Source organism: Oculina patagonica, chromosome 4 (genome assembly GCF_052425735.1).
Source record: "Oculina patagonica isolate OP01 chromosome 4, crgOcupat, whole genome shotgun sequence".
Lineage (NCBI taxonomy): Eukaryota > Metazoa > Cnidaria > Anthozoa > Scleractinia > Oculinidae > Oculina > Oculina patagonica.
In genome coordinates this window covers 25,396,970-25,517,226 of record NC_135761.1, presented here as the reverse complement: position 1 = coordinate 25,517,226, position 120,257 = coordinate 25,396,970, and the positions used below count along the sequence as shown (strand labels likewise).

The window sequence follows — 120,257 nt, the reverse complement described above, 5'->3', positions numbered from 1 at the left end:
CGCTCACTCACTCGCTCGGTGATCGGTAGGTCGGTCAATTAGTCATTCATTCTTTCATGAATTCATGCACGCAATTAACCAACCAACGAACCAATTATTATTGGCCTGCGAGCAGGCTCACCTTGGGGCACGCACGAGAGTTACACGGGAGCGGCGAAGCCGCGACACGCTACGCTCGCCACCCTCGCGCGTGCCCGGCTATATTTTCTTCGATTCCTTCTTCATACTTTTTACGCTGTCATTATGCAGAGGAAGATACAGTAACTGCAGCAAAGTTGAAAACAACTTTAATTTGAACTCTTGTGTACAATGTTGGGGGCATCAAAGCCGTTTTGTCATAGTCAAACTACTCATGAGCATCATATGTAGCTCGGGCAGCAGATTCATACGAACAGTTTGTAATAGTTCCTTGTCAACAAAGATCATAAAAACACTAAACATAGTTAAGAGAGGGAAATGGTTCTGAAGCCCGGCAAAGTTCTTTGTTATCGGTTTTTGTTCGCTATTTTGGGTTGGGGGTTGACCGTGCACAAAACCTGACAAAATACAATCGGTGGTTACGTCTGTTCATGCAACTATACAAGAGCAAAACAAAAGATGTGCACGGTCATGGACCTTCCAACCTAAATCTTGGCCTAGATCTTTGTTTGCTCCTTTGATGGTTGTCGGGCTTCCTAACCATTCCCCTCTATTAACTGTGCACTAAACTAACATTATCGTGCACAGTTTGATCAGCGTTCATTTACTCTGAGCCAGTCTTTCATTACTCTGGCACTGCTGGCGGATACAGAGTGGACAGCGGTTTACACTCATCTTTGGGAAATACTAGGTCTTTTTCGTCTTCTCTGAAAACAAAACAAGGGAAAGAAAAATTAACAAGAACGTCATGCAAGCGTGTTAATGAAAGGCCACGTGGCCACATCCTTACGGTCCTTAAAATATAGTCATGTCGTCGGCCTATCAAAAGCTTGTCGCATGCGAGAAAGTCGTACCGTGTAAATCGGCCCCAAAAAACGACCAAAAACTGCCTATTTTGACTAACTTTAACAATATATGCAGACGTTAGCTCTTTCAGAACAAATACCACACTACCCTAGGCTAAAGAGGCTTTTCTTGTGCGGTTTTCAAACTCGGTTACTGACTCTTTACCTGTGAGACGCTAGCTAGGCCTTTGACCGATCCCGAGTAGTCCACAACGCGACAGAACAAGCTTCTGGTACTCAGGGTAAGGGCGTTCAGTGCTAACACAATTTAGAAATGTTCCAGTTGCGTTTGGTTTTTAAAATTCAACACTGGGATGCGGCGTCAAAACTTTGTAAGTAATAGTAATAAATTGCTTTATTTGCATGACCGTTACCGTTTACAGTGTTGCAAAAGCATATCTAAACTAAAAGTAACAAAACGATCCTATTATATCATACTAAAACTTGATTAAGTTACATCGCTTTCACCTGATAATAACAATGCATCACGTAAATTCATACATGAAGAAATAAACTTCATAACTAGCTTATTAACATGATAATCATTAGAGTTCATAAGAAGTTTAATGTTTTCTGAGGTTGTTTTCCTTTCAAAGTCAGGTACTATCTCATTGATTCGTTTTAAGAATGTCCGCCTTTGGGAAGAGTATTTGCTACAATCTAATAAGAAATGTGTTTCGTTTTCTACTTGATTTGACTTGCACAATGGACATAATCTATTTGCTCTGGGTATATGGTCAGTCTGATATCTACCCAGTTCAATCATAAGATTTTTTCTTTCATTAAAATATCTTAACTGTTGTAAATAATCAGATGCAACGTATTCATTTTTAAAAACTTTAAAAAATTCTAATTTCCTTGAGTGTTCTAGGCTATGTCGCCAGAAAGATATATATTTCTCTTTCATATTGGTTGTGTATCGTTTAATTCTATAATTATCTAAAGATTCCGGGTCGAAATTGGGGAGATGGTAGTGTTCTATTAAATTCAAAAAATTGGAATAAAATCCGGAGTTGTTGATAGAGTGTACGTTCTTTGACATAAGAAAAGATTGTTTGACAATTGAGTCGTTGTCTTTCTTGTTTAGATAGACAAAGTATTTCATAATTCTCTGGTTAATTGGGATAATTAAAGGTAATCTTCCAAGTTCCGCTCTACAAGCTATGTTCGAGGCCTTATTGTTTACTTCTAAGTACCGTTTACAAAATTTGAGATGAATTTTTTCTATTGGGGAACTATCCCAAGTTTTAAAATTCTGTTTCATGTACATCCCCCATATCTCACTGTTGTAGCTTAAGATAGGAAATATCATTGTGTCAAAAATTTGGGATGCAGTATTAGGTCTAAGTCTATTAAGGGTTGAGTGTTTTCGTATACTAAAAAAGGCATGCATCGCTTTTTCTTTTAAGTGTTCGAGTGCAAGAGTAAAGTTTCCCGTTGGGGTTAAACGTGTTCCTAAATACGTGTATTCTTGAACAATTTCAATTGATTCAGTGCCTATATTGAAGCTGATGTCAATGGACTTTCTTTGGCGTTTTTGAAATATCATTATTTTTGTTTTCTTTGGATTGATTTTTAGCATCCACGTTTCGCAATAGGACGAAAGGACGTTTAAACAGTTCTGCAATCCAACTTTGGATCTTGATAGTATAATCAAATCATCTGCGTACAACAGGGAGTTTATTTTTGTTCCATTTGGAAGTACAAATGGATCAGATAGAGTGTTTTCAAATAAATATGGCAAATTATTTATATAGAGATTAAATAAAAGGGGGCTTAGGAGTAGTATAGGAGTTGGGGGTACGAGATCATAAAAATTTTTATTATCTCTTACATCCCCAACTCCTATACTACTCACAGCACTGGATTCAAAAATAGAATCAAAAATAGAATCAAAAAATAGAATCAAACATGGAATCAAAAATGAAATCAAAAATGAAATCAAAAATAGAATCAAAAATGAAACCAAACCTCGAAGCCAAACTGAAAACCAAAATGGAATCAAGTTTGAAAACCAAAATGAAAAAACCAAGCCTTAAAAACCAACCCTTGCTAAACCCTTTAATCAAAATAAAAAAATCTCTTATACTCTTTTTAAAATTTTGAAATCAAGGTGCGTTTAAAAATCTCTTATACTTGAAATCATAATGAAAATTATTGCTTTATATTATAATGCCCGTAAGCATAACTTGTTAAGCCATCATCAAGTATATACCGTTTATCATCAAAACAGCTCAGTGATATTTTATTAATCTCATAGCTTCCAAGTTGATGGCCTTGACTTCTGATGGTTTTCATAGTATGATGCATCTGTGTTTTATTGAATAAGGTTTCTTTGTAGTTTTCATGTGTGATATCTTTTTTGATAACGGATTTCTTGATTCCTTTGGCTGTCTTTCCTACTTGTAGATTGTCTTTAATATAAGAATACATTTTTGATCGCAGACCGATGAATTCTAAAATAGGAATAAAAGAAGCTTCATCTTTGAATTTACCAATGACTTTCTTGTTTGTTTTATCAAAGAATGGTGATTTTTCAGGGTAGTCACTGTTATCGAATTTCTCTTTATCATCAAAAAAGTCTTTATATACATCTTCAGCCTGAATTTCATAAGTTAAACTGTCTGTATCTGTGAATAGCAGTTTGGCTTTGTTTGCATACTTCTCTTTTATGTAGTTATAATGGAAATCATACATTAGTGTTTTGCTTAAATCTAATATAGCCATTCCTACATATGAAGGTCGATTGAGGGTTAATGTTTCTTTGATTTTATGGACAGCTACTAAGTTTTCATTAAATATTTTGCTACTGACATATGTTGGTTTTGAAGCTAACTTTAATAATTTATTTTTATTAGTCACTAACCTAACGTCGACTCGCTTCCTCAAATTCTCCATGGTTTTGCCGTATACTGAATTATTCATCAATTTAAAAAAGTCTTTTTCAAAAGCGTTTTTAGAATTTTTACGTTTTTCGGTATTAAAATCGATGTATTGTTTTAACCATGGAGATTGATTGAATTCAAGCACTCTGTAAACTTTTTTTAGCTTTAATCCAAGATTTAAGTACAATCTAAGGTTTTTATAATGTAGTACATACTTTTCTCTGTTGTTTAAAGTTGGAATCAACTTATGAACTAATCCTGTTGATATATTGTATTTAGTTGCTATGTTTTTACAATAATTTGATAACATGTCATTAGTTACTTTAACTTTTTCTGGCCCCAGTGGGTATGAATTATGAAGGTTATGTAGTTCATTAGGATACTCTAGATCAACTTCTAAAATTAAACCCTTATTAGAATCTTCTTTGTACTTAGCTAAGTTTGTTTCATCTATCTGTTTTTGTGTTAACCATCTAAATCCACCTGTTGGTAAATATTGACTCATAGCCCAACCATAGAGATTATTAGCATCAAGATACATGATATACTTTGAGGCTGAATTTTCATCATATTCTTTCATATATTTATTGTTTGCTTTACCATATCGATTGGCTATATAACTAATACCTCCTCTCATTCCTTTTTCAATGAATTGGTACATATCAATGTCTGTCATAAGCTCTAGTTTGATATCTGTCATTTTAAGCATTGAATCCCAAGACAAGCTGGGACTGCTAAAATAATGGCATGGATCTAGCTTATAATACTTAAGACAGGTCTTGCGGAAGCTTTCAAATACATCAGCAAGTAAAAGTACATCGCTTTTAAGATATAAATTGTGATATTCACCCATATTTTTGATCTTAAACGTTTTCCACACATTTTTAGCATGCTTATAGTCATCATCTGATATATGCTCATCATTTAATATACTGTAAAAGTCTTCTTTTTTGGGTAGTTTTTCATTAAATTTGTCAAAGCTATCCATATAGTCATACGGATATATTCCTTTTCTTGACATCAGATTGAGTTGCTTACTCTCGAATATTTCAGAAGTATATTTTAGGGATTCCTTAGGTAGATTACTAACCAGCTTCTCAAGACTTGAACTCATAAACTGAAAACTATCTAGAAAGGTTAAATGATTACCGAGCATGAAGGCCATATATTTTTCTGTATTATTTGGTATAGCATTGATATTCATTTCTTTAATTTCTCCCTTTTTATTTTTGTATGTATGATTTTTTACAATTTTTCCTATCTCTTGCATTATGAAATGGCTGTCATAACCTCTTAAGTTGTGAAAAATTACTGGAATTTTTATTTTATCGGGTTCTATTCTTAATTTCAGATTGCATTCTGTATGAGCGCTCCCTCTGTATTTGCTAGTAATATGACAATGGTCTCTAACCCGAATATCTTCATCTATGTATTTTATATCACAGATATGACATGCTTCTGCTTTTTGAAATTCATTTTCATCATCTTTAGTCATCTTTAATGGTTTCTTGAAGTATTTTTTCATTGTATTTTTACAATATTTAACTTCTTCTAGCATCTTTTCCATGAATTTGTAAACAGCTTTTTCTCCTCTATATATTTGTATCGGTTTGGAATATTTATCATTATAGCAACAAACAACCTTATAACCATATCCACAGTCAGTATGCTTTTGATAGGCTTCAGTATATGATTTATCATTATTTTGCTTACAGCCGGATATCTTTTCTGTTATAGCTTCAAAATCGGCATAAATGACAAATGGCACTTGTTGCTGTTTATGGAAGTTGTTGAATTTTAGTATATTATTGTCTTTATCAGGCATTTTAACTGCTTGTGTCCCATTGACTTGAATGCAATTATCTTTGTGATCGTTTAATACTCTTTCAGAACTGAAACATTGCAAACAGTGCATACAGAAGTGTTTCCTCTCTTTATGCTTTGTTTGGTTATACATGAATTTATTGAAATCCTTTATTAGAACATAATGCTTGTTTTCATTTTCAGTTATCAATAATAAATTCATCTGATTGTCATACTTTTCTTTTGATATATAGATGGGATATGGTTGTTTGTTTTCATAACCGAAAACATTAATATTAATGTCATTTTGCTTCTCAATTTTATTGTACTGTTTTATTGTTACTGGAAATTCAATTTTAGAGTAATCTAATCTCTCGATGTATGCCTTATCAGATTTTTTAATTCGTTGAGGATATTTATCTTGAGGATTTATGTATCTGATATGACACCACCGAAAGCATTCATTATCTTCATTTTTCATGTTTATTAATCCTTTAGCACTGTTTCTAAGTTCTGGTGGTAGCTGAATATAAGATTCGCCTTTCATTGGTTCATATTTAACTAAATTTATATAATGACCATCAACTGATTCAATAGTCCATCCTGAGCCTTCAGATATCCATTGAGCTACGAAATTTAATATCTGTTGTTTAGATGCTTGTAGTGATTCAACGATTTCCAGATTATTAATTATGGTCTGTGCTTTACTGTTGAAATAAGCGGTTTTATATATTACACTATCCCCAGACATTTTAGTGAATTTCACCTTGAGCGTTTCAATGAACTTAACACCTTTCATTGCTGATAGCTGTTTTATTATGTGATTTTCTACAGCTTTTCTTGTGTTTTGAAGCTGTAATAACGGGTCTTTATTATTTTTTATACCAATTTCAAAAGACTTTGTGTAGCCTTTCATAGCTTTAGCAACTTCCTCTATCTTAGTCCTTGGTAATGGAATTGATTTTTGTTTTATAGTCCTAGGCATTGGTATAGGCTTATAATCATCCCTAAATTCAGGAGGTGGTTGAATGATATTTTCCTCATAATCCTGCACCCTCTGTTTTACACTCTTACGAGGAGTTGGGATTGGTTGCCTAGGTTTGTAAACTCTTGGTTGGTTTGCTTTTAGTGATAATATCATTTTTATAAGATCGGTTTTCGATAGCTTAGCTAGATCTGATTCGTTCATATTATTAGATGAGATATTTTTATTTTCCATTTTTTTTAATTTATAGTATAACCAATTCTTTAAGTGTCTTATAGTAAAATCATTTTTTTTGATTTCAGATTTTTAAATAACTAGATATATTTGTATATTTAGTCATTGTAAAAGTGCATGAAGTGTTAATTATATATATCATTCTTCATCGATTATTTCAAACCGATCATCCTCTCGTAGACCAGCTAATATACTATTTGTGATGTGTTTTTTAGTTTTCATATGCATCCATTTAGATGCTAGATTGCTATCGTAATCGCAAACGTCGCATCTCCACTGTTTATTAAGCATGTATTTGGTTTTTGAATTTCGAATAGCTTTTATCCGATCATCGTCATTATCGTATTTGCATTTCCCAGCCATTTTCTCTTTATTTTATATTATAAAATATTTCTTTATATCAGTTTATAGTAATTCTTATTTTTAAATAACCAGATATAATTATATATTTGGTTACCGATAGTACAAGTAACAATAACAGCTATTAATATGCTGTGCAATCAGCCTCTCAAAGGCCTTCCTCAATATAAGATACATAATTATTCTTTATATCAATAATAGTTCTAAATTCAGTCTATTTTCATCAAAACAACTGCGATATGATTATTATTCTGAAATATGAAAATCAAAAAAGGTATCCCACAGGTAGTGACATGATTAATATTTAAAATGCTTTTTGAAAACCTTTGAGAAGATTCTAACAATTAAAAAAAGAGATGGGGATTTTCCCCAGTTGTTAAGTTGTATGATTTCCCTCAGTTTTTTATAGTGCGTTTAAGTGATAATTATTTTCTTTAATATATATATAGAATGACTGATATAACATTAAATATCAAACACCTTTTAGAATCTGATCAAAGCTCGAATGATATAGCCTTCATTAATAAAATGTATTTTATTCAGAGCATCCTTAAAACAAATATTTGTATTATTAAAATGCTATCTTCAGACCTTAACAGCAGATCTGAAATATCAAATGAACACAAAAATCATGTACGTTTAGAGTGTATACCTGAAGACCAGAAACGACGACGTGGAAGACCTCGTAAGGATCAACATTAAATACATAATTATTCAGTTTACGGTTTTAGCCATAAGTTATAAATGATTAATGACTAAACCATTGACCGAAAAAACCTGCTGACGCGTCAGCAGGTATTTTAATCTGGTGTGATTATGAGTAAGAATTTTTTTATTATAAACTTTTTGAGTAAAGTTTACTCAAAAAGTTTATATGCGTTGCGTATTCAATTACGAGTGTTTCCATAATTGCATTTTAGACGATATAACAATGCATGCAAACAGAGACAAACTCGATGATAGTCTTCATAACTTAATTCTATTGCCTTGAACCATCTTTATATAAATATATTTATATATGAGATGTTTTGTGATACACAGATACATAGCGATTTAAAAATAATGGGCGAGGGTTCTTGTATTTTTTGCAATGAGTTATTATATACAGGCGATAAAGTTGTTGATCATTGCTGTGATAAACCTGATATTTTGGAAGATGCATATATGAAAGTATGTCAAAATTGCGGGACTCAGAATTATAAATATATTAGCGAGTATTTTGATTTTTACGAGAACAGAGACAAAATATGGCATAAAAGCATATATAACAGAAAATACCATATCGAGAACGTATTAAACAATATTTGTATTAAAAATGGGGTGCAATTGACTGTAAATCATCGTCATAAAATTTATAAGGTTTTTCATGAAATCGATAGTATTCTTCCATCTATAAATAAAAGAAGAAAGAGGATGATCTCAAGTAAATATATTATACGAGAGCTGTTTAAAATGCTCGGTATCCCATACAATTTTATACAGATTTCTGAATCAAAAAAAACACTAGCGTTTAATGATCGGTATTGGGGTGAGATTTTATTGTTGAAATTTGATGAAATTATTAAAATTATTCTGAAGTGAATTTTTTATCATATTTTACCATATACTTATCTATAATCGGGCTGTTATCACTTATGTAGTCATCGGTGTTTTTCATTGTTATTAGGATATTGGATAGGTCGAATTCACCCGTTCGCAAAATAAATTTTAGTGTGTTAAGTATATGCATATAGGATTGGGTTGCATATATACAATTTTGAATTTTCAAATCGAGATTTTGATGTTGAAGCCAACCTTGTATCAATAAAGCTCCCGTGCTGATTGCAATCAGGCTGATACCACCAGTTGAAATGGACGATACTATGCCTCCTGAAGCGAATAAAATAGCCAGCGAATTGCCTATTAATTTCAGCCTTCTAAAGCTTTTTGTAGCTTGTTTATAACACCAACACTTTTTATGATAAACTTTGTAGTATTCTTTCAATTCTTGAATTTGCGATTGATTTAACTTGTCACTAATATGGTTCCATTCGAATATATTTTTGCGTTGTTTTGTCATATATTATTGATTAGACAATGTTTTCTTTCTATTTTTAAATCTGTTGTATAATTTTCTGATATTTTTAATCAACCGTTCAATAGTTTTCAGCATCTCATGTATTAAATCTGCAGTTTTCATATAATAGTGAGTTAGATAATTTATTCGAAGAATACAGCCTTTGTTTTATCTAAAAATTGGATTTTATGATACTCTCTACCATTTATCGGATATGTAGTTTTACTAAAAGCGATTCTTTGTACATAGTAATCTGAACTGATTTTAATGCTAGATGTATTGATATTAAACCCAGAAAATGTTTGATCAATACTCATAACATTATCGCAAACAGCGATTCTAAATTGATCCTGTATCTTTGTATACCAGAGATTCATATATTTACCTATATAACCATCTCTAATTTGCTCTGTATATGAATCTAGATCATAATCGAGGAATAGCTTATTATGCTCCACTTTAACCCACGGAAAACTAAAGCTATCACCATCGATAAATTCAATTTTAATCCTTTTATTATCACTGGGCTTATAGTCATATTTAAATGCCATATATATAGTCCAGTCATTGGATTCAGTGATATTTTCATTTAAATTAATTACGAAAACACCTATAAAGCCCCCTTTTGGTTCAAATTCTGTTAACAATTTAGTAGTTTGAAAAACGAGATTACTACCTAAGCCAGAAACAACACTGCCGTTGCTATCTGACATAGTAAAATTCGATACATCTAATAAATCAAAAAAGTATTCAAACACTTCATTATAATAACTTTTGGGTTGGAGTGATAATATTTTTGTTTCAAGATAGGCCTTAAGATTATCATTGAAGCTATTCAGTTGTTTATAATTGACGGCTTGGCTATCACTATTTCCCTCTTCAATACCATAAATAGCTTTATTATCCATATTGATCGCTGTGTTGAAATTAATTTGGTCATTAGCTATATAATATATTTGATCATAAATACTTGGTTCGACATTGGATTGATGACCAGATATTCCATAAACAGTGAAATATGTCTGTAGTTTAGGGTCATAAGAGCTTCCTGTTTTATTTTTCATGACTAAATCGAGATACAAGTAATTGTTTCCGATGCTTTGACTTTTTGTGAATTGGCATATCAATCTGACATATTTTTGTGTTTTAAACGTTTTTCTGCTAACGTTATGAATAGTTTCTATGGATGATGTGCCATATATTTCCAAACTGTCAGGGTCAATATCATCACTAACCCACATAATCTCAAGAACAGCAGTATATTGATCATTGGTCAATAAATACAGATTTAGTCCAATTCTTGAACTGTAATAGCCTTTAGAACTGTCAAGCAATAATTTCATGTCAACAACCTTTTTATTTACCTTATGTGGTGAATTTTGAAAGGTTACAACATTCCCCAATTCGACATCATCTTCTTCACTCACTTGTGCATTGGGATCATCCATTATATATTTGAATTTATTTTCACCATTAGCTGATTGAACATGACTTTCACCAACATAATCAAGCATGTATTTTTTGTTTACAGCGTCTGTATCATTGCTTGGTGTTTTTATATTTGTTATTTTATGAGAGTTCATATCGAGATCAGCTTGCATTGAATTACTACCATGGATATTTAACCTATTTTGTACGTTTTGTACTATGCCATTGGCAACAGCTTTAGTTAGAAAAGTACTGTCTACATATTGCTTTGAAGGTTTGTTTTGGATACTAGCGGCTAAAATAGCACTTGTTTTTTTTGTCTGGAAAGTAGCATTGACATAAATTTTATCGGCTTTTAGTGCGTCTTGGGCATCAATGTACCTTTTATTCATTACGTTAGACAAATTGCTGTAATATTGATCAAAATTAGGTACGTTTATTATACTGTTAAACGTTTGTTCGTTATTGGTACTAAGATCGGCTTTATTTTGTATTTTACTATCTATTTTTTGTTCAAGATTGGTGTCCATTAAATCAACGTATTCTTTCGATACTAGGGTTGTTTTTTGGTACAATCCATCATAGTACGGTGCACTGTTGTTTATCGTTGCTTGATTAGCATCAAAATTGTTTCCTGCAACATCTTTTGTCAAACAATTTAATTTAAGATAGCTTTTGTTGACACCTGAAGACAAATCAAGAGCATACGAATCGTAATCATCATCTACTTTAACGTCTTTGGGCGTCTTCAATTTGAATATTTTTTTATTCTCCATATCATAATTACCATCATCAGTCAGTTTAAAACCGACTCCAGCTGGTCCTTCTTTTCCTACACTGTCAGTCTTTGAATTTGCGATATGATTTCCGTCGAAAAATCCCATATGTAATTATGTTATATATTTTCAAAATAGTTCTTGATGAATTTTTCATTGTGATTGGTGTTTGTCATTGATAATGGTTTCAAGATGCCAAAATATTCTTTTTTGAATACAAGTGCTTGGTGTAAAAAATAAAGACAATAATAACCACATAAAACAGACTTGAGGTCTTGATATTGAGAATTATTAAAAAGAATATTGGTGATACCATCTCTTTTTGCTCTCATTTTAAATTCTTGGGGATAATGCATCCCAAAACTGTCAAAATACCATAATGTTTTGTCATTTTTACCTTTTACACAACAAGTCCAATGAGTTCCAGCATTATTCAAATCATCTAAATTGATAACACATGGACTATGTTTTTTAGGCATATGTTGGTTTCTGCTATATATGCCGGTAATATCAATTTTTAAATAATCACACCAATTAATCAAATCTCTATCGGTCAAAGCTTTATTAATGAATTTTGGTTTATTTACAATCTCAATCCAATTATTGGAATGGTTGGTTGCGTTACTTTTTTCTTCATGGTTCTTTTTTTTATTCCTGAACCTTTCTTATCCCAAGTACCAATGAAAGGGGGACTTTTGTATAGGGCATAATCGTTGATATTAAATGGTCTGTTACGCAATCCTTGACCTTGGCTTTTTATTGGAGGTGGATAAGGTCTATTTTGAAGCCCCATCCCAGATTGTATCATTGGTTTAATATGAGAAATTTGTGTTTTTGAAATTTTTATATCAACACCTTTATTGAGGGTTTTCGATTTTTTGATCTTATTGATCTGTGTTTTTGTCAGAAACATTTTGTCGTTTCCAGACAAATCATTAGACAACAATCTCAGTGTTATTGGAGATTTGGTCATGATGGCTTTTGTAAGCTTCAATTTCTGGTTTCTGCTTAGTGATACAGTGTATGGTTTGTATTCAGTCATATATATTAACGTTACATAAAATACATTTGATTAACGAACCAAGCTTTGAGGAGAACTTTACCATTGACGATATCAACACTTAGCTCTTCTTCATGGAGAATCAAAGCATAGAGGCTGTAATTTGCATTTGGATTCCCAGATAAATTGTAAATGAATTGGATCTTGGTTGAACCACTTTTGATTTCTTCCTCTTGGTTTCTAAGATCAAAATAGATGAGCCCATACAACTCTTGAAATGATTTCAGTGTTATTGTTGGAGAACTGTAATAAGCATTAAAATCTTTTTGATATTCCATCAATGTCCTGTATGCTTGTACGATCTCTGTATCTGGTTTCAGTTCTTCGTTTGGATAAAAAATACCGTTGCTCAGTTCAAGCCTTGCATTTGAAAATGTTCGGTTATTCGCGATGTTATATGTATTAAATAGAAATGGATTTTGTGTTTGATCATTCATTTTTGCATCATTAAGAGCCCATATAAAAACATGCCTCGGTTTTCGAATTGAAGAAGTAATCCTGAATGTACCTTGACGTGCTGTTGTTGATGGAGAAATCTCAATTCTCTCTTTGAGATATGACCATGTATGTGGCTTTAGATATGTTTTAAGAAAAATCTGCTCACCCTCAGCATTGAATATCATTTTCGGTACCCATAAAACAAGCCTAGTGACAATAAACCTTCCTGGGTCACCCCCAGCACGAAATATCACATTGTTATCAGTTTCAAGACTGACATCAATGGTGACTTTACCATTCGGTGCTATTTCTGTCTCAAAAGAGTTGAAGAAACCATATCTGTTCAATGGTAGTACGATGTTATTTTCAGCGGATGCTGTAAGTAATGCTTTTCTTTTTGCGAAACCCTCATTGTAGTTTACATTATCTCCATCAACTACATTTCTTGCTTCATAAGCATTATCAGCGTCGTTTCGACCGTGCTGTACTTCTCTCATAGTATATTTTTCTGATACAGCACCGACACTAGTGTCTGGGTAATTGAACATACTTGGTCCGACTGTTTCAGTGTAACTTGATGATAATTCAGTCAGATTTTTCACATTGATAGCATGATTAACCCCTGGTGCACCGAGAGCATTAACTCCGCTTAATTCAACCTTCAACTGATTGATAAGTGAATAACCGGAATTGACGGTTGCAACCTGATCATCTGCATTATATCCAGTGTTATCCATCTTTGTGATTTTAAAATCAACAGAAAGGTATGAATTATACAAGTCGAAAGGGTGAGTCTCACTACTGCTATCAATAACGAACCTGTATCCACTCTTTTTTTGAGACTGGTTGTTTGCAGGTAATGTTATTGGATTTTGTAAATCAAATGAGACATATTCGTATCGTTTGCAATATTTCGAACTTCTGAAAGACATTATATAATAATGGTTTACATTATTTTACATGTTGGTTAATTTGTCGAATTCCAGACTGAGGATATCATTCCTCAATTGTTCTTCCGTATTTTTCGTTCTTTCTGGTTGGAATTTTTTGTTTTCAGGATGTGATTGTAATAAGCTGACGATCATGTCTCCCTTATTTTCTGATTCAGTGTATTTTTTCAGTTTTTCTGTTTCTTTCTTGGTTGCTTTATTCAGTCTATTTTTGATGATGTTGCCAGTTTTATGTGCAACATGTTGTACTCCTTTTTTTACCGGCTTTTTTGCCAAATCTTTGGTGGTTTTACTTGTCAATGATTTTTTTGCAGTGGAAATTAAACTGTTCATAATACCACCTCCTTTTTGGTGATCATCAACTGGGTCACCGGTTTCAATGTCGATGTAGTATGACATACCGGTATTCATATCTCTCACTTTTCTGATTCTGCTCATATACGAATACGATATATAATATCACACTTCTTTCAACAGCAAAGTCAAGTTAATTGGTATATTATTGAGATGGATAGGGTTGTTCAATCCATCAGTGATATATATCCTCAATTCTTTGATGATGTTGGTATTGATTTTGTTGAAAAGGGGTCGAGGTATTGTTTCTTTTATTTCAAATGGATAAGATATCTGCAAATTGGCAACACTAAAACGATAAAGTACATCACCTTGCGTCCCAGAAACAAGTGAGTCGCTCAGAAGATTGCAATGAATGAAAATGTTATCAACATTTCTAGTTATGTTTGGAGCATTGGATCCGTATTTTGTTGATGTGATGATTTCTTTATTGAAACCAATCAGTTTTGAGAAATCACCTTCTCTGAGATCCAATTGATATTTTTCTTCCAATTCAATATACACCTTCAATAATGATGATGAAAATTCAAGTGAGATACCTTTCCCCTTATCGTTTAAATCACCGTTCACTTCGAGTATTTGTGAAATATACTCATTGATGTCTGAATAAGAATAATTACCATCACGGAAAACAATTTCAACCCAATTCGCTCCAGAATCCTTGCTGTATTTTATTTTGTTATTTCCATACTTTGAAGACACATTGAACCAGCTATAAGTCATTTCAGCACTGTAAAGAGCCAAATAATATGTTTTATTCCTGTCTAGGACTATTTCAGGCACATGATTGATGGTAAAATCATGAGACATTGAATCTCTTATACCATCATTGCTATCCAAAAACATCGGGATTTCCATTATATCATTAGATTACATTAATTGAGTCCTGACAAATTTATCGTATTGTGTTTTAGCTATCACACCTTGTTTGAGTAAATAATCAATGATCTGCCACATTTCATTTCTGAGAACAATACTTGTATTACCAGCCCTTTTGCTTCCAGCCAACAAAGTCAATCTTTTCATCAAATCGTTTGGGTCTGAGTATATCATTGTACCTCCAATCAGTTTTGATTTCCCTGATGATCTATGTTTTGGGATGTTTGATAACATATTGAGATTATTGAATATTTTGATTGCTTTTGATGAATACTTTTTCTTTGGATTAAACCTCTTTGTGATGAGATCAACGAGTGATTTGTCAGCAATGTCTTCATAAACCATTTTACCATCTTTCACGGCTTCGATGACCATTTCATTGATTAATCTTGGTACATTTATGAGTAAACCGCCATACTGTCCATTGTTTATCTTGTAAGCATTCCGCTTCGGCTGTTTGTAAAACCTGATACCATCGCCTGTTTTTTCCCTGAAATTGATTCCTTTTATAACAGTGCGATATTTACTCAATATCTCTTGATCTTTCCTTGCGTTATTTTTAATAATCCGATTTGAAGATCGTCTTTTTCCAGTTAGATGAGATATTGCTGATCTAACTTCTTTTTCATCTGGAATATCATTCAAATCAGGATCAAATCCATATTTTCTTATGATGGTTTTTTCACCTTGGTTAAAGATATGTTCTTCAACGACTTCTTTTTTTGGGACTTCTTCATCTTCATCTTCTTCTTCATCTTCTTCAGGTAATATGTCTAAAGGTTCAAATTTTGATGGTAAATCACTTAACCAACTTTGAACCCCACTTTGTGAACCAGATGATGACATTGTTTCATTCAACATATCAACAGCTGTAATTAATTTTTCTTGTTTTTCATTCAAGTTTTCAATTAATTTGTCTTGTTTTTTATCGATGGTTTCTTTCACCTCTTTCTGAGATGTTATAACGGGTTTGAATAATTCCTTGCTTTCAAATTGTCTTGATTGTTTTTCATCCAGTGTGTCTTTTATTTGTTTTCTGATTTGTCTTTTCAAAAGATTATTCTCATAATGCTTCTTCTGATTCTCTCTGAATTTTTCGATATCCATATATAATAGTTTAGATAAATGACAAAATTAATATATCAATTGACATAAATGCTGGAAGACAGATATTTTAATGTACACAATATATATATTGATGAAGATTCCAAACTATGACAACATCAAAAAAGAAGCCAAAAAACGAAGCTTAAATAACTTCTTGAATGAAGAATTCAGAATGCTCATTTGCGGTCAAAGCAATTGTGGTAAAACAAACCTTCTGATGCACATATTGAGAAAACCGCTCGTGTTTTATGACAAGATAATATTTTATACTCCGAATAGACATCAAGACAAAATAAAAGATCTCGAATCATTGATGGATGACATATCAAAAAAGGTTGGTTATGATGTGTTAGAGATTAAGACTGCTGATGAAATAATGGATACTGAAGAATATCCCAACAATAACAGAAAAATAGTGGTCTTCGATGATTTGATAAATTGTTGTGACAAAATTCAATCCAAAATAGCGAATCATTTCACTGACGGAAGACATCATAATATAACTCCCATTTATTTGAGTCAAAGTTACTATGATGTGCCTCAGAAAATAAGACTGAACAGTTCACATATGTTATTATATCCACCAGCCACAAAAAACCATTCCAATCTGATCGGCAAAGAAAATAGAATAGATCCCAATTTATTTGACAAACTGATGCCCTTCGAATTTTTGTTCATTGATAAAGAAAAGAAAAGCTGTAAAAAAAATTTTGATGAAATTGTATAATCAATATATATAATGGTTAGATCATATTGCGTAAAGCAGAAAAAACAGACAGAATGTGTACCAGAAAGTGAAAAATATTTTAAAACCAAAAATGGCCGAACTATGATGAAATGCATATGCTCTGAATGTAAAAGCTTTAAAACCAAATTTGTCAGTGAGAAAAAGGGGCGAGGAGTTGGTGAAACGATTAACAAAAAGGTCGGGGAAAAAATTCCTGGTTTTCAACAGAGCCAAGACATTGCTAGCTTCATTATGCGTATAACTGGTGGTGATAAGGATTTATTTAAAAAGTATTGGTCGGGAGATATCGTAAAAGGCATAGTAAACCCTCGTAGCGGTATTCAAACAAAGAGTTTTTGGAAGCCAGCAGGTTCGTATGCTAACGAAAATACCGATCCAAAATGCAATTACAGTGAATATAAAAACGGTAAATGGATTAATCATTATTGCGATTAATATCTAATCAATATATATATAATGGTTAAATCGTATTGTGTACGTGAAAAAATACAAACTAATTCAGTTCCTGGTTCTGAAAAATATGTGAGAACAAAAAACAATCGTTTAATGCTCAAATCGGAATGCATTTCTTGTGGTATTACTAAAACTAAATTTGTCAAAAGTCAAAGTGGCGGAGCTCTTGCTCGTTATAAAGGCCCTTCTACTGTTGATAAAATAGCCTATGTAGCATCAAATTTTGTAACTCCATCACCTAGCTTTGCTTCAATGGCAAGAATTTTAGCAGGTCAAACTCTCAAAGGTGTAAAAGACAATGTTGATTACTATAAAAATGGTAAGGGTTTTGATATCCACAAAGCTATTCTGAAAGTAGCTCCAAAAGAAGGCTTTGTTATACCCGGCCATAAATATACCGGTCCCGGGAATCCTCTTGAAAAACAGGTCAAATGGGATCCAAATACTGGTAAAATACTTAAGATATATCAAAAACCAACTGGTAAAACAGATGCTGTATCGATGCAACATGATGTAGATTACAGCGTCTGTGCAAATAAACCCTCAAAAGATCAGGTTAAATGCAAAAACAAAGCTGATAAAAAGATGGTAAAAGCCCTCGATTCTATTCCGTGGAAAGACAGACAATGGGGTCATGCTATTGCTCGTAATACCATTGCAACAAAGGAAAAGTTGGGTTTAGGTGTTAAGCCAAAAAAAACGTAAAAAAACGACAGGTGAAGAAAAATGGCAAGAAAAATTAGCTGATGAATTACATACAGCAATAAAACGTAACTTTACTAAACGACGTGTTATAGTTAACCATATTGATGAAATATGGTGTTCGGATTTGGTCGAAATGCAACAGTTTAGTAAATGGAACAAGGGATATAGATATCTTCTCATGGTACTGGATGTTTTCAGTAAATATGGTTGGATAGTGCCTCTAAAAGACAAAAAAGGTGAAACTGTAACTCAAGCATTCAAAACCATATTCAAAGAGGGGCGTAAACCTCAATATCTTTGGACTGATAAAGGGAAAGAGTATTACAATAAAAATATGAAGGAGCTTTTGGAAAAGAATGGTATAACACTATACTCAACCGAAAATGAAGAGAAAAGTAGCGTATGCGAACGATGGAATAGGACAATTAAAACCCGAATGTGGAAACAATTCACTGCTCAAGGTAATACGACGTACCTCGATATGCTACCCAAGCTGTTAAAACAGTATAATAATACCAAACACTCAAGCATTAAAATGACACCCGTAGAAGCATCGAGGAAAAAGAATGAAGGCTTAGTATATTTCAATTTATACGGTGATATGAAAACATCAAAACAGAAACCGAAATTCAAAATAGGTGATAAGGTTCGAATATCGAAGTATAAAAGAAATATTTTCGATAAAGGGTACACGCCAAACTGGACAGAAGAAATTTTTACCATCGATAAGATACAATACACTAATCCTATTACTTACAAATTGAAAGATCTCAATAATGAAGACATACAAGGAAGTTTTTATGAACCTGAACTGTTAAAAGCAAAACAGGACGTATTCAGAATTGATAAAGTCATTCGGAGGGATTATAAGAAGAAACAAGCTTTAGTGAAGTGGAAAGGATATAATGATGATTTTAATAGTTGGATACCAATGAAGGATCTACAACATATATAAAATTCGTGCTTATTGACTTAGGCATCTTGAATCAATTCTGAGAATAAAAGTTTATTTTATGACAAACGTTTATATAAAAGTTTGTATAAAAGTTTATTGTAATATGATTGGTTAGTTAATATAAACAATAGAACATTCGAATCTATTGTATTGAACCAAACATTATGAAACCATGACAATAATGCAGATGTTTAACCTTGAACTATAAAATATTAATCACCATAATTTTAAAAAAGTCATAAATATATATAAAAAACAACGAATCACAAGAAATATATAACATTAAAAATTTACCATAACTGTCGGTTAAAAATATATAAAAATTTCTAAAGTATATATATAAATGGTTGAAGTCCGAAGATATTTTACTGAAAAAGACAAGATGGATGCAAAAAGAAGGTCCAAGACTTTATATGCATCTAAAAAGGAATGGTTTTGTGTCATTTGCAATAATTATAACTACAAATTATCCGGTAAATGGAGACATCTTTTGACACAAAAGCATATTAATAACAGCATCATTTACAACAAAAAATCAGATTAAACGCACTGTATAAATGATATAAAAAATAATGTATAATAAATATTATAATGACATCAAATTACATCAAAGAAAAATTCGTTGAGATGATGAATATCATAGAAAAACATTGCATTAAAGACAATACACTTTTCTTACAATCAAGCGAAAAGGAACAATTAAATAGATTAGTTAACATTTGTACTGATCTCGGTATTATATCAAATATGATCCTACATAAAAACATGTTCAAAAATCTGATAAAAATACAAAAATATTATATTGAAAATGTAATATAAGACGTTCATTTTAAACGCACTAGAATCCAACTTGATAAAAGGAATAATTAAACGCACTAAGATGCAAGATTTTCAAAAAAGAGTATAAGAGATTTTGAAATAAATTTCAAAAACATCATAAAACTCGGCTTCGCTTGGTTTTCCAGATTGATATTTCAGTTATGATATCAAGGCTTGTTTAAACGCACTGTATCCAAAATTTTGAAAAAGAGTATAAGAGATTTTGATATTTGGTTCCATTTTTAATTTCCATTTTTGATTCCATTTTTTTGATTCCATTTTTGATTCCATTTTTGATTCTATTTTTTGAATCCATTTTTCAAATCCATTTTTGGATCCAGTTTTGGATCCAGTTTTAAATCCAGCACTGGTTAGTAGTATAGTAGTTGGGGAGTAAGAGATCCAAAAATTTTTGGGTCTCGTACCCCCAACTACTATACTACTCTTAGGATACACCCTTGACGTACACCTCGTGAGTATGCGAAAGATCGTGTTTTGTTTTCTCCGACTCTTATTGAGCATGAAGAGATGCAGTAAAGGCTTTTAATTAAATTGTAAACATTTCCTCCTATGTTCACTTTGAGTAACTTATAAAATAATCCCTCGTGCCAAACGGAGTCGAAAGCTTTGCGGAAATCTACGAAGCAAGCATAGATTTTCTCTTTGTGGTAGTGGACATATTTATCTATTAGGGTTCGTAAGGTAAAAACATGGTCTGCAGTGCGGTTTTCAGGCAGAAAGCCAATTTGTGAATTATGTAAAATCTTGTTGTCTTCAAAATATAAGTATAATCTTTGATTCAGAATGGAACAAAATAGCTTACCAAGACAACTAGAAACACATATGCCTCTATAGTTTGTCGGATCACTCTTGTCACCTGATTTGTAGATTGGGGTTATAAGGCCTTGACACCAAACATCTGGCATATGTCCTGATCGCAGAATAAGGTTGAAAAGTTTGATATAAACAGGCATAAGTGATTCAAGGCTCGCTTTGATCATTTCATTTCTTATTTTGTCAGCAAATGGCGATTTTTTGTTCTTCAGTTTCTTTACCGCTTGACGTATTTCTTGCTCATTTATTTCGTGATCTAAGTTGTTAATCTGTTCTTTTCCATTTTCTAATCTTTGCAGTTCACAAACTTCATGCTCAGGTATGGAAACTGTCGTGTTTTTGGAACACTCGAAGGAATACTGTATGTTGGTCAAAATCCACTTGAGCACAAATATGGCTTAAAAGAGGTTTTTGTATCTATTTACGGTGTCATTGCTTTGCGAGAGAATTTCACATCCTTGACTATTAGCCAAAACAACTTATCAATAAAGGTGATAACGTGCAATTAGTTCAGTATTACCTTGCCACGAGCCTCAGCACCAGTTCAACCTTCCTTGAAGGATCCACTTTGATTGGATCAGCTTCCGTGAATTGTTGTGTACTGTGGCCTTGTAATGTTGTCCCGCCTGCTCTCCAGGCTGGGTCATGCTCAGTGACGCGACCAGGGTCTTGTACTTACAAAGAAAATTTTCCTGTTAGTGTTGCCATAAGATGGCAAAATATCAACATTCCCAGTCCGGTGTTTACCCACCTCCTTCCGTCCTGAAGCAACAAGAGGTTAAGAGGATGAACGTAACACAGGTTTGCGAACGGCCCGAGGGGTCCGAGGAGTCTTACATGCAAAAGTCACGGGTGGTCATCATCGTACGTTTTTAGGCATTAAATCTGCTTATTAGCCGTTGTTGAATGAGTACCTTAAAGGAGTGAAATCTGGCAGTAGAGTAGCAGCTCTCGTAAGCTTCGTCTAGTGTAGCAGTTGCTTTTGTTTTTGGGGTTAGGGGCATTGTTCCTGTTGCCGTTTTTTTCTATTGTTCTCCCGATGGTTGGTAAGCCATATTTGTGAGACCTTACGAGGGCTGCTACCTAACCCTATTCTGGTACAGTCGAACCTCTTTAATACGTTAAATATGGCCACCAAACGGGCAAAGCTTAAGGCCTGGCTAAACTAGGAAACATTGTTGTGGACGCAAATGTTTCCCAGTTTAGCCACACGGGAAACATTTGTTGCAGAAACAAATTTTGCTTTACGGAAACAAAAAATGTTTCTGCCTCAAGTCAAAAACATTTTTGCTCCCGACACAAATTTTCTTCCCGAAACATATATTGCCCAGTTTAGCCACCGTGGAAGCAATGTTGACTAGTGTGCGCATGCGTGGTACTTTGTTCCGGGAACATTGTTTCCTAGTTTAGCCACTCGGGCAGCAAAACATTTTCCTGGCTTCCATCTAATTTAGCCAGCAAGGAAACAAGACAAGGAACAATTTTTCCGCAACAATGTTTCCTGGTGTAGCCAGGCCTTAAGTGTCCGTTTTATTGAAGTGTCCATAACTATAGATTCAGTAGTACCCAGTAAACTGTCCGTTGTATAGAGGTGTCTGTATATGTAGGTGTCCGTAAGGAGAAGTTCAAAGGTATTTCAAAATTTTCGACGATCATCCAGGTATATTTTAAATGGGCCCTCTCCCCGTCCCCCTCTCCAGTTTAAGTTGTAACAAAAATATGTTATCCCTTGTTCAAACCAAATGAGAATTCCCACTCCAGTGGTTAAATGGCGAAATAATTGCGATCATCTAACAACACTATTGCGAGTTTAAGCAAGCAACAATTAGTTTAGGTTCGTTAATTTCGCGAGTCATGGATAATTGACGCAAATTAAAAATAACGGAATGTGGACCATTTGAATACTGAAGGCTTTGGCTATACACAAACTCGGTTATGTGAGATTACATCACACAAAAAAGGGAAATAAATCACTTACCAGCTGATTCCTCTGTCCAGGGTGACTCATCTTCATCCCATTCGTCTGTTTATGTTGAACGAAAAATGAAATAAAAGTAAAATGCAATTGGAAAGAGCTCAGGATAAAGTCTGCGCTCGAGTCAGTAGTGGCACATTTACCAGGGCCGTCGCCCGACTATCAGGTTTCTGGAAATATTTGGTGCTATTCCATCACAGGGTTGTCCCCAGTGTTAAGTTTGCCGGGATCCACATATATACCTGAGAGGAGAGGTACTCACGCGTCAGGGATCCAACCAGACCGCTTGATCCGGGGTCTAATGCACTAATCATTACACCACCGCTCCAACAAAGATGGATTTTTAAAGTAATTTATTGACAAAAGAAGGCGATTTATGCACTTCTCAACTCTGGGAAAGCTCGGTCTCGGAATTAAATATAGGCAAGCACATATCAGCTATTTTGGGATTTCTTTATAACTTTAATTTCGCATGGTATGAAAAATGTTTGGCTAGTTATTATCTTGATTTGCACTGAAAGGTCGGTTGTCCTTAAGAAAAGGAAAAGTTGTGCGAGGAACTGTTTATCCTTAACTTCAGCATTAAAAAAACTTGCTTTATCAAGAGTTTCTATCAGGCTGAAAGTTAGACACAGTACCTTTGTTTATATATAGGACTGTTTTAATGCAATACTGTTCACAGCGATGTTCAATCCTACACAGAAAGACTGGCAACGTTTGCTAATATAAAGCATCTTCTGGAAAGTCTTCTCAGGGTGTATCATGTTACATATGTTTATAAGTAAACCATTGTGTAACATACATGTTTGCACAAAAAAAAGTAGAATGTTTCTTTTGCAGTAAAAACAACACATCAGCTACCTTCATATTCATTTTCGCCTTCATCCTCATCGTGGTCACCTTGGGTGAGTACGCTGCACAAAGGGTTTTCGAACATCTCTATCAACGAGGAAATGAAATAAAACTTTAGATTCATCGAAGATGTACGATGATAGAACTCACAGATCGTTCAGTTCAAAGCTAGCGCTCATAACAGAGGAAGGCAACTCGAGACAGCTTGAATTAGTAATGTAGCTTCAAAACAGTGATGTTTCAAGCTCTTAAAGTAAAACTGCAGAAAATCCGATTTTGTGTCCAAGTTTTCAGCTAGACGAGTGTACCTAATTAACTAATGATATACCGTCATAATAAATAATATTAACCTCTTTTGAAAGTTTTCACTTGTCGTGGCGATCAAAATGGTTGCAGCTTTGAGCGCTGATTGGACAGACCGATGTGAAATGATGGGTTTAGATTAAAATTTCGCATGATGTAGTTTTCAGTGAAATCGAAGTTTATGGTATGAAAACAGGTTTGGCATCCTTCCATGATTCAAGATCCAGTGGAAGTGAATTTTGTTCAATTTGAAGGGTATTGATCGTGTACAGAGGGGGGAGGAACAGAATAGAGAGGAGGGGGAAATAGTCCAAAGAAGTAGGCCTAGGGAGGAGGGAGAAATCGATATGAAAAAGAATACGGAAGAGGGATAAACCTGCTCAAAAAGTAGGGAGGAGGAAGATGTACCCTCCTGTTCCTCTCCCCTCTGTACAGTGCACAGGCTACTAAAAAAATACCGCTATAAGAAACTAAGGTTATTTGCTGTCAAGGCTCAAGGTTCTAAAGGAGTTTAGGGCTTCAAAAACGCCTCGCTCCAGGGCTCCGGACTTTGGAACAAACGTTTTCAAGACTTCATGTACGTACTACAGCAAAATAATGTTAGGGATGCAGGCAGCAAAAAGAAAGGACGCCAGGCTCCACGGTCAAGATTTTGGGGCTCCCCCTCCTTTTGAGAGCCTGAAGGCAACTTTAGAAGTAGCTAAATAAATACAACTCACCATAAGATAGGAGAGGCCGATTAGGAGGAGGAGGAGGAGGAGGGGGGCAAGCCAGAGAAAAGGAAAATATATCCATTAATTTTCATGATCAATCCCGATCCTGAATCTTAAGACATGCTAGACGGTGAATTCTAGAGATAACTCAGTCAGAGGCGAGAAAAACCGAAAAAATACACTGTAAGTTGCAAGAGAGGTAGTAGTAAACGTGAACCCCAAACTCACACATTTCTCCTGTTCACTGGTTCCAAGTTTCTCCAAAGGGATGTTCGGTAATTAAAAATAAGATATTTTACTAAGCATCACGCACCAACACATTTTGCTGTAAGTAACTTTGGCCAGGCTGATGGATATCGTTTGTTATACTGGGTACTTCTTTTTAAAGGGCTCTGTTTCTAACTGGTTGTATAAACATTTCAATAATGTGGATAGAGCTCAAGACAAGTTGCAGGGACTTCAGGACTGTTGAAATTTGCGGCAATGAGGTATGGATGTAGTAAAGGAATGAAAGAAAGGCTAAAGGAGTGAAAGATGGAAAGTACTTACCACGGCTAGGTGGAGGGGGAGGTGGTTGACGTGCTGTTTATGACCAAGAAGAGAGTAATCGGTATCAAAAAATCTCACTTTTGTTTATGTTGTCCTTTTAATTACGAATTAAGTCTCCCAAAAATTATAAAAAGACAGTTGTTTCAATGTTGAAAGCAAAAACAATTCTATTGCAGTTTTATGGCATTTCGTTATCACTCATCCCATAAAAACGAGAAAATACGAAATGTCGTTTCAAATTTTATCACGAACTCAATAATCAACTCCTTGATGTTCCTAACTGTGAATCCTCATTTAAATTGACACACAAACTCTGTTAAGATTTTTGGAAATTGTCAACTGCTGATTTTCTTTGCTTTTCAGCGCTAGTAAGTAACCAGTCAATTAAGACTTAAATTCGTATTAGTCACCACTTAAATAAAAGTTTACTTTTACAATAATTGATCACATTTACCACTATATAGCATCGCTTTGTAATTTTCGTCGGTAAGGATCTTGATTCAAGGTGATGTGCGATAAGTGGAATAATTTGATGGAATTAGCAAGCTTTTATTCTAAAAGATCGGTTGAGCGACCAGCCTCTATTGTTTTAGCGTCTGCTTGCTGACGAGAGCTCACTGACTCTCGCCAGCAGTTTTTGTTACGATCACTTCATTGAATTCCCGAGGTGGCCGCTTACGAGAGCGTCGACTGTGTTTAAGAAAAGCAATTTTCCCCAAGGCTCATGGTTCTAAAGAGGTTTAGAGCGTCAGGGCTCCTCTTCCTTAAACAGAGGACTGGGTTCTGTGGCAAACGTTTTCAAGGCTCCACGTCATGCAGCAAAATAATGTTAGGTCTCTGACAGGCGAGTGTCGAGAGCATTCGGCAAGCTTATCAAGGCCTTCAATTTGGTTTTAACGAAATTGGCTCCGGTGAAGTGGAAAACGAACTGAAAATTCTTAAATCAAACAAAGCTACAGGGTGGGATGGAATCTCCCCGAAGATTCTAAAGTTAACTGCCAAAGGTTTAGCACCATCCCTAACAAGTCTCTACAACAGCATTATTAGAAAGGGAAATTGGCCTAACACGTGGAAAATGGGAGAATGGACTCCTGTTTTCAAGAAAGGAGATAAAACCGATCCGGGAAACTACCGACCTATAACAGTACTGAACTCTGTTGATAAAGTATTTGAGTCATTGCTTTCCAAGCAAATCATGGAAACCATGAATCCACATCTATATCAGAAAATGTCTGCCTACAGAAAGACACATAGCTGTGAAACTACGTTGATAAGGCTAACTGAGGACTGGAAAATGGCTGCTGATAATAAGGAGTACGTGACTGTTCTATCCACCGATATGAGCAAAGCTTTTGACTCATTGCACCCTGCACTAATGATCCAGAAACTTAAAGCATACGGCTTCTCTGAAAGAGCACTAAATCTTTTGCGATCCTTTCTTGAGCGTAGAAGAAACAGAGTCAAACTACAAGAAGCGCACAGCGCATGGAAAGAACAAAAAAGGGGGTGTCCACAAGGCTCCTCCTTCGGGCCTCTTCTCTGGAATCTGTTCCAAAATGATCTCTCGCTACATAGGCAGTCTGCTAGTCTATTTATGTATGCTGATGATCACCAAATATACGCCAATGATAATGATATACAGAAGGCCGCCCAAACTCTTAGGAGAGAAACAGAGGCAGTGTCACAGTGGTACAAGGAGAACCTACTGCAAGCCAACCCTCAGAAATACCAGATCCTTACCCTTGATCCACAACCTTCCAAGAGAACCCCTGAATATGCACTGAAGATGGAATTCGATGGTCATGAAGTCAAATCATCGGAGTATCTTAAAATTCTTGGTGTAACCATCGACAACAAACTGACATTTAGTGAACACATTAGTGATATTTGCAAGAAAACTAGTTGTAAGGTTGGGGTGTTAATGAGACTACGTAATCTAATTCCATGGTCTGCAAAGTTACAGCTGTACAAATCTAGTATTTTGCCTCACCTTACATATTGTGATATTGTATGGCACTTTTGCAAATCATCCGATAAGAAGAAAATGGAGAGAGTTCAAGAGCGCGCACCCAGGGCAGTCTTTAAATCCCAATCGGAGACCTACAGTGAGCTACTGAAAAGAGCAGGTCTACCAAGTCTGTACCAAAGACGTCTACAAAACATTGCCATTCTAATGTATAAAGTAAAACACGGACTTGTGCCCACTTATATAACAGAAATATTTAATACAGCCCCGAAACGATATAATCTGAGGAACGCTGATTTTAATATTCCACGTTTTCGCACAGTACATTATGGAAAACATCCTTTACGATATTTCGGGCCTTATCTATGGAGCAAACTAGACCACAGTGATAGAGAAAAACATAATGTCACGAGTTTTAAAAACAGTATTTTAAAAAAAGACCTCACCCGTCTTATACAAACTGAGTGTCAATGTGACATATGCAGCTAGCCGATATACATTTTTAAATTTTTAATTTTTAACTCTTAACTGCAATTTTTATCTTTCACCTACTTTTATGATAAAATTTCATATTCTATTGTAATTTATTGATTTATTTATTTATTAATGTATGTAGTACGATTCTTCAGTTTTTCTTCTTCTTAGAATTTAAGTGTAAATATTTTAACTTTAAATAGCTTAGATATATAATAATGTAAATAGTGTCCACAATTAGTTTTTTTTTTTTAAGCTAAATACTTCAGACACTTTAATAAAGTATTTCATTCACAGGCTAAAAATTGCTTTAATATTAATCCCGTTATCTAAAACTAAGAATAACATAAACTAAGCCAAATTAAAAAATAAAATCAAGTCATCACTGTACCGTTGATCATCATCACAATTGTTGCGACAAACAACAACACAAAAACATTTCGAGAAGAAATTTAACTTACCACTAGGGGCAGCCCGGAGTGGTGGACCTCGAGGTGGAGAATCTAGAAAGGGAAAAACAAAACCAAAGTCAAAAAGCACACTGTTGTAAACATATCTTCAAAATGGATTCTCAACATCTAGTAAAAAAAATACTCCTTTTTTTTGGCAAGTCTTTTTTGAGTCCTTTTTTCATTCCAACCTGACACGATTTTTCGTAAAGGCGCAAAAAAAAAAAAAAAAAACTTGTACACTGATTTTAGTTAGAATAGTATCTCCATCAGCCTATTTAAAAAACTATTATTAACTAACTACATACCTACCTTCCTATCTACAAGTACAATAAAATAAAAAAAAATACAAAGCAATAGACGCCGCTATTCTTGGAGACCATGTTTAAAATATTTAAAGAATCGAAGTCGCTTGCCGTAATTCTAGGGGTAGGCTGTTCCACAACATAAAAGAATACACTTGCTTTGATTCCGTATTCCATGAGCTGTCTGACTGAATTGACAAAAAGGAAAAATGGTACAACCAGTTTTATAGTTTTAAGCCCTAGCTTTTTTTTTCCTTGAAAATTTCTTTCTTTAAAACGGTTACTTACGGTTGCCGTGTGCTATCATATGCATCTCACCTGTAAAAAAATAGAGTAAGAGCAAAAACTATGTTAACAATAAATATATACAGCAAGGAAGAAGGCATTAGCGGGATGTGCATGGCAACAGATTAGGAACAAACATCAGCCGCGCTGGCGAATGTTTTTCCCTTTCACTTTACTTCTTGTGTTTTTATTTGCTTTTTTCTTCTTTCTTCGATCTTTCAATTTTCTAAAGCGCATGGATAATGCAATTTATATTATGGTAAAGAATATGACAGGGATACGATTAAAGAGGTGTCGTAATTAAATATTATTTTATTATCACTCATGGTTTACACGGACGGTGCGGGTAGAATAATAATAATAATAATAAAGACTTTATTTAATGAGGGTAACATAATTTACTGGTGGCCCAGTAGTTTACAATATGGCCCTCCCTAATTAATTACATAATACATACTTAACTACATATTATAAACCTAACTACATGTTATATACTTAAGACAGTGATAAAGATTTAAACTTAATTCAATACAATGAGAACTAAAAAATGTTAAAAAATGTTGCTGATTTTAAAAAGTTCTATATAAACCTAACTAAATGATAAAAATTTAAACTTAATTTAATACACTAAGAGCTAAAAAGTGCTACTGATTTTAAAATGTTCTAGTCCAGCATTTTGTTTTAGTAGCGTTTGGTGTAGTTTTCCTGTAAACTGTTTGTGCGATGCAGCATTACGAATAGAGACGTCAACATTGTTCCAGAGGCGGGTTGCGCTGACGTGAAAGGTCCTGCCACCTGAAATTCTTTTGTATTTAGGAATAACTACGTTGTTCTTTGTTTTAGCTTTGGTGTTGTAGCTATGCGTGTCCTTTAGATGATGTATATATGGAATGAAATAATCTGGACAGTGTCCAGAACTAATCTTATGTAATAGATAAAGCTTTCTGCTACGTATAATATCGTCTATGGGGAGCCATCCTAATTTAGTAAATAACTTCACAGAGTTATCAGAGAACTTAGCATCAAGTATTAATCGTGCACACCGTTTTTGGATTCTTAGTAGTCTAATTAAATTCTCATTGGAGCAATTACCCCAGACAGTGCAACAGTACTCAAGGATAGGCTTGATAGTGGCATTATATAGCAGCTTCCTACAATGAGTTGTTAAATAACATCTTGCACGCTTTAAGAGACAAATTCTGGAATTTAGTTTACTAATTAGATAGTCAATGTGTTTGTCCCATTTTAAATGTTTATCAATCTTTACTCCGAGAATCTTTTCATCAGTGGCTTCGTCTAGCCTGGTGTTGTTCAGGAACAGATCCAGAGAGTTTTTGTCTGCATGACAGACCTTCTGGGCTGTACCAATTAGTAACTGTTTGGTCTTTGTTGTGTTTGGCATCATACCATTAGCTTTAAACCACTTTCCTGCACTGTCTAACGTATCCTGTAATTTCTGTTGGATCTCCTCACAAGTATTACCACTTGACCAGATTGTTGTGTCGTCTGCGTAGATATCTACTTCGGCTTTCTTAAGTGATAGTGGTAGGTCGTTGATGTAGATGGAGAAGAGAGTAGGCCCTAATATGGACCCTTGTGGGACCCCTAGTTTGAGTTCTAGAGGGCTGGACAATGAACCTGACATGGAGCATTGCTGTAAGCGGTTGCAGAGGTATGAAGTAAACCATTCTAGGGCTTTAGGGCTTATATGGTATTTAGAATATACTTATATGGTATTTGAAGCAGGAATATAGCACCTCCTGGGACGTCCGGTTAGTCTGTATTTGTAACTTTAGTTTGACTTGTCACCCTCGCTGACAGAAACAAAAATTAACCGACGTGTGTCTACTCTCTACAAAGCCACTATTCTCCACTGAAAAGGTATACAATGGCCCATTTTTTCAAGTGATATGCTGCGCCATTTTATATAAAGCCTGGTTTACGCGTACGATGCAAGCAGAAGCAGAAAAGAAAGCATAAACACAACGGTGTTCTCACGTGCCACAGCTATAACCACAAGGCGAAATGCGCAGGACAAGTGCCTTTAATTTTTCATTTCTATGCATGTATGCTTATGCTTGCATCATACTTGTAAATATAAGCGCATTTTTTCGTTAAATATACTAGGTAGTTGTTCATTCAATCTTAAATGACACTGGAACAAAGTAAAGAAAAATTATTCACCCAGCACATCAAAATCATTCACGTCTTCTGAAGAAAGTGAAAAGTTTGAAAAATACAAAGCGGAAGGTCATATGTTCGATATCTGTTGAAAGAACTCGGATTTTTTTCCGAGTAGCTTTTGTCACAGCCTACTTTCGCGTCAAGGTGCACAGGGGTATCATAATCGATGCATAGAAGAGCAAGGTTAGACAAGCGACTATCCCCTTCGATGCTCGCATTTAGTTGCCACAACATGATAGTGTTGATAGCTTTAAAAATGAGACTTTTGCATACTAGAGTTAGATTTTAAGCAGTTTGCTTAAGCCTACCCTTCCAAATTCTCAGAACTTGTTGAAATTATTTGTTAAACGGCCGCAATATTCAAATCAGTGGAATCAATATGAGATGCATTTGTGTCACGATCTGCCTTTGGTTCTAGTCTGAAAACCGAAAAAGAGGGAAATACAGGTGAAAGGTTTACCAATTTATTCTGTTATTTTTTGTTGAAAAAAAATGCAGATAACGTCACTGAACGTTCTTTGAAAGCGGACAATATGCTGTATCATTCCGCGGACCGGACCTTTTCAGTCAGTTGGGGGTTCCTCCGAATCCCCCGAACCCCCCCACCCTACGGGCCTGGTCGACTCCCGATAACTCGACCCTTCAAGGGAAATTGAAAAAGGTTCGAGTTATCGGTAGTTCGAGTTATCAGAAGTTGAGAACAAATGACAGAGAATTAGGAAAAAACGGTGTTAATTGTTTTTCAATTCATCCAGTGTACATTTTAATCAATTTAAATTACAGTATTGAGAAGTCGAGTGAAAATAGAACAATACATTTCTAAATTACTGTTTAAATCATAATGTAATGAAACCGCAAAGCAAAGCAGCAGTAGAAAGTCCAGGTACTGTGAACTTTTCAGGTTTTAAAAGAACAACGTCGGGCTACTGTTACAGAGTTCATGTGATTTATTTCAATACGCCCTGACGCTTCTCAACTATTCTCATACTATCGATTATCATCTCTAATTACCGCTTTTCTGAAACTGTGCAATCGAATTGATGTAATTTTCAGTTATACAGAATTAAAAACCTACCAGTTGTCAAAGAATTTGAGGTGTTGTTAAGTTTATATTTTCTATGAAGTCTTCGTGTTTTTGTGAGCTTCTAAAATGGCGCGCGGGGGGTGAAGAAAATTTTATCACTGTTTTCAAGTTTGGTTTGAGCTTATTTTATCGACTCTGATAAGCTCTTTCTTAAACTACAAATTGCGGTCTTTTAACATGCCTAATTGGATGCTTTCAATCTTCATACCACTACCGGCATCCACCTGCAGTTTTCGACTGCCTGTTATTTAAAGCGCTAACATAATACGAAACATGACGCCGGATAAATTGCTGGTTTTCACTGTCACGCCGCAAAAAAAAAGTAAATCCAAAACTATTGAGTAAAAAAAAAATCAAGAATATTACAGGTTGTAGAAAATTACTAGATAGTCCTCTTGTCCAAGTCTCAGGTCTTTACGGTATTCCGTACGAGTTAGACATCAAAATGTTCCACACAAATTTAGAGAGCACAGTATGGAAACGCCATGTTTATGCCCAAGCGGAGGGTCACCAAGAAAATTTGAACAGGTACACATTCACATCAACTCTTCTCGCAAAAAAATCACAGGATGACGCATGTTTTTAAGCATACGTAACAGCCTTCTGACAGCCATCTTGATGTCGTGAGGTGTGAAACTCCGAAATTAGAAAAATGCTCTATCATTAAGACGGCGGATGCTATCGAGCTAAAAACCTTCAACTGGATATATATTAAGGATGCGAAGGATAAATTCTCAGGGGTCTTGCTGTTCTGGATTTAATAAGAATAAGGGTCATTCTCGTCCCCATAGCCCTTTCTCTTAGCCGGCTGGGCCTTGGCACGAGAAAACGAGGGGCTCTGGGGACACAGAGTTTCCAGTCCTAGATTCTAGGACATCCGGTCTTCGGTCTTTAGCCAAGCCGGCTAAGAGAAACGAAAGGGCTATGGGGACGAGAATGTTATACAGTAAAAACACCGCAAAATGATTGCGCAAGACACTGGACTGCCTCCGGATTTCAAATCCATCGCCCTAACTTCTCGGTCACGCTGCCTTCCTCAAATAATATTATTTGAGAGCTGTTAGAGCGATTTTCACTTGAGTGTCGAAAGTAATTCGTGTTTGCTTTGGATTTGCATTACTAGTACGCTTAGTGATTGGTTTGCCGAAAACTCGCGCCACTTTCTCAACCAATCAGAAGTAAAACCAAAACTAATCATTGTAATGTTCAGAACACGGGTGTTAATCACACAAGCTAACACACAGTCAAACTACAGTCAACACACCGGCCATATATATTGAAAGCACATGTAAAATTACTTTTTAATCCCAGCATGCTTTGTTACATGAGGCTAGGCGTGTAGGCGTGTCACGCAACAATGTAACGCTAAACATTACATTTCTCCTTTCCTTTAGTTGAGAATCACACAATCAAAGTAAAACAATGTGAAATAAGAAACAACAACAATAAACACTATGTAACAGAACTATGTTGGCGTAGACTATGCAAATAAGCTTGAACAGGGGGTAATGTAGTCCTGTGCAAAGTTCTCAATCTAAAAGTTCAATCACTAAATGTTCCAAAAGATTGAAAGTTCATAAATCACAAACAATGTCTGTAAATCACTTCTCCAGTTATTTAAAAACAGTAACGAACAGGGCATTCATCAAATAAATGTTCAAAGTCACTTAACATCGGTCAATCATCCTTAATCAAATTTCTTGGATGAGTCTCCTTGGGGGTACAGATACACGTGTAGACCTTCGAAGCACAGGTTCAGTCAGGATCTCAGCACTTTCACTGGGGTCCACTGGTAAGTCTGTGGACTCCTGAATCGAGACTGGAAAAGGGACAGGAGGGCTGCTCTCAGGGTCTAGGTCAACTGTCTCTCCCTCAAACGCTTGACTGGTTCTGAATGTCGGGTCATCAGCCAGAAGCTTCTTGAAGAAAGATGAATTACGTGTAACCTTTCGGTCAGCACTTTCCGCGGTTAGCATACTGTGATGCTTCTTAGTGACCGTCAATGGGGTTGGGTGGTATGGCGTTGACAGCTTATGTCGTTTAGGTTGTTTCACTAGGACTGTGTCTCCAACCTGAATGTCACAATCTTTGATGGTTCTTCTTGACTCAGCTCGGCTCTTGATTGTAAGTTTCTGTTGAGCATCTCTCTCACGCATGGTTACAGGGTCATGACTCTCACCACTTGTTGCGACAACAGGGTTTGGTAGCTTGGTTCTAATTGGCCTCCCAAACAGGGCTGTTGCAGGGGCCACACCTGTAGTACAATGGGGGGTAGCACGATAGTTGCGAAGGAACTGATACATGTCTTGCTTCCAGTGTGCTGTGGTACGCAGAACTTTTCCAAAGGTTTTCATGAAGCGGTCCACTTCTCCATTGGCTTTGGGCCACAAAGGTGACACCTTTCGGTGCTTGAAGCCAAGATACTTGGCGAATTGAGCGAATTCGCCACCATTAAAGGGCGGGCCATTATCTGACTTTACGACCTTGGGCACACCATATGCAGCAAATATACGATCCAGCTTAGGAATCACAGCTTTGGCAGAAGTAGAGTGTACAATTTCAATCTCGGGAAATCTTGAGTAGTCATCAATAACAACAAGGGCATATTGTCCAGCCACTTCACAAAAGTCAATGCTCACTTGTTCCCAGGGACCGTTGGGCAGAGGCGTCATTTGCAAGGGCTCACGGGAGGGTCTGGGCGTGGCAATTTGACATGTAATACACTGTCTCACTAATGAGTTAACTAGGCTGTCCATTCTTGGAAACCAGACCTTTGAACGCAATAAAGAGCGAGTCTTCACTAGCCCTTGATGACCTTCATGTGCCAATTCCACCACAGGTTTCTGGAGTGCATCAGGTATCACAATGCGACTTCCACGAAGCACAAGGTTACCGTCCACTGACGTCAGCTCACTACGGACATTGGCAAATATCTTGAGAGTGCTCGTGTCAACATCCTCCACCGGCTTCAGATTATCCCCCTGGCCAGTTGAGATGAGGCGCATTACTTCTTGAAGAGTGGCATCTTTTCGGGTTTCTTCAATGATCTCTTCTCTGCTCAAAGCCTTAGGTGTTGCTTGAGACATCACGAAGTTGACATACTGCTCCGCAGACTCTGCGATGAGATCACACTTTGTGTCACTCTGGAGATGCCTTGAGATGTAATCAGCTGGATTCAGGTCACCTCTTGAATACAACACTTCGAAGTCAAACGACTGCAATTTCAGACGCCAGTTCTCAATCCTGGCTGAGGCTTGGGAAGTAGGGCTATTGAAAATGGAAAGCAAAGGCTTGTGATCCGTCACAACTTTGAAGGGACTTCCCAGGAGGTACATACGGAAATGATGACAACCCCATGCGATTGCCAATGCCTCGCGCTCAATTTGAGAGTAACGCCTTTCCACACTAGAGAGGGCCTTGCTGGCGTAGGAGATCACTTTACCACCTTGAGTTAACACAGCACCTAGTCCAACAGGACTGGCATCCACGAGCAGGACAGACTTCTTGCTAGGGTCAAAGTACGCCATCACTTCATCCGAGGTGAGAATGCGTTTGAGCCGATCTAATGCTGCTTGGTGAACATCTTCCCATTTGAATTCAACGCCCTTGTGAGTGAGGTCGCGCAAAGGGGCCACAATATCAGCATAATCACGTATGAAGCGAGATACATAGTTGGTCATGCCTAACAGGCTTCGCACATCGCTCACGGAGGTAGGTGCTTCTGCTTGCTTGATTGCTTCCACCTTTGCCGGGTCGGGCGACATGCCATCTGCACTAAAGACCATGCCAAAGAACTCAATACGCGGCATGTAAAACTGACACTTTTCTTTCTTCAGAGTCAAGTTCAACTCCTTGAAACGGGTAAGGACAGCATGCAGGGTCTTGTCATGTTCCTCTGTGTTAACTCCATAGATGATGACATCATCGCTAATGTTCTTGACATTGGGGATGTCACTAATAGCAGTAGCAATTACATCTTGAAATTTCTCAGCGGCAGCATTTACACCAAAACTTAGGCGCTTGTATCTGAACAGACCAAGATGAGTTGAGAAGGTGGTGATATGCCTGGAGTCTGGGTGCAGGACCAGCTGGTGATACCCTTGATTGAGATCCAGCTTGCTAAGCACTTTTGCACCGTTGAGGTCGTGCACCACTTCATCAAGGGTAGGCATGAGGTGTCTTTCTCGGGTTATTGCTTTATTAGCTTCCCTCATGTCCACGCACAAGCGTACTCCACCAGGTTGTTTGGGCTTAGGCACCAAGACCACAGGAGATACCCAGGGGGTGGGTCCATCAGAAGGCTCAATAATGTCCTGTTGCAGCAGGGATTCAACACAGCCTTCAAGATTCTTTCTTTGATGAAATGGGATACGTCTGTGTGACTGATGAACAGGTTTCACATTCTCATCAATATGCAACTTGACCTCAACATTCTTCATCTTTCCAAGACCACTGAAAAGACTTGGGTAATTTTGGAACACGTTCCTTTCAACAGACACAGCATTTGCAATTTGCAGTATTCCAAGGTCTGTAGCAGTTGTGTATCCAAGAAGAGATGTTTTGCCATCTACCACAAGAAACTCAGAGTCAACTGAACGACACTTGGATTCCACTAAAGCTTTGAATTTACCCAGCACGGGAAGGGGTTAAGATGAGTTGAAAGCATACACTTTAGTGTCACAAGGCTCTAGCTCTACTGTCAAACATCTTCGACACACTATGACTCACAATGTTCACATTGGCTCCAGAGTCCACTAAGAACTTGCATGTGACACCATTGACTTTCAATGACACAAAAGGAGCACTGACCTTGGTAGGAGAATTCAACGTGAACGTGTACTCATCATCTGAACTCGACGGAGGTGAGCGTGGTTTTGACTCTTCGTTCACTTGGTTAACGGTTCGTGGAGGCTTGAAGTCTCGACGTTTTTGCTTTCTGTTCCCTTTTCAAGGTGTTCTACCTCTCCCAGAAGACTGACCCTTTCGAGAACTATGATAATACTGCGCATAATGGCCATATTTTTTGCAGGAATTGCACTTTCGATTCTGAGCAGGACACCCAGCTTTAGCATCGTGTGGCCAACTTCCACCACAGTTAAAACAATGAGCTGTCTTGTCAGGTGTCTTGGACTTCTGAGGAAACACAGCATTGGCACTTCCTGGGGATTCTATATCAGTTGCTTGCTGCTCCGAAACTTCCAACGCTCTTGCTTCGGCCAACAGGGCTTCTAGTGACATGGTCGAATCCCTCAGTGCTTTTCGGCGAAGACGCTGCGAAGTGCACGACTGAATTATTTGAGATTTTATTTCCTTATCGACGTCAGCGAATTCACACGTAGCAGCCCTCCTGTCGCAATCGAGAGTGGTACGAATTCATGGTTTCACCTGAGTTTTGCTTTGCCTGCCGAAAAGTGTATACCTCAAACTCCACATTCTTCTTCGGGTCGAAGTATTCATTCAGCTTTGCTTTTGCCCTTTCAAAATCGTCACCCGTCTCCAGTAAGGTATCAAAGATTTCGGAGACCTCCTCTCCGGCGTAGTATAGTAAAAGAGCTCTTTGCCTCTTCTTATCACTAATAGCAGCGGCCACGAAAAGGTTTTCTTGACACTTCAACCACTTTCGCCATCGTTGTGCAATCGCGCCATCCGCATGTATGTCGAACGGTTCGAAGTTCGGAATTGCTTCAGCCATCACAAGGAGTAGACACTCAGTCACACAAGCAGTAGTGAGTGTTCTGCGGCGATTTGCCGATCCTCGTCGCCAATGTAATGTTCAGAACACGGGTGTTAATCACACAAGCTAACACACAGTCAAACTACAGTCAACACACCGGCCATATATATTGAAAGCACATGTAAAATTACTTTTTAATCCCAGCATGCTTTGTTACATGAGGCTAGGCGTGTAGGCGTGTCACGCAACAATGTAACGCTAAACATTACAATCATGACTCGTTCACACACGTTTTCTCGCGCTTGGCGCCAGCTACATGTATTTTCTTCAAGTTTTAATTTTACAATAACTGAGCGAATTCTCGCGCGCTGATTGGTAAATTTTCATTGTCAATAAGAGGACAGACGCATGAAACTCGTTGCTGACGCAATCAGCGAAGAGTTTGTCAAACCTTTCAGCACTGATTTAGCGCTGTATTCTTGATGAGGCGAGAATTATTCCACGAAACTAGAAGTATTCAATGAGGAAATCATCTAAAATTTATCAGTTAAAACTTAAAAAAATTATTGAAACCTGAGAGCAAAAAGATGAGGATGTTTATTGAGGATTAGACCTGAAAATCGGCGTTGAGCGGGAATGTGTGCTGTCATTAAGAAGACGAACCGCGTTTTAGCGGATTATTTTGTGAACACTTTTCACCGGATTAAAGATTAGTTGAACCATTCGAATTTTCTCTTGTATTTCTGTCCGTATTCTTACTAAACTTTTAATTTAGGTAAAGGTAAAGTCTGCTTCGAGCCTAGTGGCCCATACAGGCCGGAGCTTATCCCGGTTTCCGTAGCATTAAGCGACTAGGAGTATTGCTACTCCCCCCTGGATGGGATGCTAGTCCATCGCAGGGTTACCCCCCAGCAGTAAATTCGCCGGTACCCATTTATACACCTGGGTGGAGAGAGGCACTGTGAGAGTAAAGTGTCTTGCCCAAGAACACAACGCAGCGCCCCTGCCAGGCCTCGAACCCGGGCCGTTCGACTCGGAGGCGAGCGCGCTAACCATTAGGCCACCGCGCCTCCCACAAAAAACTTTTAATTTACGAGCCTGTTAATGTGATTCTCCGAATTTCAGCAACGAAATTTAGATTCTGCGGCCGTATGGCAATCGCATCTTCCTCGTGCATTTCTTTCCTTCGTTTTAAAATCAGTTTTGGTTTTTTGTTATTTTAAAAAAACAAATTGATATCAGTTTTTTATGCGTCTGTCCTGTTATTGATGATGAATTTCGTCATAACATTGTCAAAGTGTTGTAGATCTACGCACAATTCAACCGGAAGTCTGGTAATTTCGGACTTTCAATCAGAACTTTCTAGTAGCTCGTTTCCTGACCGCTGGTCAAAGGGATCGTAGACCCTGGGTACGAGGATGTTTTTTATCACAAATTCAGCAAGCTAAGATACAGTTACTTTTAACGTTATCTGAAGTAGGAACTGGAACATTACAGGAAAAGAAAAGCATTACTTACCACTCGAGTACAGACTCTCATCTGCCAAAATTTAAAAGTAAAAAGCAAAGAATTAATTAATTAGCCTGTATATTCATATTATTATTTTTGCACAATAAAATTAATGCTTTCTTTAGACGTTGAAACAAGCGTATTTCACGTTTTATACTCCCCCTCACCCTATTCAATGTTTTTTTCTTGGGGTTTGCGAATCGGCGCTGCCAAACTTTGCTAGTTTATCTAAAATTTATCGGGGAAAAATTTGGTAGGAAACGTTGTTATGTTGGAAACTTGACGTTACCATGGAAACACCATTTTGACAGACCATTTTTCCAAAATTTGTAATTTTTGTCTTCATATTGATGAAAAATAACTTAAATGCAGTTATTTTCACCTTTTTAGGTTTTTTCCACCGTTTTATTGATTTTGAGTACTTTTCAGTAATTTTGGGAGGTTTTCTGTCATTCTGGAAAAAATTTTAAATCCAAGATGGCGGCTGTTTTGACATTATGATGTAATTGTCACGTGATGTGACGTTATCATCCCACGTGACCTATATCAAAAGATAGATTTTTGGACATCCTCTAAGTTTCATTGTGATTGCTTAAATATTCTGGACGTTACGGAGGGGGGAGGCGGAATCCGCTCCCCCCCCCCTCCCCAATCCGGTCTGAAAAGATCCCAAAAAGCCCGGTCTGAATTGGGGAAACAATGCATAATAATAAGGAAACAGCACAAAATAAATGGAAACCGTTAAAGTACGAACTAACGTTGAAGTACGGACGTCCTTTTGACACAATCTTCAAATCAGATTTGTTACTTTTTATGAACTAGTGGTAACCACAGGTTAGAAAGTGCGGGCCTGGACAGACTGCAAAAGTTTTTGATGTCTTGTAAGGGACTTGGAAGGAGAGGTTTTGTGCCATGGTAAGTCCAGATACTCGTGCGAGTTTGCACACTTTTGAGAATTGACCAGAAGCAGGAACCAAGTACATAAATTTTGCAAACACTAAACTGGCAATATGTTAAATGGAGCAGTTGCAAGCGGCTGCAATTTTCAAGACGTTTCCAGGTTCGATCCATGGCCGGTAAGTGAAAATTATTCACAGAGAAATCATTTCTATAAATATTAATTGTGAGATATATTGCAATTACAAGATATATAGAGTGTGCTCGTGGCGGCCATGCTGGAGGAGTGAAAAAATAAAAGATATTTGCATAAAAATGATTTTTTTTTCTCAAAGGAAAATCATTCTATTGTTTCATTCCTCCAATATGGCCGCCATGAACACACTCTATTAGAGTGATGTACTAAAAAGCTTATTTAAAGTATAAAATTAGCTAAAATTATGACTTGATAACTTATCTCAAAACAACATTCAACTTCAACTTTCCACAAAATGAACTTTACTTCTTCAATTTTATTTCAATCTGTTTGATAGCGAAACAATATTTAGACATGAAACTCTGCACGTAGAATCCTTCAGATCCTTTAAGTACGGCTTTTGTCTGTTCCAACGATTTGTTTGCTTTGAGCAGACAATATTTCCATTTTGTTCGAACCCCGAACACAAGCGAAGGATCTTACATTGTGTTAAGGTACGTTTGATCTACAAAATCCAGAACGAAGCTATCTTTACGAGTAGGCAAAGCCGTAGAAATTACACTGTTTGTATGGGAATCTGGGAATCTGTAACTTGTGAATTGTAAAGTTAAGATACTAGGCCGAGTTTTTTCCCGCGAACCGCGCCAAGTTGCGTAAGTATGGGAAATTAAAATCGTAACGGAACGCGTTGTAGCCCAGCTACATCCTTCAAACTTGGCAAATAAAAACTTTTGCCTTGTATCTTACATGTAACTTTACAAATCATAAGTGTTGTCCAGAATTCAATTTTTGTAAAATATATTTGCCGTCGGATTCCCATAGAAACACTGTAATTTCTAACCGCGTTGCCTACCCTTCAAGATGGCGTTGAAAACCGTGATAAGTAAGGCCTATTCAACCAAATTTTGACAGAACATCCTCTGTTTTAACGCGTTGCTTTGCTGATTGCATTTCAATTATTGTTGGTGGATCTGGAAGAACAAAATTGTTAACTTCCAGTTGGGGCACGGTTACGCGTTGTTGTGATTGACACATTTTTCGCATTCGTTAGTGAAAGAACAAATTTTCAACTTTCGGTTCTGAGCCAATCTCGTTCCCAGAGTCCACGTTCCCCTTCGACCAGCAGTCGGAAAACGAGGGGAACGTGGACATTTTACGGTAAATAATAATAATAATAATAATAATAATAATAATAATAATAATAATAATAATAATAATAATAATTATAAAAACAATATATAATTATAATAAAAAACCTTCCCAAAATCCTTTGCAAATGAAAAATCGTCAAGGCCATGGTACCTGGGCGGGCCCGCCGATAAAGAGAGTGGGTCATTGTCCATGGTTTGTGCGGCGGGAATGGCCGGCTGATGGACTGGAGTGACTGTTGTTGAACTCTCGGTGGGGTACGACACGGCATTTTTTAGCTTTTGTCTGATCGTCAAAAATTGATTAAGCTTGCCGATCGATCGGAGTGTGGTTGGGCCACGGTTTCGGCCTATGTGACGGATGATTTAGCGGATACTCCTGATGATGAACGGCGAATTTCTAAAGCTGAAAAGTCAGCGAAGAAGGCCCTTGAATCTAAAAGAGAGAAATCGCGTGCTAAATCAGGTTCTACAAATTACAAGTCTAATCATGCTTCTCTTTCTTTTGTTCCTGATTCACGCCGCGGAACCGACGACGCTTTCAAGCCCTTTCGTCAGCCCTTTCAGTTTCGACAAGCCGCTTTTCTGCCCAGAACTCAGTTCAGGAGAGGAACTTGCTTCGCTTGTGGATCAGAAGGTCATTGGAGGAACAACTGCCCCAATATCACTAGGATCTTTTTGAGCAAAGTTGTAGTTTTTTAAATAGTGTTTTTAAAAATGGCCATTATTACTTTTTCGTGAAAAAGTACGGCAGTAAAAAATACAATTGAAAAGTTTGTTGGCTTTCTACTCAACGACCATTTGCATTTGAAATAAAAGAAAATTTTGCCAAAGGCTTGAGTGTATGCTCTTTATGATAGCGTTGTCAGTTTCTTTTCATTTTAATTGCTTTTCGCGAGGTTGGATGTAATTTCTTTCGGACAAAGGAGTGGCGCTTGGGGAGAGTTTAAGCTGTGCCCCCCCCCTGCTTGCAGATTCCCCGCGGTCCGTATTGCGGGCGTATTTTCAAAATGGCGTCGAGTGATTTTGCAATTTTGAGTTCTATAGGATAGTTTTGTCAATGTTCTTTCTTCTTGACGCGATCACGAGTCCCGAAACAAAGGGTATTCGATATCCTTTATTTGTATTCCCGATACTGGAGAAGAATATGGAATGAGGAGAAACGGTGGAAGCTTTTCGCAAACATTTCTAACAGAAACTTACGGTGACCTGAGGTCACTTGAGGTAAGCGTTTCTCATCGGCGTTTATGTGAAGATTTATAAAAGTGCTAAAGATAGAATCGTACTAAAACTTAGCTCACTGGAATTAAAGCCGAGCTCGGCGATAAAAAAATAGATCTTGTAGATTTTGAGGCGATAGTGTCATAGTAATGTCACTCAGTTCGTCGAGGCATGTAATTGTTATTTATATTTGTCATCTGAATGTTAAGCTACTTCAATTTAATAAGAATCGCATCCTTTCATTATTTATACGTGAGGAAATGTTTGTCAAAATATTGACCATGTGGTCATTTCCGGCCGCAAAGAAATAAATGAGACCATTTCTGAAGTTTAAATTTCTATCTTTCCATGATGTGTATTGTATTGCCAGACATAGATTTACGTTTCTTTTGCATTTTTCTATACAGTTAATGTTGTATACAGGTAATTTGTGGGATTAATAGAATGTCTAATTTGTAAACAGGATTTACAGAATTCAGAACTGAGGACTTTCTGAATTACTGGTGAGTTAAACTATGGATTATAACAAGTTCAGGTAGTTATTGATCTCTTCAGCCAATCTCAGCAATTACCATCCTCCTCTCTACACACATTCACTACCTGAGACATTTTTAAAAGATCTAATTTTTGACCAGACATTTGCCTACTTTATAAAAAAGCTGTTTGACATTTTTTAAGGCATGTATTTTCAGTTGTTGGATGGCCTTCAGTAGCATTTTAAACTACAGCTACGGGACTGCGGACCGCGGTGACAGGCGATTATAACATTTACTAGCATTTCTTAGAATCGACTACGGTACTACGGGCCCCGGTGGCAGGCGATTAGCAGACTTTGTATTATTTTCAAATAAAGCACTACGGGACTGTGGACCGCGGTGGCAGGCGATTATAACAATTAAATCCAATTTTGATCAATGGACTGCATGACTGCGGACTGCGTTATGAGTGAAATATAACTTAACAACAAAATTTCACTGCGGACTGTGGACCACGGGAGCAGACGAATAATGGCGGGGTATTCTACAATTGCTCCTTTGTTTCAATAAAAATAATGAAATTACAGAGAATTTACGAAATTATTATCGCAGACCATAAATTTACTCTAGCACAGGCTGAAGTGTCTTCAATAGTGTAAAGGTCGGGACAAACTATGCGACAAGTCGCCTTTAATAAAGGAATCAGAACTATAATGCATCTTTTAGATATTAATGGCGATTTTCTTTCATTTGAGGATTTTAAATCTAAATATTCTTTGAAAAAGACAAACTTTCTTCATTACTATCAAGTAACCAGTGCCATCTCCAATCATTTACTAGCAAAAGCAAAGAATACGAAACTCTCTTTTGGAGATCACGCGAATTTAAATTCTAGTTACGATGATTCTGTGAATAAATTTGAAATTTGAACTATACCGATTTAGAATCAAAGATGATGGTAATTGTATTTATTGTCGTGAAGCAGACTCCATTGATCACAGCTTTATAAATTGCCAGTTCACTCGGTCCTTCTATCAGAAGGTATTGCAGTGGTTTAACACAACTCACAATTCTACGTTCAGTCTTACCACTGAGGAATTTCTGTTTGGTATTCCAACCACATCTACTACACTTCGTAAAAAAATAAACAATACTATCATGTTTCTGCGTTATTACATTTACAAAAGAAAACTCCGGAATGATTCATTGTTACTTCCGGACTTTATTAATAAAATTATCTATAAATACAAAATAGAGAAATTAATGTAATGAATTATTTCGCTTATTACCCTATTCTCTTCCCCTTCCCTGCCCACACCATTGTAATTGTAACATTTCTTTATTTTGGCTTCATTTAACATTTTAAGTAAAGTAGTTAATAAATAAGTTAATTTAAGTAATGCATTGTAACTCGAGGAATTATATTAGTTAATTTCAATGTTCTGTAGAGGGAGCGCACTGACATTCAGTTTTTTTTCTTATTTGTTATTTGTAAATCGTATTTATGTAGTTCCTTTGTTGTAAATAAAGTATTCATTAAATGCAAAAAAAAAAAAAAAAAATGCGACAAGTCGCAGTGACAGGTCGCGGCAACAAGTCGCTCCGTGTGTACTGCTTACAACTAAGTCGCTGCAACAAGGTGTGTTTCGTGCACAAACAGCGAATTTGGAAGAGTGCGAATGCAAACTAGTTTTCCATATTCAATATGGCGAAAATACATGACGCGCTCTCATTGGTTAATTCATATTTTGTCGCGATTTGTCTCAGACGTGTACACACGCTGCGACAACGCTGCTATCGCTCATTTTGTCGCTGCGACGTGTCGCACAAATTCAAACCAGTTTGAATTCGTGCGACACATCGCAGCGACAAAATTCTGTTGTATGGAATTTTCTGGAACCGCACAATGTAGGCATTTACTTATGAATGTAAGCTGCAGATTGATACACACTAATCTATTTTTTTTAACCTTTTCACATTTTCCTGTTTTCTATGGAATATATAATTATATATTGTTTTTACCGGTTTCACTTGTAATAATAATAATAATAATAATAACAATAATAATAATAATAATAATAATAATAATAATAATAATAACAATATATTTAATTGACCAATTCCCGAGTGGGGCTTTTCAGGGCCAATGTGAACATACACTGAAACACTGAAATATTTTAAAATAACATTGCATAACATGTTAAAAATCCTATCCGGCAGGAGGCAAACCAGTTGGCTATTTACAAGCGTAGCCGAGTTGAACTCGGGACTAACGAGAACAAAACCAGCCAGTGGTCCGCAGAACGGGATATGAACGCACGACCTCCGGATTTCAAGTCCAGCTCTCCCCTGCCTCCAATAATATTAATTATTGGAGACAGCTCTCATTTGAGAGCTGTTAATTTTAAGGGCTGATTGAAAAAATTGCCCATTTTTCAAGTACGGAATGCAAGCAGAAGCAGAGGCGCAAATACGCACAAAGGTATTCACACGTTTGATAAGTATGAACACAACGTAAAATGCTCAGGCGCAGTGCATATAAATTTTGATCACTACGCACGTAAACACAAGCGCATTTTTTCAGAAACTCCAGTAAGCTGGGATAGTTACTTACTCGACGTTATCTAATGTGGGCCATTGGAACATTGCAAGAGAAGAAAGCATTACTTACCAAACCTGGAAAACTTGGCTAACTGCTCTGTTAAAAGAACGAAGAAAATAATATAAAAGTTAATCAATCAGCCTTTATGTTAATTGCAACCTCCAACCTGTGGGGTCCCATATTGTGATAATATATTTGCACAACAAACTTACTTTAATGGATTAAATGTCCTTTCAGACGTTGTCCTTTAGACTTCTTTACATGCTTTACAACCTGAACATATCAGGATTTTAGTTTGCATTTTGTCGCACACCGTTTCCTCGCACCGTTCGTGGATAATTTACATAATTTTGCAATATCGTAGTACCTCCCACTGGCAACTCCCGGCTTTACAAGCAAACCGTTCTGGTACGCTTCAACGGTATATCAGGCTGCTTGGTCAAGCCATTTTTAGTTTGTGTTTTGGCAAGACGCAGCCAAGCCAAAATACCCCCGGCGAGACCAATATATTAAAATCCAGGGCCAGCCTACAAATTTGATATAAATAGTAAAGGACGAAACTCAATCCGAATAACAGTATATTCCACTTAGACCAGTTACAGTCCGTGTCAGTTACGCTAGTATTTTTCCTCACTGTGCTGAGGTAAAATTCTTTAGTGTTTGGACAATGGTTGTTTGTGTCCAGCTATCATGGAAAATTGCAGAGCGCTAAAAAATCATGGTTGAAAATTGGCGCAGCTATTCAAATGAATAAAATTAATATTGCGCTATTTGTATTGCGTTCGTAGAGTGTGCGTTCGGTTTTACCAATGTAACTTGCTTGACAAGAGGGGCAGGGAAACTAGCATACAACGTCAGATCTGTTAAAGAATTATGATTTGTACTTAGTGGTGGTAAAGGACGAAATCTTTCTGGTGTTATACGAGAGATCGATCCGGAAACAATGTCTTTAACGTTGACGCATCGGCAGAGTTTTCGTATGCATGATTTAGTCAAATGTTTGCTTACGAAATCTCCTTATTATAAACAACCATCTTTGGGAATTTTGCAAATTTACTACCAATGCTTTTGGACCGAAAATGTTTTCAAGAGATGGTTTTCAAGGCATTAGAATTGATCGTAAACATGGTGGTTTTGGAGATCGCAACGGCTATGTACTCAGTCAGATCGACTCAGTCAAAACATTATTTCTCTTCTCACTGGAGCTAGTAATTTCGAGAGGATTCCCACAATTGCTCAGAAGTCACCAACGATTAAACAAAGGTACCGGATATCTATCTTTTTCGTAGTGTCTGTTTTGTTCCGTTTTATTGCTAAAACTTGAGTGTAAATTATGATTTCAATCGATGAATTAAACTGGTTTACACGTATGCAAGCGAGCACTTCTGTTTGTTGCTTTCGTGTTTTCGCTTGTTATTTTGCAGTTTTTGATATTCACCTCTGAAAATTATACTAAATAAAATTATTCGCCTCAGGCTCAGTGATTATTGTTGAATAATCCCCTCGACTTCGTCTCGGGGATTATTCAACATTATTATATGGCTACAATAGTACGTGCGCTCTGATTGGCTGCTGAGCGGGCATTATTTTCTTGTAATGACCGGGCATTATGAAAATTTTTCTCGGCTCGACGGTTTTTTGAGTTGTGAGTAAAAGCTACTAGCGAGGGGGCAAAAACAACAAAAAATGCTGACAAAATATAACTATCTTTTCAATAACTGAAAGAAAAACATAAGCATTCTTTAGTATGAGCGACGAAGAGACCCACAGAGAGCGAGAGCGAGTTTTACCTCCAGGGTTTTTTCCCTTGATTATACTCTTTTTTTGAATAGTGCTTAAAGGCCATATAATAAATAACTTATTAACCTCGTCCGTTCGGTCATTACAGGGGAATCTCAGACCTCGACCTTGATGTATTGACCTCGCTGTCGCTCGGTCAATACATCAAGGCCTCGGTCTGAGATTCCCCTGTAATGACCTCACTCTCGGTTAATAAGTAGTATATAATCACTTCGCCTTCGGCGAATAATTGTTAAGTAACGGAACTTAAGTATTCGCATTTTGAAATAATCTATACTCTAAGTTCAACTCCTTACCTTTTGAATTGTTACTCTTAGCTGTAATTGTTGAGTGAAACAAATTACTCTTTGTATAAAACGTCAAATTTAAATAACGGCACATCGTAAATTATAAGACTTATAAAAGTAAATATTCTAATGCGAGTCAGTAAAACTGAAAAATACAGACGCAGCTGACCGTTATTTTAGTGGGCTAACACCACACGAAAGATAACGCCGGGTTAATTGCTGTCACGCCGCAATAAAGTAAATCCATAGCTATTGAGTCAAAAACAATCAAGAATATATCAGATTGTAGAAAAGACTCAGGTCTGTACTGTACTCGAGTCAAAATGTTCCACACAAATTTAGAGAACACCGTAAGGAAACGCCATGTTCGTGCAAAAGGCCGGATGAGTCTTTTTAAGGCATACGTGTCAGCCTTCTGGCGCCCATCTTGATGTTGTGTGGCGTGAAACTCCAAAATTCAGAATGCTCTATCTTAAGCTGGGCACACACTAGGGGATTAGTCGCAGGGACGTATCCCTTAGTGTGTAAACACTAAAAAAATGCCCGATTTGTGGGACTATTGGTCCCTGCGACTAGTTCCAGAAATCAAATCAGCTTAATTCCTGAGACTAGTCGCAGGGACCGAAAATGTGGTCCCGCGACTAGAATTTCGATGCAAAATGCGAGTACACAAGAGGACTGTTCCCCAAAGCAAGTCCCTGCGACAGGTCCCTGTGACTAGTCCCCTAGTGTGTGCCGACCTTTAAAGACAGCGGATGCTATCAAGGTCAAAACCTTCAACTGGATATATATTAAGGACGTCTAATAGCCAGTGAAGGATTAAAACTCAGGTTCTTGCGATTCTGGATTTTAGAATTTCGATGACGTCACGTGGCGTGAGACGCACGATAGGGCGTCATTCCTCCTTCTGATGGCACGCTAGTAACACCTTCATGTACACAAGTCGATACAGAGCAAATATTTATCTTCTTTCGGCCGCCAAAGTGACATTAATTAGTTAATTGGTTTATGCTCAGACTAAAATCCCCACCCCACCTTACAGCGACTTTTTTCCCACGTAGAAAACAACTAAACGTGTATGCACGAAGCACTGTTTGAAGACATTCGCATCTTTTCGCTTCATATTCACCTTTCGTTATTTATTCTTAGCTAGTAGTTTTCTGATACTGGTAAAAACTGGACACTTGGTCGGCTAAATGAGTTTTATTTTACAGTAAAAGCACCGCAGAATGATTACCCAAGACAACTATCAACGTCCGTACTTAAAAAAAAACAGTAATAGAAAAAGTACAGTGCAATTATTCTTAACAAACTTAACACGAGTCTTACAGCCATAACATCACGGCAACTCTGACCAATAAGCTTCAACGGACAAGATTCGGAGCATTCGTAACTTCATCAACTAACAGTAACTTTCACTTGACTCTGAAGATGACTTCCGCTCAGGTTGTCGAAACGTCAGCCACCAACAACAGTTGTCTGAATAGGGTTAAAGCAGAGGCCTGGGCTCTGTGGCAAACGTTTTCAAAGCTTCAGGTAATGCAGCAAAATAATGTTAGGTCTCTCGGGCTAAAAATTGCTTAAGAATACCGGTCTCTAAGAATCAGACAATTTCTCGATTTCGCGGCAAGAGGATGGAACTTCGATTTCTTTCATACTTTTATGTTAGATAGGCTAGGGTATAACTTAAATCACTGTATAGTTCTTTCGATTGAATATCCTTTTATTTTAAAGAAAAATGCAAATAACAAAAATCCGTTAAAATCGTCATTTGAGGCGCTAAATTATTCATGATTTTTGCACGAGTTTGAGAGCCTCGCGTGCAAAAACAAATCACTCTACCGTCTTTTAAACACTCAAACCATAGTTAGCAATCTCTAAACATCTACTGAAATGATTTTGGGAAATATTGCGTTGTTCTTTGTAGACAAAATAATTTTATTTCGAAGGCATACAATTCACTGCCGTAAAAGTACTTGGTAAATAAAATTAATTTTCACCATGTGCGAAACCTTCAAATCGTTTAAGCTTCTGGTGGTTGAATGTTAGAAGAATGGTGTATAAATCCCTGTAAAAATTTCTCCGGGCAAATGATTAAAAGCGACGTGAGATCTTTTCGAATTCGGTTAAATATGCAAATATTTGACCTTCCGCGGTCAACCTTGAAGTTACGGGTCAGAAATAATTTTTGTTCCGTGTTCCAAGTCCTAACCCATTTAAGACCAAATTAAGCATATGAAAAAAATATGTAATTTTCTAACCTTTATCTGCTGTAAAAGGTAGGTTCGAAGGCCATTTTAGCATGATTACGGCTCTTATCATTCGTCGCATCTGAGCTTCGTTTTCCTTCCGCGGTCAACTTTGAAGTTACGGGTCAGGCATGAATGACATGAATATTTCAACTCGTGCACAAGTCTTAACCCATTGTGGGTCAAAATAATCACACACAAAAACATTATGAAATATTCTAACCTTAATCTGCTGTAAAAAGCAGGTTCGAAGGCCTTTTAAGCACGATTCCGGCTCTAAGCATCCGTAGTTATTTGAGCTTCGTTTGTGCAAGTATGTCATATTTAGTGGTCGAAATCCAACCTGCGATCAACTTTCGGCGCTTCTCGTCACCACTGCATCTTCTTCGACGGCATACGCCGATTGTTAGTATTGCCTCGTTAATAGTACACAAAAAAATAACATCTGATCGCTAGTCCCATCTTGCAATGGGCCGTCTGTTCGTCACGCAATACTGTGTCATGGACATTTTTTTAGGGGGTGGTAGGTGGGTGTGGGAAAGGTTGAATATGCGGAAATGCTTGATTTAATACTTTATGACAAGTACGTACTCGAGCCAGCAACAGCAACAACAACAACAACAACAAGTACAGTGATATCTTTAGGCAGACAAGATAAAGCACACGTACTGTCAGTTGACAAGCGTTTGGTACAGTGTAATGCAACTGTTCGCGAATTCTGTTGCTCGCGCGGGGTTGGTTGTAATACCGGGGGTGGAAGGAGGATATGTATAACGAGGTTGTCAAGAGCTCCACGAACAAGGGCCTTAAAAGAACAACAACCTTCCATTTCCAGTGAAATAAACTGAACTTTGAAAAAAATGTTCACGCGCTGCCTTTAAGCAAACAGACGGTGCCAATAACTAGCACGACCAAGGTTTTGTTTACTTAGGAAGCCACTAAATTAAATTTGGCGATTTTTTCACACGCCGAATTGCCATAGCAATTTGCTTATCCTTTTTAGGAAAGAGTTTTAGCACTGAGTTTTTTTTAAAACATGTTTTAATTTCGTTTAAACTTCAAATTAGTTATTGTTGAATTTAGACATCATGAATTCGACAGCATGTTCAAAACGGCACCCCAAGAAAGTACTTTGTTACAGGTTGACGAATGACCACCCGAAGCCACAGGTCACCCAGATTTACCGTAGGGCGAAAAAAAAATTGCGATGCAATGTTTTTATTAAGTTGCCACTCGATTACGAAAAAAAAATCAAAACTTATCGTTACTTCTATCATTAACCATTTATACAGGACATGCGATATTTGGTTAGGTATCTTTGTGAAAAAAAATAAAACTTTGCTAACCAACCAACCAAGAACCCCCCGGCCCCCACCCCCTCGCCCCCCAAAAAACATAGACGCGAGTTTTTCTCTTCGTTTTCGGTTCTACAGTAAAAAAGGGAATAACTACTTAAAAACTCTACTTGTTTAGTAAAGATTTATATCCTCCTTCCACCCCCGGTATTACAACCAACCCCGCGCGAGCAACAGAATTCGCGAACAGTTGCATTACACTGTACCAAACGCTTGTCAACTGACAGTACGTGTGCTTTATCTTGTCTGCCTAAAGATATCACTGTACTTGTTGTTGTTGTTGTTGTTGCTGTTGCTGGCTCGAGTACGTACTTGTCATAAAGTATTAAATCAAGCATTTCCGCATATTCAACCTTTCCCACACCCACCTACCACCCCCTAAAAAAATGTCCATGACACAGTATTGCGTGACGAACAGACGGCCCATTGCAAGATGGGACTAGCGATCAGATGTTATTTTTTTGTGTACTATTAACGAGGCAATACTAACAATCGGCGTATGCCGTCGAAGAAGATGCAGTGGTGACGAGAAGCGCCGAAAGTTGATCACAGGTTGGATTTCGACCACTAAATATGACATACTTGCACAAACGAAGCTCAAATAACTACGGATGCTTAGAGCCGGAATCGTGCTTAAAAGGCCTTCGAACCTGCTTTTTACAGCAGATTAAGGTTAGAATATTTCATAATGTTTTTGTGTGTGATTATTTTGACCCACAATGGGTTAAGACTTGTGCACGAGTTGAAATATTCATGTCATTCATGCCTGACCCGTAACTTCAAAGTTGACCGCGGAAGGAAAACGAAGCTCAGATGCGACGAATGATAAGAGCCGTAATCATGCTAAAATGGCCTTCGAACCTACCTTTTACAGCAGATAAAGGTTAGAAAATTACATATTTTTTTCATATGCTTAATTTGGTCTTAAATGGGTTAGGACTTGGAACACGGAACAAAAATTATTTCTGACCCGTAACTTCAAAGTTGACCGCGGAAGGTCAAATATTTGCATATTTAACCGAATTCGAAAAGATCTCACGTCGCTTTTAATCATTTGCCCGGAGAAATTTTTACAGGGATTTATACACCATTCTTCTAACATTCAACCACCAGAAGCTTAAACGATTTGAAGGTTTCGCACATGGTGAAAATTAATTTTATTTACCAAGTACTTTTACGGCAGTGAATTGTATGCCTTCGAAATAAAATTATTTTGTCTACAAAGAACAACGCAATATTTCCCAAAATCATTTCAGTAGATGTTTAGAGATTGCTAACTATGGTTTGAGTGTTTAAAAGACGGTTGAGTGATTTGTTTTTGCACGCGAGGCTCTCAAACTCGTGCAAAAATCATGAATAAGTTAGCGCCTCAAATGACGATTTTAACGGATTTTTGTTATTTGTATTTTTCTTTAAAATAAAAGGATATTCAATCGAAAGAACTATACAGTGATTTAAGTTATACCCTAGCCTATCTAACATAAAAGTATGAAAGAAATCGAAGTTCCATCCTCTTGCCACGAAATGTTGGATTCTAAGCGACCGGCATTCTTAAGAACGTTCGCGCGAAAATCTCCCAGCATTACAATTTTTCTTAAACGTTAATCACTGCTAGTTTACAAGTTACTTATGTCAAAAATGTAAAAAAAAATGGCGGTTACCGAATTTGTCTATCAGACTATGGCTTTATTAACCGACGCCTTGTGTTATTTCAACTTTTTCAAAATTCGCCATTTGTTTCGCCGCCAGTAGTTTATTCGCTTGTGGCGACCTTTCTTCGATGCGATGCGAAAAGTTTTGCTTTTAAAATGTAACGTATCAGAATTCAGTATATAGCAAAGTTTTGCAACTCGTGAATAAAATTCCGTACGCCGCACTTTCTATGAAGTAATCTATATTTAACTATAGTTTTAAACTTACAACCCTGTCGTTTCAACTTCTCTGTAAAAGATAAAAATAAAATTTAATATTAACGATTACGTCAGAATTTTAGGGGAAAACACTAGCCACTGGAGAGTGTTTCCCTTTTTGAGTGTGTATTTGCCTTCTTCTTGCTTTGATCTTTCAATTTTTTAAGTGCAAGATAACGGTTCAAGCATTCGTGAGATCCGTTTAAACATAGGTAAAACAATGCTATTCCATTGTACAATAAATGAAATTTATAGTAAAGAATATGATTTGAGGGCTGTCGTTATTTACAATCTTATATTATTGCCTAATTATTCAAGTAAACGTGCGATCCGAGCAGAAGCAGAAACATAAGCGTCTTCCAGGTAGTCCGGTTAGTCTGTATTTGTAACGGAAGTCTGACTTGCCCCCCCCCCCCCCCCCCCCCTCGCTGACAGAGGAAAAAATTAACACGTGTGTCCACTCTCTACAACCCAAAGTTCTCCACTGAAACGTTATACAAGTGATCTGTTGCGCCATTTCATATAAAGCGTGGTTTGCGCGTACGATGCAAGCTGAAGCAGAAACCCAAGCATAAACCCAAAGGCACAATTAACACACAATTAAATGCGCAGGTGCAGTGCCTTTAAATTTATGATTAACTATGCATGTACGCTTATGCTCGCGTCGTACTTAAAAACATAAGCGCATTTTTTGTTAAATATAGGTATTTTTCATTCAACCTTAAATTATACTGGACCAAACAAAGAAAAATATCTCACCCAGCATTTGCGTATTCATCTCCTCTGGACAAAGTGAAAAGTCTGAAAAGCATAAAGCAAAGGTGTTAATAAATAAGCCCAGATATACACTTCAACAAAAATTTTCTAGAACGAATATATAATAAGTGTCTATTCTTATTTTGATGTTCAAAATGGATTTTTAAGATACATTGTACATTAATCTTATTGCATGGTGTAGATGCGATAGAGTGCCAAAAGATATAACCACTTTATAGATAAAATCATTTTTCAAATCTCTCCTAAGAAATTAATCAAATATTAAACAAATCTAAGAAGTCTACCTCCATCTTCATTTCCAAATGCACCTTGCTGGTATATTGTAGCTGTAAGAAATCAATTCACCCAAATTTACCATCCTTTGCCATTCTTTATTTCCAGACATATTTCACTCTTCGACAATACTATTCCTAGTAGTACGCGGGAAACTTGTCACATTTGAACCTAGTTATATGGCCTGGCTCCCAAGAGGCTGCTGTAGCTCAGTGGTAGACCAGTGTGCGGAAGGTAATAGGTTCGACTCCTGTTTCGACTAGCTGGTATCACTGCCTGAAACATATCTTCCTCCAAGATTACAATTTTTGTTGTACTTAGGTGGAACTAAGTGCGATTTTCTTCAATTTCCCACGGTGAAATCTTTTAAAACTTTCAGAGTATATAGATGCTACTTGGATGCGTATTTTAAACATTAAAAAAATCGGGGTTAAGTTATCTCCCGTTTAAGAGACGTGTGAAGTTACACAAGAAGAATCGCATACTGATAACACTGCTCCACAGACATTCGTGTAGTGTAATAATCGCGCGCATGCAGCAACCACAGCAAGACACTATCAGTGCAAATTAATTAGCCGAAATCCAAACAAATCCGATGGGATGAAGAGGTGAGCTTGCAAACTTTTAACTTTCCTTATACTTCACATCGTATTGTTTTGAATACATATAAATATCCTTATGTGAGTTAGCAAAACTCAAAAGAATAGCAGGCGTAGCTGACGATTGTTTTAGCGCGATTATACAACCCCTGAGGGGATCTACGCTCCTTCCGCCGGGTAGTACGCAGCAATCACCGTCATGTATACACATACTTACTTTCGTCTTGCAAATCTGAAATTAAATAGGTTAAAAAAAAGAATTACAAATTAGTTTACGCAAGTCTTTCACACATTGTCTCTAAATTGTTTAAAGCACGTAAAAAATTATGCGTCAGTGGAAATCTAGCCTAACGCGCTAACACCATACGAACAATGACGCCGGGTGAACAAGGGCGTGATACGCACGACCTGAGGGCGTCACCCCTCCCATTGCTGGCGCGCAAGTCACACCGTCATATACACAGGTTGATAAAGAGCAAATATTTACCTTCTTCCCGCCGAGGCGACTTAACTGTAAAAGGAAAACAAAAATGTAAATAAGTTTATCCTCAGACTACAATCCCCGCCCCACGTTACAGCGACGGGTTTCAAATACTTTTAGAAAAACCAATGTGTAAACAAGCGCACCTATTCGCTTCATTTTATATTCACCTTTCATTATTGTAAGGAGTTTTCTGACCGCGATGAAAACTGGGCACTTGCTACGCTAAATGAGTTTTGTTTTGCAGTAAAAACACCGCGGAGTGATTATGCAAGACAACCGTTTCATGCCGTACTTGAAAACAAAGAAGTAATAGGAATAGTACAGTGCAATTATTGTTGACAAACTTGACACGAGTCTTACACCCAATAACATCGAGGCAAATCTGACCAATCAGCTTCAACGGGCCAGATTCGTAACATTCGTAAGATTCGTAACATCATCGATTAACAGTAATTTTCACTTGACTCTGAAGATGACTTCCGCTCAGGTTGTCGAAACGTCAGTCCCTATCAACAGTTGTTTTCAGAACTACTTATAATCACTAGGACGATCACACTGTACGAACTAAAATTAACTCTACTCCTATGCTTTGGAGATACGAATGAAAACACACCAGAAAAATAAATTGAACTAAAGTTTTAAACTTTTTTCTCTCTAGTCAATAATTTGCCTCAACTAAGTTACTTACCATTTGATGTCCTTTTAGCTGTAAAAGATAAGAACAAATTTAATGTAACAATACACTTCGGTTCAGTTCTGAAACAAGGAAGAGACAGAAAGAGCACGGACGACTTAAAAGGGGAAAAAACAGCCGCCAGTGAGTTCTTCATCTGAAGAAAAAAGCACACTGACTTAAAAAAGCCCATGATACATTGGTACTTCATTATTGTTTGTATTTAATTGTAAAATAATAGCAATTTATTAGATTGATGATGATGACTTTTAATTAACCATTCCAAGAGAGGGGCTTTTTAGGGCCAATGTGAACAAAAACTAAAATGAATATTTTAAATAAGCATTAAATAACACGGTTTGGCCGAGCTGACGGGAGGAAGACCAGTTTGCTATTTATAGACGTAGCCGAGGAATTAAAATCTGAACTGCCTCCGGATTTCAAATCCATCGCTCTAACCTGCCGGTCACGCTGCTTTCCGAAACTAATATTTTTTGAAAGCTGTTAATATGAAATCTAATTACGCATTCTTGTATTATTATATTGTTCATTTATTCAAGTGCGATATTTTATATAAAGCCCGGTTTCACATGTACGATGGAAACAGAAGCAGAGGCGCAAATATCCGCATAAGGGTGTCCACACGTACGATGTGTATAAAAACAAGTTGAAATGCGCAGGCGCAGTGCATTTAAATTTTTATCCAATCTCGTACGAGTCTTCGTTCCTTACTGCGCAAGCTTGAGGAAACGAGCGACTCCCGAAAGTTCCGTTGGAGGATGCGTTTCGATTGGTTTCGAAAACAAAACAAATGACTGGAGGAAAAACACCACGATGTTCGTTGAGTCATGCTTTTAAAAGCTAGGTATGCAAAATTCAACTGGAAGTCTGTTATTTTCTGACTTTCAATCAGAACTTTCTAGTCGCTCGTTTCCTGACCGTTGGTCAAAGGGAACGAAGACCCTGGGTACGAGGATGTTTTTGATCACTAATGCTAGCAAATTCAAGCGCATTTTTACAAATCCAGCAAGCTAAGATACAGCTACTTATTCAACTTTAGCTGAAGTAGGAACTGGAACATTGCAGGAAAAGAAAACATTACTTACTAATCGAGGACAGACTCTCTTCTGCAAAAAAAAAGTAAAGAGCAAAGAATTAATTAATCAGCCTGTATATTCAGCAGCCTGTTATTTTCTGAGTTTCTAAGAAAATGGTGAAATCCAAGATGGCGGATCCAAGATGGCGGCTCTAATGACGTCATATGACGTCAGAGCCAATTAAAATTACGTCATCTTGTAGAGTAAGCTTCGGGCCTTCTACTCAGAGCAAAATAATTTCTTAATACAACGAGAACACAAGGGGGGGCATCCACCCCCCCCCCTCCCTTGTACGATGGTGGGGGTATGAATTTCTTTGTACGTCTGAGGGTTACACAGGAAAAAAGTACGGTTCAAACGCCTCGCTAAAGAGAGATGTTTTATAGAAATCCGTGTAGTGCTAGCCGGAACCCAGTCGAATTCGATGGGATAAAGAGGTGAGCTTGCAAACGTTTCACTTCCCTTGAACTTCACGTCGTATTGTTATGAATGCCTAAGTAATCTTACGCGAATTAGCAAAAGTGAAAAGAATAGCAGGTGTAGCTGACGATTGTTTTAGCGTGATTATACAACCCCTGAGGGCACCATCGCTTACTCTGCTAGCACGTAAGGATCATCGACATGTACACAAGCTGAAGAACAATAAATACTTACTTTCTTCCTGCGAATCTGAATAAAAATAAAAAGAATTCAAATTAGTTTAAATTTTTATAGACTACAATCCCAATACCACCTCAAACCAACGGTTTTCCTACGTATGAAACAGCATGGAACACTTTAATCTATGAAATACAAATAGTGACGAATTATCAAACGCATCTATTGGTTCCAATTTTTTAGTCACCTTTTATTATTCTAAGGAGTTTGCTAACATCACAAAATTGTACAATCTAAATGGCTTACTCTACAAAGTTTACCCTTCGACAGGCCCTTCATATATCAGCTACGTGTTTCAACAGTTTCTAAAAGCGCTATGTTTGCTTTGATTGAACTTTCCTATTTTTTCATCGACTAAACATGCGTGCTCTTTCCCGGGCGTGGCACCGGTTGCGTTTTTCACTTCAAGTATTGATTGATTCGAATTTGTCGCGTAACAATGCAGTTGTTTTTATTAGTTAAATCTGATGACTCAGTTTTCGTCGGATTTAAACCAGGAGGGGGAGGGGGGAACTTCCCATTCATTCTCTTATATGAAATCCGAGCGATGTTCTCACAACTTGCAAAGTAATCAGTGGGGCGGTAGTCAGTGGATGCCTCAAAGGCGCAAGAGCAGCTCCTCTCATTTTTTTTTTTTTTTTTTTTTTTTTTAATTTATTTATTGACACACAAAGAACACTACTTACTTAACAAATACCTACACTACCTACGATGCTAATTACAAGACATTACTTATTACATTATTTAATATACATTTTCTTTTTAAATAATAATATCGCAATAACACGCCTTAAAATACCTACTATAACAAATAGCGCTCTTACAAAAAAATATTACATTATATTACTATTACATTTTAAAGTTACAATCTATTTACAAAGTTCAATTTTTTACTACTAACTCTAATACTAACTGTATGTATTTTATTTTACTATGAAACGAAAAATAAATAAAAAAAATAAATAAATAAATAAATAGATTGCGGCACAACCTCTGGGCAGGGGGCGGGGTAACTTGGGGGACCTTAGGCACAAAGTGTTGTCCATTTTGCTTTGAATTTCGTCAAACTATTATTTTTAACAGCGATTGTGCGTTCATAGAGAATCTTTTGATTGAGTAAGAGAAGGAAGATATCTAGATTCGGATATGCTGAATTCAACCAGGACAGAAAAATGTGATACTTGGCGATGATGAGGAAATGATTCAGGGCATAAAAATTACTTAAATCTGGTTTATAACCGTAAAAAATATCTGTGTCAATTAAGGTGATATTTTCTGAACGTTTTTCATTCCACCATGCAATAACTTTTTTCCAGAATAATTGTACCGTCGGACACTCATACAGCAAATGAGGTAAAGTTTCGTATGAAGAGCTACAACGATCACAACTGGGAGAACTTTTCAATTTCATTTTGTAAAGTCTGTTATTAGTGGGTAGAATGTTATGTATGACCTTGTATTGGAAACATCTGAGTTTATTTTCTATTGTAACTTTGAATGGCAATTCATAGATGGCTTTAGCAGGAAGACGTTTTTCTATAAGCTTAGTTTCTATGTTTGGGGCTTTAAACACTTTCATAACAAGCAGTTCGCGAGCAGATTTGGCGGTGACATTCGCAAGAGGAAGCTCATTACTGTCAACATCGGTAAGCATTCGTTCGGAATTTAAAATTGATTTTTTCCATTCTTCAGGGATCGCGGTGAGAAGGCCGTAATACGTTAAGAAGTTTACCGTCATACCATATCTATGTTGAAACTCAGACCAGGATAAAAACGTTCTGTTCTCATTTAGCAGATGACCGATTTTAATAACTCCTTTTCTATGCCAAGATGGATAGAAGACTGATTTACCATCTATTTTAATATAGCGGTTATTTCAAATAATTTCGTTTTCATATTCCTTAGCAGAAGAAGGGTCTTTAGAATGTAGCTCCTGCCAGACATTCAATACTTCCTTGTAAAAGGACGGTACATACGAGACGAAATTAAGATCAGATACATTAAAATTACATTCCAAAAGAAACGAACCACCATATTGGGATGTAGCAGATGAGAAGAGGGAGCACCATTTGTTATCACCAGCTTCATATAAACGTTTAACCCATGCTTCCTTTAAAGATTTGTTCATCATGTTGAAGTCTACCATGTTAAGGCCCCCTTTCTCTATAGGACCAATAAGCGTGTTACGTTTGACCTTATCGGGCTTAAACTTCCATATGAACTTGAAACAAATATCATTAACTTCACAAGAAAAATTTGGTGGTGTTGTGAGAACGGAGGTATTATAAACAAGCTTGGAGATAGCGAGGGTTTTGATGATACAAATTCTTCCCATTAAAGTTAAGCCTCTGGTCGTCCATTGGTTTAAAATTTTCTTTAGCGCAACAAGTTTTTCCTCGAAATTAATTTTGTAACTAACAGACTGATCATATGCGAAGGCCACACCTAGCGCGATTACATATTTTTCAGGCCAAGAAATATTAAATTTAGAACGTTGACCCAAGTTGCATTTAAGACTGCCCAGCCACATACCCTCCGTTTTAGAAGTATTTATTTTTAAACCTGAACAGCCTCCAAAATCATTTAAAAGATTAAACAAGTGATTAGCTGAGCGATCATCTTTTATAAAGGCTGTGATATCATCCGCGTACATACTTAATTTTAATTCGGTGTCGTTTATTTTCAAACCACTGATATTTTCATTATTCCTAATCGCTTGGCCAAGTACCTCAATTGCCAGGACAAATAAGAGCCCCGATAAGGGGCATCCTTGTCGGACTCCTCTTTGAAGCTGGAAGAAATCGGACGCAAATCCGTTATTTATCACACAGCTGGTGATATTGGAATAGAAGGTGTGGATCCATTTTTGGAAAATTGGCCCAAAGTTCATTAATTCAAGGACTTTAAACAGGTACTTCCACTCTAGGGAATCAAATGCTTTTTCAAAATCTATGAAAAGTAACATGCCAGGTAGTTGTTTTTTCTCATAAAACTCAATTACATCAGATATTAGCCGAATATTTTCTCCATTAAAGCGGTTTTTAACGTACCCTGTTTGATCATTATTTATCAACGTTGGTAAGACTTTCTCTAATCGTTTTGCAATACATTTCGTTGCTATTTTGTAGTCAATATTCAACAACGTGATTGGCCGCCAATTTTTGAGAAGGAGGGTGTCTTTATTCTTTTTAGGTAACAGAGAAATCACACCTCTCCTTTGCGAGATCGACATTTCACCTCTATGATAGGCTTCATTTAAACAGTCTATTAAAGGAGTTACCACGGAATCCCAGAAGCATAAGTAAAATTCTGTAGTCAGTCCATCTGAACCTGGGGTTTTGTTTTTCTCAAACGTTTTAAGAGCGGCTAAACATTCTTCTTCAGTGATAAGGCCCTCGCAGGATTTTTGCTGCTCGCTATCAAGTCTCTGTACATTGTCAAGATTTAAGAATGACGGGGCTGAAGCATCAAATGTGTTATCTGTTATTTGTGAGGCATATAAAGCTTTATAAAAAGTTTCCATCTCACACAAGATCCTGTTCGGTTCCTCAACATACTCGTTTTGATCGGTTTTCAATTTAACAATATGCTTCCTTTCATGCGAGCGCTTCTCTAGATTCATTAAATATTTCGTGTTTCTTTCGCCATGTTCGTACCACCGTGCTCTGCTTCTTATAATCGCGCCTTTTGTTTTATGTTCAGCGATTCTTTGAAGTTCAAGCTTGACACGTTCAATGTCTGTTGCTAAATTAGCTGCTAGCGGATTTTGATCCAAACGCATATTTAATTGTTTTAACTTGCAGAGTAAATTTATTTCTTTTGATTTTTTTCCTTTAGCAAGACGTTTAGAGAAACGGATACAAAAGTCTCTAATCTCCATTTTAATCATCTCCCAATAGAGTCTTTTGTCACTTGTTCCACTATGCTTTTTCTTGGCATGAAGTAAAAAGAATTTTAGGTTTGTTATAAATTCTTCATTGTCAAGAAGAGAGTTGTTAAATTTCCAAAACCCAGGGCCAGCTTTTTTTTGCTTATTTTTATACGCGATTTCAGCATAAATTGGAGAATGGTCTGAGTCGTAATATGATAGCACATCCGTCATACTAGTACGTGGAACTAAATGTTTTGAAATAAGCCAATAGTCTAATCGACATCTTATTTTTCCTGAACTATTCTGCCAGGTAAAGCGCTTATCATTTGGATGATGAAATCTCCATATATCATCGAGATTTAAGTTTCCGCTCATTTCCTTTATGCTGTGGATAACTTTTTTCTTACCGCTGATATCTTTTCCACCTATTTTATCAATATTTTGGAGTGGACAATTAAAATCGCCTCCCATTATAAGATTTTCATTCACATGAGGACGTAGCTTGCTCGTTAATTCGTTAAAAAAATTTAATTGTTGATTTTGGTCATTGGGAGCGTAAACATTGGCTAAACAAAATTCTTCGTCTTGGAGTGTGAAGCGAACAATAAGCATTCTTCCGTTCTTATCATTAGTAATGCAAATATTCTCTGCTTTTAAGGTTGGTCGAAAAAGAATCATCACGCCTCTGCTATGTTTAGAGCCATGGGAAAAGCAAATGTCACCACCCCATTCTGCACGCCAAACGTTTTCGATTGTTTTGTCACTGTAGGTTTCCTGCAGAAAAATTAAGTCATATTTGCCATTATGGAGCCACCTAAATAAATTTCTGCGTTTGATCGACTTATTTATGCCTCTGATATTAAGGGAAACACATTTTAAACCCATTGCAAATGTAATTACGGCTCAACACCTGCACCAGAGCCCCAGCCCAAAAAAGTTGTCCCCAGATGTGGTGCCACCAAAAAAAGAAAGAAATACCACGAAACACTAAACAAAAATCTAATCAAGCCGTTGAACGACTTCATGTATAGAGGAGATAGCCTTAGTAAATAAAATAAATTCATCGATCGGAAAGGATCCCCTCTACGATTCCCCGCATTATAAAACTACAGAGTGACAATACTCAAAAGCAGCTCCTCTCATGCTGAACAACAATAACTAGGGACCAGTGGGAGAGCTCGGTTACTTTTTCATTAGTAAAAGAAGTTTTCTAAATTGTGTCTTTAACCCTCGGACGTACAAGCAAATTCATACCCCCACCATCGTACAAGAGGAGGATAGATGGGACCCCTCGTTATATTATTTTGCATTAAGAAGAAAGCCTGTAGCTCACTCTACAAGATGACATAATTTAAAGTAGCTGCGACGTCATATGACGTCACGTGACGTCATAAGAGCCGCCATCTTGGATTTCAACATTTTCTTAGCAAGTCATAAAATCACGGAAATTGATGCAAAATCAAGCCAGAATGCTTTTGGAATGTAAAAATAAACAAATCGTGCAATTCTGTTTAAAAAAGCTGGAAAAATAAAGAAAAATGTTAAAAATGTAGACCTGAACGTTTTTATAACTACAAGAAGATGACGAAATTTTCGAATTAAAACAGTGGATTGAGATCGTCCAAAAACCGCTGACAAGATCGTGAATTGATCGCGTTGAAAGTTGTGAGAACATTTCTACTCGGTCCCAGACTTCATCTTTAATTTAATTGTAAAGAGCTTAAATAATGGTACTTTAAAGATACACGACCCACAAGCTTGTAACTTTATCGTGTTTAAATAACGGTAACTTACTTATTTCCTGTATTTTAGTAACTTTATGAGTCCTTCCAAGTAACCTTCCTTTAATGGCAGTCAGAAAAGATTTTTTCTCTGTAGAAGGATAAAAATATCTAATAAGCTAACAGTACAGTAACATTGTTCGAGTGGCATGCCATTCAAACATCAAGACCGGCAAATTGTGTAAAGGAACAACTCAAGGACCTTAGCCGAAAGGTGCAGACAACTGTCCAACCCGTGTTCGTTAGCCGTAAGATCAAGATCAAGATTAAGATCAAGATTAAGATCTTGATTAAGATCAAGATCTTAAAGTTCAGGAGACGAAGCCACGGACCGTCAACCAGCAACGCGTTGTGTGTCGTTTTTAATGTGACTCATGTGATGCAGGCTATACGAGCGGATGTAGGCTATACGAGCGGACACTTACACACACGTGTGGAAGGACAAGCCAGGACAAGGACAAGCCACGGACCGTCCAACAGTCATTGACAATATAAAAACACTACCAAGACAAACACGGAAAGGTCCCTAAACACCCACTGAGGCGTTTTGATTGCTTAGTGCACGAGATGTTATTCATCAGAGAACTCAAACTAGCTCTCAACGTGCAATCAGATTCAATATGTGCATTATGTAAATTTAGCCTAACATCTCGCGGAATTTGTAATATTATTTTATACACTTAACTTGACAATGGCGTCATGAAGACACCGAAACGTCGTTTTTTCACGTAATTTTACCTTTTCTATCGTCAACAGAGTCGCTTCTTTGCTCCAGAGAGTCTCCTGATGCGTGAAGAGAGTGTGCCAATGCGCGAAGGACGTCTCTGTGTACATACCGTAACAGACAACTGAGTTAGTTTACACCACTTTGCATTCATGGCAATATACTAAAACGTATGAGTTTTGACGAAATCAAAATAAGGTTTTGTATATCATGGCATCAAAGTGGAAGACATCGCCATAACACAAATAACGGACAAAACCGGTTCCAGTAACTAAATTCAATAAAAAGAATTCGATTTGAGGTACTTCGTGGTACTTCGTAACTCTATCATGGAATAACAAGAATAGTTGGAAAAAAGGGAGTTCAAGATGGCGGATGTAATACAAGCAAATACAAGGAGTTTGAGTTGGAGATAGCGGGGTGTTCAAGATAACGAGGGTTCGACATAGTGAGTTTCAACTGCATATCGCTCATATCTCAATACTATGGCCACCTCTTCACTACGGACCCTGTGTTCTGTACCTACAATGCCCGAATCAGAGAGGTCTACCATTTGTAGCCGATACTGCGATTTTGTTAATAATTCTATACAGAGAGTTAGGCAAAATAAGGTAGAGTATTAGATGTTTCATACTAACTCTTTTTCAGATTTGGAAGCCTCAGCTCCAAGAGGTCTGTTAGAATCATCAACAGCAACCTTTGGAGTAGGTTCGACCGCTCTCATCTGAAGCACAGATCGATGTGTAACTCCGTAATCTAAAGGGAAAAATACTTTCAGACACTTGACCACACTTGATCCTCACTTTTCATGGTCTTGTCTGTAAAAATATTCATACGAATAAGGAATTTAATCTGATATCAGTTTGTCGTGATATATATCATGGTTTTGATTTCTTGCAACTAACATGCATTAAGTATATTCACTGACTAACATAAGGTTGGCAACTCTTTACCACTCGTGGCTCGTTCCATACAAGTTTAAAATTGCGATAACTTGAGTAATAACGCACATGAACTGCCGAGTAGTAATGTACATGCAATGCAAAAATGCCAACTGACTGTCGCCAACGTGAAATCGAGTAGAAAGAGTAGAAAATTGATTACAGAATCGATACAGAAATAGCCTTTACACAGACTGGCTAGTTTCACTACCAAGTCTCGCTTTCGAAGTACAAACTTGAAAATTAATTATCAACGAATACACAATGCATTAAAGATAAAAAGAATACCCACGTGGCACCTGCATTAAGTTGCCAGAGGTTTGAAAGTAATTCGCGTAAACGAGGCTTGGTGGTGAATTTTGAGCATATGACGTTATTATGCATAAGCTTTATTATCATTTGAAATGATTGTCAGTTGTCAATAACAAAACGGTTACTTAATCTGTACTGTTACAAACTGAAAATTGTTAAAAAAATAGTACGTTATACCTTGTAGCGGACCCGTGTCTTGTTCCGGATCAAACACTCTTTCCCCCAATGCAAAGGTGACTTTCCCCAGCTTTCCTTTTTTGTTCTCGGCCATTACCACCTTTTTTACCAAATCCTTGAATGTTCCTTGAGGACTGCATGTGACACTGACTGAACAGACCGAAAACCAAACGTCGACAAAGATTTCAATAAAGGTAATCTTTACTTTCAACTCCAACTTTGATCCAGAGCAAACACCGAGGCTAGTTAAGGTTCCTTTATCTTTGGAAGGACAGAGTTGCTTTTCGTTGAGATAGAACATGGCTTCTTCGTTTTCTTGCAAGTTTCTGCAAGAAGGTATTTCTTCCATAAGCGCTTTCAGGCTTTTTTCTTTATCTATCTTTATGTCGTGTGTGACGCCATTTTGATCTTCCACTGTGATGTGAATATAATCTGGGACAATGGCATCAACAGTCGGCTGTGCACTGCAGATGAGTTCACGAGGAAGGCCTCTACGTGGCGCATCTGAAAGAAGAGCGCTTCCAAAGTACAGCTTTTGGTCTCTGAAGGGGACATCAAGCTCTCCTTCTATCTGTTTCATAAGATCGTGGACTTTCGCCTTGCCTGGATGTATCTTTACGGAAAAGGTTTCACTGGAAGATGTCTTAACTGCAATCTGCATTTCTACATCAATCAATCTCAGTTTGCCAGAAGTCCGTTCAAGTTCATTTCTATCCAAAAAAAAACAGGTTTGAAAGTAGTTTTAGCTATAACGATGTTACTAAACTGTACTGCCTTTCAAACTATCACCAATCAGTCCTTATTGAATTTTCGTGTTGTTTATTCTACAAAACTTCGAGTTCGGCATTTTTGGCAAATGTCAGAGCACTTAACGACTAGCTCCAAGGGAAACACTGTTTTAGTATATACTTATAAAATTATGATACTTTCATGGTCATCTACGCAGATTTCGGGAGTCGAACGTGCTTGGCGGTTTTCAAGAGATCACTCCGTGTAACCACGGAAAGCCCAGCAAATTTTATCTTTGTCTTTTTTTGCTCTGACGGGGTTTTTATCGACTCCCTGGCAAACTTCAGGGTTTCGCCAAATCTAGTTTTAGACGCCTCGCATCCATGTACTTTTACTTACCTCAAACGCGCACGATTAGATAGCACCTTGTCATCGATAACAAGAACTTGATCCGGGTCATTCTTTTTACTCAACTGGTGTTGTACTTCACGTTTTAGATCACCAACTGTCGCGGATGGAGGCATATTCATATCCAGTGGCTGAGGCAAACCAGAAACAATCACTGGAATGTTCAGAAATGCTTCTGGTGTGAACACACACTTCACAACACCATTTTCTAAGCGGCCTGACTCAATGCCTGCCGTTTTTGGTGCAGTTTTGACGCGGTAGAAGGTAAATTTCTTGGCCTCGTAAACAGGTCTCTCTATTGATAACTCCTGCCTTCCATCGATGGTCCATCCTCCAACGTCATAACCATCAATGGATACATCCAAGTTACAACCTACAAGTCAGAGTAGAAGCCTATTAGGCCCTGTCCATATTGATCCACCGGATAAATTGGAAAACGGAGAAATTTGAAAACGCCGTATGAAATATTTTCCGTCCACACTCGCCCGAAAAACATTGAAAACGCATTACAAGGTACGTAAAACGGCATATTTCGAACAAATGTTCATCATCAGAGAGGTCAATTCTGATGAACATTTGTTCGAAATATGCCGTATTACGTACCTTTTAATGGTCTATAACATCTGGACCGATGCGCATTGTACTGTCTTGACGACCTACAGAACTGATTTCCAGTTCGAGAGGCCTGAGAGTAAATGTCCGGTAATCAATGTTTCCTTTGTAGCAAATATTCGACTCACTTCGCTGTGGTTGCCTCGGTAGCTCAGTGGTTAGAGCACCTTCCCCAAGATCGGGGTGTCGAGGGTTCGAATCCCGCTCGGGGCATTTGATTTTTTCAGACATTTGTTCTGTTAATATATAGATAGGCATCAGAGTTGACCTCTCCGATGATGAACATTTGTTCGAAAGATGCCGTATTACGTCCCAGTTTGACTATTCCTCAATCGTCGGTTGTTCAAAAGATGGATAACGCTATCCACTGAATAAATCTCTATCCAGCGGAAAAGTGTTGATTGTAAGTGTTAATTGAAAATAGTGCTTACCGTAGGCACGTGTGTTTTTTACATGTATCTTATACTGCGTCCCGCTCTTCATTTCGACAAACTCTCCTTCCGGAGTCTTGAAATGCTTCCCGCCTATTATTTCCACAGTGTAGCCCTCGCAAGCCAAAAAGTTGACATATCGCACTGGTGCTGGCCCTGCAGATCGATCATGTTGGACCCGGCCAGGCCCAGAAAGGACCTGAGCCCCACGCTGCCCCGCCAGTGCTGGGCCTGGGGCTGGGGCTGGGGCTGGGGCTGGGGCTGGGGCCATCAATCCTGACGAGGCACCTAGAAAACAAAAGTCGAAAGAATGTTTACGTTATATCTGCATTATTTTATGGTGGACACTAAGTCAAATGATTTTTCTGACAGAATACTACCTGTTTCATCCATCAGTTACAGTACTCAGCTAAGTTTTCATGTTGCAGGGCGGCATGCAGAGCACAGAATCGTAGCACTGCTTTGCAATGCAAGTTAGATTCGTGATAGGAAGATAACGAAATATAGAGGGATCAAACGCGTAATGAAAAGGCAGTGGAACCTGTGTTAGAGACAGCGTTAGAGTACGGAGAAGGAGATAGAGATTCGTATGATAACAGTTATGAACTGATAGCGCAAAAACAGACGAATGAAAGAATCTGTGAGCTTACGCGTTACACAAGGAGCTAGAATTTACGAGGAATTAAAAACGAGATGGGGCTAATCGCCGGAACTTGTGTTGTGAAAAGAAACAACTTAATTATATCAAACGTCCCTCCGGCGAAAGTAATTTTACTAATGTTCACCGCTGAGCGGTCACACAATTATTGGATTGCCTTTACTTATATTTAATGATCTAAAATCTAAGAAAGCTGAACCTGACGTTCAAAACGTTTGAGTCTCACATACCATTGTTCCCACTAGATGACAATACATCGCTGCTGCACATTACAGCTAAACACTGGCCGATTTGTGGAACTCCATGACCGCCATCGATGGCACTGAAGGCTACAGGGGCATCAGCTGCACTCTTCACCAATGGCTGACGAACTAGCTGGACAGATGGCAATGCAGCACCTCTTGTTATTAGACCAGCTTCAGCTGTTGAATGAAGTGAACGTAAAACTTTTGTTTCTTTTGGAATTTAGCCCTTGTAGATGTCCTTGACCTTACATTTTCGATTTAACGGTAAAACCTTTATAATTGCAATGGAATCTTGAGTCATCGCATCAGTGTGATAGCAGTCACACACTTCTTCGCTAAAGGCTGTAGTGTGCGGCATTTGACAGGACAACAGTCAGCATCTACGCAGAACTTAATTCGGGAATCTGAGACAACGAAAACACCGTTTACAATTTACATAAAAAAGTCTGACTTTTCATTAGTTACAAAATATATTAAATTAATTGATTAATTGACTGATTTATACAAATGTACCTTGGCCTGTACCACTGTTTTCTGTGATAGCAGCATCGTTTTGAGGTTGATCACCACCCCCGTCAGTAACCGTGTCATCCCTCTGACCTAAGTTTAAATTCAGTGAAGACCGACGGATAAGTTCTCAAATTAAAAAAAATTAAGTAACATTTCGAAATCTGAATAGGTACAATTCTTAACATCAGTGTTAAGTTTGCCATCAACTTGCTTATAAATCCTACTTCTTAGTGTATGTTTTTCCCAAATCCCAGTCCAGTTTCACCGCGGTCAAACGTCTCAGGAAGCTTTTCTTTCTATTTCGGGGAATTTTGTACATATTGAAGTCAGTGTTAGTATAAGCAAGAATCGATAAAATAGTTACTGAACGTAAACATATTCCCATTTCCTCAGGTAAAAGAGTTTAAATGTTCCGCATCCGCACCAAAGTGCTTTGACGAAATGGCGACGACAAGTCCGCATTGCGCTATTTTTAAACACGTAGAACTTTTTTAGTAAAGCTCCAAAAAACTTAGAAAATCGTCAGGATACAGGTAATGCACCAATCTTTGTACTGTGAAATGAAAACCTTATCTTTGATGTACTTTTCTTGTTTTTTGCGTATTTCTGTCGTTTGACCGCGGTCGACAGTCCAGTTCCCGTTTGTTTTGTTTTGTGGTTCCCAGTCCCCCAAATACCCTCTTCTCAGGGAACAAATAGACAAATCCCAGTTCCTATTTTACCCCTTTTGTGTTCAGGCCCCACGTGTGAAATTCAAGGGTAGCACAGTAAAGAGCCGTTAAGAAGAGGGTCTCAATGGGGTTAACCGTTAGCCGTAAAACGGCCCAAAAATTAAACCGTTAGGCGTAAAAATTGGAAAAATTTAACCGTTAGCCGTAAAATATGTTTAACCGTAAAAAATCGGTCAGTAACAATAAAGTAACCAAACTAGTTCACCTCATCGTCCCAGAATGGCCCTGAGACCGAAAACATGTTTTTCAATAATGGCAATTAATTTTTAACCTTTTAAAACAATGAAGTATAGCTTTTAACTTCTGTTAACCGTTATGGAAATAAATTAACGGTTAGCCGTAAAAAAGTCAAAATTTAAACCGTTAACCGTAAAAGCCACCACCCCATTGAGACCCTCTTAGAAATGACAGCCCAGGCACTCAATACATGGAATACACAGAGGGTTTTTTTTTTCTGTACGAAAGGGAAGAAAGAAGTCAAAACGCGAGCATATGTCCAACTGACACCAACAATAAAATGTATGCTTTTGTCTTATATGAGGATGGTAAAGGGTATTTTCGTGACCCGAGATCGGCCGTTTTTATTTCCCGTGAAATGGTTACTTTTTTCGTAGTCAATCGTAATTACTCAAGTAGCCGTGAACCGTAATTTTCAAAAACGTTCTCTTTTATTTTCCGTTAAGCATGAAGTCTCAATGTTATATTTTTGGTGACTTGTAAAGGGCCATTTTATTTTCCGTGAAACGTGATCTATACCCCAAACCCCCCACCACCTTATCACTCTCTTAAATGTATAAAAGCCGCTGTTATACACAAAGACGTGGTCCCTGCATAGAATCAATAGCACCTGATTATTGTTACTTACTTAAAGAATCGGTAAAATCGGTACCTATTTTCAGTTTGACATCGATTTTTACCAATCGATCGATAAAATGGATATTGATCAAATATCATCAAATCAATTTTTTAAATCAATTTTACAGATTTTACCGATTTATCCGTAATTTTATATGAGTCGATTAATCGGCACAGTAAATAGTGTTTGAAATCAAAGAGTGCCGACATTTCTCGTAAGAATTAACTGTGATATTTCGTGGAAATTCTATGAGAATTTCCCACTCATTGCCTAGACTACCTAGAAATCTGTTTTTAACCGTTCCGGAGAGTGGAAATTCTACAGTATCATAAACAATATTTGTCAGAGATCGGGAGTGTCAATGATATATGTTTTTGAAATTTTATGAAAGTTGACTTCGTAAGCATGGTAATTTTCTGAGTTTCGAAAACATTAAGATTTTATGCTATGCCCAGGCTAAGCCTGTACCAGGCCCCCCCGGGGGGGGGGGGTACTCCCATATGTGGCCTATATAGGTATGTGCCGCCCGATAGGGTATGGTTTTTGAGGTTCTCGGTCCTTAAATAGGGTATCATTTTTGCTCCTTTTGGCAATGAGTTCCCGGTGTGATCCTTAGATAGGGTACCTAAATTCTATAAGCTAAAATAAACGCCCAGCTAAACCAAAAAAGGTATCTTAAAACTGAATTTTCTGTTCAGGTATTAGTAAAACGATTTTATAGAGATTTGTGTCTTGCCGTGCGCGGTTAGCCGTTATTTGGGTCGTCATGGAACGCTTCTCCTCCCCTTGAATAGGGCGTCATTTTTCGGTTTTGGGCCTTAAAAAGGGTATCAATTTTCGCTTTCTTTATCCTTAAATAGGGTCAGGGTTTAAGAACCTTGGCGGCACACCCCTATCCGAAATTTATGGGAGTACCCCCCCCCCCCCGGGTTCCAGGCGTTCGGTTAGTGGGGAACGACGCGCGCATAGTGAGTGACAGATGAAATTGGCGAGTGAAAAACCGAACGCCTGAAACAGACTAGCACAGGCTCTGAAAATTCACCAACTACATTAAAGCCAAACTAATGCATGTTTGAAATATCACTTGAAATTTCTGAAAAGATCGACTATTCTCGGAATAATTGCATAGTTGAGATATGAGAATTGTAGACTGCTGGGGTTTTAGTTTGTTTGGGTTTTTCAACACTTCTATCTAGGTAAATATTCGTGGCACATTAATATTTATAAACGAACTTGTTGAAAACTTGGACTTCATACTGATCATTGAAAAGCTTACCATCAGTTTCAACAGCGGCGAATGATGTTAAATAAGACTGTAATCTCTGTGCAAGATCCACCCTGCCAATCGTGTTAAACATATCCTGCAGAAGGGACAGATTCCTTGGACCAATTTTCATGTCTTGTTCGAGAACATCAAAGAATTGTAATCCGCTACCAATGTTTTCTGTTCTTCCGCGAGGAATGAAATCCACAGCAGCAAATTTAAGCATCTCTAAATCACGGCGAGATAGGTCTAACGATATCTCGATCAATAGTTTTCTGTAAGAACTCAAACAACTTTCCTCCTTTACGGACGCCATGTTGCCAATACGTCTTTTCGTAGAACAGCGGTAGTTTTGATTTTTGGTTCCTTTACCGGCGTCACGCAAAGTCACGCAATTTTTTATGGCGTTCATTCCCAGGCTTTCTCTTTTTAGTGGCGCAAGATCTGGGAACGAACGAAGAAATAAAATGGCGGACAGATGACAAACTTGACGTTGTAATTTCGTTTAAAACTCTTTACCTTTCAAGGCCAGATTATTGGATTATCAGTTGTTTTCCAGCTTTGGTTAGTCTTATTATTCCTTGATTAAGTTGCTTACTCTTTCACCATCATGGCAGACATCGGATTCGACGATTCTTCTACAGACAGACTCGAAGGTACACATGTTCACTCTGTTGTTGGAGGCTTGATCTTAAAAGGCAGCAGCAAGAAAACGACTCAACCTCCCAAGGAAAGCGTGTTAGGACTACAGAAGCTCGCTGAAGAGAAACGAAAGAGAAAGCTAGAAGAAGAAGGCGATAAAACGAAAAAAGTGAGAGCTCTTTCCTCGAATCGTGAAGCAGATTTGGAAGAGTCGGATGCGAGAGATGATGAGCTTCAAGGACAGGCGAGAATTAGTTCAGGAAATAAATCGAGATCACGTCATTACAGGACTGGATTGGTAGAAACTCCTTCGCATACTGGAGGTGTTAATGAAGAAATAAGAGAAAAACAACTTCTGAGACTTGAAAGGGACCGTGAAACTCGAAGAGGCGGTGTGTATGCGCAATCTAAGAAAGACAAAGAGGAAAGAGACTCTAGAAAAGACAGAGAGGGTTATAGGGATAGAAGAGACAAATATGATGATCGAGACAAAAAGAGGTATGATAAAGGAGAGCAAAGTAGTCGTAGATCTCGAGATGACAAGGGTAATTATTATAAGGAGCCAAGATCAAGCCGAAGTGAATGGGAAGAAACTCCATACAGAAGCAGCAGATCGACAAGAGATGAAGGTTACACCCCAAGGCACAAGTCGAAAGGTAATTTCTGCTGACAAATCCAAGCAATGCAAATATGTAACTCTGAGTAGATGTACTCAATCCCCCCCCCCCCCCAAGTACACCTTGACTGCTACGCAATTAAATCCAATTCTTTGGTCATAATACATCATGAATTGCCAACAGGCTATGGCAAATCTTTGATTTTTTTATTTTATTTAACAAAATAAATTTATTCTTTCTTTCAAAATAAAATTAATTTTTAGCTTAGCATGTCTTGCGTGACCAGTTTTCATTTGATTTTGTGTAATGGCAAAGCATGTTTGAAAGTAATATGAAACTAGCCAATCAGAAATGAATACACTGATCCTTACAAAACTTGCGGGATAGCGGAACAGGCTTTTGGGCGCCGTCGCGCAGATGGACTATACCGGGGTTTAGTTCATCTGTGATATGATGCAGGCTAACTAAAGCATGCAATTGTCTAAATTTATGAAAATGGTAAATCAAAGAATTGTCAACCTGACAGACATGTACATGTATTTAATATTAACATCTTGGTCTCAGATATTAGAACTCCTTCACGGAGTAGTTGGGATGAAGAAGAGTCAACACCAAGCAGATCCAAATGGGAAATGCCGTCACCCAGTAGATCAATTAGTGAAGACATGAGAAGTGAACGAAGGTAAATACATCATCATCTGCAAAATGCTTCAAATTCAATAGAAAGCCAGGGCATTTTGAAATGTTATTATTATGTTTCAGAACATGGTCTGCCATAATATTCGTCATGTACCGTAAACACCCGCATATAAGCCGCACCCCGAGTTTAACAACTCAAATGTTGGAAAAAAGTTTTTTGAAAGTAAATCAAAGAAAATCCAAAGTTGAGTCAAAAATCCAAAGTTGAGTCTTAAGGAAGTCTTCTTTATCGAATGTAAAGTCAATGAACATTGAAACAGAAAATACTTCAGTCTTACCCACAATTTGAGCTCTTTAATATGATGAAAACCAACTTTGACATATTATGGGTGATCTTTTTCTGGCATTTGTTGACAGGTATTTCTTCATTCAACGCAGGTACTCACTCTGCATGTATCTGATGCACATAATATGATTGTATAGGAAAATCCATTACCTGACTGGTGAATTCCACATTAAATTTCACTTGAAAAACCGATATCGGAATTCACGATAACGTGGAATTCACAAGTCAAGTAATGGATTTTTGTTGATTCACATAGGCTTTGTAGAACAGAAAGAAAAAAAAAACAATTTCTTTTTGTCTATAGCCAAATGCAATTTTTAATGCGTGCTCAGAAAGCCATTCCAAATCAACTGTCATGAGCCAGCGAATTGGGGTCAAACTAAAATCAATCACAAAACTTCATTTGAACCTTGCGGCTGATACTGAACCATTCACTTCCACAACTAAACGTAACAAGCAGAACATGCTTAACACTTAACACCATCTACAGTATTTATTTAGTGTTATTATACAATGTAATTCTCCCAGATCTCACCGCCGAGTTGATGATACTCCTCGTTTTACACCGACACATAAATACAATGTTTGGGAAGATGATCGCAGAAGCACTGGAGCCACACCGAGATTCTCTAAAGGAAAACGTAAGATAATATTTACAATATACAATAAATAATACACAGCACTTTGACTAGCCTTAGGTTGGAGTGAAACACGATCTGAAAATGTCTGTGTGGGAGGCTACACTTTGACAAACAGTCAAAAAAAGTTATTTGAAAATCAGTGTACATTGTAGATAAATTTATTGTTTTAAAGTAAATAGAGAGGAGAATTTATAGAGCTACCAGAAATAAATATCCTCTTGGATGCTGGCATTCTTGAAACCATGAATATTTAGTCTTACTGACTCAGTCCCTATCCTCATTAACCCGAGTATATTATTTGAAAACAGAGAAATTTGAAAATGTTGTAAATTTATGTTTTCCGTCCACATTAACCCAGGTAAATTTGAAAACGACACGCTTCACTGCACCCAAAGTTACAACGCATGCACAGAGCTGTTGTTAAGCTAATTAATCCTTTTGTTTTGACAGAGAATACATGTACATGTACATGGCTATTTGATGTCAGCGTTTTCAAAAAGTCCAGTTTCGCCCGTTTTCATCGTCCACACTACACCACTTAGCCAGCTTTTTTAAATTTGCCCACTTTGAAGAGCATTTTTGAAAAGTACTGGTTTGGGTGACCGAAAACGCCTTTTCAGTGTGGACGGTCGGCCTATCCGGGTGAAAACAGATGCGTTTTCAAATTTACCCGGGTCAGTTTGGGCAGCGCCTGCGAAATGTGCAAAACAATGCGTGCAAGGCATGCGAGGCAAGGCAGCAAGGCGCACAAGGCGAGGCATGTGAGGCAGAAATCCCTACTCCAAATAGAAAAGCGGGCTAACCACAAGCTACCTTTAGGTAACTACAGGCTAACCAGAGTACTATTTAGGCTAACCAAAGTGCTATCTAGGGTAACCCGAATGGATCGCATGCTATGCTGCGTCACACTTTGTGATGACCCTTGATTAACTAACAGCATCAGTTGATTTACGGAAGCTTAATATTCTGTTATAGGCACTGACGATGACAGTGAATCACGTTTCCCCTCAGATGTTGGCAAGGATGAGTGGGAGGAAGAACAAAAGGTAGTCGCCGTAAACAAATTCAATTCTATTATTGAATTGTGCATCAGGCTGTGGTTGTGTATTTTTTTGATCCTCAGTTTCCGTAGCAATTATCTACTGTGATGGGGTTGCTAGCCCCACACACAGTTTGCCACAGCCCTGTTAGCTGGCACTACCCGTTTCTGTCTCCCACGACGAGGACATACAGGTGTAGGGTTGGCATCAGGCTGTTTCTGTGCTCCAGACCTGTCGTTACCTTAACGTTTGGGTAAACCTGTGTTTTGTAAAAGCAAATTTACGTATTTCACCAGACTACAATATTTTAGACTGGTTTTCTGTCAACTGAAGGTAAATTAAGTCCTCATCTCACTGCTCAACTTTTAAATAATTTGTGCAAATTTAAAGCAATCTGGATCAAGACTGGAGCTTGGTTTTGCTGTTAAAAGTTGAAGACTTTTTTTTTGTTTTAGGTGATTATAATTAAACGAAAAGAAACCATAATTTTGAGATTCAACATTGTGTAATATATTTATATATACTTTATTTTTCACCGTAGAGGCTTGACCGTGCCTGGTATGATATGGACTCTGGCTATGACGAAACTCAGAATCCATTTGCTGATGTCAGTGATGAATATACAAAGAAGAAGGAAGAAAACATGGCTAAAAAGGCAGTGAAGAGGATGTCTGCACAACAGCGTCAGATCAACAAGGTAAAAATCTGTACAACATTAAGAGCTGATCGATACATGCACATGTCAGATATTCCAAAGGTCATATAGTTTATAATACAAGACTCAGACTTGAATTGACTTCAACCCAAGAAATTTCTTGAATGATTTAGAAGGCATCATGTTATAAGCACCTTTCATTCTGCATGCACTGCTTAGCAAGGTAAATTAACAATGGACATGTACGTATAACAGCATTTGTGCGACCAACTGAAATAAAATTATTTTTTTTCATATGAAGATCATTCAAATTCGTCATGCACAATTCAAAGCAACTCTTTATTTTTAGGATAATGACTTGTGGGAAACCAACAGAATGTTGACAAGTGGCGTAGTGCAGAAGTTAGAGGTTGACGATGATTTTGAAGATGACCAGGAAGCGCGAGTCCACCTCTTGGTTCATAACATAGTCCCACCTTTCTTGGATGGAAGAATTGTCTTCACAAAACAACCTGAACCAGTCATTCCAGTCAAGGTACTGTGATTAAAGCTAATTGTTTGTTTGTCTTTTGTTTGTTTATTTGTATTTTACTATGATTTTTTTACTTCTTTAAAGGGGCTATGTCACGGTATTATAGGTAATTCTCTTTATTTTCGTTAATTAAGAGCTCTAAACTTTAAATTGGCAAAGCAAAGTCTTTCATTGGCAGAATCACGGCCACATAACAAACAAAGATAATTTTCGAGCATTGTAACTGACACTTTTATACAAATTGAGATAAACTTGAAAAAAGTCGGGCTGACGTTTTTCGAATTTACCCGAACGCAAGCCGTTTTAATCTTCTCACATTTTGCCCATCCATTACCCTTTTTGGCCTTTCTGTGTTTCTTTTGAGTTCTTCTATGTACAGTTTTAAGTTGTTATTGTGTTGTTCCAGTAAATTCTATGAACGGTTGGTCAGGGCCAAAATTGCCTAAAATTACGTGACAAAGCCCAGGCTTTAAGTTAAAAGAAATACAGATCTCAGGGCACTGATAGCCTATCAGTGCACAGCTGTGTGGATACAGTACATTTCTTTCTTTGCAACTGTTTACAAGTCTGTGTATGAACACAGAGTGTATAATAGTAAAATGTTGTGTCATGACGTCTTTTTTATCAAAGCCTAAAGTCGTTTTTCTTTGATTTGCTTCACTCAATCACACACTGCAGTTTTACCGCCATTTTTCGTACTCCTACGATTTTTTTTAACCAATTTTTGTTTCCTTCGTGGAGGTTTAAGAAATTAGAAAATTTCTACTGTATAATTGTAATTTATAGTCTGGCAATTGTTAATATATTGATCGCTGATCAAACTAAATGAAAGGTCTGACACATAACAATTTTTTTTTTTAATTGAGCCAAGTAAATGGCAGATTTACTTGTAATTGGACAGTATGTGCTGGTTTTTCTCTCTCTGTTTTTGGTATCTTACACATCTCGGTCAAAAGCAGACTCAACTTTAATGTTGTTTTTTTGGTTATAGTTAATAAACGTTTGTTATAGTATTGACTAATTGGCAACAGTTAGTAAATGATAACAAAACTTAGTGTTGTCCAATTTTGTCTGTAATCATTCCCATGATTAAACAAATTGCACTCCCGCCACGCCTTCGTCCGATTTTTTAATCCCTCAGTCATACAGATCGAATTGGACTTCATTCAGTCCTATTAATTTACCATTATGGTAATAAAGTGCATGTGCTTTAGTAGCATGTAGCCCAGTCATCCTTGTGTCTTATTTGATTCAAGCAAAGAGACATCTATTTCTAACAAGTGCATGACTTTCAACAAATTGTGAACAGGATTCTACATCAGACATGGCCATGATTTCAAGAAAAGGCTGCCACGTTGTTCGTGTACACAGAGAACAGAAGGAGCGGCAGAAATCTCAACACAAACACTGGGAGCTGGCAGGAACAAAACTCGGCAACATTTTGGGAGTGAAAAAAGAGGAAGAGGAGGTATAGTATAATTAAAGTTCCCGTGAAATGGTTTTTCCTTTTTTTTCACTGGGTGACGCAACAATGCTGCGAAAACGTTTTCTCTTGGCCCGGAAGTTTTGTTCGTCGCCCTGTTAAGTGGTTCCATTTGGTGCGGGAACAAGTTGACCATATTACAGGCGCGCCGGCGCGCATATTTTTAATATTTTAACTCCAAAATCGTGCGTATAAAGAATAGCAAAGACAGAGACTGTCAAGAAATTACCGAAGTTCACCCCCCCCCCAAAAAAAAAAAAAAAAACACTGATTTAAATTTGCGCATTTTTGGTGGTCCCCATTTTCTCATATTAGATCATTATTATTTTGTTTTTTGGAGATACTAAGCTGTGTTAAAACACACAAACATTTTATTTCAAACACAATAATTGTACATGTAGGCACTTAATCCAAGATACTATGATTACTTTTACGCTAGAGTAATCAGGTTTAACTGCAGCTTACAACGGACATGATTGTTGTTTAGGATACAAAAGGAGGTGAAGAAGATTACAAGGGTCATCAGAAGTTTGCTAAACACATGAAAGACAAAAGTGAAGCCAGCAGTGAGTTCGCTTCCAAGAAATCTCTCAAGGAACAGAGGCAGTACCTGCCCATATTTGCCATAAGAGAGGAGGTAAGACTCAAAATTGTACAACCGTTAACAAACCTCTCTATAAAGCTCAAGTTGACAAGTACATGTTTCACGGCGATTTTAGAATAGGAAGCGAATTACACGAGGACAGCGATCCAAAATGTTTGCTCCGATTGTTCGCAGCTTCCCATTCAATTTTCATCACTCAATATTAATCCAGTATCATTTAAAGGGGACTAAAACTCAATTTTGCGTTTTGGCGGGGCTATATTTTGCGACACAAAATTGATACCATTAGCATTCAAATCAAGTTGCAAGTGTACTTAGTTTTCGCGATTTCTTCGTTCATATCAAAACTCACATAAAAGATTAATTCTTTGAAGCACGCCGCTTTAAGTTTGCGTCCAATATTTCTTTTCTATCGTGAAAAAAAAAATCCACTGCTTTTTCTCCCCAGCTACTGAACATTGTAAGAGATAACCAGGTTGTTGTTGTCGTTGGTGAAACAGGATCTGGTAAAACAACGCAGCTCACTCAGGTAAGAACAGAAATGGACCTTTCACAGGAAAACGAGTCTTCTCAAGAAAAAATTTCTGGCAGGGATTTGTCCATTCGATGTTGATTTAGACTGTTCACAGCCCTCTATTTTGACCAGAGTTTTTATTAGAAACGTTTACTCATCTAGCATGAAAACATTTAAAGGCTCGTATCCATAACCGCAAACAGCTGACTGTTTCATATGCTGAATACCTCTTAAATCGCTGTAGATTTACTTTGTAAAGAATTTGCTGCCTCCCGTTTTTCTACCAGTAATAATAATAATAACAACTTTATTAACGTGTCAAATCTGTAGTAGCTGAGGGGAAAAGTCCCCTCTACTAATTGCGGACACCTGACCTGCCTAACTAAAAAAACGTAATTAATATATATAAAAAAGAAAATATTTATATACATTTAAAAAAAACCTAAGTACAAATATATTTAAATTCTGTTTCTTTAACTATATTAAAATATAAGAATTAAAATTATGTTAAAAGTAAAAATTATGTCATATAATGTTAACTGTTGACATAGTTTGCATCCCCGACAGTCACTGATATTAGCAGCCAGCGCAGTGAGGTCCCGACCACGTATAACGCATTTGAATTGTTTTAAAGAGGGTAAATTTCTTGATCTAGGTGTAAAAGCATTCCACAGTTTGGGCCCTAGGTATCAAAGAGAGTGTTTGCCAAATGTTACCGAAGAGAATCGGGGTTGAACAAATTCACGTTTTCTAAAATTATATAAGCCACTGTCAAATTGGAAAAGATTACTGAGTCTCTCGGGCAGCAATTTATGCTTAACTTTATACATAAAGATGGCAATGTCCTGTAATCGCCTGTTGTACAACGATGGTATGTCTGCTTTTGTCAGTAGTTTCTCATAGCAAGATTGTTTATCCTTAAATACTGCCCTAAGTCCTCTTAAGTTGTCTTAAAACGTTGTTTGAAATAATTAGTATCATTGCTACTGTGGTTAATTTAACGTCTTTGTCTTCTCTAACCTTGCAGTATATGCACGAGGATGGTTACACAAATTATGGCATGATTGGGTGTACACAGCCTCGACGAGTGGCCGCCATGTCAGTAGCTAAGCGAGTCAGTGAAGAGTTTGGATGTAAACTGGGGGAAGAAGTTGGATATGCCATTCGATTTGAAGATGTCACCTCGGAGGTAGGAAACGGGTAGTTCGGTTGAAAATAATAAATTGTAAAACTTTTTTTCACAACGGTCACCCTGCTGGTGACAGAATTTCTTCCAGCTACTATGAACCGACTGCATATGAAGTCTAATAAAAAACGCCGCCTTCTACTAGCCTCTAATTTAACCATAACATCACACAGCGGTCAAACGTAAAAATGACGTCACCTCCGGTTTTTCGGCGCCTCGAACTTTTCTGAAAATTTGTCTCGAAAGTGTGCAAACTTTTGTAGGAAATTGTTAAATTTCCAATCCATAAGCGGCGTATAAACCTTAACTTTCCAGGGACGGCGTTAACTTTTGGCTTTAAAGCGAAAGTTTTCGGAAAATTTAAGACTTTGTATGGAGAAGTTTGGCGGGAATTGCACAGTAACTGCGCACGCGCGCTGCGTTTGACCGCTGTGTGCCATAACATAAAGTTCACACGCAAGCCTTATGCACTGGTCAGCGGAAAGTACAAAAAGAAGATTTACCGCCCATCGACCGACAGTTCGACCGAGTGAAATCGCTTTCCATTCCAAGAAATCTTTTATTGCTGATGCATTTACTTGTTAAAGAAGCGCCGAAGTTAACATAGTCTGATGAAAACACGAGAGAAAACTTTGGAGATACAATAGCTTGCATGTATGTTAAACGAATAGCATGAAGGACTTACATGTACATAAGAATTTTAGAAATCTCCCAAACTTCCTCTCGTGTTTTTATCACCCTTTGCAAACTGAGACCGTTTTAAATTTCTTTTATAACATAAAACCCAGCAGAAAGCAGTTACACGTCGCAACTGTGTTTACATGGCTTGAGTTTTGCAAAACGACTACGCGGCCAACCAGAGCACACCTTGCATAGCCAAAATTTTATACAATTGTACCTATGTTATTTTCAGAGTACAATGATCAAGTACATGACAGACGGTATTCTTCTGCGAGAGTCCCTCCGTGAACCAGACCTTGATCATTACAGTGTTGTTATAATGGACGAGGCTCACGAAAGATCACTGAACACAGATGTACTGTTTGGTCTGCTTAGAGATGTGAGATGTTAATATCATACATAGTTAATAGAGGGAAATGGTTAGGAATCCCTACAAAGTTCTTTGTTGTATGTTTTTGTTCGCTATTTTGGGGGTTGACCCTGCACAAAACCTGACAAAATACAATAGGTGGTTACGTGTGTTCATGTAACTAACCAATAAAAACATTGCGATTACGTAATTCATGCATAGTGTATGAGCGCAAAACAAAAGATGTGCAGGGTCGTGGACCTTCCAACATAAATCTTGGCCTCTTTGTTTGCTCCTTTGATGTTTGCCGGGCTTCCTAACCATTTCCCTATATTAACTATGTACCATACAAACACTACGACTTAAACATTCCATTGCACCCCTTCTAGGTGAATAATTTATTCTTGTTTCAAAGGTGTCCACTTACAGTGCGACGCGCCTTACCGTGGCCACCCAACAAACTTTTTTACAAGTGCCATCTTGTTGATAAATGCGAAGTAACGAGTATCTATTGAATCATATACAACTTTGCAAGGAGGCGTGTTCGTCGAAGAGATGATGTTATTACGATAGCACACTTGTAAAAAAGTTTGTTGGGTGGCCACGGTGAGGCGCTTCGCACTGTAAAGTAGATTTGATATTTTTAAGTTATCCAAATCGTGCGTAAAATAGAAATAACTGTTTATCTAGCAGCCGTTTGTGTTTTTCTACCCTCACTTACCGAATGCATCTTTTTTCTGACCATGGTTTTTACAAATGACTTGTACTTGTAATAACCGGAAGATTTTGATTTGCACTCTCAGGTCATTTCTCGCCGAAGAGACATGAAACTCATTGTTACGTCTGCAACTATGGACGCTCAAAAATTTGCCGACTTCTTTGGGAATGTTCCCACATTTCAGGTAAGCATTGTCCTGTTTTATCTTTGCTTCCTTAGTCCACCAGTCAGAGAACCTTTTTGGTTTTAGCAATTCTTCTTAAAAGCACTCGTAGAATTTCCGATTGTCATTATCCAATCAGAAATGATTACGACCACACGCAAGGACTCGGAGATTAGCAACGTCAGTATAACGCGGTAGCGTCACGTCATGTTGCTTAGCGACACCTCTGACCATAATAACTGCGAAATTTTGTCATTTTTGGCAGAAGTAGTACAAGAAAAACGTTTCATTTTAATTTTTTAGATTCCTGGTCGGACCTTTCCTGTGGATATTCTGTTCAGCAAGAACGTGGTTGAAGATTATGTGGATGGCGCTGTCAAACAGGCCTTACAGATCCACCTTACACCGGCCAAAGGTAAGTACATAAAGTTGAGTCTAAAAAATCTGCAATGCTAGTGTTTCACTTGGTTTTCAGCATTCTTTAAAGCTTTCGAAAGCACATAAGACTTGACTCAAACGACGGAAAATCCAAAGAAATGACTTTATTTGCTTATGCAAAGCCTCTCTTTCTGATAAATGAAATAAGACAAATCTGCGGATGTGTTTTTTTAAAGGGATACGTATATTTATGGGCAGAATTCCTATGTTCGAGATTTATTTGAACCTCGGGGTTTCCAAAAAATTCAAACACTCAGACGGTTTCTCGCGCACAACTTTCAACTGAATGCATTCTTTATTTGTCCTTCCAGAAATCCACTGTTTGGAGCGTGTTTTGAGTGCTGCTCGATCGGACTAACACAAGTCTGATGCGCTCTTAAATTTGCACTTCAGACTATTGTGTCATTTATCTCCTTTCACTCGCATGTATTTTGTTGCATTGTAGGCGATATTTTGATCTTCATGCCTGGTCAAGAGGATATTGAAGTCACTTGCGATCTTATTACAGGTTTGTCAACCAAGACAGTAACTTCTGGACTTACAGATAATTTTATTCTGTCAGATTTCCATTTACTGTGCGGGAACGTACGAGCTTATATTTCGACTTTCTTGCGAAGTATAAAGAAACAGTACTGCAAGAAGCGTTATCGTCACTTAGCAATATTCGCACAGCATAGCTTGAATTGTGTTAGGCCAAGTCATCATGTAAGCAATCAGTACAGCGTTTCGCACTTAAAGGTGTTATTAGTGGAAAGTGCGGGAAAACTAGCATCAGCCAGTCACAATTGGTTTCGGTTTGTCGCCTGATTGGCTGAAAGGACGGACGTCAAAGTCACTCTGATTGGTTAATCGTCACTTGGCTTATGTGCTTTTTGCCACGTCTTGTTCCTTGAAACTGTCGACAGGAAAACACCACGGCTAATTCAAATCCATTTTTGAACACGCCTTCTTTCGACTGTTTTTAGAATAGCATTGCAAAACTGATGCTTACAGCATCCAGTAAGATTCACTGTCTTTGTATTAACAGAGCGTCTAGACGAGATAGACGAGACGCCTCCATTAGCAGTACTGCCTATTTACTCACAGTTGCCGTCAGACTTGCAAGCCAAGATATTTCAAAAGGCGCCTGATGGAGTCAGGAAATGTATCGTGGCTACCAACATTGCAGAAACTTCACTTACAGGTATGTAATTACTTTGAAAGTTATCCTACCATCTGTTTATGGTTTGTTTATTAGCTTATAACTTTAAGGACTTTAAGATAGCGTTAAGCTTTTGGTTGAGATCTTGATACTTTGTACTTCTCTTGTCAAAAAAATTGCCATTCTGTAGATCCATTTCAGACCACCAAAACACATCATCGAATATTCACTCTGATTTACATGTTAACACGCGGGGACAATAATAATGCATAATCTTTTTACTGACGTAAAGTATATGAAATAATTCATATATGTGAACTGCGGATGAGATGTAGAGTGAAGAAATGATCTTCGCAGTGAATTGCAAAATTGCAAAGAAAGAAACCAGAGAAAATTCTGGCTTCAACGGGATTCGAACCCGTGAGCTCCTCAATAGTTCAGTTGGCAGTGCATTGCACCGGTATTCGCGGAAGTCACGGGTTCGAATCCTGTTGAAGCCAGAATTTTTCTGGTTTCTTTCTTTGCAATTTCTTTAATTGCAATTCACTGCAAAGATCATTTCTCCACTTTAAATCTTTTTACTATTCGTTTCATTTCTATTTTCACATCTGTTTTAGCGCGAATTTTCATCATTAATATGACTTTTTGGTTTTGTTATTCACAGTTGACGGGATCATGTTTGTTGTGGATTCTGGGTACTGCAAGCTAAAAGTGTTTAATCCCAAGATTGGTATGGATGCCTTGCAAGTGTACCCCATCAGCCAGGTACTGCATTTTACCATCCCATTGACACCGTAAAGTCGTACTGATTTCCCTTTTTAAACTGAAACCTTTCTTATAGCTTTTTTTATGTTAAATAGATTATTGAGATTTACAAGAGTATATTATTGAGTAACTGGACAAGAAATATTAGTCAATGCGAACGTGAATTCGAAGTTAACGCAAATACGTGTTTAGCTTAATTGTGCTTTGAACAACCTCTGTGACCAGGTGCCAGCTGACTGCTTCTGTAAAGCGGATTTCGCGTTTTATCTTCTATTTAGACGGACTTAATTACTGAGTTTTGCCCTTTTTGTAGGCCAATGCAAATCAGAGGTCTGGACGAGCAGGCAGGACCGGGCCTGGGTGAGTTTAGTACAAGATAAACACAGCGTTTTAAAAGTTTAAATTCAGAAGGAACGTAAATGTGCATCTTGTACTGAATTTGTATGTAATTAAAAAAAAAAGACCGTTGGTGTTAATGGTGAAAACTGATGCTACAAAAGATGCTAATAAATTTACTGGAGATAACAATGAGTATTTCAAGTCATCCTGTTTGTATGTAATAGAAATCCAATCGTTCCCTCCAAAATAATAAAAAAAGAATACAATTTTGTCCTCCTTTGTAAATCTTCAGTTCCATTTTCGCTTCACATTATTAACACTTCATTTTCACAATGCTTCTCTCTCAATCGTCAACCCTTCCGTTTGAATTATTATGTTTGAAATATTCTCCTTTTAAATAACATATTTGCTTTGTGTACCGTGTTTTCAGCCAGTGTTTTCGCCTTTTCACGGAGAGCTCTTACAAAAACGAGCTGCTTGTGGCCACGGTGCCAGAAATTCAGCGAACAAACTTGGCCAATGTTGTCCTTCTTCTCAAGTCTCTGGGAGTTCAAAATCTGCTGGAGTTTCACTTCATGGACCCGCCTCCTCAGGTAAATCGCTTGCCTAACAAAAAAGTCTCACATCGCGCATTTTATTCTCCGCGAGTGAAACGTCTAATGCTGGATTTCCACTGACGCGTAATTTTTAACGTGCGTTAAAAACTTTAGAGACAATGTATCAACGGCTCGCGTACATATTTACGCAAGTCGTTCATACATTGTCTCTAAAGTTTTTCACGCACGTAAAATTTGAAACTGCATGTGTAGCGTCTAGTTTCTTTTTACTCTTGCACAAAAACTGTTACGACCGAGAAACAACTGATCAGAAACACTACGGATTTCTCTAGAAGGACGTCATCAAAACATATTGAATCTCGGACGTGTTTCTCGTGCAGTAATTGAATTGAGTGGCAGGGAGAGGTCGTTTACTAAGTCAGCCCTGATCAAACGGTCATGATAGTTGAATTAAGATGAGAGTTCCAACTATCCCGCTCGTTTGAACACGAACTTTCACTCACTATATCGACTATCACCAACTATCATGCAGTTTGCACGTGCTTTTTCCGTTTGATCGCGAGGATAATAGTGCAGGATAGTTTTTCGGACAGTGGTATTGCCAAAGGTGAATAAAAACAAACCGTCATGTTACAGAAACATGTCGCAGCGACATTGAGAATGGATAAAATCGCAATGTGTACACGTACAAGAAACTGCAGAAGGGGCATGTTTCAGCGATATGTCCCATTTTGACAAAATGGCAACAAATAAAATGCATTTGCCAGCTCTGAAAAATGTACTGATTTCAACGTTCACTTGTAGGACAACATTTTAAACTCCATGTATCAGCTGTGGATTCTAGGTGCGCTGGACAACACAGGAAGCCTCACTCCCCTGGGGCGTCAGATGGTAGAGTTCCCACTGGACCCCGCCCTGTCCAAGATGGTGATCATAGCTGTGGATATGGAATGCAGCGACGAATCCCTTGTAAGTAATCATGTTCAAATGTTAACAGGACTGCAGGAATCGTAACGTATAAAGACGGTGTTGACACTTATCCCTTTGCCATTGTCAGCGTTGATGTTGTTATTGCCAAATTTGATTTTGCATTTGTACGCGGTCCTTATCTAACTTCCGTTCCAACGAAAGGTATTTTTTTCAGTCGCTAATAGTAAAAATGTCGCGCAGGAAGTTTGAATGTAAATAAAAATTACATTGTATATGACTTGTAATTTTTTAAAAAAAATAATACGGTGTAACGCAACAAGGATCATTGTAACAATACATCAGTTAAAGAAGAACCTTTTTAGGTAGTTCATGAACGTTACCACACTTTAGACCAAAATGTTGACCATGTCCAGTTATTATCATTGAAGGAGACAATATGTACTCATGAATCTTTGATTACTGATACTGTAGTACAACAGTTATATAAAGGCGGGGGCAGCTGTAGTTAAAACTATAACTAGTTAGATTCGCAGTCTGTATTTAGTTCAACACGATTCTTGCCATAACAGTGTCAGGGAGTTTTTTTGTCTCTCAACAGACGATAGTGTCCATGTTATCAGTACCAGCCATCTTTTTTCGTCCAAAAGGCAGAGAAGAGGAAAGTGACGCAGCCAGAGAGAAATTCGCTGTGCCTGAGAGCGATCACTTGACTTATCTTAACGTCTACATGCAGTGGAAGAGTAACAAGTAGGTCAAGAAAATTACCCAAAAGCATTTGGGATTTGATGCTAATGACACTACGCAGTTCCTGGCCGTCATTGCCCCTGTGTCATGTTTAATGTGAGGATCCCTCGCTTTGAAAAAATAGCAGTTACAGCAAAATTGCAGTTGTATCTAAAACAATCACATCAACATCAAATCTGCGTGTATGTCATTTGTAAGGCGAGCTTTGGCTAGGAAGATCGCTAAAAAAACATACAGTTTCGAGAAAATTCTTAGCACATGATTGGCATCACCCTAATGTTACTGTAAACTCCTGGCTGTGCTATTTGTGCGCTTTCAGGCTTTTATTTATTCTCTCTCTTTTTTTTACTTTGTTTTATCAGCTACTCGGCCCAGTGGTGTAACGAACACTTTATTCATATCAAAGCTATGCGAAAGGTGAGTTATGACCATTTTGTTTTCTTGTTTGTTTTACATAGTCTAACCTGAACAAATACTGGTTTATATAACGTTTTTGTCTTGTGCAAAGTGTTTTTTACATGTATAAAGACGAAGGAACGTTTTGCACGATCTTGGCTACAACAAATTTCCCATACATGGTAGTTAAAATTAGTGTTACTGATCAATAAATCTTTGTAAGGAAAAATATTTTGCGCAAAGATTTGAACATATTAATTTTTTGTACCGACATTACTCCTAAAAAAGGTTTCTTTCTCTTCTTTTATAGGTACGAGAAGTCCGTGGGCAGCTTAAGGATATCATGATACAACAGAAAATGCCGCTCAGATCCTGTGGAAATGACTGGGATGTCATCAGGAAATGTATCTGCTCTTCCTACTTTCATCAAGCCGCCAGATTGAAGGTGAGAAAGACCTAACAAGCGTAAATCAGTCAGTGCCACCTCTTTCTTACCTTTTTTCGGGGCTTCTGTCAAGAGGACAGAGGTCTTAGCCGGCCAGCTTTGTTTTGGAGGAATTTTTTTTTTTTTTTTCAAAAAATGTTGGGCTTATATCGAGGAAGGATATTACGTCTAAAATATTTAAAAGTACGTAATTTAAGTGCTCTCTGAACAAATTGAATTTGATGTGAAACACAAAACAGATTCTAGCGTCGCTAAATGAACATAGCAGTTTATAAACCTATACCGCGATAAAATAAGGTGGAGAGCAAGCTCCACAGTATAAAGCAAATATATAGTATTAGGGAAGATATTATATAACAAGCCGAAGGCTTATATAGAGAGAGTGGGGATGGGATGCTTATTACTGGAAGATTTTTTTTCGTCTGTGAAGATTCTCCTAGGGGGCGGCGTGTTTTCAGTATGTTGAACTATTCCAATTCTTTTATCCCGCAGGGTATCGGAGAGTATGTTAACATGAGAACAGGAATGCCGTGCCATCTCCACCCTACAAGTGCACTGTTTGGTATGGGATACACACCAGACTACATTGTTTACCATGAACTTGTCATGACTTCCAAGGTGAGAAACAAACTTGTGACATAAATATAATACCTGACGTTTCTTTTATAGTCACGTGGCACCGTAACGTAAGATGTCTCGATACATTAATATTACCTTAACTGTTTGACTGCTTTTACCCGTTAACCAAATGAGCATATTCTAGCCAAACACATACTCATCGATCATCTCTTATTTTTATTGTGCATAGTTAGTTACCGGTACCATGTCATCCAATTACATTGCTGAATGCAGTCTCCTTGAAATACTTAGTTCCTTACCCCCTGGTGGGGGATAGGGCTGGAGTCTCCTCGGAATAAGTTGAATTAATTTAATACATTGTTCTCGACATTGGTTGCCTAACATAACAGAGCGTGGAATATGACTGGTCCTCGTTGCTACCTTTAAAGCCAGAACTCAATGCTGCGAAATTTCGCCTACCGCGCTTTTCAGCAAAGTTTCTGTGTTTGACTTGCTATTGTAGAAGAGCTTTCACTGGTTTTGTTCGTTAAACTGTGTCTTTAAGCCATTTTTATTTTATCAATGCAGGAATACATGCAATGTGTCACAGCTGTGGACGGTAACTGGCTGGCAGAACTGGGACCCATGTTTTACACTGTAAAGGAGTCCACGAAATCCAGGCTGGTCAGTTCTTAATGGTTTTGTTAACAAAATCATTTAACTTCGTATGCTAGTATCATATTTGAGATCTTGTTATGTTTCCGAGGGAACTTTCCGTAGAGTATGCGTGATCTAAAATGGGTCAACAAACCAACAAAGTTGATCGATGGACAAGATTTGGCTTCCTGAATTTCAAGAGACAACTAAGAGAACAAAAAGATAAGGCTGGGTTTGGATGACGATGGGTTATACCAATGTTATGAAGTACACTGTCCTTTTGAATACAAAAATAAAGCACTGAAATGCTTCAAGGAGACGACGACTTCGAAGTATAGCGTAGCATTTTCGTTTGCTTTTCGACGTCCTTGTTGACATATCAAGTGATCCTCTTTTCCTAATCTGTGTTAACTCTGATTGCTTTGCATTTTGTTTAGGAGAAACGAAGGCGCGCTCGAGAAGATTTGTCGGCGATGGAAGAAGAAATGGCGGCTGCTAGTGCGCAGATAAAAGCCAGAGAAGAGGAAAAGCTGGCCAAACAAACTCCATCAGCCAGGTCAGTGCAGTGCTAAATGTAAGCAGGCACGCAATGCGTGCAGAGCTTTAAACATTCGACATTAATTGTGATTAACTTTTCGTTTCCTTTTTAAAACAGCCTCAATTAGGTAACGGTGTATGAAGAGAGTTCTAACACAAAAACGCTACACGATTTCATGCCTAAGACGTACCCCTATCAACTTAGCATTCTGAGTTGCGTGAGGTGTTGTCGCTTACGAACAGTGCAGAGTATGTTTGTGGTGAGAATGCTGCCCAGATTAAAAAAGTATTTGTCTACGGAGAGACATGAAAGTTCAAAGACGGGAATAATTTGTGGACTTTGCTGTGTCGCTACCAAACCATATCAATAACTGAACTGAAAGAGTTGCTATTGCAATTGAACCCTTTCGTTTTTCCGGCAACGATTTTGGCCCTAAAAGTTGGTCTTTGCCCTTCCTTTCGGTGCCATTTGTGGTAAGATAAACTGGTTTCTTATTCTAGTTGCAAAAGAAAGTAAGTTGTGTTCATTTCTAAATGGGGAAGGACGTTATACCAGTGCGCTTTAAAAATGTACTGAAACAAAGTTTGCTTTAAATCACAGATCGCAAATCGTCACACCAGGACGCAAAGCCCCTGCAACACCACGTCGTACCCCCTTCAGATTTGGACTGTAATTTCTACAAAGAAGTAATCATGCTTTGTACTCTTCACTGGAACACAGAAAAGTTCGGATATAAAGTTCACGAGATTACACCACTCCTTGCTTTTACACTGTAGTCGAGGCAATCTCTTTGGGAGAAAATCCTCAGATGAACCTCAAGAATCTCAGGCGTTGTGCCAAAGAGTGTCATCGATATGGTTCCCATAATTGACGGAGTAAATGGCATTTCCATAGCTGTATTGGTTTTCATATAGAAACCTGTGCGTTTGTTCGACTGTCTTTAATGGCTGCGTGAGACAAAGGACATGTTGTTTGTCGGAACGTGTTGTACTATGCACAATCTAAACTTACTCACTTTATTAATTTTCGCAAATCTAAAGTTTGTTTTCCTGACCGTGGAACACCTAGCGTAGCCACGATTTCTCCTCCAGTTCAATGCATAAAGCCAGATACATGTCAGCTTTCTTTGGAAAGTAAAAAAAGATGTGAACTCAAACGAGAACCACAGGAAAAGCTGGTCTTAAATCGCTAACGCCTTGTTTGTAGTATTAAGTCTACTTCACGGTGTCGAAGTACTTAGAGCGATTGCGGTTAAATTACTTTAAACAGAATGGCTTTTAACTCAGTCTTTTTATATTCTCTTCTGTAATCCAAAGGTTTGTTTTCTTCAATTTTATGACTTATATAGAGTAGGACTGAGGAGGATTAGCGAAACTTACTGTCCCTGTAATCAAGTACGGAATGAGTAAGTTCGAGAGGAATCTTCCCTCGCTCAGAAATGAATGTTAAATACATTTTGCAACGTTGTAAATAAAATGTACAGCTGCTTTTTCTTTTAGCTTGATTTCTTTATTTTACTTCAGTTAGCTTCCTGTAGCATGTTTTAAGTTACCACGATAAGCTAGTTACCCTCATCTTTTCATCGAAACCGCATATACAGTATTTGAAACGCTGTTCAAAGTGGAACGACATTTGAAAACAGAGCCCTATCGTGTGAGCGTGAAGTGCAAAAATGCATCAACGAAAACGCATTCGAGTGGACAAGGCTCAAGGTTGGACAAGGGTGACCCTATTCGGCGGAATGACGGAACGGCACGCGGAATGGCGGAATGGCGGAATATCCTAAAACACGGAATGGCGGAATATCCTAAAACACGGAATGACGGAATATCCTAAAACGCGGAATGACGGAATATCCTAAAACGCGGAATGACGGAATATCCTAAAACGCGGAATTGTAAAACATTAAAAAAGAAACAACAACGGCAACAAAAACAAACAAACAAAGGGAACATTTGAACTACTAACTTTCTCAGACGCGATTATAAAGGCTAAGAATGTCGCTAATAATGATTCAGGTTCTTTAACTTGTGGATATTCGTTACGGTGACAGAGAAACCAAGTTGTTTACGAGAGGGGCTAGCAGTTGAAAACCAGTTAACACTTAATATATTCCTTAAAATGACGGGTTCTTTTTTATATCTTCTTAATCGTTCGAGGCCGTTGATCTCGAGCCAGGATTTTGTGGTAGGCATGTCAACGGGTCTTTTTGCAGCACAACATCTAAGAAACCTTTTATGTAAGGCTAACAAAAAGTCACTCATGAGCCGATATTTCAGGACCATCCTTTAATGACTACTATGATACACTAATCTATACGGTTTACAAGAAAAACTGTGGCAGTTTTTACAGTACATTACTCATAAATCAAAGGTAAAGCAACGATTTTTTTCAGTTTCATCTGTCCTGTTATATGAGTCAAGAAATCCAGATCAATATTAAATAAATTTAAGTTATTAATTTAATCGTATCTGATTTTAATAAGATTCTTTGACTGCCTCGCAAGTTTTTCAACCCCCTTACTCTAATTTTTTTTTAAATGTTAGGTCCGTTAGTCTGTCCATTTCCTTTCTGAGGTGTTTGATTTTTGAATTGGTTGATCTGGAGTTTTAAGGATGTCTTTGGCCTCGCCTAATAGTTTTCGATGAAAAGTGAGGGAAGGCAAAGTCAACTGTGTCATCTTGAGCCATGTCCCTGGACGGCACCACAGAACCTGTTAAATACAACGCATGAAACTTATCAGTATTCATTTTACTCAAGTTGGAGGTTGGTTTAAATATATCACATGACACAACCAAACTTGGAGAATATCCAATGATATACAGTAAAAACTCGCGAGTATGAACCTGCACTTTCCCAAGTTAGCCTTAACAGGTTCTTACATAAATTGTAATTAGTAGAAATTTAGGCAATTTAGGTTCTTTTTTTCGGAAAAAAAAACTTTACAGTGTTGTAAATAGAGTTTTTTAGTGGTATTCAGCCTTTATTTCTATTTAATGTCGACTTATCTTATTTCTCTAAAAGTAAACACTTTTAATCGATTCCATTCGCGCTTATATGATATAGTTATAGCCAATTAACTCGGCCCGGCGCTACGCGCCTCGTTGGCTATCTACCATCTCATATCCAAAGCGCGCTCTTTGAATAATTGTTAAACAGATCGTCTGGTAATACAGTATTATTTTCTGTCAAGCAAACTGAAGGTCGCCTGGGGTGAAACAATCGTGGCTACACTTTTAAGGTATCACGGAAGGAAAATTGACGTTTTCATTCCAAGTGAAATTGTGTGCAAACCATCAATGGCAACCCCAATAAAGTATATATTTTCTGAAAGCTTATTGAATAAAGATTGTAATTTTGGATTTTGTTTTGATCATATAGACCATAATAAGCAACGTCAGCATTTCGTTTGCAATTATGGTGTTGCGCAATTTTAGGTTTATTTGTGAACACATTTACATGAGAGCCAAAACTTTTATGTGAAATTTGATCTACATGATTGGTCTAAAAAACGGTGTCTCAGATTTTTCTTTTCTTGCTCCATTAATTTTTTATGAATTTTTAATCTAAAGAAGCCCTAAAAACGCCATTTTAAAGTTTAAAGATTCATAAAAAAATTAATGGAGCAAGAAAAGAACCATTGATGGTTTGCACACAATTTCACTTAGAATGAAAACGCCAATTTTCCTTCCGTGATACCTTAAGTACACGAAACGCTCTCTGCGTTTAAGATAGTCTCACGCACAATATGCTCATTCCATAGATGTGGCTCAGTAGATAAAGGAAACATAAATAAAATACTTACTTGACAGGGTAATCTTGTACACGTAGTTAGCCTCGGTGTGGTTGCCTGCACACAGTTTTGATCCGCTGACACATGCATTTGCGGTGTTTCCCTCAAAACACTGGTTCGATGGTCCATACTTGTTGAAGTTTGTTATGGTGGGACTGCTGCGCACACAAAGCCCTAGATAGAGATGAAAACGTGCAACAGTGAAGATGACGATATTTTTAAATATTTAGTCAATATTTTTAAACATTGATAAAAATATGAAGTTACCAACTGACAACTAACCGTAGTAGGGGTACCAAATGGTCTTTGCGAGCATTGGAGCTGCGAGCACAGCGTTTTTCTTTGCGAGCACGAGCATTGACAAAAATTAGCCTTGCGAGCAACGAGCACTTTTCAAAAACCTACCTCCACTAAAAACCGAGCATGGGAGCACTTGTAAAAATGTGCGAGCACGAGCAAACGAGCACCCACTAAAATTTTGCGACCATTGCGAGCACTGCGACATTTTGAGGGACCATTCTTGACTCCTCGTAGTATGTGAACCATTTAGGAACCAGAAATACCAATTTAAAGTAACCCTTCATCATATATGCCTTCATGTGGTCAAATTTTTTTCGATATTTTGAAAGTAGTATTTAAATGTTAACATGGACACTTTTGCGAAATCTTGTTACTCACCGAGTTCCCTTACTCCAAAGTACTCCCATCCATTTTCTTTTGCCTCTCTTGCGCATTTGCACAAGAAGTCCGGGAATGCGGCTGCGTAGTCTGCACTCGCTTCCGGAAGCAAATTTCCAGCAAAATTCGGTTTCTCTGGCTCCACTTCATTACGGAAGATTTCTTGCATAGCGAGGTCATTAGCGTCCTCCTTATAACATCCCACAGGAGTGATATCTACTTCACATGATCCCTCTAAAAACAACAAATAACTATTAATAAAACACAAACAGATTGGCTGACAGATAGACAGATACATAGATACCATACCACTTATTTTGGAGACGCACTGTTATCAAGGTTTTTGATCTGACAGGCCTTAAGGCAGCAGGACAGACAAACAAATAAACAGATGGGCAGGCAGGTAGATAAATAGAGAGGCAGACGGGCAGACAGAAAGAAGGACGGACGGACGGACGGACAGACAGACAGACAGAATAAATGAATGAATGAATAACTTTATTATCGTGTCTAAAAATGTTTAGCTGAGGGGAAAAGTCCCCTCTACTAATTGTGGACACCTGACTAAGAAAAAACTTTAAAAAACTTAAACCTATTATTGTACAGCTATTACAATTAATAATTTAAAGTTAAAAGACAGACACAAACAGATAGATAAACAGACAGACCAACAGACAGACAGACAGACAGACAAGACAGACACAGTCAGATGGACGGACAAATGAACCAACGATTGGGGAAAAATTGTTTTTCTTACTTAGTCTGTAGACGTAGTTTGCAAAGTTTTTGCCGGAACAGAACTTGCTTTGTTTGGTACACGGCTCGTAACACTGATCCACACAGCGGCTCTTACTTATGCCATCTCGATCATATGTCAGGTGGCCGTTTGCGCCGCTCCAACACTCTCCTGAAACACAAAAAAGGTTTTATCTCATTTTAATTATTTACTTTCACTTTAGTAAAGGATTATGATGATTAAAGAGACTGTATCACGGCCGCTTTAAGTTTATTTTTTTTTAAGCTTTTTGCCAAATGCTTCAGCTATGACACTTAATATTTGTAAAGATATTACTCATATGCATCCAAATGACAAAACCATAACTTCATTGCAACCAAATGTTTCTCCCAGGCGTTATAATTTAAAGTTACAAGCAAACGAGACTAACTTTGAAAACTCTTCAGCCCAACAATAAAACCGATATCGCAATCCATTTCAATTTTCGTCACTTTTGGTCATTCGTACCTTCTTTTGTATTTGCTGTGTTATTGAAACGTTCCTTTACTGTTTTAAGAGGTCATTTTCATATTTCACGCAATTTGATGGTCATTTCCAATGCCTAAATTTGGCTAAAATCCGTGACACAGTCCCTTTAAGTCGAATCCCATTATTCAACTTGAATTCGGCTTGATTTCAATGTTGTCCCTGGAAATACGGAGCTTTCAGTTCTTTTAATCCTTTCGAATATTTAATAGCTAATACTGTCTAAACTTATAAAAAATCCATGCGCCCCTTGTTTCCAATCCAATAAAGGGAAGTAAAACATCCCTACCATACTACTCATACAAACTTTTTTTACGTTTTTTCATATTTCTTTGAATTAATTTTTATTACATTCTGAGAGCATTTTAGTAGGTTTTGCATATGAAGTACTCGTCGCTGCCTTTTGAACTACCCATAATGCGTTGTTATCAATATACCGCAAAACGTTATCAAGATACTGCAAAACGTTGTTATCAAGATATCTCATATGAAGCTGGGTGTATGACCGCTATAAACAACATTTTATTTTTTTAAAATTTATTTTGAACAATTCTCCCTTACCGTAAAACTGTACGCCGAAGAAGGTGTGGTTCAAGGCTTTTGCTGCAGCTGCGCATCTGCAGGCGAACTCCGGCAAGTATACATCCCAATTTCGCCAATCAATCCGTCTTCCGCTGAAATTGTCAATGCTGGGGTCTCGATCGTTGAAGATATAGTCTGGCAGTGGTCGGGCATTTTCAATGTGGTTATCTTCAAAGCAGTCGACCTTCTCAAAAGAAATCTGAGGGCAGCTTGAGTCCACTATAGTAAGAGGAAATTCGACATAAAATTATGTTTTCCGAGTATTCTGCAACGATATTCCGCAAGATTGACAACGATAATTATTCAAGAGATTGTCAACGAAACGCATGTTAAAGCCAGAGAAACTGTGTGTATGCATTGCTTTGTAGGCCTTCGGACGAATTTTGGCAAGCTTCATATATCGCAAGACATCTGTAAGGGCCAATTTACACAGTACGACTTTCTCGCATTCGACAAGCCTACGACATGACTTAGGACCATTCACACGCGCGTGCGTCTGTTATAAGGATAAGAAAGGTTAATTTACACGACGCGAAAAAAATGCAGTGAATACTAAGACCATTAGCATTTGACAGTGTTATTCAGGCTTTTCGCGTATAAAACTTTGATCTGACAACGTAAATCAAATTACGTAATTTCTATTTCGAGGTCATTGATTGCAAAGGCCAACTCAATACATCAAATTCTATCAGTTAGTCGTATACGAAGTGTATGGATACGTTGAATCAATTAATCAGTCGATCACTATTTCTTGTGCCAGGCACGCTTAGCTATCTTACATCGGTGGGACCACAGTTTGTAGAGGAAACTAACTAGCTTGCAGATACTTCATTATGATGTGTAAATATTTAAAACATAATATTTACCAATCTGATACACCATGTTGCGCCAACGTTTACCCATGCAATAACGAGAAGTTTTTGTTTTACACGGCAGGTAGTCATCTTGAATACAGCCCTTCTTGTCATCAGCACCGTGTTTGGCATAGTTGTGAACACCACTGTGACCAGCCCAACACTCTCCTAGTTAAAAAAATATGATACGATGAAAGAAGGAAAGTTAATGCTCGATCCAAGGTTAATAAAAGACCCTGCTAACCCGGTAGGTTTGTGCCTAGACAAATTAAACGTCTCTCAACAGATATAAGCAACAACTGGCCTCTTATTCACGACATACACCTAATTGCAATAAGGTTGTCATAGAAAAAAGGAAAAAGGAAAATGTCAAATAGGAATTAATTAGGCGCATGCATAAAAGTTTTTTCGTACAAACAGTCTTAAAATGCCTCACAATACGAATAAATCAATTTATCTTGTTACAGCATAAAAAAGTGGACTCAACATGCTCAAAGCGTGCAGATTATAACTCGAGAGTTTTCTGTGAATGTTATCAGTTATGAAACTACATTAATTAATTCCTATTTACCTTTTTTCTTTTTTTTTTTCTATGACAACGTTATCGCAATTAGGTGTAAACAAAGCCGACTAAAGGTACACGTGGGGACATGTCGCAGGGACACATCACAGCGACATGAAGCAGCGACAAAGTCATGTGATGTTTTCACATTGGGGAAGTGGAGTGGGGACATGTAGAAGCAACAAAATCACAATGGGTACACACGCAAGAAATGTAGCAGGGACGTGTCGCAGTGACACGTCCCTCGTGCGTGCTGATTATTTTTGCACGCGCAACACGAACTTTGAAGCTGTTTTGTCCCTGCGACATGTTGCACGGAATTCAACTCGTTGAACTTCGTGCAACATGTTGCAGGGACAAAATGTTGCAGGAATTCATGTTGCACCTGCCAAAATGTATCAGCACACACTAGGAGATGCGTCGCTGCAACATGTCCCTGGGTCATGTCCCCGTTACTTGTGTGTGTACACATTTTGATTTTGTTGCTGCTATATGTCCCAGCTACACGTCCCTGCCTCATGTCCCCCCAGTGTGAACAACACATGATTTTGTCGCTGCTACATGTTGCTGCCACATGTCCCTGCGTCTTGTTACCACGTGTGCGAAGACCTTAACGGAACCCTAAACAGAACGACTTAATTTGACTTAAAAGAGACGGATCGACACTTTCTAAAATGGACTAATCAATGTTGACGAACTCTACACAAGTTGTACAGCCAATAACTTCACGACAAAACTGACCAAACTTCATCGACTGACAACAACTTTTCACTTGAATCTGAAGATGACTTCCAAAAGTCATTGAGCATCAACAATATCTTTCATTAGTGCCAGGGGTGTTTAACCATAGGGGCGCTCATTGGAACTCGGAGGACACTAGTTAAATCATACTAACAGTAATTAAAAACTTACCGTAGAACTGAAGACCAAACAGATCGTATCCTAACTCCTTGGCCTTTTGTGCACAGCGACAAGCGAATCCCGGGAAATACACATTCCAGTTATTCCATTCAATTCTTCTTCCACCGTAGGTTTTTTTGGCTCTTGGATCGCGCTCGTTGTATATATAATTAGGCAGAGCTCTGTTGGACTGACGGATTCAACAGATATACCAATGATTATATTATCACCATTAAATTTAGGGCAATCCAAGGAGCAATCCTTCCTGTAGGTCATGTATAAGGTTGTGTTTGAGCAATCATGAATATTTCGTAGACTCTCGAATCACGTCGAATGATGAGCGATTGTCTGCACGAGCTAATTAGAAACGCGATTGTCGTCCAACAATTTGGGACCAGAACACCAAATAACTAACGAAAGCAATTATTACATTCCAGTACATTCTTTTTTTGTAAAAGAACGAAGAATATGAAAGAGGTACCTTCTCTGTCCAAATAGGTATATAAAAGGGTTTGTACCTTGGGGCTGTACGTTCCGTAAAAAATCTTTTTAAGTACCCCCTAGTATTAATAGGGTTTATTTAGTGATTGCATCTGTTCATACCCCGCCCCTGTCTCTGTAGCATCCCTTTGTTATGAATTCGACATCACAGCTTTCTCGACAGATATTTCCGGTAACAATAACTACAAAGAAACCTTTGAAAAGAAAAAAATATATATTATTAGACCTTTTGCTTACTGATTTGACGGAAGTAATTCTAGTCTATACATAGAAAAGTAAAGAAACAGTCTTAGTGAAGGGGTTTCTGTTACAAGTGAGTTAAAAGTAACCATGTTCAATTTGCATTAAATCAATCATTGGGTGGACTAGCACGTATGGTTCTAATGTTCCCTTCTTTCCCGTCTTTCCTCGCTGCGTCTTTGTATTGTCTGTATATCTCTTAAGTTTATATTGTGTAGTGAAAATGGATGAAATTAATTTAAAAAATTAAAATAAAGTATTCGGATAGTGGAATTCAATCGAACAAAGTGATGGGATAAGGAAATAAAACACAAACAATAGAAAGCAATAACATGTTTTGGCGTTTCCAATTTTAACGGCCTAAAATCGTAAGCTGCCAAATGGTCCGCAGTTCTAGCGCAAAGTTATAAAGCAGCCCCTCCCCCCCCCCCCCCCCCGCCAAGCCCCACTGCCCTCTACCTTACCAAGGTAAAACTGGTCTATTGTCTATTTCCAAGAAATTATGTGATCGACAAATTATTTCCCGAGTCGGGGTGGGGGGTTATTACTGGGGGGAACCAGGACTTTATTATTATCGGAAAGCTTGTATTTCTTAAAGATTGTAGTCTGAAAAATGTTATGCTCTTGCTGTGAAAACACCATCATAGAGACATATTTTAAACTTCAATAAAACAAGTTTGATAAATTGACTCGACTCACTAAAAAGCGCCAGCCACAACTGTGCGGTCAATGGATTCATTTTCAACGGTATTCCACAGACCTCCTGTACAACTGAAAAAAAAAAACAATATATACGTGTCATATAAAAATCTCCTCGCTGTCCTCTTAAGCTGACTGAAGCTAGGGCAGATCGTAGACGTCTCCTTCTGTTAGTGGGTAAGTAAGTTAGCCTTTATTTCAATAGGGTGACTCTATCAGCTTTACATTTAGAACTGTTATTAACAGAGACCCTAGTAAAAAGTAAAAATTAAAAAAACGTTTTAGTGATATGTCTATTCTTATACACACTATCAAAAGACAAGTATTCATCACTACGTTGAAGCGAACAACACGGTTGTAAAACAACATGTGAAAAACAGACCTTATTATCTGATTAATTGGCGTTTCTAGATAATGCTTAAACTGTGTGGAAAAAATTATTAATTTTATTAGTTTTTATTGTTGAAAGAGAGTGTTTGGCCAGGATTAACCAAACATTGTTTTGTTTTTTTCATGTGAAATAAGTGTGTCGACAAAACTGAAGTCTCTTAAAACCTTTCCCTTTATGTTTCTTAAATAATTCATCAACGATTTTGTACATCCCAGACTGAAAAAAGACCAGTACGCCACAAATGACATCGCCTATAATTGGTGGCCATGCCCTAACCCTTAAAAGCAAAGTAACGTTTCTCTACATGAAAGTTTAGAATTTTTGAAAATTTTGTCGTTAACTTACGTTTATCCCCAAGGAAGAAGGACTTATGCTGTAGAGGTCTCGAAAGTAATAAAAGCCAGGCTTTATATTTATGCGGAGGCTATAAAGAGATTTGTATCAGAAACATTTCCGATATTAATACGATATGAATCTCCACGAGTATTATTGCATCCGTAAAAAGGCTTGATATCATATTTATTTACTCGGTATATTTGTTGTGATTAAGAAGATTATTTTAACTTAAAAAAACAAATGAAATTAGATTTGAGGCACGTTTGCGAAGATTATGATTAATACGAAATTAATTAATAATATGGCCTTTTCGTAAAAATATAAGTATTCACAGTTTAATATGCAATATTTTGTTCTTATACAAAGCTTTGTAAACAAGTAACATTAGGGACTAAATGTGTACTGCATTAATCTTGTCTTTCGATCTTTCAGTGTGCACTTGATGTTAGATTTTTAATTGAAGGCGGTGAGAGGGATATCGAGATTTTCATTATTCCATTATGGCATTTGTGATTATCTTATTTTATGATTATTCCGGTCGTAAAAACATCTGTCGTTATTCCAAAACTCATCTTTTAAATGCGTATATATTATTTAAACTAAAAATCCCTGTTAGTATTAAGCGCGTCATTACAATGCATTAACAACACAATAATTTTAACAAGACACCTGATATAAACTCGTTCAGGCGACACTGACAAAATCTCTTTTTGTTGCTTAGTGAGAGATCATTCTTTGATCTTGGCATAGAAGAAAAAAAAGGCATTGCAGCAGGCTTAGCACAGACAAAAATTTCTAAGCCAACAACCAAGTACAGACTCCCAATTAGAAATGCAGTAGTTTTTACACACAGTTATTCGAAGTATACGAGTCTGCTTAGGGAAAAATTCTTATTGGCTTTTTTGTTTCAGAGCATGAGGATTGCTACTTGATATTCAAATTCTCGAATCGGATTGGTTCCTAGTATGCTCTATTTTTCATCAAATTGGAGTACGCGCGCTTAATTTTGTTCCTTCTAACAATAAATGACTCCTATAAATTCCTAAAACTTTTTCAAATGACTTTCTACGCAGAGAATTTTTTTCATAGAGATGATTCTTAACAAGTTTCACCTCGCCTATATATTTTTTCTTTGGTTTTAATTATAGTCGTAATTAATTGTTGGTGTTAGTAGAAACTCGGTCGTGTTCTATTAAAAATCCGCGAATCTTATTGCTTCTCCCGTTTTTTCTATTTGTTAATTAGAACTTTTTGTCGTCAGATTCTGCCTGTAAACATAGTCGTGATTAAACAAATGGGACTCCCACTACGCGTTTGACCGATTTAATTTACCGGTATGATTACACACCGAATTGGACCCCACTCAGTCCTGCTAGCATTTTAAAATGATCATATCTATTTCCCGAATGTAATTGATTCTTAGCTCGCTTTTTGTCAGCAAATTGGAGCACAAGCAGCTAAGCTGTCCAATAGCAAGGAGTCCAATGACAGAATTCGCGCAGGTGCACTTGACAGCACTAGTCGTTCTTTTCGGCTCAGTTCGAGCCAGAGGTCCCTATCTTGTACCTCTTTTATCTTGTGCTAAACGTTAAGTTTTACTTCGAAGCAAAGGCGTAATATTTAATCAAAAAGATAAAAAAAGTCATAATCATTAAAACACACCTTAAACAATTTATTTCGATTTGATTAGTCTTTGATTGCTTCGAGGAAAGCCTTATTTGGCACCTAATCAGCATTGCTGGGTTGTTTTAAGAAACCATGTTAACTTCACATGCAACTTTGCCTTACAATATAGCAGTAATCGTGTCCGTTATGAGTTCAATTTACCAACTCACCAACTTTTAAACCTACTTGCAAACTGACAATACTCCTAGGTTCATTTTGAGCGTTTCCACCCACGTGACCAGCGGCCATATTGGCTTACTAAAACAAAAGATTATTTTTAATTTAATAGTTTAATTCCCGGAGGAATGGCTTGGTACACCAATATGGCTGTCGTAACGCCATATGCTCTATTCGCTTGGAAATTTCAATGTCAAATTTAATTATTTAAGATCACCGGTCAAATTGGAGAGTTCTAGAAAAAGAGTGGTGAGCTTAAGCTCTAGAAACCTAGACCTTCATAAAAAAATTGGAACACCCAGCTCAGTAATATTTGTAATTATTTCATTGCATTACCGTGGGTACTAGTGAAATTAGGAAGAACGATAATTTCACTTTAATTTTGTAAAAATTACTATTACCTGTCGGTGAATATCACTTTGAAATCGACACTAATGGAAATCAACACTGCAGTAGTCAAAAAAGTGCTTTTTGTTTTCTTTTAATTTTCTTTTCTCAGTACGGACAATAAATATTCCGGCATTTTATGATTTGCTTACTTTGCAGATTAGTATTTATTTCATTGTGCGAAATGTTGATTTCAGGTTAAAATTGTAGGAAAGGATCTCATAGAGATCGAGTTTCGTAACTGAGGTCTTTGCATGGCCAAATGACTAGCCGTAATTACTAAGGCACTAAATTGGGAAATGATTTCGCACTTTTTTCATCACAAAATCTTAAAATTTAAACGAGCCAAGTAAATACAATTTTGCAAAATTCAAGTGAAATTATTTTCAAATTTCTATACTAGGAAAAATTTGATGTTTTTGCTATGAAATTAAAATTACGAATTTCACATATGCCTAAATATTAAACGAATCAACATTTCATCTTTGGTTCGCAGGGTTGAAAACTTTGTCGCGACTACCATTAAATCATTTGTTTGCTTGCACACGCATTTGAATAAAATATCCACTTATTAAAACGCTGTTTCGTGCGTTTAATGTGATTAATGTCTCCTTGACAGTCATCGCTGCCAGCTTAATATTGAAGGTTGTTTGACTGAATTTCTAAATCGACAGAATGGGGACAATTGTATTCCGTGAGTATTCACTAATTACCGGGTGTAATTTGGGAGCAATTTGTCATTCATTTTATCATTCCACTATGACGTCATTTTACCATATTAGGAAAGCAAAACAAGCCTGATTTTCGCATGTATCCTGGTTTGCTTTTACAGAACGATCCAAGCGCCGGCGGGGTTAGGGCTTTTCACAAGTTGCTCGAGATTTCCCAAAAGTTGCTCAAACGTTGCTCCAAACCCAAAAAGTTGTTCGAAAGTTGCTCCAAATCCAAGAAGTTGCTCGAAAGTTGTAACAAAAAAATCCAAAATGCTGCCTTTAAATAAGAAGATTCTCCGAATATATGCTAATTTACCTTTTAAGGTAAGATTGCTAAGCATTTTCATGCAATTGTTCTGCAATTAAAACACCCAAATAACCTTTCAAGGCCACCATTTGTTCAATTACAAAGATTTCTCTCACTAAAGAACAATCGTGAAATTTGCTTACGAGTTTTTAATGCTGAATGATCCGAAAGTTGAAGCATCCTCTGACCTTCTTCGAAAATCTTCGGCAAATTTCAAATTTCGTTAATCTCCGGAAAAGTTCGAAAAATGCTCGGAAATATTCGTACGGTCTTCGAATAACACTCGGACCATCTTCGGACTAGAAATTGCAAAAGGTTGCTCAAAAGGAAAAAAGTTGTTTGAAAGATGAAAAGTTGCCAAGAAGTTGCCGATTATGTTCTGTGGGGGAACCAATCAGATTCGCGGATTTTCAGTAGAACATGATTGAGTTTCTACTAACAGAAGATATTAAAAATCTTACAAGTAAGACTAACGAAAATTCACTCAATGTATTTTTAGGACCATCCTTTAATGACACTCTGATTTACTAGTCTAGGGGGTTTACAAGTCAACAGATCTTGCTTTATATTATTAATTTAAAATTACTATTTTAATCTTATCTGATTTTAACTGCGTGTCTTGCAATTTTTTTCAACCCCCTTACCCTTGACCTTACGTATCTAAGCCTGTTTTTAAATGTTAGGTCCTTTCATCTGTCGATATCCGAGCATTTACATTTCAAGATGTTTGGTTTTCCAACTGGTTGATTTGAAGTTTCAAGGATGTCTATGGCCTCGCCGAATAATTTTCGGGGAAAAGCGAGTGAAGGCAAAGTCATCTGTGTCATCTCGAGCCACTTCGCTTGAAGGCTCAGCAGCACCTGATAAATAGAATGCATGAAACTTATGGATTTGCACTCAATTTCCTCAACTAGGCTTTGGCATTTGATTGGTTTTAATATGTCATGTGACGCAGCCAATATTGACGAATATCTAATGAAATATTATTAAAAAATTATCCGAAGTTTACACTACCACCGATATATTTCTGCGCGCGCTCATTGGACAAAACAATTGATTATATGACTGGGTATCGGACAATATCCCCTCAAGTGATATCCCCTGTTTTCAACAATTGCTTTTCATCAAATCTAAATTGTTGTGTTTTAACACAATTAAAATTAAATAGCGCTAAATATTTTGAGCGGTCAAAAAGCTTTTTCTAAGGACGACAAAATACATTTGACGTTTAACAGCTTGTAATAAAACACAATAACCCCTCCCCCTCTTCCCAAATTAGGCTTCAAATACATGGTCATTTTTTGTTTCTTGAAACTCACATGTTTCCTCGAGCTATGCCCTTGGAAGAGCATACACACGTACAAAAATCGGTACACATTTTTTGCCAAGTGAGGGTCATTGTTTAGTTCTATATAACTCGTTAACTCACTTTGCTCAAAGGTACTCGGAAGAAAAAGAAAAGACTGTTTCAATGTTCAGTCGACCTCATTCCTTAGGTGTGGCTCACCAGTAAATGAAAAAACCAAATAGAATACATACCAGGAAAGGTTATCTTGTACACGTAGTTAGCCTCGGTCTGGTTGCCTGCACACAGCTTCGATCCGCTGACACACGCATTTGCAGTGTTGCCTTCAATACACTGGTTCGATGGTCCATACTTGTTGTAGTTTGTTATGGTGGGACTGCTGCGCACACAAAGCCCTGAATAGAGGTAAAAAAAAAGCAGTGAAGAGGATGCCATAATCAATATATTTAAACATTGGTACAGGTATAAAGTTACAATAAAAGCTATCAGCTGACAAACAACCAACATGGGCGGACCAGTAAGAAAGCCAGAAGTATATACAGGTATATATGGTTTTAAGAAACTTTTTATGTTCACCAGTTCTTTCATGTGGTCAGATTTTTTTACCCAACAGTTTGGAAATAGTTTTCAAATTTGAAACATGGACACATACTTAGCACTATCTTTGTACTCACCGAATTCCCTTACTCCAAAGTACTCCCATTCATTTTGTTTTGCCTCTCTTGCACATCTGCACAGGAAGTCCGTGAATTCGGCTTGGTACTTCTCACTCGACAACGGAAGCAAATTGCCATTAAAATTTGGTTTCGCTGGTGCCGCTTCATTATGGAATATCTCTTGCATAGCGAGGTCATTTGCGTCTTCCTTGTAACATCCCACAGGAGTGATATCTACTTCACATGATCCCTCTAAAAACAACAAATAACGATTAACAAAACGCAAAAAACGTTAACAAACGCATTGGCAGGCAGACGGACAGGTAGACACAGACAGACAGACAGACAGACAGACAGACAGACAGACAGACAGAGACTTTCTAAGTTATTTTGAAGACGCAGTTTCAAGGTTTTTGTTCAGACAGACCTTAAGGCAGAGGGACAGACAAACACAAAAACGGACAGGCAGACAGACAGTCAGACAGACATTTAACAAATCGACCACATTTTTCCATGGTCTACACTCTTATAGACCATAGAAATGACGCCATAAAATGTCCAAAACTTTGCAGTGAAACCACTCGCCTACGGCTCGTGGTTCCGTTCTTCTCAGTTAGAGCAAAAATTTAAAAGCCTGGGCAGTTTTCTTTCGACAGATCACCTAAGTAAAAGTCTAATCCTGAATTCCGAAAACAAATGCGTATTTGATTCAAACAAAAACACGATGAAATTCGCTTTCATTCATGGAGACCAAACTTACACAAGTCTAGCCCGCGCGTGTGCGTGGCGGGATCTGACGTCACTTTCATGGTCTATACTCTCATCGACCATAACTTTGGACCAATCAGCGCGCGATAATTCTCTCGGTTATGGTATGAACAGAAATAAAGACAAGCAGGCAGTTAGATAAAGAGACAGGCAAACAGGAAGAAAGGCAGACACTGACAGAGAGGTCAAGATGGACCAACAGACAGACAGACAGACAGACAGACAGACAGACAGAACAGTGGGCGGACAAACAAATCAATGAGTTGTGCAGAAATTGTCTTTCTTACTTATTTTGTAGACGTAGTTCGCAAAGTTTTTGCCAGAACAGAACTCGCTTTGTTTGGTACACGGCTGGTAACACCGATCCACACAGCGGCTCTTGCTGATGCCATCTCGATTATATGTCAGGTGGCCCTCTGCACCGCTCCAACACTCTCCTGTAGCACACAAATGGTTTAATTTTTCTTAAAAATACACATCTAGGAATCGGTTAAATAGACAATCACAGAGGCGGCGGAGCGTTGTGAAACGTGGGGGGTGGGGGCGGTGTGGGGGCATCCCACAACTCAAATTTTCCTAATTGTCTTTAACAGTGCCTGGTGTGTCGGTAATCGATTTGGGACAATGCAAAACTAGGCAGTTCAGACGATCCTGCTTCGTGATGCTTTTTGGGTTGTTTTTTTAGACATCGGAGAGCAGAAAATGTACGCTTTGAATTCGCCGATGCCACAGGTAATGTCAAATACATTTTTAACAGATTGCAGACCTCTACTATTAGCGGAAAACATTTCCTCGCATGCTCCCTGGCGCATTTTTATCATAAAATTGTTTTCGAAATTTATTTCGAAAACAGCTTCAAACAGTTTTCTATGTGTGAGGCGCGGTGGCCTAATCATTAGTGCGCTGGATTCCGAATCGAGCGATCCGGGTTCGTGCCGGCCAGGATCACTGCATGAATGTGTTGTGTTCCTAGACAAGACTCTACTCTCGGAGTGCCTCTCTCAAACTGGGAATATAAGTGGCTACCCATGAAGTGTTGGGGCAACTAGAGGGAATGCTGGAGAGTAACGTGCGATGGACTAGCATCCCATCCAGGGGAGCAACAATGCTTCTAACCGCTTTATGTTAGGGAAATCAAAGTTAACTGAGCGTTAAGAGCTATGATCCAGATGGGCTTTAATCAAAAACCCTATGATCCCTAGCCTGCTACTTGTAGTTGCCTGAGTATCTTGCAGCGTTATCTAGATATATTGTACTGTAAATAATTCAGTCTCACTTACCGTAGAACTGCATGCCAAAAAAGGTGTGGTTCAAGGCTTTTGCTTCAGCTGCGCATCTACAGGCGAACTGTGGCACATATACATCCCAGTTTCGCCAATCAACCTTTCTTCCGCTGAAATTGTCAATGCTGGGGTCTCGATCGTTGAAGATATAGTCTGGCAGTGGTCGGGCATTAACAATGTGGTTATCTTCAAAGCAGTCAACCTTCTCAAATGAAACCTCGGGGCAGCTAGTGTCCACTGTAAAATGAGGAAATTCGAAATAAAATTAAGTTTTTCGGGTATTCTGCAACAACTCTATGATTGGACGATATTCCACGAGATTGACGAGGATATTTGTTTTATTATTCAGGCAACAAATTATTGTCAAAGAAGGACATTTTACAACCTGAAAAACTGCGGTTATGTAAAAAATAGTTTTGTGGACAATTTGTTGAATAGTGACTCTCTCCACCCTAGTGTTTAAAAGCGTACTGGCAAAGAGGTAGCCCTGCGATGGGCTAGCGTTCCATTCAGGAGAGAGCAAGAAACATTTCTAGTAGCTTTATGCTAAGGAAATCGGGATAAGCTTCGGCCTGATGGGCCCCTAGGCTCGAACGCAGACTTAACTTTTTTTATCATTTACTGTGATTGGTAAGCTTATCTATATATCTTTCTTCGATCAGTGTAACTAGTTAGCTTACAGATACATCACTAGCCTTTAATCTTGAACAGGGACATAGCTAGCCTTTATATAGGCCTGTAAACCGTGGCCTACAAATTTTTTTAATCCACCCGTACTTTAAAAATGTGCAATAGAGAGCAGTTCAGGCTTGAGCACTTTCCAGATGAAATAGAAAGCAATATGCAATATAAACATCGTAACTACCCTTTCGCGATTGGTCAAGTCTCAAGCAAGTAGAAACTCGGGAGACTTCTATAGAGTAGCTAAGTAAAAGGTATGTCCAAGAAAACGATAAGTGCGTTTATATATTTGCAATGAGTGAAAATTGTTGCATTCTCTGTAATAAAATGTCCAAATTTAGGTGCTGCTGAATTACACTTTTGAGGGTCTTTATTGGGAGCATACCCCCGAACCTCCCCTATAGCTAGAGGCGGTCAGGCCTACAGCTCCTAAGAATGCTGGCAACGCCCCTGTTGAATGTAAAAATACAAAAAATTAAAACGTGATATTTACCAATTTGATAGACCATATTGTGCCAAGGCGTACCCATACAATAGCGAGAAGTTTTAGTCTTACACCACACATAGTCATCTTGAATACAGCCGTCCTCATCGTTTTTGCCGTGCTTTGCAAAGTTGTGCTCGCTACTGTGACCAGCCCAACACTCTCCTAGTTAAAAAAAATATGGCTCGATCAGACATGGAAAATCAAGGTGTTATTCCTGGAATAAAACCCTACTGCCAGTAAACAATGAAATCATGTAAATATCCTGCGATCTTGGAAGTACGTTTCTGCCCACGAACTCTGTAACAGACATAGCGTCGGGTTTTATCAGTGTTACAAAAAAAATTTCCATGAAGAAAATCAGAAAATCATCGGTCTTTATAGAGCAAGCAGAAATGACTGTTGTCAAAATTTAAGCTCCGTAGCGTTTTTCGCACTTTACGTATTACAAAAACTAATTTGAGAAAATTCAATACATTCGTATGGAGCCACCATGTTTATGTCCCTCTTTGAGGCACAATTATGGCGTCATAAGATTGTACAATGATTCTACTGAAAATTGAAAAATGCGAAAAAAATATCCCTTTTGTGAGAGTTAAAAAAACACGTTTATCCGGGACATCACAAATTTCAAAATGTTCTTTCTCTAGCCAGGTAATTGGACCCTTTGCAGCTAACGTCACATGGTCCAATATCCGCCATGCTGAAAGGCAAGCTACGCTCTGGACATCCAAAACATGGAAAGTCAAGTATGACTGGTTGGTCTTTTTAAATAAAAAAAATAAAAAAAATAAATGTGTTTATAGTGGTCATGCACTTAGCTTCATATCTCAACGAGATAGCTAGTTTACAGGCATGCCACTGAAACAGAGGAAACAAATAATTTATAAATGAACATAACAAGGTTAAAAATCCCAACTGGCAGGAGGCAGACCAGTTGGCTATATACAAAGCGCGATCGAGGATTTGCACTTGGGAAAACCGAGAAACAAATCCAGCTAGTGGCAGGGGCAGGACTTGAACCGGGGACCTCCAGATTACACCAGTGCCCTAAACCACTCGGCCACGCTTGCCCTGCTCCTTTGTTTGTAAAGAGAGGCAGGAAGCGCTTTAAGAATTACGTTAACTTGAGGCTGACTCAACACAAACAAGCGACGTTAAGATTTCTAAACATCGAAGGTCATAATTTAAAACAAACGCCTCTCAGTAGATTCCAACAACTACCAGCATCTCACAATTCAAGGGGCGCGACTCTTTAACAAAACCGACGTACGGAACAAGACAAATCATCTGTCTTACTAAAACTGAACAATCACTGTTGACGAACTCTACACGAGTCTTTCATCTAATAACATCAAGGTAAACTGGCCATTCAGTTTTAACGGGCCAGACTTTAACATCATCGACTAACAAGCAACTTTTCACTTGACTTTAAAGATACGTCAACCACCAACAACAGGTTCTTTCTAGGCTTTCTCCATCTGGACAATTATACCAGACAAACTTGGAAGAAGTGGGCGTACTGTAAAACGCCTTTTTACAACTGGAAAGGTTGCTTATAACAAATTTACCTTTTATTATTACTGAGGGTGTATATGTATAGGAGCTTATAGTGGGGTGTTTATGTATATGGAGGCGCTCCATGAAATCATTATTAACAGTTATTAACAACGTAACATACCATAGTATTGAAGACCAAAAAGATCGTATCCTAAATCCTTGGCCTTTTGTGCACAGCGACAAGCGAATCCTGGGTAATAGACATTCCAGTTCCACCAGTCAATCTTTCTGCCACCGTAGTTTTGGATGCTCGAGTCGCGCTCGTTGTATATATAATTGGGCAGAGCTCTGTCGGACTGATGGATTCAATAAATATACCCAGGATTATTTAATCGTCATTGCATTTAGGGCAACCCTTTTTCTAGCTCATACAGGCTGTTAAATGAAGGAGAATAGAAAAGGGTAAAGAAAACTCTCTATTAGGAATTTAAATGGGCCTTTCAAATTTCCTTCACAAACCTAACGAACGGTTGATTTATCGAAGCATTTAAAGAAGGTTATTTTAGCGTTAAGTCAGTTAAAAAAATAGATGCAGTATCGAAGGAATATGGACGGGTTAAGTTTGGACCTCGAGATATAATAAGTAGATCCCATCCGGGACACAAAAATGTATAGTGTTTTATCAAGTGATGATGTTTGTTTATACCCCTTTGTCTCTGTAGCATCCAATTGTTACGAATTCGACACCACAACTTTCTCGACAGATATTCCCAGCGACATCAACTAAGAAAAAACCTTTGAAAAGAAAGAAAGATAAACATCAGTCTCTATGTTTACTGACTTGGCAGAAGCAACTACCAGTCTACTAAGAAAAGTACAGAAACACTCTTAGTTTGGGAAGTGACTGACTGTGTCTTACTTAGGTTCTTTTGTGTTCAACGTATTAGATTAAACGAATTCGAATACACTGTGAATGATGTGATTTGGTTGCTTTAGAAATGAAACAAAATAATCAGAAAACGATTGCATGTTTCGGTCTTCTATTTAAAACCAAAATATCTAAGTCTGCTGCAAAACCAGTCTGCAGTTACGGCACGGCAACCCCCCCCCCCCCCCCCCCCCCCCTCAACATTACCAAGATATACTTCGTCTGTTTCCCATCTCCTAGCTTTTTTGTGATGAGCAAAATTATTTTTTTCCTCAAAAGGCTTTTTTTTCAGAGAGTGGGGGAGGGGGGAGGGAGACATTATTAAACTTTAAAAAAGAGGTTTGATTAATTGTTTAGACTCACTAAAAAGCGCCAGCAACAAGTGTGTGGTCAGCAGATTCATTTTCAACGCTACTCCACAAACCATCTCTACAACTGAAAAAATAAATCAATATAAACATGTTACCATATTTCCTTGCTGAGCCCTAAACCTGACTGAAGCTAGGGCAGCTCGTGGACATCTTCTGTTCTCACAGATCAAAAGATTAAGGTTTATAATGACATATAGACAAACAACAAGTTAGAGAAACAGCATGCAAAAATAACAAATCTTAATAACTGATTGTTGCTAAATAATGCTTAAACTGAAACTATCAGTTTTATTGCTGAAAGAGAATGTTTGGCATTAACAAAACAACGGTTTTTTACGTACAATGGGTCGTGTCGGCGACGAAACCCGAAGTCTCTACATATCCTTTTCTTTATATTTTATAGAAACAACTCCGATTACTGTTTTTGTATACGCTAGATGAAAACAACCAGTATGCTACCGTTGACGTCACCTATTGTATCGCAGCCATGCCTTAACTCTTTACAGCAAACGTCTCTCTACATCGCTGTACCAAGCAAGAGGCAAAACGACGAGACACTTTTCTCTTCTAGTTTTAACCCCAAGTTAAAAACAAAATACGTTCAGGTGGGAAAATAATCCCCCATCAAACGAGATCAATTTTTCTGTACGTAGATATACCTCACGAAAACTGCTGAAAATAGTGTTTCAGGGCCTCTAGTTTTCAAACTTTTCTAAGAGCATGCCCCAGACACCCCTAGTGGCTCGCACCTTCGGCGCTCGCAAGTTTTGCCTCGCTATTCAAACGTCTGGCAACAGCCCTGCTACATGAGTATAAAGTTTTAAAAAGGTCTAGCGTTAACTTACGTTTTTCCCCAACGAAAAAGCCGTTTTGCTGCAGACTGATCTCGAACGAAATTATCGCCAGGCTTTATATCTATGCCTTTAAGGCTATTATCAAAGAGAAATAGATTTGTATCAGCAACGTTTCCTATATTAGAACGATACGAATCTTCACGAGTATTATTGCATCCGTGGAAAGGATTGATTTCCTATTCATTTTATGAGATTATTATTATATGACCTTATATGATTATTATATGAGATTAGATCAGAGGCAAGTTTGAGAAAGATATGATTAATGCGAAATTTATTTCTTTTTTCATACTATATTTTGTTCTTCTACATGATTTTATAAAGAAATTTCCTTTTTTCCGTTATCTAAGTTTATAATTATTCCGGTAGTAGAAAAATCTGTCGTTTTTTTCCAAAACTCGTCTTTTAAATTTTTATTAATAGAAAAGAAATGTCAATACCAGGTGCGTTATTGCAATAAATAACAAATTGTTATAAGCTTTTATTTGTTTTAAAGCATGGCTATTGTTATGTCACCCGATTAACCTTGGCTACATTGTAGCTAAAGCAAAATTCTCGAACCTTATTAATATTCTTAGTATGTCCTATTTTTCAACAAATTAGAGCGCGGGCAACTAAAGTGTCCAACAATTAAGGGTCCAATACAGTAACTAGGCCGTCCAAATATATAAAAGCTATAAGGTGTCCGATGAAGAAAATTTTCTTGCCAGGCACGAGTTTGATCGGTTCCTTCTTGCCGACTGTAAGACTTCCTCTATGTACTTCCCAAACTTTTCGGAAAGTGGCCTTATTTCCATTCAATTTCGTCAAAGAGATATCAGTTATTATTAATCAACTGGTAATAAATCCTTGTGTGTGACAAATTCCACCCAAACTTAATACTCAAATGGGACACTCGTTAACGGTCGTCCGATTCTGTTTTAACATTAAAATCACTCATATGATTATGATTACAGACCAATGTGGCTACCACTTAGTCCTAATTCCATTGAATAATCATATCTAATCATATTCAAATCTTGGTTCTTAGCACGCCCTTGTTTTACCAACTTGAACTTGGAGCGCGTGCAGCTACGTGATTCGCGCGCCGTATTCCACTTGAAATAATGACTTTTCCCCGAGTGTTGTCTGATATAAATATAAGGGTCTCTTTCTTCTCGAGGTTTGTTATTAATATGATTAATTGGTAATAGTTAAAACATCAGTTTAGTTTGTTATCGAGCTCGTTATCAAACAAATTGGACTCCCACAAAGTGTTGTTCAAATATTACTCCAGGACGTTTGCGTACAGACAGAACTTGACTTACTCAGGCCTTTTACCATAAACTTGTCTTTTTCACCATCCACCGGAACTTGTTAACAAGAAACCTCGCTTATTTTTGGTGTTGGCGAGAGACTATTAATGAATCGACGAAAGGTATTGCCAAAGATTTAGAATCAGAATTAAATCTTGTGTTAGTTAAGGAAGTATAGACCTTTTGAGACTGTGGATGAAATGTCATCGATCAATTTAACCATATATCTGTTAGTGTCTTACAAAACAAATAAAGTGAACCTTTAAATGTTTAATGCTGATTAGCAACAAACTTTCTCAAAATGTTAACTTTAAAAAGCAAACATGGTAGATGACTTTTAAACGTAAAGATACCTTGTTTTCTCGCTGACAAATTCTGAAATTGTCGACCATTTTGAAGAGAGGGGGAGGGCTTAAAAAAAGGAATATTAAATTTTTAACTCCCCCCATTGACTTTTTTGTTCATGTTTTTACGACCTGTTGAGAATTAGAAGAGAAAATTGTCAAAGGCTTTCCTCATTGCGTGATGTGGCGTGGAAGTTAGGTACACAGAGAGGATGCACATAAACAATTAGTGTGAACGTCCTTAAGATATGGAGCTCGTGGAATTATGGGGTATTGTATTTCGTCGCAATTATTAGTTTTTCAATACAAATATACGCCAAATACTGTTATCATTTGATAATCTATACCAACAGTACAGTATTGTTTTTGGGTCATTCTCATAGCCATTACCGCCCGGTGAACGTCTCCTAGCTAGAAATTGCCACTAACGGAAATCAACGCTTCAGTGGTCTGAAAAGTGATTTGTTTTCTTCAATTTTTTCCCTCCGCATAAAGTTAGACAATAAATATCCCGGCCTTTTATGACTTCCTTACTTTGCAGTTAAGCATTATTTCATTTTGCCAAATGTTGATTTTTCAAATAGGAAAGAACCTTGTGATTTCAAAGGAACTTATGACTGGGAAATGATTTCGCGTCATATTTTAGTTAAAATCCCTAAAACCTGCTAGAATTTTTAAAACGACCTAAGTAAACAACATTTGGACAAAATTCAAGTGAAATGATTTTCTAATTTTATATTGCAACAGGAAACATTTGACGTTTTTGCTATAAAATACAAATTACGAACTTAACTTTGGCCTTATCGCAGGAGTGAACGAATAATATCCACGAAACATTTTACGTGAGTTTAAATGCGATTAATGTTTCCTAAACAGTCACCATCAACAACTCAATATCGAAAGTGGTCTGACTAAATTTTGACAACCGACAAAATGGAAACATTTGTGTTCACTAATTACCGGGCGCAATTTGGGAGCAATTTTTCATTAATTTATCATTAAAGTGATTTCCCTGCGTTATCAAGAGATACACCGGACGAGAAAGATCGAGCGAACTTAACCATACGTGTCGTGGAAAGATATCCTAAGAAAAAAAACTAAGTTGTTCCACTCCTGGCAAAAAAATTTAAGTCAAATGATTTTTTAATTTCCATAGGAAACATTTTATATTTTTGCAATTTTTTAGTTTTAGGGTTATTCTTTTGGATATGACCACCCATTTTTTACATTTCTGTATTAGTAACCTCAAGAGAAAATAGGTAACCTATAATTCCATGAACGCGTCATATGTGGATTGAGTTTGTTGTTGGTTCTCGTCCTTGCTCTGAGGGTTTTTCTCCGTGTTCTCTGGCTTTCCGCCCAAATTCCAATAAGATCGGGAATACACGGCCCCACAAGCTTATAGCTTTAAACCTCACCGTGTTTAAATAAAGGTAATTTATTTATTTCTATTTATTTACGCTTGAACCTTAAAATTATCTTGCAGGGCAGGTATTGGAGGGAACACAAGAAATAATTTGTTCATCTCTTACCCTCGGTGTGATATTTTTTGTTCTGGTCCTCGAGTTTCGGAGCTAAATTAGAATTTTAATACATCGACCTTTGGCTATTCCTAGTACAAATTATACATTCTGGGTCATTTTCGAGATCATTTGTTAAACCTGAGTTCAAAACGATTTCATACTAAATATTTTCTCGGCATTCTAATTAAAGCTACCTGCGGCGCAATTACAGTTTCGGGAATAACTGAGACTTTCTTCCACTCGTCCTCTTCAGAGTTATAACACTCTACACTATCCAGCGTGTTTAAAACTGAGCGGCCATTCGACCCACCGAATACATACACGTGACCTGTAACGCACGTGATCGCACACGCTGCCGTGGTACAACAAGACCAGGTACCAGGCTCCATAGGTTTTGCTTTGGATCAAAGATCTCGCATGTGGTGTGCATTCTATAGTTTGCACCATGGAAGCCACCGACTACAATGATTTTCCCGCCAAAAGCTTGAGCGGCGGGTTGTTGGCGCGGCAGTGTCATTTCTGGCAAAACGCTCCATTTATTCGATGACGAATCATAACATTCGCAGCTTCTAAAGTCCTGTTCGTTACCGCTTATGACGTAGATAGAATCGTCCAATACCGTTGCACAGTGGTTGTCACGTGGGAAGTTCATGTCCGAGACGTTCTCCCATTGGTTGTGCCGAGGGTCATAACACTGTGTTTTGCGTAGTGTGGTGTTACATTGGTCTCTTCCACCAATCACAAACAACTTGTTCTGAAGAGAAACAACAGCAGAACACGAGACTGGGTGAGGAAGATCCGCAACATCGCAATGCCATTTATTTACAAGGGGATTGAATCGACAGACATGGCGATGGGCGGGAATGTTTCCCCAAACTCCTCCAACCAAGTACAGAGAACCTTGGCAGACAGCCGCGCCGTGACTATGACGAGGGAGATGAAGATCGGGTAGCGTTACCCAAGTGTCACGCAACGGCAGGAATGCCAAAACATTGTTCTGCAGGCCATACCTGGAAACTGATCTACCTCCCGTTAGTATTACCACTGTCTCAAGAGGTCCTGTCCTAGGCATCTGTGCCGGTCGACGTTCATTACAAGAAACGCACGCAGCATTATTAAGCAACAAGTTTAAGCAGATTGCGTTACACTGAAGCAACTTTTCATTATTGACAATATCAACCAAGTGCTTTGTAGGAATATGAATGAATCGAACATGCTTTAAAACATCAGGAAGAAGTTTCTCCCTTGCATGAAGATTGTGTTTTACCCAAGAAATGCCTGAGCATAACACTTCGTTTTCGTTCGCGACATTAAGCTCGTCACGGCTGAAGAAGTCAATTATCGACTCGAAGCTCAAGTCTCCGAAATCATGTGATTTCGCCACTTTCGAGAAGTTTTCATTTATGAAGAGAGTACATGATTCTTTCAACTGAGCACAATTGAACTTAGTAGAAAATTTCTGTAGAGTAAGACAGTTTGACACATTGATCGACCTTTCAATCATAGCTGAAGCATTCAGTTTTAACGCTGAAATATGCAGGTAATCGGCCGCCATGACTAAATTTTTTGCATTTGACAAGTCGATGTCCACCTCGCCCGTGTAAATGAATTCTAGAACTTTTTCCATCTCTGTAGCACCTATCTCCTCTAATTCCACAACACCGCTCCTTTTCTCAAGAAAATCGTCAGAAAAAAGGGCTTTAAAATATGAGCTGCTCGCCGACAGGACACATCGATGAGCGGGAAAGCTGAAGGTGCTGTTGACACGAAGAACGACATCACAAAGGCTGTTTTCTTTCCTCATTGCGTTTAGAGCTCGCAGAATATTTTTCTTGAAGTTATTGTCAATTGTTCGGCTTCCTTGATGATCAGATTTGGAGCACATATTCACAGATCGCAGTTCACAACAAAGACAACCCGTATTGACTGAGATTATTTTGTTATACTGTATACAAAGTGATGTCACGATTGCGTGACTTCAGAATTTTCAGAAAGTGCGAGTCACCCGCGCGCGGCGTTCTCGAGAAGCGATTTGTCAGTCTACGTAAAAGATCACCGCTTCAAGCTATCTTGTTGTCAAGGTAGACGAACGCAACGAAAATTTCAGGGGAAGACGGCTAGCAAGGAGAGGAGGGGTACTCGGCTCCCTGCTTCCCGTTTCTTTACTCCCAGTTGCTGCCCATTATAATGCCCGCCTCTGCGCATCGCACAACGCAACATTATTTACCCAGTTCCCGCAACCTTAATTAGAAATCAAAGTTTTACTTTCTGCAATCAGTTTTCCCGCTCTTTTGTCGCCACTTCAAAAAATCCCTTCTCTCCCACTAAAGAAAAAGATGCTGAGTTTGCCATTCCATAATTCCCGGCATTTCCATGAAAATGGATCAACAGATATCCAATCACAAGTTAATTTAATATCAATAGACCATATTCTCGGTATTGGACTGGAACAGGGGGGGGGGGGGGGGGAAGCAACTTCCCATACATTCTCTTATATGAAATCTGAGCGATGCTCTCACAACTTGCAAAGCAATCATCGGGGCGGTAGTCAGCGGATGTCTCTAAGGCGCATGAGCAGCTCCTTTCTTTGTGAACTTGCCAAAATAAAAACAACATGGGACCAGTGAGGGAGTTCGATTTTTTTTTATATATGTAGTAATAAAAAAGACTTTCTAAGTTTTGTCTTTAAAGCAGCGAAAATTTCTCCGGAAAGGTTCTTGGTGTCAAAATGTGGTGTTTGTTATGAAATAAAACCATAACTGGAATGGTAATGAAAACGTGGCGATCGAATATTCCCGCGCTGGTCGGAGCTATTGTTCTTGCCGCTCTATTGTTTGAGGTTGTTTGTTGACTTGGTCTTTCTTTGTTTTACTTCATTTACAATCCCCATGTGGGCCAGTTGAAAATCGTGGTACAAACATGTCAAACATTTGCATTTCAGCACTGAAAAGTAGCACGGCATCACAAAATTCTGCGTTCTTAAAACTACACGACGATGACGAAATTTTCGGATTTAAACACGCTGCTTTTAGATTTTTAGTTAAGAGAATTGAACCCCTTTATAATAAGTGATTCCACGACATAGCAGCTTCCATTTCGCGGGAAAAGATTGCCTGTTGCATCATCGTCCAAAAACCGCTGACTACATCGTGAATTGATCTCTTTGCAAGTTGTGAGAGCATCGCTACTCGGACCCAGACCTCGTTTCTTCCCCCCCCCCCTGGACTGGAACTAGCTTGCAATGGAGGCTCATGCAGGGTATATCATAATAAAGAGCTTGATGTCATTTGCATTTGAAAAGATTTCTTGCATTAACTTTTCTGGACATTGCAGACGTTCTAGTCCAACAAAGAGAATACGAATGTGGTCTTTTGATAGATAACAATCAATCAGCAATAATTATTGATTATCACAAAATTTACCCCACAAACTATCAACTTTATTCTAGTGAATTTCATCAATTGTTGTGTTTTGTGTAATGTTCCAGTTTGCTAGTGTAAATCTTTTGACAGCATGTATAATCCAAATAAAAAAACCATATTATTTACATCTTCCCTATAAATCAAATCCACCACCAATGATAATAGTAAAAAATAGAAAGTTAATTGAATTATTAATCAATTGGTATTAAAAACCAAGGGATTAAAGTGAATTTTCAAAAAAAAATATCGATTGTCCATTGATTTCCAGTTTCAATTAATTAGTGTTGACCTTGACATTGTCATTGATTTCCTACCGGTATTTTATTGCTCTAAATACGCCAGGCTGCTTTCGATATAAAATTCATCTTAAAAGCAAGGCTGGAGGACAAAAAC

General features: G+C 37.7%; 5 protein-coding genes and 1 long non-coding RNA gene across 9 annotated transcripts; 1 reads left to right on the top strand and 5 right to left on the bottom strand.

Moving 5' to 3' along the window:
• Positions 1 to 741: 741 nt before the first annotated feature.
• On the bottom strand, positions 742 to 54,068 carry LOC144649993 (uncharacterized). Of its 4 annotated transcripts, XM_078509621.1 has the most exons (9): positions 54,035 to 54,068; positions 45,744 to 45,770; positions 39,144 to 39,164; positions 28,687 to 28,716; positions 28,106 to 28,147; positions 23,649 to 23,726; positions 22,791 to 22,835; positions 21,333 to 21,486; positions 742 to 845 (listed from the first exon to the last, which is right to left on the bottom strand). In XM_078509621.1, exons 1-9 carry the CDS (start codon positions 54,051 to 54,053, stop codon positions 764 to 766), a joined length of 498 nt encoding a protein of 165 aa, XP_078365747.1. In that variant the 5' UTR covers positions 54,054 to 54,068; the 3' UTR covers positions 742 to 763. The 4 variants fall into 4 exon arrangements, with proteins under 4 accessions (XP_078365747.1, XP_078365748.1, XP_078365750.1 ...); XM_078509622.1 differs by lacking the exon at positions 22,791 to 22,835; XM_078509624.1 differs by lacking the exons at positions 28,106 to 28,147; positions 28,687 to 28,716.
• A 1,025-nt stretch (positions 54,069 to 55,093) lies between these two features.
• On the bottom strand, positions 55,094 to 57,206 carry LOC144650014 (uncharacterized). Its single transcript, XR_013569999.1, has 3 exons — positions 57,188 to 57,206; positions 55,412 to 56,114; positions 55,094 to 55,156 (listed from the first exon to the last, which is right to left on the bottom strand). It is a non-coding gene; the product is annotated as an uncharacterized LOC144650014 (long non-coding RNA).
• A 449-nt stretch (positions 57,207 to 57,655) lies between these two features.
• Positions 57,656 to 72,438, bottom strand: LOC144649954 (uncharacterized). The gene is made up of 10 exons (XM_078509550.1): positions 72,098 to 72,438; positions 69,238 to 69,324; positions 68,710 to 68,901; positions 67,822 to 68,109; positions 66,770 to 67,151; positions 65,642 to 66,351; positions 64,850 to 64,967; positions 64,226 to 64,311; positions 63,501 to 63,578; positions 57,656 to 57,847 (listed from the first exon to the last, which is right to left on the bottom strand). Exons 1-10 carry the CDS (start codon positions 72,399 to 72,401, stop codon positions 57,792 to 57,794), a joined length of 2,301 nt encoding a protein of 766 aa, XP_078365676.1. The 5' UTR covers positions 72,402 to 72,438; the 3' UTR covers positions 57,656 to 57,791.
• Positions 72,439 to 72,532: 94 nt separating this feature from the next.
• On the top strand, positions 72,533 to 91,901 carry LOC144649945 (pre-mRNA-splicing factor ATP-dependent RNA helicase PRP16-like). The gene is made up of 26 exons (XM_078509534.1): positions 72,533 to 73,383; positions 73,909 to 74,026; positions 74,858 to 74,970; positions 75,946 to 76,016; positions 76,552 to 76,707; positions 77,015 to 77,200; positions 78,507 to 78,665; positions 79,168 to 79,317; positions 79,733 to 79,813; positions 80,826 to 80,987; positions 81,898 to 82,044; positions 82,818 to 82,916; positions 83,199 to 83,310; positions 83,779 to 83,841; positions 84,361 to 84,516; positions 85,139 to 85,239; positions 85,553 to 85,599; positions 86,009 to 86,171; positions 86,940 to 87,104; positions 87,664 to 87,812; positions 88,172 to 88,226; positions 88,516 to 88,650; positions 89,143 to 89,268; positions 89,797 to 89,892; positions 90,303 to 90,421; positions 91,004 to 91,901. The coding sequence occupies exons 1-26, from the start codon at positions 72,696 to 72,698 to the stop codon at positions 91,074 to 91,076; spliced, it is 3,690 nt and encodes a 1,229-aa protein (XP_078365660.1). The 5' UTR covers positions 72,533 to 72,695; the 3' UTR covers positions 91,077 to 91,901.
• Positions 91,902 to 92,676: 775 nt separating this feature from the next.
• Positions 92,677 to 113,328, bottom strand: LOC144648264 (uncharacterized). The gene is made up of 21 exons (XM_078507881.1): positions 113,272 to 113,328; positions 112,419 to 112,490; positions 111,834 to 111,922; positions 111,309 to 111,483; positions 109,637 to 109,792; positions 108,460 to 108,699; positions 107,467 to 107,616; positions 106,430 to 106,663; positions 105,989 to 106,150; positions 105,228 to 105,309; positions 103,060 to 103,123; positions 101,210 to 101,288; positions 100,474 to 100,545; positions 99,637 to 99,728; positions 99,046 to 99,223; positions 97,584 to 97,739; positions 96,697 to 96,936; positions 95,632 to 95,781; positions 94,875 to 95,108; positions 94,209 to 94,370; positions 92,677 to 93,116 (listed from the first exon to the last, which is right to left on the bottom strand). The coding sequence occupies exons 2-21, from the start codon at positions 112,480 to 112,482 to the stop codon at positions 93,013 to 93,015; spliced, it is 2,883 nt and encodes a 960-aa protein (XP_078364007.1). The 5' UTR covers positions 112,483 to 112,490; positions 113,272 to 113,328; the 3' UTR covers positions 92,677 to 93,012.
• Positions 113,329 to 116,585: 3,257 nt separating this feature from the next.
• LOC144652726 (kelch-like protein 25) lies at positions 116,586 to 118,382 on the bottom strand. The gene has a single exon (XM_078512776.1). The coding sequence runs from the start codon at positions 118,325 to 118,327 to the stop codon at positions 116,726 to 116,728; it is 1,602 nt and encodes a 533-aa protein (XP_078368902.1). The 5' UTR covers positions 118,328 to 118,382; the 3' UTR covers positions 116,586 to 116,725.
• Positions 118,383 to 120,257: the final 1,875 nt, after the last annotated feature.

Coding starts and splice junctions, on each gene's coding strand:
- LOC144649993 (XM_078509621.1), bottom strand. Junction 28,717..39,143: donor TGAGAGTCTGTACTCGAGTG/GTAAGTAATGCT, acceptor ATTTTTTTACAG/GTGAGATGCATATGATAGCA. Junction 21,487..22,790: donor CTGGACAGAGGAATCAGCTG/GTAAGTGATTTA, acceptor TTTCTTTGTAAG/TACAAGACCCTGGTCGCGTC.
- LOC144649954 (XM_078509550.1), bottom strand. CDS start 72,401: ATGGCGTCCGTAAAGGAGGAAAGTTGTTTGAGTTCTTACAGAAAACTA. Junction 64,968..65,641: donor AGACACGGGTCCGCTACAAG/GTATAACGTACT, acceptor TTTTCCCTTTAG/ATTACGGAGTTACACATCGA. Junction 57,848..63,500: donor TACTAAAATACAGGAAATAA/GTAAGTTACCGT, acceptor ATTTTTATTCAG/ATTCGCAGGAAGAAAGTAAG.
- LOC144649945 (XM_078509534.1), top strand. CDS start 72,696: ATGGCAGACATCGGATTCGACGATTCTTCTACAGACAGACTCGAAGGT. Junction 79,318..79,732: donor TATTTGCCATAAGAGAGGAG/GTAAGACTCAAA, acceptor TTTTCTCCCCAG/CTACTGAACATTGTAAGAGA. Junction 85,240..85,552: donor AAGTGTACCCCATCAGCCAG/GTACTGCATTTT, acceptor CCCTTTTTGTAG/GCCAATGCAAATCAGAGGTC.
- LOC144648264 (XM_078507881.1), bottom strand. CDS start 112,482: ATGGTTTGTGGAGTAGCGTTGAAAATGAATCTGCTGACCACACACTTG. Junction 99,729..100,473: donor GTTGTGGCTGGCGCTTTTTA/GTGAGTCGAGTC, acceptor TTCTTTTCAAAG/GTTTCTTTGTAGTTATTGTT. Junction 94,371..94,874: donor CTTTGGAGTAAGGGAACTCG/GTGAGTAACAAG, acceptor ATCTCTATCTAG/GGCTTTGTGTGCGCAGCAGT.
- LOC144652726 (XM_078512776.1), bottom strand. CDS start 118,327: ATGTGCTCCAAATCTGATCATCAAGGAAGCCGAACAATTGACAATAAC.